Source organism: Mobula hypostoma, chromosome X1 (assembly GCF_963921235.1).
Source record: "Mobula hypostoma chromosome X1, sMobHyp1.1, whole genome shotgun sequence".
Classification (NCBI taxonomy): Eukaryota; Metazoa; Chordata; class Chondrichthyes; order Myliobatiformes; family Myliobatidae; genus Mobula; species Mobula hypostoma.
This window is the reverse complement of record NC_086128.1, coordinates 44,655,316-44,799,494: the sequence shown is the minus strand read 5'-3', so window position 1 is coordinate 44,799,494 and position 144,179 is coordinate 44,655,316. Positions and strand designations below refer to the sequence as shown.

At 39.7% G+C, this 144,179-nt stretch overlaps 2 protein-coding genes and 1 long non-coding RNA gene across 4 annotated transcripts; 1 reads left to right on the top strand and 2 right to left on the bottom strand.

Annotated features, from left to right (window-relative positions):
- Positions 1-27,340: 27,340 nt before the first annotated feature.
- LOC134340269 (uncharacterized) lies at positions 27,341-86,769 on the bottom strand. The gene is made up of 6 exons (XR_010016499.1): positions 86,636-86,769; positions 84,939-85,031; positions 65,890-66,200; positions 55,867-55,947; positions 28,092-28,181; positions 27,341-27,929 (listed from the first exon to the last, which is right to left on the bottom strand). It is a non-coding gene; the product is annotated as an uncharacterized LOC134340269 (long non-coding RNA).
- On the top strand, positions 76,726-84,152 carry LOC134340646 (homeobox protein DLX-6-like). Of its 2 annotated transcripts, XM_063038097.1 has the most exons (3): positions 76,726-77,244; positions 78,090-78,283; positions 81,927-84,152. In XM_063038097.1, exons 1-3 carry the CDS (start codon positions 76,944-76,946, stop codon positions 82,176-82,178), a joined length of 747 nt encoding a protein of 248 aa, XP_062894167.1. In that variant the 5' UTR covers positions 76,726-76,943; the 3' UTR covers positions 82,179-84,152. The 2 variants fall into 2 exon arrangements, with proteins under 2 accessions (XP_062894167.1, XP_062894168.1); XM_063038098.1 differs by lacking the exon at positions 78,090-78,283 and having other exon boundaries at positions 81,927-82,135.
- Positions 86,770-91,493: 4,724 nt separating the features above from the next.
- On the bottom strand, positions 91,494-96,007 carry dlx3b (distal-less homeobox 3b). Its single transcript, XM_063036958.1, has 3 exons — positions 95,557-96,007; positions 93,844-94,034; positions 91,494-92,621 (listed from the first exon to the last, which is right to left on the bottom strand). The coding sequence occupies exons 1-3, from the start codon at positions 95,888-95,890 to the stop codon at positions 92,316-92,318; spliced, it is 831 nt and encodes a 276-aa protein (XP_062893028.1). The 5' UTR covers positions 95,891-96,007; the 3' UTR covers positions 91,494-92,315.
- Positions 96,008-144,179: the final 48,172 nt, after the last annotated feature.

Here is a 144,179-nt window from a genome sequence, read left to right as displayed (position 1 = left end):
CATTCAATAATGGCATGCCCTTTCTCTGGGTCCATGGTTATGCTTTGTGGTGAAAAGGCATAATCCAGGAAGGAAATGACTGTGGTGTGGGGCTGGCATTTTTCCAACTTGCAGTACAGGTGGTTTTAGAGGAGGCGCTGAAGGACTGATTGGATGTGACAAATATGGTCTTGGAGGTCTTGGATGTCTTCAAAGTAGACAAACACATACCTTTGTTGCATGTCTCTGAGGATCTCATTGATGAAGGCTTAGAAAATGGCTAGATTGTTGGAAAGTCCGAAAGGTATCACTCGCCTGTAACCTCAATTGTATCACTGTGGTATCACTGAGTATTCGTAGTGACAAGTGGGTGTTATGAATGTCGTCTTCCATTCGTCCCCATGGCGGTTGCAGATCAATTTGTACACACTCCCTAGCTTCAGTTTGGTGAAGATCTGGGCCCTACAGTGTGGTTTAAATGCACTATCCATCAAGGGGAGATGGTAACGGTTCTTGATGTTGATTTTGTTGAGTCCATGACAGTCAATGCAGAGATGAAGACCCATATTTCTTCTTGACACAGAAGAATTCTGCACCAGCTGAGTACTAGGATGGTCAAATGAAGCCATGCTGTAGTGCTTCAGCGATGTAGACCTTCATGGCTCGGGTCTCAGGAGGGGAAAGGGAGAACAGATAACTTCAGAGAGGGTGGTGCCCGGGAGGCGGTTAATCGTGCAGTAGTGTGGTCTGTGAGGTGGCAAAGTGCTGGGTTCCTTTATACTGAAGGCGATGGCTAAGTTGTGGTATTCCTTTGGGAGTTTGTGAGATTGAGGGCTTCCTCCGTCTTCATGGATTTACAGGATGAAGTCAATTGAGGTTACAGGCGAGTGGTCCAGCAAGTGAGCCCCCAATTCAACAGTGAACTGGATGATCAGTTAAAATGAGGGTCGTGAGTGGAGAGCCAGGGGTAACCCAAGATGAGAGGAGCTTTGGGTGAGTCAGTCTGTAGGGATTGGATAGACTCACGGTGCTCTCCCATGCTCATGTGCCAGGCCATGTGCCGACACTGATCAACCAAGACCCCAAGGGACATCCATCAATGGCCGTGAAACAGAAGGGGTAAGATATAGACTCGGTAGGGAGTCCAAGCTGCACACACAGTCTGATCCAGAAAGTTGCTTGTTGCACCAGAATCCACCAGAGCCTCCTGTGTGCATAGAGTCATCGGAGTGCGGGGGAGAACAGAGAGAGTGAGTCAGGCTATGATACTGGAACAAGGGGCCAGGTGGGGCGTACCAGATAGAAGGCCCCTCATCTCTAACTGGCAGTGCTGTTTCCCGGTTGCAATGGGCATTTGATGTGTGGGTGATTGGTGGCTCCGCAGTAAGTGCACAAGTTGTTTCTCCACCAATGCTCATGCTCCTGGGGAGGCTAAGAGAGTTCTTCCTAAATGCATAGGTTCTGAAAATGTAGATGATGTGGCTCCTGCAGCCTGAAATGGTTCTGGGAATGATTTGGAGGGTCATTCCATTAAACATTTGTCAATTCAGAGGGCTAGAGTGATGAGGTGTTTCAGGACAGTGGACATCTCCTGGGTAGGCATCACCTGGGCAGGCAGCTCATCTTTCAAGCACTCTGAGAGGCCGTTATGGTAGTGGGCCAGCAGCTCTTCTGCACTCCAGCTGCTCTCCACCACGCGGGTTCTGAATTGCACAGTGTAATCCAGCACAGAGCACGAGCACTACTACAGGCAAAGTATCCAATCCACTGCCTCCCTTCCACTTCCCGGATGGTACAGGTGGCTCCTGTTAGCTGGGTGGAGACTGGGAGGTGCCTGTCAATGCAGGCCTGGTGGTTAGTATGGTTGAAAGGTATTGAGGAGTATCTTATCTTTGATCAATGAAGTCAATGAAATTGAGTATGTTGAGGTGTTGAGCTGTACACAAACTTACATTCACTGTTGGCAACACAAGATAGATTTCTGCGCCTGTTGCGTGCAAGTACTTATTCATGAAAGAATTACTGGTATTTCAAGCAATGGTTTGGTTAATGATAATGTGGAAATTCAACAAACTATAAATTGCTGCTACTAACATACATTAAAAGTAATGTTTTGCAATATATTAGCTACCATTGTGAAAAATATATAGTACATGCAAGAAATATTTAATGCAATATTTCCATGTGTTCTTTACTTTGCACCTTTTCTCCCTGCTAAGTTATAAGGCACTGTAAAGCGAAGAGCTGCTTCCAAACTTATGTAACTCAATTTAATGCTCACAGCATTTACAAAGCATTTGGACAAGCACTAAAGGCAAACTCATAGAAGGCTGGAGACCAAATGCAGATGAAAGGGACTGGAATGGATAACTATTATGGGGCAGAGTTAGAGTAGCTGTTAGCGCAATCATTTTACAGGACCAGTGATCACCAGTCAGGATTTGTTTCCTGCCACTGTCTGTAAGGAGTTTGCACATTCTCCCCAAACCTGTATGAGCATCCTCTGAGTTCTCTGGTTTCCACTCACGTTCCAAAGACATATGAGTTAAGGTTCATAAGTTGTGGACGTGCTGTGTTTGTGCTGGAAGCATGGCGACATTTGTGGGGCTGCGCCTAGCACAATAATCATTGATTTGATTTGACGCAGATGATGCATTTCACTGTATGCTTCAAAGTGCGTGTGACAAATAAAGCTAATTTTGACAAAAGTCACCATGGACATGGTGGGCCATAACCTTGTTTCTGCGCTGTAAAGCTCTATGTGTCTAAATTGATATGTGTGAAGATGTGTAATTGAATTCGAGAGAGAGAGAGTGCATGCGTGTGTGTGTGTGTGTGTGTGTGTGTGTTCGCGTGAGCATCTGAGAATATTTTTTTCTTTGCCTCCTCTTTTTCACTCTTGAGAAAGCTTTTTATTTCTGGTCACTATTTCCTGGGCGGGACAGAGTGGGTGAGATTTCCATGCAACAAGTGCAAACATGTCCATATTTAAAGACCAAACTGAGGAAAGAATGAAACTTGGCAAAATGCCCTGCTTATGATGTTGCTGCTAAGTAAATAGACTTCAGGAACAAAGATGGTTCCCAAGTTTCAAGATTTTAAAAGAGCCAGTTGATAATCTGGTTGTCTGATGCATTTTTAAAAATTTAAATCATAGTTATTTTCTTCATGGTGTGTTAACTGTTAGCTGAGCCCAAGTAGTAGCCTCTCACCTCTGAGTCAGACATTATGGATTCCAAGCCAGTCCAGGGCTAATCTCAGTTGACACTTTAATGAGGAACTGAGTGAGTGTTGTTTTGTCAGATGTTCCTCTTTTAGATGTGCTGTTTAACTAAGGTCCTGCTTACCTGTTTCAATTTGACCTTAAAGATTCAATCATGGGAAAGAGTTGCTCTGGAAACATGATAAGCATTTCTGCCTCAATGAGCATCAGAAAGAAGAGATTAACTGGCAGCAGAGTTGTTTAGCAGGTAGTACTGATGCTTTACAGCTCCAATGACCTACGCTTAATCCTAACATCTGGTACTGCCTGTGTGGAGTTTGTGTGTTCCTCCTGTGGCCGCATGAGTTTCCCTTGTGAGCCCATGCCTCTTCCCAAAGGAAGACTAACTGGTTACCTTAAATTGCTCCTATTAAGTGTGAAGTGGGAGAATCAAGCAGAGATTGATGAATAAATTATCAGACAATAGATGGAGGAATGGGACTGATGTGATTCTCTGAGGCCAAGCGTTGGCTGAAAGGCCTCCCTATCTGCCATAAGTGACTGTAAATATTTAAAAAGTGAATTTATTTATGAGATTTTCACCTTTGTGCAAAGTACCAGCAAAGCACCCACTGCATTTTAATGCAGCTTGTTGAATGCAATTTTCTTGATACATGGTAATGTGCCGAATAAGGGCAGCTTTATTGAAATCCCATATTTGGTCCCATTGTTGCTGATGCTACTGTTTTCAATGTGATTCATTAGAAATTGTTGAAATTTGGTGATACTTCGGACTGCATTCTGTACATAAATAGTAAGCTTATAGCAGGAAGATCAGTTGTAACATGTACTGACTTGATTTTTAGTGGATAACATTCCAAGTGACATTAATTGCTCCCATTTTTAAACTCTGGAACAAGTTGCTTACCCTGTTGGCAATTCACACGATTCGTGGATTTTCACTCCGAGTGCAGACTTGTTTTGATGATGTCACCTGCTAGCTTTTAGCTCCCACTGTTATGAGGGGATGAAACAGGATTCACTCGACTTTAAAGATGAGACAAAGAGGTTGCAGTCCTTTGATGTTCAGAGCAGCTCCAGACATGGGCAGACAACCTTCTGCTTTGAGTGCTTTAAAAGTTCTGAGACTAACAGGTACAGTAGCACTTCAGCAGTATATAACTAAATTTGATGAGACTAAATAACACCTTCCAGATATTCAAGCTCAAAGTTAACTCTTTCGATGTTAAAACCTCTGTCCTAAGCATGTTTATTACAGACTAAGGGGTGGAAATTCATCTTGGACAGTATCACAAAATTAGCATTATCATATCAGCTACCTCCCTGATGTTTAGATCTATTGGAGTTAGTAAAACCAAACACAGGGAGAGAACAATAGCGAGTGACAGATACAGTACTACGTTTTGCATTTGTATGAATGTACAGGTATTTGACATCTTTTCCAGACATTGGAGTTGAACTGGCAGTGTTTATGGACAACAGTGCAACTATTAAATTGCAATAGAAAAAAGTGCATTTTTATTGGACTGAATGAGCCATATGTAGAGTAAGTGCATTATGTTTGGAATAGTTTTTTAGCATGCATTAACTTATACTAGGGTAAGATTCTGTGTCTCGTACATATGCGTGGATAACTTCAATCACCGCAAACCTGAACTGATTCTACAGCCTACAGACTCACTTTCAAGGACTCTTCACAACACATGTTCTCAGTATTTGTAGTTTTTTTTTCTTTTGCACCTTGGTTGTTTGTCAATCTTTGAATGATTATGCATAGTTTCTCATACATTCTAATGTATATATTTCCTGTAAACACTTGCAAGAAAATGATAGCATATATATACAGTACGTTGATAATAAATTTACTTTGAACTTTGAATATTAGCTTAGAAAAGGTCCACTAAATGTAATAGATAGCACAGCCAAGCCCAAACTGCCTTTCCCCTTTGTTAATTAAGCAGGAATATCTGCCTGGTATTGAGAAGTAGAACAAGAATGAGTTGCATTGAAGTAGCTCATCTTATGACATCAGATTCCAACAAAGCTTCACAACTATTTCAATACTTTAGAAGTGCATTTGTTGTAAGATGAGATTTGCAGTGACTGATTTGCAAATAGCTGCATCCTATTCATGGTAAAAGAATGCTGACTAATTTCTGACCGTCTCGTTATATGTAAGACGTTTAAACAGATCTCTTGTACAAGAAGATGGACTTTTGACCTCACAATGCTCCTCATCATGGCCTTGCACCTTTTTGACTACCTGCACTGCACTTTCTCTGCAATTGGAATACAATATTCTGCATTCTGTTACTGCTTTTCCCCTGTACTACCTCAATGTACTGATGTGATGTATGGATGGCATGCAAGACAAAGTTTATCACTGCACCTTAGTTCAGAATAACAAACTAAGTACTAACTATCAATTAGTTACCTGTCCCTACACTTCTCTTCGAGCTCTGGAACACAATGGTCAATTATATCATTCTCACCATCACCTTGGACTAGATAAATTTCCACCAAATTAAAGCCCTATGTTGTATTTAAATTCAGACCAAATTATACAGACAGAACAATAAGTAGTTATAACCCAAATTCACATTAAAAGCTGCTTTTTTCAGAATACACTCAATTAAAGATTGAATTTACCATTAGATTATTAAAATTAAATGTAAACATCTTCTGTATATATGTACAAACACATATAGAGACCGCATTGAAGGGTTCAAGTATCTCAAGACTGACAGGCGCCTTACAACTAATCTGATAATCTATCATCAAATCAAGTTTTTCAAGATCCATCGTTGTGCTATATTAGATATGAAATGCACATTACAGTAGCAAAAACAAGAGAGCAGTTCCTGTGGACTGGCAATTGATATATAGGAAGAACCCTCAGAGCTTCTGGTCCACTTACATTACTTGAACAATTGATACCTGATTCCTCCACACAATGAAAGTGTGAAAACTGCTTCAATGATCACACGCGCCTTCGTGTGACATGCAGATGCATCTGTTGTCCAGCACTTCCCTGGGGACCGAGGGAAGTCTGTACAAAAGTTTCCATTGCTGAAACAATTTTACCAACCAGCATGGATGTGTAAAAGAGACCCTGGCTTCTCAGTGGGAATAGTGAAAAGCAAAATCAAAGAGCTATTGAATGAACTGGTCACCTGTCCAGTTTTAACATGACTTTATTTCCTTAAAATAGGTGACCTGCCAGCATAGGTTTGTTTTATGCATCTTGCCAGATAAATTTGGGAGCACAGATATTTCCGCTGGGTTCTGAATGGACTGTAACTGCCGCAAGAAAAATGCATTTGATTTTGAGGGCAAAGCAGAGAAGGGCTGCTTGCAGTTGTGGGGAGATATTGGAATACAGAACAAAATCCAGTGCAACCCAGATTCCAGAGATGGTGGCAAATTCTCAGAAAGACATTGAGAGTTACCTTTCACCTGCAGACACCTATCACAAGAAAACAAATAGTAAAACCATGCAGGATTTGATCTTATCCATCTCCTTCATATTCGACAGGATGGAAGATCAAATTGATGGGAAATTCAGGAGATCCAGTGATGACTGGAGCCTACTCTCACCAGATTGATAAAAGGATCACAGTCCAATTATGCATCAGAAATAGAAAAGACTGAAACTTACATAATAGAAAAACCTCTGCACACAGTATGACAAACAGTGTGTCAACACATTCAAAAACCTTTAAAACCACCATGCTATCTCAAACATTTACATATGATGGTGTTGCTATAGAGGCAGGTGGTCTTGCAATGGTTACATGACATGAATTTTGATTTTGGTGTTTGCGAAGCAGTTACTGATTATGGGATGGAAAGACTAGGGAAGATTTGGGGCTTTAAACTTGATTAAGCTAAGATATCCCAACTGATTATTAGCGAAGGAGTTCTGATTTTAGGACAACTTCAAACCCCTACTATTTCTTCACTATTGACATTTCTGCCCTCTCCCTTGCTTTAATCAATGACTCTTCCAGTGGTAGATTTATGTGTTTCCACTATTTCAGGACAAAGATACTGTACATAGTTTAATACAAACCACTTCTGTATCAGCCACACTCTTTTTCTAGTCTCCTTGGAGGAACCGCTCATCTTGCCCAGGTATTTGATTCTTTATCAAGGATGCGAAAGGTCTGCCCAATGAGGGCTACTGTCAAACCATGCAATATGTGTGCAGTTCTCCTAAGCACTAAGCATTTTCATCTCTAGGCTGCCGGCCTTTTAACAAGCAGTTCAATAAGTAAATAAGTCGAATTTAGAAATGCTCTCCTAACTACAACTAAACACAAGGAAATGAATGAAACTGCTACTGTGTACATACTTCATTGTTCTTGCTAAATATTAGCTCAAAAGCTAGTTATTGTATTTAGTCCCTCTATTATGTGTCAGTATCAGAGCTGATTTATAAATGCTTTTCAAAGGAGCTTGCCCTGAAGCCTTTGGATTAGTAGGTTTAATTTTCAAGTGAAATGTTGATTGATCTGTTGGAAAATGTTTCACTTGTCTGTCTTGATCCTACTGTTTTAAAACCATGTGCATACACCTATAACTGCCAACAGATAATTACTGACATCCTCCTTGATATTGCACTTACCTTAATCTGACACCAAAAATAAAGTTAATGTACAAACAGGAATTTGCACATATACTGTATAATATTAAACAGATAAACACCAGTGGGTAAACTTCAGAGACTGTCGTGTATGCAGTTCTCTTGCACATGTACACTCCAATTCTATCCATGATGAAATACACAGATCCAAAACAATCTTTGTAATCAAAATGGTGAAATGGATTATGCTACTGAAACCAGAGATCAGTGACTGAAGCAAAGGGCAATATGTTTTGAGCAACACACACAAAATGCTGGTGGAACGCAGCAGGCCAGGCAGCATCCATAGGAAGAAGCACAGTTGACGTTTCAGGCCGAGACCCTTCGTCAGGACTAACTGAAAGAAGAGATAGTAAGAGATTTGAAAGTGGGAGGGGGAGGAGGAGATCCGAAATGATAGGAGAAGACAGGAGGGGGAGGGATAGAGCCAAGAGCTGGAAAGTTGATTGGCAAAAGGGATACAAGGATGGAGAAGGGAGAGGATCATGGGACGGGAGGCCTAGGGAGAAAGAAAGGGGGAGGGGAGCACCAGAGGTAGATGGAGAACAGGCTAGGAGTAATTGTAAGAGGGACAGAGAGAGAAAAAAAGAGAGAAAAAATAGGAAAAAATAAAAAATAATAAATAAATGAACAAACAAACAAATAAATAAATAAGAGATGGGGTGGGAACGGGAGGAGGGGCATTAATTGGAATGGGACGTGGAATTAAAATGTGTGGCCACTGGGAGATCCTGCTTTCTCTGGCGGACAGAGCGTAGGTGTTCAGCGAAACGGTCTCCCAGTCTGCGTCGGGTCTCACCAATATATAGAAGGCCACATTGGGAGCACCGGACACAGTATATCACACCAGCCGACTCACAGGTGAAGTGTCACCTCACCTGGAAGGACTGTCTGGGGCCCTGAATGGTGGTGAGGGAGAAAGTGTAAGGGCAGGTGTAACACTTGTTCCGCTTACAAGGATAAGTGCTGAGAGGGAGATCAGTGGGAAGGGATGGGGGGGGACGAATGGACAAGGGATTCGCATAGAGAGTGATCCCTGCAGAAAGCAGAGCAGGGGAGAGGGAAAGATGTGTTTAGTTGTGGGATCCCGTTGGAGGTGGCGGAAGTTACAGAGAATTATATGTTGGACTCAGAGGTTGGTGGGGTGGTAGGCGAGGACAAGGGGAACCCTATCCCTCGTGGGGTGGCGGAAGGATGGGGTGACAGCAGATGTGCGTGAAATGGGAGAGATGCGTTTGGGAGCAGAGTTGATGGTGGAGGAAGGGAAGCCCCTTTCTTTAAAAAAGAAGACACCTCCTTCATCCTGGAATGAAAGGCCTCATCCTGAGAGTAGATGCGGTGAAGATGGAGGAATTGCGAGAAGGGGATGGCATTTTTGCAAGAGACAGGGTGGGAAGAGGAATAGTCTAGTTAGCTGTGAGAGTCCGTAGGCTTATAGTAGATATCAGTAGATAACCTGTCTCCAGAGATAGAGACAGAAAGTTCAAGAAAGGGGAGGGAGGTGTCAGAAATGGACCAGGTAAACTTGAGGGTAAACTTCAGTGACAACTCTATTACAGCCAGGTATCCTTCCTTGGTTGACCCAGACCTGCTACTACAGCCATGTATATTTCCTTGGAATGTGGACTGTCAACTTACTCCAGTTGGTTTCAGGATTCATTTTTGAGCCTCTCAATTTGGACCTTCTGAGTGCTCCCGGTGCAGCCTTCTATATATTGGTGAGACCTAATGCAGACTGGGAGACCGTTTCGCTGAACACCTACGCTCTGTCCGCCAGAGAAAGCAGGATCTCCCAGTGGCCACACATTTTAATTCCACGTCCCATTCCCATTCTGATATGTCTATCCATGGCCTCCTCTACTGTAAAGATGAAGCCACACTCAGGTTGGAGGAACAACACCTTGTATTCTATCTGGGTAGCCTCTAACCTGATGGCATGAACAGTGGTTTCTCTAACTTCCATTAATGCCCCTCCTCCCCTTCTTACCCCATCCCTAATTGATTGTTTGTTTGTTTATTTATTTATTTATTTATTCTCTCTCTTTCTCTCTTACAATTACACTTCACCTGTGAGTCGACTGGGGTGATATACTGCGTCCGGTGCTCCCGATGTGGCCTTCTATACATTGGCGAGACCCGACGCAGACTGGGAGACCGCTTTGCTGAACACCTACGCTCTGTCCGCCAGAGAAAGCAGGATCTCCCAGTGGCCACACATTTTAATCCCACATCCCATTCCCATTCTTACATGTCTATCCACGGCCTCCTCTACTGTAAAGATGAAGCCACACTCAGGTTGGAGGAACAACACCTTATATTCTGTCTGGGTAGCCTCCAACCTGATGGCATGAACATTGACTTCTCTAACTTCCGCTAATGCCCCACCTCCCCCTTGTACCCCATCCGTTATTTATTTATTTGTTTGTTTGTTTGTTTGTTTATTTATTATTTTTTATTTTTTCCTTTTTTCTCTCTCTCTCTGTCCCTCTCACAATTACTCCTTGACTGCTCTTCATCTTCCTCTGGCGCGCCCCTTCCCCTTTCTTTCTCCCTAGGCCACCTGTCCCATGACCCTCTCCCTTCTCCAGCCTTGTATCCCTTTTGCCAATCAATTTTCCCGCTCTCAGCTACATCCCTCCCCCTCCTGTCTTCTCCTATCATTTCGGATCTCCCCCTCTCCCTCCCCCTTTCAAATCTCTTACTATCTCTTCTTTCAGTTAGTCCTGACGAAGGGTCTCAGCCTGAAACGTCGACTGTGCTTCTTCCAATGGATGCTGCCTGGCCTGCTGTGTTCCACCAGCGTTTTGTGTGTGTTGCTTGAATTTCCAGCATCTGAAGATTTCCTCGTGTTTGCAGCAATATGTTTTGCACTGCTCATGATAACCCTTGTTTGATTTGGGATCTTGCAAAGGCTGACTTGTGAGATTTGCTTAAGATTTTGATGGATGGACTCAGGAAGAAGAAAGCACACTATGACCACTTCTTGCAGCTCTAATTTCCTTCTGCTGCTGGAAGAGAAACACAGTATGAGGCAACAGCAAAGATTATGATTATGTGCAACAGTGTTCGATAGAGGTTAGACATATTGCTTCACTCCTTTTCCAACTTGAGATCAAAGGGGAGAAAGGCACTAAAGCTACAAGCATGGCAATTGATTCTCAACCTGCAATTTTAAACCACTCATTAAAGAAAGATCCATCACAATGATTTCTCCAACGTTACTGTGTCATGCACAGGTATCACTGTAAGGTGAGATTGGCCTATCAACTATCTTTTTACCAGAACTATTGTGACTTGTTCAAGAAGAACAGAAGACTTTGAAGATTAGTACAGGCTAGGAATCAAATATGCAGTTTTCTAAGCAGGATCCTTGCCTGCCAAAAAAATCCATTTAAGATTATCAAAGTCCACTAATACTTGGAAATAAGGTGAAATAGTTTCAACAAGTTTCAGTTGGAATTTTCGTAAAGATATTATGATCTTTCAAAGCTAAATTAATTTTATTCTGTATGGCATGCAGAACTATTTAATTCTTACTGCAGAACTCGTATTAACGAAATTATAAACATATTTTGCAAATCAGATAAACAAGTCTGAAAGAAACTTTAATTTTACGACTCTGTCTCCAACTTAATCCCAATATTTTAAAAAAGGTATTTAAAGCGAATCTGTCCTTTTCTTTTTACTTTCCATGTGGCCATTGGGATTCAATATTTTTCTTTAATATTGTTTGATCAAGCACTGCAGTTGCTTAGAGATGCTCTTATATTTAGTGATACTTACTGGCTTGTACTTGTCATTTTTCAAAATACCAGCAATATTTCGAGGTACATGTGACAAATAAAGATAATCTTTAATCATCTTGCAATCAATGAAATCTCAGAATTCTTCATCATTATCCCTTTTGAAGCAAACTACTTACAGTCAAGTTACTAATTTAGTGTGGCTAAAAGAACCCGAATCTATATCAATGCTGGTATAAACATACTTGGGGAATTATAATTATGATTTTAAAAAATTAAGAGAAAAAAATAGAGTGAATTAAATTAAATCATTTTTAAAATATGACCAAATATAGTTTGTTGTGGGAAGTTTTTTTATAATTTCTGGAAGGTAACAATATTAACTAACAAGAAAAATAAATAAAACTCTCTGTAACTGAGTTTGTAGTTTTACTATTGTATGCATTACAGTATTATGTTACATATTGAACTTCTCGTTATACTGGGTATCAAATGTCTTCCAGGGAACTGATTGACTTCCTATCAGGAAAATGTCCCAATTATTGCTTGGATATATCTGCAGAATGAAGTTGGTACAAAATGGAGTCAGTGATCAGAATGAAAGTCAGGAGAGAAATGTGATAATGCTAACTAAAACTTATTACATTCAGAAATAAATCGGTCATTGTCAGGAATAGATAAGGCTTTTAACTGGGGCAATAAAAGTGCCTGGAAAATCTAGTGCATCCAAAAGCACCATACAGAATCAAGCAACACACATCAAAGTTGCTGGTGAACGCAGCAGGCCAGGCAGCATCTCTAGGAAGAGGTACAGTTGACGTTTCGGGCCGAGACCCTTCGTCAGGACTAACTGGAAACAAGGACTGTTGCCAGAAGACAGGTAGTTGTCAGGGAGCAAAGACAGAAGAGAGAAAGTTGATGGCATATGTCAAAGGCTGGGCCTTGGGGTTTGATAGGCAAGCAAGTGGCTTCAGCATGGAGTTCTGTAAGATGGATCAGGGCCAGGATGTGAGAAGAAGGTTGGCAGGAAAGATTGTATTAGCAATAGGGTCTGCAAATGAGATTAAAGAAGGGATAAATGGTGCCTCCATTGTGATACTGATCCTCAGATGGTCAGACTAAGAGTTAGGGACGTGAAACTCAGAGGAGAAGACAGGAGTTCAGGAGTAAGACTGTGTTGGAGGAAGGAACTGGCACATGGATCTCTGAGGTGTGGGTTGCAAGTTTTAAGATAGGAATTAAGATTGGAGTATTAGGGCCTGTGCATTGGGAGTCAGGAGCAAAATTAGGATAGATAAAGGCCTGGCTCTCTGGGGTTCAGGAGCACTATTAAGGATGGGACTGAACAACTTGGGTCACAATTCAGCAACTAGGCATGAGGTCCTCAATAGTCTTCAACAATGGAATTTCCTGGGACTGCTTGATCTAATTTCCCTTGCAATGCTCCATTGGCAAGGCTGATTTAAAACTGCAAAAAAGTGTGAGTCATGCCCAGAAATGCCTAATCAAATTTCTAGTGTGACACTAAAAAAACATAGAAAATGTTATTGTGTTTCTCTCTCTCAGGAAAAAAAAACAATAATATTGTGGAAAAATAATCAATGTTGTAAAGAACGTTGTACAATCACATTTCAATCTGTTTAATATGGGCTTCTGTATATAGATTTGAGAAGCTGGAGAATTAAGCAAGAATTGGACGTACCTAGGTGTAAATATTTTAGTGTTTTAATGGGGGGTAGCAATAACACTGTGTGAAGAACATGATGCCAAAATCCTGAACTTTGCCAATAATTATCATTATCATTCATCATAATTTGATGTTCAGACTCAGTGGGCTGAATGGCCTAACTATGTCTTATGGTCTTATAGTGTGTTTGGAGCTGAGAAATACAGTATGTGACATTCATTTTTGATGCTGAAGTCATGTCTAAGTACCAGTTTTAGTTTTCTGTGCTTTATCCTTTGTTTTGTTCTAGTTCATTTAATCAAGGTACAAGGGTTAGAAATTCAATATCAAGTCTATGTAGAGACAAACCTCTGGAAAATGGAGAAGTTCAGATTTGACAGAAAGGAAGATGGAGATTACGCTAGTTACAACTGTGTGGCTATGCCATTCTGGCAGATGAAAAAATATTATTTTTAGGCTCAATTTTCTCTAGAATCAGTGGAGGTTAGATTTTACACAGCTAGTTCAGATACAGCACCTAATTTTCCCCGGAGAAGCTGATCGAAGATGAATGGACAGCGGTTCTGCAGACAGAGGTTCATCATGTTGACATCTCAAATGGCTAATACCATTGTTTCAGAAGAATGTGCTGCAAAACTACAAGCACAATGGGATAAGATCATATAAGTTCAAAAAGTGTTACTATAAATATATGGACTCTAACCTATTCAAGGGATTCTGAGATGCTGGAAATCTGCAGCAACACGCACAAAATACTGGAGAACTCAGCCAGCCAGGCAGCATTTATGGAAAGAAATAAACATTTGATGTTTTGGAACAAAACCCTTCATCAATTTTGCCAGATATTGGCTAAACTTACAGTAGTTTAATCTCATTCATTTATATCAAATTCTTGTAACACCTCAAATGTAAGGTTAAAGTTAGCAAAGATAATATTGACTCACCACAATATAGCTGAACTGGTATCCTAAACTTTTACTCATTTCATAAATTAATTCATTTATTTATAAGCTAGGTGTTTAGGTTTAAATGCTATTAACCATGATTCTTAGGAGAGTGCTGTTGGTTAATGACTTTGATGTCTCACTTCTCAGACAACAGGCAAAAATGCTGTTAATTCATTTACATTTAACTTCAAATCATAAATTGAATGGCAAATCTCAAATAGCATCTTGAAAAGTTATCAAGGATTTTCCCAATGCGGATCATAAAATATTCTCATTAGAGTTCTTACAATTAACAGCAATGGCTCTTTTTCAGCATGAAGATTATAAATTCCTTACTATTGTTACCTCACGCACCCAACTGCGCCAGCCTCTGAGGTTTAGACACTATGACTCTCCAAAATATGGATAGCTGGCGTAGCTCCTTCAAAATTCAGACCTGCCCTGCTAATTGTTTTGGCGCCAGGATTTTAATATTTAAAGAGCACCTGAACTGAGGTTCAGTGCTCAGTGGACAGCACGATTTTGGATTCTCATCTAGCATCTAGGTTGGAACCCTGCTCTCATTTCAGTCTGCACCATGTCTCAGTTCTAGTCCCAGATATTACAGCACTTGCGTCCTAACCATCCTCGCCTAGATGTCTCATCACTGTACGACTGAACTTAACATGGACCCAATAGTGTATCAGAGCCTCTTGCTAGAAGATTACTAGACAGAGCCTAGAAATACACGACCTCCTGGTCACCATGCCCCAGCTATCACTAGGAGGAGGCCAGAGTCACTCAGGTGAGTCTGTCTGTCACTCTGCAGAGTCAGTCCATCTTCCGACCCTGGAGAGATTCGGCAGTGACCCGGATTCTTGCTGCAACTTCCTCACTCAATGTTCATTGGTGTTTGAACTCCAGCCATCCTGGTTCCCTACGAAGTGTGGAAAGGTGGCATTCATGATCTCTCTCCGGACGGGGAGAGCCCTGGCCTGGGCTACCGTGTATTGGGGGTGGAGGTGAGAGATTTGCTTGGATTCGGAGGAATTCATGGATGCCATGAGGAGGGTGTTCCACCATCCCACTGGAACAAACTGAGCCTCTGCCCATCTGATGAACGTATGTCAGGGTGGTCAGTTAGCAGCCGACTACTCTTTTGAGTTTTGGACTTTAGTCGAGGAGAGCGGCTGGAAAGGGGAGGCCTTGTCCGCTCTGTACCACCACGGATTATGAGGTAAACTAAAGAATGCCCTTGCCTCGGGAGAGCCTGTAGGAAACTTAGAGGCTCTGATTGACCAATTAATCTGCCTCAATAATCGCCTGGCGGAGCGAGAGTGGGACTTCCGCAAGAGGTAGTAGAGAGCTAACCCGAGCCCGGCCACAACACATCGCAATTCCACTTCCCGACCTCAGATAATGACCAGACTGTCTCCCGTCGAGCCCATGCAAATCAGCGGCACAAGATTCTCCATCGATGAGAGGTCCCAGCGTCAGAGTCGAGGTTACTGTTATTACTGCAGAGTAACAGGTCACCTGCAGGTCGAATATCCGAAGCTGCAGCTGTCACTGCTATGACCATCCAGTGACAGGAAGACTGTGATGGTAGCAGTCGCTGCTCCCATCCCTACTGATTCTGGTGTCACGCTGAGGGTGGAGATCTCCTGGGGTAAGAACCAATGAGAGGTGAGTGCCTTTGTGGACTCTAGGGCAGCTGGTAATTTCCTGGACTTGGGGACTATCAGTCAGCTCAACGTACTGTACCTCTGCAGGAGTCGAGCCAGCCCTTGACTACAACAGTCCTGGACGGTTGTCCTCTTGGTTCCGGGCAGAGGACATTAGATTCTATATCATTGAGTCTCCTCTAGTACCCTGATCCTCGAGCACCCTTGGCTGTCCCAGCATAAACCTTCTGGGAACTGAAAGGTAAGGAGGATCATGGTCCAGTCATTGCAAGAAAGTATGTTTTTGGTTTGGTGTTCCAAACTCCAGACTCTCCCAAGACAAGCGGCCGATGAGAAGACAAACTTATGTTCAGGGTAACCTGGAGCCTGCAGGAGACCCAGTCCTGCCTCCAAGAGCAGACAAGCCTGCTCCAGCCAACAGGACCATATGAGTCCTGACCCATGTCTAGTCAGAGGTACACTGGGACTAGAAAGAGAGGGTCTCTAGTTCAGGAGCAAGCCAAGGAGTTGCCCAAGCAGTCTGAAGCTCTAGCAGCCAAGGATAAGGGAACCAGTCACCAGGCCCTGTCTAAGGATGAGACTCCTAAATGTAAACCCTTGGAGCTAGTCCCAGGAGCAGAAGGACCATTTATAGCATCTCGATGCTGCTACCTGAGGATACACATGAGGATTTGGACTCTGATTTGGTCTCTGTTTCAACTAAAAACTCTAGTGAAACTATGGAAGAGACTCTGAGCTTTGTCAATAACCCCCACTACCTAAAGAGCCTTAGGAGTCATCTTCGGACGGAGTTTCGGGGGTAGTTGCAAACCCAAACTAGTTGAAATCTCTTCTGTCTACAAGGATTTGGAAGAGGTCTTCAGCAAGGGAAAGGCCTCGACTCTTCCACCTCACCGACACTACGAGCGTGCGATATGTCTACTTCCGGGTACTTGTCCTCCACGGGGTAAACTATATGCCCTCGGGCCCAGAGAGAAGCGCTATGTATTGTATGTAAAGCAGGCTCTTGCCATGGGATCATTCGGCGCAACAATTTACCAGCTGGTGCAGGCTTCTTCATTGTACAGAAACAGGATGGATTGATTAACAATGCGGCCATGCGTTGATTATAGAGAGCTGAATCGCATAATGGCCAAGAATCATTACTCTCTTCCACTCATGAACACTGTCTTCAAGATTCTCCAAGGAACAAGTGTATTCTCAAAGCTGGGCTTGCAGAGTACAATTTGGTTCACATAAAGGAGGGTGATGAGTGGAAGATGGCATTCAACACACCAACATGGTCATTCCTTTCAGCATTGTGACCATGCCAGCAGTTTTCCAGGACATTATAAACAATGTGTTCTGGGATGCTCTCTATAAGTACACCTTCATCTACTTGGATAACATCCTAATTTTCTCAAAGTCTATGGAGGAACATGTCTGAGATATCCTAAAGAGGCTTCTTAATCATGGACTTTACGTCAAGTTGGAGAAATCCGAAATTCACGTAAGCACAATTTCTTTTTTGAACTTCATCATTTCTCATGACAATCTCAAGATGGACCGAGTAAGACACGGGCAAACAGAGCTGGACCACAACCATCCAGTGTCAAACAAGTCCAATGATTCTTGGGATTTTCCAACTTTTACAGAAAGTTCATCAGGAACTTCAGCCTAGTGGTGGTTCTGTTGACGGCACCAAGAGATCCACGGGCCCTTTTGTCTGGACTATTGAAGCAGTGGCTGCTTTTGCAGAACTCAAACAGCAGTTCACAGCAGCTCTCAACTTGGTTTCACCTAACCCAGACAGTTGAATACCAGGTGAACGCATAGTCTTTGGAGTACTGCAAGTCTACGTCTTTACCGTTGCTTTTGCTGCATGCTTGAGTGCTCGGTGGCGGGTGCCGATGCTTTTTTTTGCTGGTAGGGGGAGGCAAATCGTTGCTTGCTGCCACTTACGCGCGGGAGGGAGGGGATCTGGGGGGGCTTTGGGGTTTTAACATTTAACTGTCATTCATCCTTTGGGGTACTCCTCTGTTTTCATGGATGTTTGCAAAGAAAAAGAATTTCAGGATGTATATTGTATACATTTCTCTGACATTAAATGTACCTTTGAAACCTTCAACATGGAGGTGGTTGCCTCAGACATCAGAGCTGGTGCAGTGTTGTCTCAATGGATACCTTCGGATGATAAACTGCACCCGTGTGCATTCTTCTCCAGGTGGCTATCCCCAGCAGAGGTGAACTATGACATCATAAATAGAGAGCTGCTTATGGTCAAGTTGGCTTTAGCGGAATGGCATCACTGGCTTGAGGGGGTCAAGAACCCTTTTATTGTATGGACAGACCACTAGAATCTGGTTTATAATCGAGAGGCCAAAAGACTGAATTCCATATTGGCCAGGTGTTCTCTTTTCTTTAACCGCTTCAATTTCATCCTGACCTATTGACTGGGGTCAAAGAATCAGAAACCTGATGCCTTGTCTCATCAGTTCGATGAACCTGAAAGAGAAGAGCAGCCAACCATCATTGTGCCCCAGGTTAAGGTAATAGCGCCAATTCATTGGGGAATCGATGCACTTATTTGCGAAGCCCAAACGCAAGGGAAGATACACAAGAATGGTCATCCGGGTCATCTGTTCATCCCAAGTTCCATTAGGTCTCAGATAATTCAATGGGGCTTCTCCGTGGATTGTCACCTTGTCGTGGTGGAGAAGCTTGTGTGGTCCTGTGATCCCGAGAGCAATGTCGTCTGGAGCTATGCTCCTGGTAGGGTCAGCCATGGTGGTAAGGTCGAGGGTGAGGTCCCTGACAAAGAACAATCCAACCAAGACCTCAACGGTGGAACAGGCGGACAAAGTTACTTTGAACTCAACGGCTGTGAAGGCGGATGAAGGCTGCAACAAATCCATCAGCTCCAATCATCATGGTTTCCATGCCATTAAAATCAGTTGGTTGATTTGTGAAGTTTTGTGTGCTTCTTGGAGTGCAACATCAAGTACACGTTAAATAAATACACGCACAGGCGTCTTCACTCTGTGGGCCACTTCTTCAGAATGAAGACCATCATCCTCGACCTCGAGGGATAGCCACAATGACGACTTCTTTTCTTTTCAAATCTTTTTATTGTATATACATAGGAAAAATAACATGAGTACATCGAAGTAACAACACTTACAATGCCTCAAAAAAAATCCATCATCTTAAAGATTGAAAACAAAATTTTGTGATAACAAAAAAAACCTACTAAGCAGGAAAGTGAGAAAAAAAAAAGAGAACCCATTAGGTGTACAACCCTGGAGCCATGCGTCATACAAAAAGCTTCGAAAAATAAACATCAAACCGCCAGCAAGAAAAGAAAATATACTAAAAGAATTTACAATTAGATCGGGGAAAAATGATATCAATTAACTCAAATGATAATAATGAGAAAATGAGCCGCACCTTTTCTCAAAATCAAATAAAGGTTCAAAGGTTCGACTTCTAATTTTCTCCAAACTAAGACATAGCATCACTTGATAGAACCATTGTGACAAAGTGGGAGCTGATGTATCCTTCCACTTCAACAAAATGGCCCTCCTAGCTATCAATGTAACAAATGCAATAACATGTTGGTCAGACACAGAAATGCCATGAATATTTTGAGGAACTATTCCAAAAAGCACAGTTAATTTATAAGGTTCAATGACGACTTCAATGGGGACACGCATCAAGAATGTCAGCTCACCCAGGGTTTGCCAGGACCCTCAAATTCGTCAAGAGAAGATGCTGGTGGCTTGGAATGGTGGGAGATGTCTGACAATACGTGCAGGCATGCAAGGTATTCCTGGAGCAAGAAGCCCTGCACCCAACCTCAAGGGCTCCATCACCCTCAACCTGAACCAGACAGACCATGGACACACATCTCCATGGAGTTTGTCACGGGTCTTCCTCCTTCTCAGTGAGCACTGTTATCATGGTAATAGTAGATTGTTTTTCAAAGGCCTGCAAATTCATTGCCTTAAACAAGTTACCATCTGCGGCGGAGATAGCCAAAATTGTTCTGCCCCAGGTTTTCAGGATCCACAGATTTCCAGTGCACATTGTGTTGGATTGCAGTCCTCAATTCATGCCATGTTTTTGAAAGGCATTCTGTACGCTGACTGGAGCAACAGTGAGCCTTTCCTCTGGGTTTCACTCTCAGTCCGATGGCCAGACTGAGTGGGTGAACCAGGATATGGAACAAACACTAAGAAGCCTGCCCTCAGAAAACCCAGATGCATGGAGTGACCATTTGATGTTCAATAGGTTTAAGTAGGTGTCAATAGGTACATTTAATGTCAGAGAAATGTAAATAATATATATCCTGAAATTCCTTTTCTTCACAAACAACCATGAAAACAGAGAAGTCCCCCAAAGAATGAATGACAGTTAAACGTTACAACCCCAAAGCTCCCTCCCACATGCACAAGCAGCAACAAGGCAATGACTCCCCCCACCAGCAAAAAAAAGCATCAGCACCCCCCCCCCCACCGAGCACTCAAGCATGAGTGTGCAATAAATGTGGGCAGAAATCACCCATAACACTTGACAGGATGTCCCTGTTCAAATGCACATTTGGGTAATCGCTACCACTCTTCCCTGAGCAGGGACTAGCCTGGCAGCCAGGGCAACAGATCCGGCTGTCTACTCAGGATTTGCCTCACCAGGTGGAGTCTAGGAAGTTGCCACCCAAAGTTAATTGGACCCTTCAAGGATATCAAAAAAGTAAACCCGGAGGCTTACAACTTGCAGCTCCCTGAGACCCTCAAGTTTCTTCCCACCTTCCACATTTCCAAATTAAAACCTGTAAACACCAATCCTTTCGCCCCAGCACCATCTGTTCTGCCGCCACCCAGGTTTCTCTTCACCATGAAAAGAATTCTGGATTCACGAGCTGTTCAGGAGTTTGGCAGTTCCTCGTGGACTGGGAAGGATTCAGACCCAAGGAACGGTGCTGGGTTCCCTGAAAGGGACATCCTGAATCTTGCCCTCATCATGACCACCATCATCGTCTCTCCGAGCAGCCAGGGCCATCAGGAATCATCCATAGGGGAGGGGGTCCTGTTACCACACTCACTCGACTGTGCCAACCTGCAGGGTTTAGACATTCTCCGGAATATGGATAGCTGGCACGGTTTCTTTAAAGATTCAGGCCCACCCCACTGATTGGCAGCCATGTTTTTGTGCCAGGATTTTAATATTTAAAGAATACCTGAATTGAGGTTCAGTGCTCAATCGTCAGCTCCACTTGGATTCTTGTCTAGTGTCTAGTTTCGAACTCTGTTCTCTCTTCAGTCTTGTATTGTGTCTCGATTCTGATCTTGGATACTCCAGCACTTGGGTCCTAACCACCCTTGCCTAGATTTCTAGTCACAACAAATTAATCACTGAATATCTTGCAACTCCCTCTGCATATCTGGTTATTTGGATGCGAAATGAAGCTATCTTAGTTGCAACGTTCTACACAGTTAATAATCAATCCATATTGTTTAAGCATAACAGAAGGAAAAATGTTTGCATCAATTACCTCCGCAAATGTCTTCAAATACACACATCTTTCTCATATGGCAAATTGTGGTTGTTAGGATTCTTCAGGACCCAAGCTATTTACAGTCTGTATCAACAATTTTGCCTAGGGGACCAGATCTCATATTTCCAAATGTATTAATGCTAAAATATGGTTTTGAGTAGGGGTGGGGGAAGATGTACAGAGGCTTCAAGGGAATACCAACAAGCTCAGTAAATGCACAAGAAAATACAAGATTCAAACTGATGTAGAAAATTGTGGCTACCCGATTTAGTACGCAATACGGTAAAGCAAAGTATTTTTAAATGGTGAATGAAAAGGTAACATTTGTGTTCAAAGGGATGTAGTTGTTCTGATACACAAGTCACTGAAAGCCAACGTGTAAGAGCAGCAACTACAAAAGGATTTGAACTGTCTTGTGGCTGTTTATAGGTCTTTATGGCTCACACGCAGTTCTCCTTCCTTTCGTAATACATCTCCGGTCAAAATGAAGAAAAATTGTTCTTTACAGTTTTCTCCCAGATTTAGCCTTCAACTACTGAAGGTAAGCCTGGGATTGTGCATGGGAACCGTCCTTATTCTCTGCAAGTAGACATCCTAATATCATTCATTTGGAAAAGTAACATTGCCTGGAATTTCAATCTCAGGAGCATTAAACGTGGAGGTCCAAACTCAGAATTTAACTGATAGAGGACCCTAATGGCAATTCATACATAGACAATTAATACATTGTATTCTCTACTGTGCTGAGGTTGAATAATTTTCTTGATTTGTATATCGCAGATCACATCACATGCAAGAAAGTCATGAATAGGTTTAGTTAAGGAGAATATCAAAGATGGTCAAAGCTTACTGCTGTGATTACAAACACAATAAATCAGCAAATAGCCAAAATTAGACCTGAAATTACAAATATCTATTAAATGAAGTGACATTTTGCAAGGGGCAATTTCTAAGATATAGCAAGATTGCAAATCTTAAATATATTATGAATGGATGGCCAGTGGCTACATTCAAGTAAATTTGCAATCTTCTTTGGTCACTATTCAGACATACAAAACAAGGACTTATTCTCTAGTTAGTTGTGACACAGTAAAGTATAACTTGTATTATAAATATATATGATTTTCCAGTGTTTGTATATATCATTAAATGTCAAGCTGAGTTGTATCATCACACTCAAGGTCGCTGGTTTTGAAAAATAATGCATTATAGAAATATACTGAATATAATTGGAATGCCTGTATTAATATGCCAAGGCTTCCTTAATGGGAACTACACAACAGGAACCCAAACAAACAAGTAAAAGTGAGCCGTTTACCACTCACCATCCTGGCTTGGAAATACATCACCGTTCCTTCGTTGTTGCTAGTTTAAAATCATGGAATTCCCTCCCTAACAGCACTATGGGTGTACCTACACCTCAGGGACTGCAGCAGTTCAGGAAGGCAGCTCATCACCATCTTCTCAAGGGCAACCAGGGATGGGCAATAAATGCTGGCTTAATTGGCAATGTCCACATCCCATAAATGAATAACAATTTTAAAACATCTTGAGATGACTCAAAGTACATGAGGGTGAATGAAATATTTTGAAGTTACTGTAGTAATCTATGGAACATATTACTTAGAGTATGGATTGCTGAAGTTAGTTTCATTTTCACACTGTATTAACAATTACAGTAAGTATTGAGTGAAATGATTTATGAACTACGAAACTCCTTACTTTTCCTTCTCACTTAAAATCTACAAGCTTTTAACTCTAAATCTTGGTTTTTATTTACCCTCTAATTCTATATTTAAATAAGCTTTAAACTTCTTAGGCTCCCCTATGACTTCACACTAAATTAAGTACAGTAGATTTCTGTTTCAACAAAGAAAATTAATATATTTTCTTTATATCTTACAACATAGGTAGCTTAACCTTTTATGCAATGGAAGAAGAATTAAGTGCTTATTTTTTAAATACTTGTGAAGTTATATCTTGCACTCCCACATTTGTTGATTCTGTCCCATAAGATGCACAAATACTGAAGAAGGGTCTCGGCCCAAAATGGTGACTGTTTATTCATTTCCATAGATGCTGCCTGACCTGCTGAGTTCCTCCAGCATTTTGTGCGTGGATTTCCAGTATCTGTAGAATTTCTTCTGTTTATGACATGCACAGGTATTTGTTTCTTTATAATATGCAAATATTGTAATATTCAATTTACTATCTCACATAATTGCTTCTATCCTTTTTTTGCTTTAACAAACATGAAGAATCAATTAGAAAAAAAGAAAAATGTTTGGATTCACTGCTTTCCTTTGATAGTATAATTGGTTTAGCAAATCTGCTTTTTAATGTTGATTTTGCATTTTCTAATCTTTTAGTTTTTTGCCAGAATATGGATAGGTAGATATTTGAAGTAGAGAATAAATATGGCTTCCACTGAGCAAATAGTAATTTGAATGAAACAATGAGATGGCCAATGTGTTGTTCTTTAATAATAAAATTACAGAAGGTGAAATGAGGGGTCAGGTTTCATTCCATTATATGGGCTATTCACAGATAAATCCCATCTCATGCTGACTAGCTAAGATAGAACTAAAATTGAATGAACAAAGCAACCACATTAACTTAAAGATAGAAAATACTGGAAATACTTAGCAGGTCAGACAGTACCCATGAAGAGAGAACCAGTAATGTTATGGCAAGTCACTTCAGGCTGATTTCTAAGGGAATGTCCTGTACTTGAAGCATTAATGCCATTTCACTTTCATTTGATACTACCTTACCTGTTGAGTATTTCCAGAAATGATTTTAATTCCAGATTTCCAGTTTCTGCACTATTTTGCCTTCAGCCATATCAATTTACCAGCATGATCAGTTTTCAATTAAAACAGTTGGGAAACTAAAGATTAAGTAAGGCAATGACTGGAGATGTTTCATCTTAACACTGAAACTCAGATGTGTTCACAATTCTAACCATATCAAGAACATCCTAGAGCTGTATGCATACATACAATTATCTATATGTGTGTGTGAGTTAATATGTAAATGTACAGGTATGTATACATGCTGGCCAATGGTGTGGTGGCATCTGCACTGGACTTCGAGGCAGATGGACCTGAGTTCAAATCTAGCCAGATCTCAAGCTAGGCAACAACAGTAACTGCGCAGAAGAAAGGCCTGGCAATCTACTTCCACTGGACAACTACACTATTTTTAGGGTCACCATGAGTCGATGATGACTCGACGGCACTTAGCAATATGTGTACATTCAAGTGAAAATACTGCATGCTGTATGTGTGTTTGTTGCATGAATGTGAGTATATTTATATGTGATTGTTTAGGTGTGTGTCCACATTTGTTTATGTATGTTTATGCATAAATGTATACCCAAATGTATGAGTGCTAGTTACTTAATTCCAGCATAACTTGCAGATTCCTTTTTCAAAAGTAGGACAAAGATCCTCTATCTCTAATTCAATGAAATATCACACATCTTTATTTTCATTGTCTTGGTAAGTGAACATTTACACTGAAACCAAAAGCTTTAGAAAAACATAAATATGTTCTCAATGCCAAGTACATGTAAAGGAAGGGAATTATCTTGCCAAACTGCATGAACCACAAGTATTAATCTAAGTCAAAGCTGTGCAGTATTCTTTCGGATGACATTTAATATAAAATGGATGGAAGCATGGAATAACTAATGTTGTCACAGGAGCCAAAATGGCTTGCCAGAAAAAACATTACACCTTCCTCTATAGTATTTACATGCTGTGTCTAGCAACCAAGAAACAAGGAATGTGTTATGTAGCTTCTGTAATTTTATCTGCAGGCAAGTGAAAGCTGACAGGCTGTGGGTTTTTTTGAAATGTATTGATCTATACATCAAGAAAGCTCAAGGCTACTGGGGCACCATTGAAAAGGAATAGAAACAATCAGCAGTGCACTGCTATTACAGTGCATTTATTATGCTGATTTATGATTGCTCTTCATGAAGAGATACAAATATGAATTGATGAAAATGTACCTTGTATATTTTCAACTCTCTATATATATCATGCTTTATGCAGAAAAATATTGTTACATTTCCTCCTGCAAATATCAGTAGATTCCATTCACTTTTGACAATGTAAAGAATTTATGAGACAAAATTTTGCATGGTATTCAAAATCTATGTGAGGGAAGAAGCATTAGATGGACTTTGATTAGAAGCAACAAAAATATCAGAAATACTGCAGCAAGTCTTCTTTTCTTACAAACTATATTCATCTATTGTAACTGGAGAATTCCTTTGGAAGTAGCTTCATTTTTGTTTAAAGTCCTGTAGACTACCTTGTAATGTACAGGTTCGCATGTATACATTAACCATTTACTCTGAAAAGATGCCAACAGATCTGCTACATGTTTGTCACGTCTGATTTAGAGAGCCCCAAGATTCAACCTCTTAGTGTGGACTTGGAGTCATGTGTGCATCTGGCAGGATATATCATTTTACTGAAGCATGTGAGTGAATCATTACAGCACATTCCAGGTCACCTTTCTCCAGTGTCACTCCACAAATTTTTTGATCATATTCTATGGTTGGATGTGAACACGCAGTCACCAGATTGTATTTTGCACTGCATATCTCCTGCCTGGACGTTCCCAACTTTCCAATCCAATACCATTTCAGAATCAGAATCAGGTTTATTATCACCGGCATGTGACGTGAAATTTGTTAACTTAGCAGCAGCAGTTCAATGCAATACGTAATCTAGCAGAGAGAAAAAAATTATAATAAATAAAATAAAACATAATAATAATAAATCAGCAAGTAAGTCAATTAGGTATATTGACTAGATTTTTAAAAAACGTGCGAAAACAGGAATGCTGTATATTAAAAATAAGTGAGGCAGTGTCCAAAGCTTCAATGTCCATTTAGGAATCAGATGGCAGAGGGGAAGAAGCTGTTCCTGAATCACTGAGTGTGTGCCTTCAGGCTTCTGTATCTCCTACCTGATGGTACCAGTGAGAAAAGGGCATGTCCTGGATGCTGGGGGTTCCTTAATAATGAACGCTGCCTTTCTGAGACACCGCTCCGTAAAGGTATCCTGGGTTCTTTGTAGGCTAGTGCCCAAGATGGAGCTGACTAGATTTACAACCCTCTGCAGCTTCTTTTGGTCCTGTGCAGCAGCTTCCCCCCCAACCCCCCACTCTCCCCCATACCAGACAGTGATGCAGCCTGTCAGAGTGTTCCCCAACTATAGAGGCTTTTGAGTATTTGTTGACATGCCAATTGTCTTATTCAAATAGAGTGCCCAGTGTGCCAGTGCTCTTTTTCAGCTCTTTACATTAAAAATTCTTCATACATAGTTCTGGCTGTTGATACACATTTGACTTGATTATGGGAGACCTCAGACAACCTGTATTAATTCAGCCATTAGCAGATAGTAATCATTGTTTGATTTTTTAAATGTACTATGTATAGTCCTAGAAAAAATAGGGAATTGCCTTGAGTTTATATTTTTAATTCAAAGCTCATATCACCTACTTCAAGACCACAGTGTTTACTCTGCTGCAGACCTGAGCCAAGCAGTTTTAATTTGCAGTTTTAAAGTGCAGTTACAGATAATCAGCAGAGCTTTATTTGGAGTAATATTATTACATTGGCATCTCTTTTGCCTGTTTGAGGCATCCACTCAAAAAATGAGTCTGATTGGGAATCACTCCAGAATCCCCATTTGCACAATTCCAAATTCACTCCAGAGCCGAAACAATTACAGGAACAGTCTGTTTTTCTCTGAGGCAGAGCCTGTAGACTCCAGTAGCATTTACTCCGGTCTGGATTTACTCTGGAGTTACAAAGCCCCATTGTGAGTTTGGATGTTTGTAGAATGTTGATAAAATTAGAAGCACATGCATGTTGAAACTTTAAAAAGTTTATTCGATGGATTGAATTAAAATTACAGTTCTTGGTTCCCGCAAAGCAATATAATTGTGATTTTTAAATACAGCCTATCTAACAATGTGCAATGTTTGTGGTTTCAAACATATCTGTGGGATCATTTTATGTTCAATCTACCAAACTAAGTGTGGTTACAGTCAGGAAATCAGAATTAACATCCCATGCAGTCTGAATAGGCACATTCTTCACTCTACATTGCATGCATAAAATACAATAAGATTTCTTTAAACTGTAGTCTTATGTTTGCTTCAGTGCACTTTTTGAATTATGAAGGAGAGTTTAATTGGCTCCACTTCAAATTTATGCACTTCAGTATATATTGACGCGAATAATCCTCACTTAAATTTGTAAGTTGAGGAATTGTATGTTTGGATGGAGACCATTATTGATCCATCAGCAACTTCCCATTTCTGTTTAACCACCAGGTAATAGCCTCTTGAACAAGCATGGGTATCTCAGGTGACGATGTTGCCTTGGGCAATTAGAAAACTTTTGGGTCCAAGTATCCACAAGGATATTCACCACAGAGTGTAGCATTAAATGTTCCTCTGAAAAAAATCCCAATCATTTTTCCTTTAAAATGAAAAGAAAAAGCAGATTTTATCTTAATTTTGAAAAAAAAACTTGATATTTTAAAATTTGAAGACTTAAAAATAATATTGATTTTAAACTCAGTATATTCATTTTCAAGTCCAGTGTGTATCAAATGAAGAGAGACAAGATGACATAAATTACCTTGAGGTGTTATATCTGAGTTTTCATTTCCTCTTTTATTTATCTGCATCAGTTTGTTCCATGAATACCTTGTATGGTAGTGATACTATACTGTTAATAAAATTCAGACAAAAATAAAATCAAAATTTGTCCATGCTAATTATTGGTTAGACATTTTAAAGGAACAATTATAAAATTACTAAATATAAGGCATTAATCAAAGACCATCAAAAGAATATCCTTTATTTTCATGGAACTACTGCGCTGTCTCAACTTATTATGTTAACAAGTCACTCCGTACACTCAACTGGAGATTCTGTAAGGAACTATAAAACTAATTTAAGGAAATCGAAGGTGATCTCATTTTGCCTACTTCATGGCATAATCTTTTCAGAATATAATGAAAGAGGTGGTAAAATAAACCACCGTATCTGTAAATTAATCCCTCTCACTTCCAGTCAGTTTTATTTAACATTTTGTATAGCAGCGTAAGTACAATCACCCTTGCATTAAAAAAAAATTGATTGCTTGGACAGAAACCAAGGATAACAATCAGAGGTGATTTCAAAAAAAAGTTTTGCAAAAATAAAAAGTCCCACTTGTTCTTTGGATGGGGCAGGAGGAGAGTGGTACTGAATGACTGAATGGGAGGAAACTTGATCTGGTTTAGGCAGCACAAAGAGAAAGGGTGACACATGAGAGCTGTTGAAATGTAGAAGATATGCATGCTGCTTATGTTGTTATACTATATGTATTAAAGCCTACTACACTTCAGAATTACAGACTATATAAGGTTAATCACACAAACCATTTTCTCAAACCATTTGTGTCACTGGAATAAAATATTAAATATGTCCTTTTTGTCAAGCATTAATCCTCATGGTCTTTTCTTCCCCACGTCCTATTAACAGCCTACTGTTCTCATAAAGCATGAACATTCTTTCAGCTTCTCTGCACTTTTTGGAAAATAGCATTTGTTTAACAGGCCAAAACTCTGTTTTCCACCCCAGTAGCAGTGTCCTACCCTTGCTTAGTGTCTCTACATCGTGGTATTGGGAGGTCAGACAGTCACCTCACCTGGGATCAGAGAAAGCCTCTGTCCTATAATGCTACAAAGCAGAATGTTGTCACCTCAGCCCACAATGCCACAGCACCGTCTATAACAATCCATCAATCCATCTTTAAGGAAAATCTTGCTGTCAGTTCAATCAACTATCTTTCCATTATAATTTCTGATTGAGCTTCATTAAGTAAATCTGCGGGCATCGAAGTTATTACTTGAGTATAAAAATCTGGGATGAAGTAATCAGATTTTTATTATTAGCAATTGCACTGCCCTTGCAGGATTATTAGTGAAATGGCAATGGAAACACCTTGTGAAGACTCCTCCTGTATTAACACTCAGGATGCATGTATCGCTCATTTGCTCTTAAAGTATGTTAACAAAATTAAATTTTCTTTATTTATTGGATGTGATTATTGCCAGTAAGGCTAACATTTAATGGCCATTGTTCATTACATAGTGTCAAAAATCTTACAACACAGAAACAAGCCCTCCAGTCTATTATGTCTATGCGGACCGTCAAGTCTTGATTCATGCCATTAAGAAGGAGCCACCTTCTTGAACTGCTGCAGCTGATCTGATAAAGTTACTTACAAAGTCCTATTTGATACAGTGTTCCATGATTTAGACCCAATAATGATTAAAGAACAATAAAATATTTACAATTTGAGGGTACTATTTGAATTGGTGCCTACCTCCAGATGGTGGTGCGCCCTACAGCTGATACCTCTGGTCATTCAGGTAATAGAAATCACAAGTTTGGGATGTGTTGTTTGAAAAAGTATTTAAGGCCTTCAAAGTACTCCATTCATTTTCTAAGTGTATGTGATTCCTTCAAAGCGTTTATACCTTCCCATGGTGCAGATTGTGTTTAATCTAGTTTATAACCTAAAGTATGCCATTCACACTCAATGGATATGTATTGTATTAACCTTTTTTAATAGTTATTCCAATGATGCTTCTAATTCAAAGGTATAAATCAAAGGTATAAATGTGCAATAACAAAGTAAAAGAAAGTGGTCTTTATTTCCCTTTACTATGTTTTTTCTATTTGTATTTTAACAGTTCTATTGCTCTTGACTCTTCTAATTAAATATAATGCTTTTATATTATCTCATTGTATTTAGCAAGAGCATAAGCGATATCCTAATGAGTCTGGATATTTTGTTTTATTATCGGATAAATCATTTTGGCCAGAAAGAGAAATGAATAAATTAACTGATTTAAAGGAATATGCCAGAGGCTAATTCTTGTCAGTCTTTAGAACTGAATTAAATAAAACTCACTCAACAAGAAGTTGATTAGAAGAAAATATGATAAATGATTAAAGTTTATTGAAGAGCTTACAGAATGAGAATCATGTTTACTATCGCTGTCTTATATGACATAAAATAAATTGCTTTGTAGCAGCAGTACAGTGCAAGGGTGTAACATTCTGATAAATTACAAAATAAATAACTAATATAAGAAAGAAACAATGGGGTAGTTTTCATGGGATCATGAACCATTCACAAATCTGATGACAAAGAGAAAAAAGCATTGTCTCAAATAATAAAAAAGAATTAGAACTTTTCCACATATAAAAATGTCATTGTGCAAAGTTAAAGTTTCAAAATATATTCCTGTTAAAATACAATTTATTTGTTAATTTGTTATTGATGTTAATAAAAGCATAAATAGTAGCTCAAATCGAGAATATCAGAATGTCTTTGCTATCCCATTGAAGAGCAATGGCAAAAATGAATTGTCAATCAGACTAAGTGCGTTAGCAAAAGTGTAATTATAACAGGAGACAAACAATAGAAAATGTCAGTAGAAAATTAGCCAATAATTTCAAATATCTAACTTCCATCATCTTAGTTATTCTATTTGCTTGTATAAAAGTGGATAAATATAGATGACTAGGAATAAATTGAAAAGGCAGGATAAAGTCCGATGTGACGAAAAATGTCAATAAACAATAAACATATAGGGACAATTAAAATGCATGCATTGAGTTTAAATGTTCTAATGTTACACACCTTAAAGATATATTTATATCTAAATTATTTCAATAAACAGGGCCGTGTTGTGAATTAAGAATAGTGCTCTTACCTAACACAGTGTAAAAGGTCTATCTTTATCCTGGTATTATTTGTAGATGCCATCAAAACGTTGTTGGGGGCTCTATTTTTAATTTTTTTATACAGTATATAGTACATGAGGTGGATACAACAAGGATGCTTTCCATTGCTAGCACTAGGGTCCCCATTCTCAGAATAAGGAGGAGTCTTTTTAGGACCAAAATGAAGGGAAGATTTACCATACAAGAGGTGGTGGAGCACAGGCGTGTGTCTCGTTGTTGGGGGCAGCACAGTAGCGTAGCAATTAGCATAACACTATTACAGTGCCAGCGAGCCAGGTTTAATTCCTGCCGCTGTTTGTAAGGAGTTTGTACATTCTTCCGGTAAATGTGGGGGTTTCCTCTAGGTGCTCTGGTTTCCTCCCACATTCCAAAGACATATGGGTTAGTAGGTTAAATGGCTGCATGTGTGTGATTGGGTGGCATAGATTTGTTGGGCCAGAAGGGCCTGTTACTGTGCTGTATCTCTAAGTAAAAGAAGTAATTGGAATAATTCAAAATGGAGATCAATAGACTTCTGGATATTCAGGGAGTTGATAGACATGGAAATAATACAAAGATCATGGATCAGCTAAGGTCTGATGAATAGTAGAGCAGTCATGAATCACTCAATAACATTGCCCTACTCCTTATTTCTTTTGTTCTTATGCTTTAATATTGGCTGAATAATGGCTCAATCAGTATCCCTGGAACTAAGAAAAAAAGACAATTATTGATCCCCAGAAGGTTTCTGAAACTTTGGTAATCAGCACACAAAAGCTTATGCAAATTCTCATTGAACTGCTTTGACTAGTACTGATATTTTAAGGTCACCAGGTGACCCAGAAATGTTGGCAGCCTTTTGTTGGTGAAACCACTTTGGCTGACACAACTCCGACATATATTTTCAAATGCTGGGTAAAGAAAGTACATTGATACGGATTGGGAAACCGGAAGTATTAAGTCAGCTTCCAACTATTAAACAACTGGATTGGAAACAAATGTCAATATCCTAGAAAAAAAACAGATTGAATTGTAGAAATTTATGGAGCAGCAGGAGATATTTCAGCCCATTGTGACCATACCAGCCAAGGTCATTACTCCCAGATCCCAGAATTTGGTCTACAGTATTATAAGAAATAAGGTGTTTATTTTTTTTTTACTGAGGCTTTCGGCCACCACACATTAAGACAGTGGGTGAAAAATTTGTCCTCAACTCCCCACAAGTTCTTATACACTTTTACTTAATTCTATTTGTCCTCATTATTAGTCATCACGTCCAATGGGAAATTTGGCCCTTCCTGTTCACCATACTCAGATTGTTCAGAACTTTTTTTTTGTTTTTCATTCCTTCCCAAAACTTTCCTTACTACAAAGAAGACAGTCCACCTCTTCAGTCTCTCTACAAAACAATGACTCAAAGAAAAAGAAGTTTGAAGATGAGCTTTATTTGTCACATGTACATCAAAACATGTCATTTGCGTCAAATCAAATCAACTCTCCAGAACTGGCAGCAGCACCGTCTTAATTTCCTGGGAGTCGTTCCTGATGCTGCCACATTCTTCAGGTGATATGGCGAACAAAAATGTCAGGTACAGCAGATGTTGCCTGCAAGTACCTTACATGGCTCTAGCATAATTATCCTGCCCTTATGTCGGATGTCTATACCAATAGAGACCAAATTCTACCCACTCTTGGTTTTACGTCGCCAGTTTCTGATCCTTTCTTTCCATTTCTGGATTTACTTGCCTTCACCTTCAGAGCCAGTTTAGCAACCAATGTCCAGTATAAGCCCACAGGCTCTCAAAGCTGCCTCAAAAATCTTTCCTCTAACCGTATGTTCTGCAATGACTCTGTTCCGTTCTATCTCTTTGTTGCATCTACTCTGGCACCTGGATTTTCTGTAGGTGCCTCTGTATATCTTCCTTGGTCCTTAGCTGTGACTTCCCCTCCACCATTGCTAGCAGAGTCCTTTGTAGCATTTCATCTATTTCCTGCACTGGAGAGTCCGGGATCTGGGGACGATTTCTCCAAGGTATTTTACGCTACTGATGACTGCAAGTTCAGTTGTATTTTTTTTAGGATTTTTGTAATACTGAACCATTATTATTTGTCACAATGAACTCTTTTGCTTTATTTTATTATGTGTATTAATCAACAACCACATGTACTGTACCTAGATTTGTGAGTTCCCGTTTTCTTTCATTTGGAACATTTTTTGTCTGAAGTTTCATTGTTACCATTTGACTGTCTCCCTTTACTCTTAAATTAATTTACTTGTAACCAAATATTTGTAGTACTTTTGTAGGAAAACTTAATCTCAGACTGGCAAAAATCGACATTACCCCGAATTTTTCCCCGCTACTTAAGCGACAGTTTTCTACTGTTGCCAAATATTGTCACTGCAATTTGATGCTATTTGAACCTTTATCAGTAATTTCTTTTGAAGTATGCTGCCGCTGTTAAAAATAAACACAAGAAGGTACCTAACACTGTATTTGTGAGTGTGATCCTTGGGAGATTTATTTTGTGGGATTTGCAAACTTAACCAAAAGTTAGAGTGTTCTTTGCTCCTGATAAAACAGAATTCACTGTATTTTACATACAAATCTCCGATGGCTTATGTTACTCTTTTCATTTCTGGCTTGAATCATTTTCATTAATATATTTCACATTTGAAATCTGCTGCCTTGTTTAAATTACATATTGTGGTGATACCTAAATATATAGTTGCTTTAACAAACTTGGCATGTTATTGCAACAACATGCATGAGTTCTTTTAAATATTTTCAGTATGCTGCAAATGGCCTGTTTTAAAAGCCATTGCTACGACAGTTTGTCTTATAAAAATATAAACTCTCCTCTACAAAAATGGCTGTTGAATGGTGAAAGATATTGCAAAATAATTCACAGGATTTGTGAAGAAAAATGCAAGGCAGCCAAAAAATCAGAATCTCATACAGCAAAAGAGCTTAGCAAGTCATTCTGAGAGATTATGTTGTGATAAATGCATGAAATATTTAGAAATTATAAAATAATAAAATTTGGTATAGAGAGGTACTTCATGGTTGACCTGAATTTTGTAAGCTGAAGGAGCTGTTTCTGTCCATACTACTCTTTGACTTTGCAACTAACATGTGGAATAGATTAATTGTCCGTTGAAGATTATATGTAAGGTACCCTATGTAAACCCATATTTACTCTCCAGAGGGAAAGAACTTTGAAAATATTCTGATCACCAAAGATAATTAAGGAATCAAAAAAAAATTAAACTTTTTTTGTTCTTTTGTCCAAGTTATTTTTTATGAACACTCTAGCAAAAGAAGTACTGTGTTCAATAATCAATGGATAAACAGACTTGCAATAAACTAAATTACTGTCACTATGTCATAGTTTAATTTTCAGAGTAACACTGATTGTTCCCAAATTTGGATGTGGAGCATTAAGAAGATACCGAGGGACTTGCTTGTAATGATAAGTAAATAAATATTGAAATGTATATGATAAAAAATAGCAGATGATGGAAATCTGAAGTAAAACATCAAGTGGGGGAAATACTCAGCAGATCAAACAGCATTCTATGGAGAGAGAAGCAAAAGGTAGCATCTCAGATCAATGACCTTTTAATGGTTCCAATAAAGGAGGTTATTTAACCCAAAGTGTTAACACTTTATCTCTTTCCAAAGTACACTGTTTGACCTACCGAGTATTTCCAGTACTTTCTGTTATTATTAAAATGTATGCTTTCTGGAGCATTCATAAATAGTCCATTTATAGTTTGCAAACTGAAATTAGGGTGATTTTTTTTCCATAACTCACTTGCGTTTGAAAAGTTGATGACTTTGCCAGACCTTGTCATTCATTGTAAGTGGTTAAATATATTGAACTTTCTGACTTTATGATTTTTTAAACTGATTTATTAAGTAGAGGGAAACATTTACAATCATTTTTACAAACTGGGAATTGATTTGATAATTCATTAATGTCATGTATTTCATAACATGTAAACAATTTCTTCTGCTTCTCCATCATAAAATACTCTGCACTTTTAGTTGAAGTTGCAGAAGCCACTGGGGTCTCCTTTCCTCTAGTATAACTTTACCATAGACTGAACAAGAACTAGAAGAAACATCCTCAACAAGCAAGCAAACACAAGAGACTACAGATGTTGGAATCTGGAATAAAAAATAACTCAGACATTAAGTTGACTGCCTATTTCCCTCCACAGATGCTGCCTGACCCATTGATTTCCTCCAGCAGTCAGTTTTTCTTGTGAGTTCAACTGCAAATTATAGCTCTTAAATACATTCCTCTATGTTCTACCAGTTGTTGACCTATAAATATTCCAAGCATGTTTATACTGTAATTTAAGATCACAGGAGATCTACAAGACATTTGACAAGAGAATTTCACTTCCACTTCACCACCCTGATCTTTATTGGTACTCTCTACCAAGTCAGTAGCATTGCAAGAAAAACAGAACATAAAAATTCTAATCACAAGCAAAAGAAAATCTGCAGATGCTGGAAATCCAAGCAACACACACCAATTGCTGGAGGAACTCAGCAGGTCAGGCTGCATCTATGGAAAAGAGTACAGTTGACAATTCGGGCTGAGACCCTTCATCAGGACTGGAGAAAAATAGATGAGGAGTCAGAGTTAGAAGGTCAGGGGAGGGGAGGAAGAAACACAAGGTGATAGGTGAAACTGAGAGGTGTGAAGTAAAGAGCTGGGAAGTTGATTGGTGAAGGAGATACAGGGCTGGAGAAGGGGGAGTCTGATAGGAGAGAACAGAAGGCCATGGAAGAAAGGAAAGGGGGGAGGAGCACCAGAAGGAGCTGATGGGCAGGTAAGGATGTGAGGGAAATGGGAATGCGGAATGGTGAAGTCGGGGGGGGGGGGGGCATTACCAGAAGTTCAAGAAATCAATGTTCATGCCATCAGGTTGGAGACTACCTGGATGGAATATAAGGTGTTGCTCCTCCAACCTGAGTGTGGCCTCATTGCGAAAGTAAAGGAGACCATGAACTGAGATGTCGGAACAGGAATGGGAAGTGGGAAGTGAAATTAACATGGGTGGCCACTGGGAGATCTCACTTGTTCTGGTGGACGGAGCATAGGTGCTCAGAGGAGCGGTTTCCCAATCTACATTGGATCTCACCAATATACAGGAGGCCATACTGGGAACACCAGATACAGTAGATGACCCCAGCAGACTCACAGATGAAGTGTTGCCTCACCTGAAAGGACTGTCTAGGACCCTGAATGTTAGTGAGGGAGGAGGTGTAGGGGCAGGTGTAGCACTTGTTCCGCTTGCAAGGATAAATGCCAGGTGGGAGATCAGTGGGGAGGGACAAATGGACAAGAGAGTCATGTAGGAAGTGATCCCCACAGAAAGCAGAAAGTGGGGGGTGGAGGGAAAGATTTGGTAGGATCCCATTGGAGATGGCGATGGCAGAAGTTAAGGAAAATTACGTGCTGGTGTGATAGTAGATGAGGACAAGAGGAGCCCTATCCCTGGTAGGGTGGAGGGAGGGTGGGGAAAAGTCTAATATCTTTATTACTGTACCCTAGTGGGCAGAATTTTCTCTGTTAACCTTGCCTGAAAAAGGGACAACATTGAGTTACAGAGAATTTCTGTGAAGCCCCATTCTCAGTCCTCTTCCCTGTTCTCTCAGGTTCATAATTTAATGATGAAACATCTGATATCGGCTAAGATTTGTCCAAAGTGATGATGGAAGTGGAGGTGCATGCATCAACTAAAGAGAAGAGACCCAACAGTGACCTCCTCATTCCTGTTTCTCTCCAGATTTCTCCCTGAGTCTTAATCCCAGCTGAATTTTTTATTGGAAAGGTCGTTGCATCTTTCAAGATCCTGTGCTCTTTTTGTTATCTTCTGCAAACCTGCAAGGTCCCAGAAGACATTGCAAGCTGGAGTCCTGTCAGAAGCTTGCCATAAATAGAAACTGGGCCATAAATGGAAGGATAAGTCCAGTAAGCCCAGGATTTAATTTAAAGCATGGATTTCCACTCACAAGTTCAGAGCTGTATGTGCAAGTATATTGGTCAAATTGTTAGCACGTGAATTTCAGTTAATAATGGTGTCACAACCTGTTTACACTTCTGTTGGTATGTTAGCTGATGATAGATTAAATTATTAAAATACAACTGTGCCAATGTTGTATCTCTGTGAAAGAGAAACTGGCATGATTTCAGTCACATCACTCAGAAGTGACCCGAATTCACTTCATGGCACATGCGCTCCATATGGCAAACATCAGAAACTAATCACAATGATAAATGCATTATGTCATCCACTTCAATTATCAAAAATTTTTGAAAAAGGCAAATGCTAAAGATAGACTTTTGGCCCAACAACATCTGTAATGACTTTTAACATTTTTAGTGTAAAATATTAGCTCTGTCCTCAAGTACTATAGTACAGTGGTCAGATATTACATGCCCCAGGCAGAATACGTACTGACACCTTGGCTGTATCCATCTGTGTACCAGGAGAGTTTGCTCATGTTATTAATCAATGTAACTCACAGTTGTTAAATCAGTCTGCTGAAAGGAAATGATACATTATCTCCCTCTATCTCCCACGTATTCTTATCACTATCCATGAAGGCATTCAAATAGAGGTATTTTTATGAATGGATAGTCATTGGTAAAAAACAATTATGTTACTATTTTTTTCAATGGGGCCAGAATATCTACTGTGATGTAACAGTGAAATTTTTCTGACAATCCAAAGCAATTTAGCAGTTATGAATGGGATCCAAAATCAAGGATCCCAGCAAGCTCCTGGCATTAACTCCAAAGAGAGTCCAGGAGAGGAACACAGCTGGAAGTTTGCTGACAGAGTTTGGCCAGTGAATTAGGAACTTCAGCAATTATGTGTGGATCTTGAACTGAATCCATTTACATGAACATAATGGGAGGCTGGGTATTAACAACACCCTTTACTCAATAGCTCAGTAGAAGAACTAACTCATGTCAGTTCCAACCAGATAACTGTTAAACCTTAATGTAATAATATTTGGAGCAATAAGCAACACTCTACCTTTGTGATTAGATCTCAAATCCAAACTCAGAGAGCATATTCTAATCCATAAAGAATCCCATTAGAACATAGATCAGTACAGTGCAGGCACCAACCTTTTGGCCTACAATGTCTTTGCCAAACACAATGCCAAACTAAATCTCTTCTGTGTGCACATGATCCATATTCCTCTACTCCCTACGTATTTGTAAATCTATTTAAAAGCCCCTTGAATGCCACATACCTGCTTGAACCAGTATCCCTGGCAGTGCACACCATACATTTATTCTCCTCTGTAAAAACAATGCCCCACATCTTCCTTACATTTCCCCCAACTAACAGGATTTACTTGCCACTCATTTCCAACTCATCACCTGCAACCTTGAATCCCCAGATTCCAGTGCCCGAATGTTGTGAAGGATTCCCAACCAAATGCGGCAACTTCCTGTCCCAGGTGTCTTGCACTTCAAGCTGCAGCCAGCTCTGTATCTCTCGAGCCATCATCTCTGATGCTTTTGTCATCTCTCTCTTGACTGGACAAGCTCTGACCTGGGCAGCCGCTAACCGGAACAATAAAACCACCATCTGCAATAAATATGATAAATTCACCGCTGAGATGCACCAGGTTTACGACCATGCAGCAAGACATAAGCAGGCAGTGGATGGGTTCTTCACCTGTGTCAGGGCTCACACTCGCTGCTGACACATATGAGGTGCTGGCTTGAATATATATGCCATTCAGGTACTTTTACAGCTAACTTATAATGAACTGTGTAAACAAACAAAGATCGCTTAATCAAACAATATAGTTACAATATTGCTCAAATATGGCTGAAATATAAAATACACTACAAACTTTCCCCAACGCTTGTTCCAGCACCATAACCTGACTCACTGTCTCTATTCTCCTCCACACCCTGACGGCTCTGCACACACAGGAGGCTCTGGTAGAGTCCAGCACAGCAGGCAACTTTCTGGACCAGATTCCGTGTGTGCAGCTTGGACTCTGTCAAGCCTACCTCTCATCCCATCTTCATCACGGCCATTGATAGATGTATCTTGAGATCTTCGATCAAGGCCTGTGCACATGAACATTGGAGAGTTCATTTAATTCCTCTTTATCGATTCACCAAGCACCCCTCTCATCTTGGTTTAACCCTGGCTCTCCACTCATGGCTCTCACTTTGCCTGGTCATCCGGTTCACTACTGAGTTGGGGAACTACCTGCCAGACCACCTGCCTGGAACCTCAGTTGACTTTACCGCATAAATCCATGGAGATGGAGGAAACCCTGCACCTCACCAAATTCCCATCAGAGTACCACAAATTAACCATCGCCTTCGGTAAAAGGAAGCTAGCACCCTGCCACCTCACAGACCACACAACTGAGTGATCGGCCTGCTCCTCAGCATTGCCATTCTCCAAGGTGTTCTATTCTCCATCTCTCCTCTTGGCACCAAAGCCATGAATGACTACGTCAACGAAGCACTACAGCACGGCTTCATTTGACCACCCCAGTCTCCAGCTGGTGATTCTTCTTTGTCAAACAGAAAGATGGGGGTCTCCATCCCTGCATCGACCACCATGGACTCAACAAAATCACCATTAAGCATAGCTATCCTCTCCCTTTGATGGATAGCATATTCGAAACACACCACGGAGCCCAGATCTTCACCAAACTGGATCAACAGAGCACATACAACCTGACCTGCATCTGCCAGGGGATGAGAGGAAGATGGTGTTTGTAACACCCAATGGCCTCCACAAATACTCTGTCATGCCTTTCAGAATTTCCAACAGTCCAGCCATTTTCCAAGCCTTCATTCATGAGATCCTATGAGAAATGCGGTATGTGTTTGAGGTATGAGACCAGAGGTATGTGTTCATCTACCTCGATGAAATTCTCATCTTCTCCAAGGACCCCAGAATCATCTCTGTCACATCTGATCGGTCTTTCAGTGTCTCCTCTAAAACCAACTGTACTGAAAGTTAAGGAAATGACATTTCCACACCCCACTCATTTTAGTTCTTTCACCCCAAGGCATAACCATGGACCCAGAGAAAGTGTGCGGTGTCATTGAATGGCCTTGACTGTGCTCCCTCAAACAGCTATGGTGCTTCCTCTATAAGTCAGTTAATAACAGGACCCTTCACGTACAGAGTGATCTTGGGGTCCAACAACTCTTATAACTTATTCTCTCTAACTCAATAACATCTTGTTAAACCTCTTCTGTAGCCTTTCCAAAGTTTTCAAATCCTCTCTGTAATGGGGTGACCAAAATTGCACACAATACTCCCAAGTGTGGCCTAATCCATGTTTTATATAGTTGCAACACAACTTCCTTACTTTTCCTACATTCATTGCCCTGACCAATGAAGGCGAATACGCCATTTGCATTCTTTACCACCCTATCTACTTTTGTGGACATTTTGAGCGAGCAATGGAATTGAACCCCAAGAGCTCTCAGAACATTAACGATGTTAAGGGTCCTGCCATTAAATGTATCCTTTCCCCTTACACTTGACCTTCCAATGTGACTGACTGTCAAAGTGATTCCCTCAAACTCAGGCCTTTTCTATGCCTATGTCTGAAACTGATCTACATTCTGCTGTATCCTTTGACAATCCTCTTCAGTATTCACAACTCTGTTAATCTTTGTGTCGTCTGCAAATTTACCAATCCACCTTTTAAATCTACTGTACATTTTCATCTAGTCACTTCTGTATATTATAAAGAACCAAGGACCCAGCACTGATCCTTAAGGAGCACCACTGGTCATAGACCTTCAGATAGAATAACACCCTTACATCACTTCTCTCTGTAGCATTACTGCTTCCACCACATTGGCACACAATTACTACATAGGCATTGACATATATTGTGTGACAACAAGTCTTGTGGTATTGGTTTATTATTGTCACGTGTACCAAGATACAGTGGGAAGCTTGTATTCTGCTCATACAGATCAAACTATTACACAGTGCATTGAGCAAGAACAAGTTAAAGCAATAATAATACAGAATAAAGTGTACAGAAAAGGTGCAGTGCAAGTAAATAATAAAGTGCAAGATCAAAAAGAATTAGATTGTGAGGTCAAGAGTCAATCTTATCCTACAAAGATCCATTGAAGGGTCTAGTAACAGTGGGATAGAAGCTGTCCTTGGGCCTGGTGATATGTGCTTTCAAGCTTTTTTATCTTCTGCCTGATGAGAAAAGGAATACAGAGAATATCCAGAGTGGGTTGAGTCTTTGATTACACTGGCTGCTTTACTGAGCCAGAAAGAAATACAGACAGAGTCCGTAGAATGCTCATATAGTTGGAAATTCAAAATCTTGCTGCAAGTCAATATATTTGGTTATTTCTGAATCTCCAAAATCTTTTCTTGTTAGAGCAAAATACTTAAAATACCCAACTGTGCTACAGCAATACTTTCACCAGCAAAGAACAAAATGCTGAATGAGCTCAATGGGTCAGGAGGCAGAGGGATAGTCAACATTTCCGTTCAAAACTGAGCATCAAGAATAATTTATGGTCAATGTGGACGGAGGACCAAATGGCCTGTTTCTGTGCAGTATAGCTCTATAACTCTGACTCTCAGAGACAGAATTAAGAAAAAATAGATTTGATGCAACCTCTCAGGATCCTTTTATTGCTCAGCTCTCCAGTTGTCTTACTCACTCCACCAATCCCAAGCAGACTTCAGTCGCTACCTTAGACTTCCGTGCCTGCAAGACTCCTACTGCACAATAGGCTCTAATGTTTCCAAGTTGCATGATTCCAAATTAATTTCAATCCTCAAATTTACATTCCCACTTTGTACCAATCTTTAGATTCAAGTCAACATGACCTTGGCAGGATTGACTCCACCATAGTTCAAGTCTGGCAGGGCACCTGACTAGAAGGAAACTTTCAAGCCAGCATCTGTCTGGAGGAAATGCTAGCTTGAAAGCATCCAAATGCTGGCTTTCATACCTGGCAGATGGCCAGGCTGTCAATTTGGAAACTGAATTTCAAAATATTAATATGATGTCCTGTCACTAAATGGAACAGAACCACCAATTCATTGAAATTTCTGAATTTCTCTACAACCATCACAGTCCTTATGCTTCCTTCCGGCTTCCACATAACTAATATGGAGCTGTTTTCAAGGTTGGTGCTCCCCATGACTTTCAGACCTTACAATATTCATTGAATTCCCTTCCACCCTAAAAGAAGTACGTTTCTCACTCTCCTGACTTAGAATATTCCACAGAACCTAATCAGTGACACAAACTATATGCAGATTTGTTTTCTCTCCGTCAATGGTTAAGCATATAGATTCTGGAGCTGAATGAACATTGTTGTAGTTACATTCCAATTCTCTTCTCCATTGCTTCAACACATTCTTCCACACGGTATGCTCCAAGCAAGTCAGCCACACTCTTTCAAGACCCTCTTGGTTTACACAAAAGAGTTAATTGTCAAGAATCAGAATGAGAATCAGAATCACTTTATTGCCAGTATGGATTGTTGTTTGGTGCCAAGCATAAAACACAGGACAATCCCAAAATAGACAACATAATAGCAAACCAACAATTTACAACAGATAGTGCAAACAGCCATGAGCAATCAACAATTAGCAGAATGGTCAATAATAAACTTAAATAAATGTGAACATATCAATAGACTCAATAATTATCAACAGAACAAGGAGAGTAGGAAAGACCATTTAACAGATGTTGTACAGGGACAGTTAGGGTATTACACCTGAGTGAATTTTGTTGAGAAACTGGATAGCTACAGGAAAATGCAAACACGAGGAAATCTGCAGATGCTGGAATTTCAAGCAACACATAAAAGTTGCTGGTGAACGCAGCAGGCTAGGCAGTATTTATAGGAAGAGGTACAGTCGATGTTTTGTCAGGACTAACTGAAAGAAGAGTTAGTAAGAGATTTGAAAGTGGGAGAGGGAGGGGGAGAGGGAGATCCAAAATGATAGGAGAAGACAGGAGGGGGAGGGATGGAGCCAAGAGCTGGACAATTGATTGGCAAAAGGGATACGAGAGGATCATGGGACAGGAGGCCCAGGGAGAAAGAAAAGGGGGAGGGGGGAAAACCCAAAGGATGGGCAAGGAGTATAGTGATAGGGACAGAGGGAGAAAAAGGAGAGAGAAATATATATATATAAATAAATAAGCAGATAAACAAACAAATAAATAAATAAGGGATGGGGTACGAAGGGGAGGAGGGGCATTAACGGAAGTTTGAAAAGTCAGTGTTCATGCCATCAGGTTGGAGGCTACCCAGACAGAATATAAGGCGTTGCTCCTCCAACCTGAGTGTGGCTTCATCTTGACAGCAGAGGAGGCCCTGGATAGACATAGCAGAATGGGAATGGGATGCGGAATTAAAATGTGTGGCCACTAGGAGATCCTGCTTTCTGTGGCGGACAGAGCGTAGGTGTTCAGCGAAACGATCTCCCAGTCTGCGTCAGGTCTCGCCAATATATAGAAGGCCACATGGGAGCACCGGACGCAGTATATCACCCCAGCCGGCTCACAGGTGAAGTGTCGCCTCACCTGGAAGGACTGTCTGGGGCCCTGAATGGTCGCGTAGGGAGCAATCTCTGCGGAAAGCTGAGAGAGGTGGGGAGGGAAAGATGTGCTTAGTGGTGGGATCCCATTGGAGGTGGCGGAAGTTACGGAGAATTATTTGCCTCCAACTTTCACCCTGCCCTCAAGTTTACCTGGTCCATTTCCAACACCTCCCTCCCCTTTCTGGATCTTTCTTTCTCTATCTCTGGAGACAGTTTATCTACTGATGTCTACTATAAGCCTACGGACTCTCACAGCTACCCAGACTATTCCTTTTCTCACCCTGTCTCTTGCAAAAATGCCACCCGCTTCTCGCAATTCCTCTGTCTCCGCCGTATCTGCTCTCAGGATGAGGCTTTTCATTCCAGGACGAAGGAGATGTCCTCCTTTTTTAAAGAAAGAGGCTTCCTTTCCTCCACCATCAACTCTGCTCTCAAACGCATCTCTCCCATTTCACGCCTATCTGCTCTCACCCCATCCTCCTGCCACCCCACAAGGAATAAGGTTCCCCTTGTCCTCACCTACCACCCCACCAGCCTTCGGGTCCAACATATAATTCTCCATAACTTTCGCCACCTCCAACGGGATCCCACCACTAAGCATATCTTTCCCTCCCCACCTCTCTCAGCTTTCCGCAGAGATCGCTCCCTACGCGACTCCCTTGTCCATTCGTTCCCCCTCCCCACCGATCTCCCTCCCGGCACTTATCCTTGTAAGCGGAACAAGTGCTACACATGCCCTTACACTTCCTCCCTCCCCACCATTCAGGGCCCCTGACAGTCCTTCCAGGTGAGGCATCACTTCACCTGTGAGTCGGCTGGGGTGATATACTGAGTCCAGTGCTCCCGATGTGGCCTTTTATATATTGGTGAGACCCGACGCAGACTGGGAGACTGTTTCGTTGAACACCTACGCTCTGTCCGCCAGAGAAAGCAGGATCTCCCAGTGGCCACACATTTTAATTCCACGTCCCATTCCCATTCTGATATGTCTATGCATGGCCTCCTCTACTGTAAAGATGAAGCCACACTCAGGTTGGAGGAACAACACCTTATATTCCGTCTGGGTAGCCTCCAATCTGACGGCATGAACATTGACTTCTCTGACTTCCGTTAATGCCCCACCTCCCCTTCGCACCCCATCTGTTATTTGTTTATCTATTCATTTATTTATTATTATTTTTTTCTCTCTCTCCTTTTTCTCCCTCTGTCCCCCTCACTATACCTCTTGCCCATCCTCTGGGTCCCCCCACCTTGTCTTTCTCCCTGGGCCTCCTGTCCCATGATCCTCTCATATCCCCTTTGCCAATCACCTGTCCAGCTCTTGACTCCATCCCTCCCCCTCCTGTCTTCTCCTGTCATTTCAGATCTCCCCCCCCCCCACTTTCAAATCTCTTACTATCTAATCTAATTTAATCTAATCTAATCTCTTCTTTCAGTTAGTCCTGTCGACTGTACCTCTTCCTATAGATGCTGCCTGGCCTGCTGCATTCACCAGCAATTTTTTTGTGTGTAGCTAGAGGAAAGAAGCTTCGGAGATGACGTAATGTCTCCCTGATGGCAATTTGGTGAATAGATAATTGTTAAGGTGGGTGGAGTCAGCAGTGATGTTCTTACAGACAAGAATGATCATTGTAAATTGTCAGTCTTTGACCAGTGGATAAGAGATGAACATTAACATAAAGAAATGCTTTCCTCTCTTTTACTTGAAGATCTCATTGTCCATTGGAAATGTTGATCTAATTTGGGGGTGTTTTGACATATTGTGCAAAACACAACCATAAAGCATATCATCTCCAGAAAGTTGCAGACAATGGAAACTTCAATGGTTACACCTGGGTGTCCCACAGATGGTATCAGCAATAAGAAACTTATGAATTATATTCACAGACCTTCTATTGCTTTTACCTACAGACTGTTAAAGATTTTTTTCAATATGGAGTTAATGGTCAAATATTTTTGTTTTCAATTATTTAGTGTTGAAAATTTTGGATGGTGAGTCTGCCCACAAAAGTGATGGATGAGCACAATATATTTCTGGTATGACTCTGAGTCGAGTGAAGTAAAAAGAGATAGCGAGAGAAAACAGAAAGAGAAAAACAGAAGGTTACAAAAAGCAAAAGCAAAAGAGGGAAATAAAGATTTATGTTACACTTATGTCATCCTTTTCACAATCCCAGGACTTTCCAAAAGGTTTCACATCTAATTAAGTACTTTTAAAGTAGATGAATATTGGTTTGCACAGTCCCATGTGATCACTAATCATTCTGTCACAACCTTTAAAAATACTGATTGACAAGCCTTTTGTTAATTGTTCTCAGGATGCTGGTGATAGAGACTGGTCCATTATTAATTCTCTTGTGTAGATGAAAATGTATTTTCTTTATTTTACAACTGAGTGGGTTGTTAGGCTACAATTCATGAATTTCGGTCTAAACTCTTCCAAGAAATATTTTCTTGATACATTCCGCTTTTCCTAATTTTTGAGTATCATTTTGGTCTTCTGGTTCAAACCATGGTCACTTTTGCGGATTGCACTAAAATACTTTTTTCCTTTTCTTGAAGCAACAGACAAAATCTTCTGATGAAAATGGATGATTGGGGGAATAGGTAATGTTGTTCTGGTGTTTAAGAAAGGCTCTAAGATTAAGCCAGGAATTACTTGGCAGGTGAGCCTTATATCAGTGGTGATAAGTTATTGGAAGGTATTCTAAGGGACTGGACATATAAGTATTTGGATATACGAGGAATGATTAAAGATAGTCAACATTGCTCGGTGTGTGGTAGGTCATGTCTAATCAATCTTATAGAGTTTTTCGAAGAAGTTACCAGGAAAGTTGATGGAGGCAAGGCAGTGGATGTTGTCTACATGGTCTTTAGCAAGGCATTTGACAAAGTCCCACATAAGAGGTTGGTCAAGAAGGTTCAGTCACTTGGCATTCAAAATAAGGTAGCAAATTGGATTGGACACTGGCTTTCTGGGAGAAGCCAGAGAGTGATAGTAGATGGTTGCCTCTCTGACTGGAGGCCTGTGATGAGTCAAGTGCTGCAGGGATCAGTGCTTGGTCCATTGTTGATTGTCAGCTCTATCGACCATCTGGAATATAATGTGGCAAACTGGATCAGCAAATTTGTGGATGACACCAAGATAGGGAGTGTAGTGGACAGTGAGGAAAATTATCAAAGCTTGCAGCAGGATCTGGACCATCTAGAAAAGTAGACTGAAAAATGACAGATGGAACTTAATGCAGACAAGTGTTATGTGTTGTTCTGTGGGAGGACAAACTAAGGTAAGACTTGCAGAGTGAGTGATAGGACACTGAGTGTGGTAGAACAGAAGGATCTAGAATAATTCCTTGAAAGTGGCGTCACAGGTAGATAGGGTCATAAAGAAAGCGTTTGGCACATTGGACTTCATAAATTGAAGTATTGAGTACCGGGGTTGGGATGTTATGTCGAAATTGTATGTGACATTGTTGATGCCTAATTTAGCCTATATGTGCAGTTTTGGTCACCTACCGACAGGAAAGATGTCATTAAGATTGAAAGAGTGCACAGAAAATTTACAAGGATGTTGCCAAGACGTGAGGACCTGAGTTGTAGGGAAAGATTGAATAGGTTAGAACTTCATTCCCTAGAGCGTAGGAGAATGAGGGCAGATTTGATGGAAGTATACAATATTGAGGGGTATAGATAGGGTAAATGCGAGCAGGCTTTTTCCACTGAGGTTGGTGAGACTAAACTAGAGGTCATGGGTTACGGGTGAAAGGTGAAATGTTTAAGGGGAACATAAGGAGGAACTTCTTCACTCAGAGTGCAGTGAGAGTGTGGAATGTGGGTTCATTTACAACATTTAAAAGAAATCTGGAGAGGTACATGGATGGAAAAGGTATGGAGGGTTATGGTCCAGGAGCAGGTCAATGGGACTATTAGATTAATCGTGTAGCATTCACTAGATGGGTTGAAGGGTCTGTTTCTGTGCTGTAGTGTTCTATGACTGTATGACTCTATAAAAAATTATCACTGTATCTTTCATGCAAAGCAGCCACTTGCTCCACATTTAGTAAAAGCTCCATTTAGTCTTAATTGTTTTTTTCCCCAATTTTAATAATTTCTGACCATTCAACTAGAGTACAATCATTGCCATTCAAGCAAGTGTTATCAATATCAAAAAGATTTTATTTTGGCTAACTGTTTCATAGAAAACAGAAAATGGAAGGGTTAGACCTGAACCCAAAGGTGGGAAAGTTTAATAGAGCTGTTAGGGAGGGTTTAAACTAATTTGGCAGGGAGATGGGAACCGGAATGATAGAGCAGAGGAAGGGGAAAACAGAAATAAATCTAAGATAGTGAGCAGTAAAGATGTCAGGAAAGACAGGCAGGTGATGGGGCAAATTTGTAGCCATTGGGATGAGTTGCAGTGCAATAAAGTTGTAGTGAAATCAAAGCAAAAAGTACCAAATACTGGTCTTAAGGTGTTATACTTAAATGCACGCAGCATAAGGAATAAGGTGGATGATCTTGTCATACAGTTACAGATTGGCAGGTATGATATTGTGGCCATCACTGAGACGTGGCTAAAGGATGCATGTCTCTGGGAGCTGAACGTCCAAGGATACACAATGTATCGGAAGGATAGGAAGGTAGGCAGAGGGGGTGTCGTGACATCAAATCATTAGAAAGAGGTGACATAGGATTGGAAGGTACAGAATCTTTATGGGTTGAGCTAAGAAATCGCAGGGCATGGCAGTTATATACAGGCCTCCAAACAGCTGCAGTGATGTGGACTACAAATTACAACAGGAAATAGAAAAGGCTTGTCAGAAGGGCAGTGTTATGATAATTGTGGGGGATTTTAACATGCGAGTGGATTGGGAAAATCAGGTCAGCACTGGATCTCAAGAGAGAGAATTTGTAGAATGTCTGCGAGATGGCTTTTTAGAACAGCTTGTTGTTGAGCCCACTAGGGGATCAGCTGTACTGGATTGGGTATTGTGTAATGAACTGGAGGTGATTAGAGAGATTGAGGTGAAGGAACCCTTAGGAGGCAGTGATCATAATGATTGAGTTCACTGTGAAATTTGAAAAAGAGAAGCCAAAATCCGATGTGTTGGTATTTCAGTGGAGTAAGGGAAATTATAGTGGCATGAGAGAGGAACTGGCCAAAGTTGACTGGAAAGGGATACTGGCGGGAAAGACGGCAGAGCAACAGTGGCTGGAGTTTATGCGAGAAGTGAGGAAGGTGCAAGACAGGTGTATTCCAAAAAAGAAGAAATTTTCAAATGGAAAAAAGATGCAACTGTGGCTGACAAGAGAAGTCAAAGCCAAAGTTAAAGCAAAGGAGAGGGCATACAAGGAAGCAAAAATTAGTGGGAAGACAGAAGATTGGGAAGTTTTTAAAAGCTTACAAAAGGAAACTAAGAAGGTCATTAAGAGAGAAAAGATTAACTATGAAAGGAAGCTAGCAGATAACATCAAAGAGGATACTAAAAGCTTTTTCAAGTATATAAAGAGTAAAAGACAGGTGAGAGTAGATATAGGACCAATAGAAAATGATGCTGGAGAAATTGTAATGGGAGATAAGGAGATGGTGGAGAAACTGAACGAGTATTTTGCATCAGTCTTCACTGAGGAAGACATCAGTAGTATACCGGACACTCAAGGGTGGCAGGGAAGAGAAGTGTGCGCAGTCACAATTACGATAGAAAAAGTACTCAGGAAGCTGAATAGGCTAAAGGTAGATAAATCTCCCGGACCAGATAGAATGCACTCTCATGTTCTGAAGGATGTAGCTGTGGAGATTGCTGAGGCATTAACAATGATCTTTCAAAAGTCGATAGATTCTGGCATGGTTCTGGAGGACTGGAAGATTGCAAATATCACTCCGCTATTTAAGAAGGGGGCAAGGAAGCAAAAAGGAAATTATAGACCTGTTAGCTTGACATCCATGGTTGGGAAGTTGTTGGAGTCGATTGTCAAGGATGAGGTTACGGAGTACCTGGAGGCATATGACAAGATAGGCAGAACTCAGCATGGTTTCCTTAAAGGAAAATCCTGCCTGACAAACCTATTACAACTTTTTGAGGAAATTACAAGTAGGCTAGACAGGGGAGATGCAGTGGATGTTGTATGTTTGGATTTTAGTCATAGTCATAGTCATACTTTATTGATTCAGGAGGCCTTTGACAAGGTGCCACACATGAGGCTGCTTAACAAGATAAGAGCCCATGGAATTACGGGAAAGTTACATACGTGGACAGAGTGTTGGCTGATTGGCAGGAAACAGAGAGTGGGAATAAAGGGATTCTGTTCTGGTTGTCTGCTGGTTACCAGTGGTGTTCCACAGGTGTCTGTGTTGGGGCCGCTTCTTTTTATGTTGTACATCAACGATTTTGATTATGGAATAGATGGCTTTGTGGCTAAGTTTTCTGATGATACAAAGATAGGTGGAGGGGCCAGTAGTGCTGAGGAAACAGAGACTGCAGAGAGACTTGGATAGATTGGAAGAATGGACAAAGAAGTGGCAAATGAAATACAATGTTGGAAAGTGTATGGTTATGCACTTTGGCAGAAGAAATAAATGGACAGACTATTATTTAAATGGGGAGAGAATTCAAAGTTCTGAGATGCAACGGGACTTGGGAGTCTTCGTGCAGGATACCCTTAAGGTTAACCTCCAGGTTGAGTCGGTGGTGAAGAAAGCGAATGCAATGTTGGCATTCATTTCGAGAGGAATAGGGTATAGGAGCAGGGATGTGATGTTGAGGCTCTATAAGGCGCTTGGAGTATTGTGGGCAGTTTTGGGCTCCTTATTTAAGAAAGGATGTGCTGACGTTGGGGAGGGTACAGAGAATGTTCACCAGAATGATTCCAGGAATGAGAGGGTTAACATATGAGGAACGTTTGTCCGCTCTTGGACTGTATTCCTTGGAGTTTAGAAGAATGAGGGGGCACCTCATAGAAACATTATGAATGTTGAAAGGCATGGACAGAGTGGATGTGGCAAAGTTGTTTCACATGATGGGGAATCTAGTACGAGAGGGCATGACTTCAGGATTGAAGGGAGCCCATTCAGAACAGAGATGCGAAGAAATTTTTTTAGCCAGAGGGTGGTGAATCTATGGAATTTGTTGCCACGGGCGGCAGTGTGGGCCAAGTCATTGGGTGTATTTAAGGCAGAGATTGATAGGTATCTGAGTAACCAGGGCATCAGAGGTTATGGTGAGAAGGCAGGGGAGTGGGACTAAATGGGAGAATGGATCAGCTCATGATAAAATGGCGGAGCAGACTCAATGGGCCGAATGGCCGACTTCTGCTCCTTTGTTTTATGGTCTTAAAATAAACACAATCTATGAGCCCTATTCTCCATGATACGTACTTTAGATATTTAAAGTATGTATCACAAAGCCCACTCCGGCATTATAGTGTAAATTTAGCACATGTAAATTAAATGATTTAGCACTGCCAATTAAACAACGCAGGGAGGAATTTTTCAAATGAACATCTGTGTAGAGCTATTGTGGGCTTTAAATGTCATATATATCATCAAGAAAGTAATCTCCACCCAGAAGGGGTAGAATTTGGTTTTGGAACATTTTCACGTGCATATCCAATGGTGTCCAGACAATGAGCCAGTTCCCAAATTGGAACAAATGATACTAAGCCAATATTTCAGAGTTAGCTGTAATATACTATTTGGTAGGATTTTTCTTAATATTGTGTTTCACTGATTTAGTTGGTTTTGGGCCAAATAGTGCTTTGATTTAAACCTCATGAATAATAAACATAATGGTCATGGACATCTGAATATATTATTACATAGAGAAGAAATTCTAATGTAACAGTATGTCTTAAACTCACTTGACTGTAAAACTCTCACTAAGTGAATATCTGATATGTGAATTTTCCATTGACTGAAAATCAATCTAGTTTTAATCTTCTCCTAATTGCTACTGTTAACTGAATGTGGGTAATTCGTGCACAGAACCCGCATTGGTTGGAAATGTAATAGAACTAGATGCATCATGTTGCAAATTGTAATGTGTGTATATTTAATATCTTATCATTAAAATTATATCTTAGGCCAAAATAAGACAAGTATTCTGCTGGCAACCAGTTGGATGTATTTTTTCTCTCTGCTTGAATAGTTACATATGTTCGTTGAGGCAAGGCTCACGTGAGACAATGTACGTTAATATCAGAATTAAACTGGTTTCTAATAACTGCATTCTGGAAGTAATTTATGGTGTCTTTGCTTTTGAATGTGTTTCTGGAGTTACAACTGCGAGCTTCACATAGAAACAAGACTAAACTGATTTATATATTTGCTTAGCACTTTTGGTTCTGCAGGAAAGAGAATTAACCATTGACTTAGAGCCTTCATAGAATATCCAGATAACAATATAATATTTGCTTCTAAAAGTAATTGTGCATCTTTACCTCTGATCTATTTCATCTAATTTCCATGCAACGATGTCTAGAAATTCATCAAGCACTAAATTGCTACTGCAACAGTGATAGACTGGAAATAGGCATTTACTATGAATTGAATGTCCAAAGAAAATCAGCATGCTAGACCATTCTGGCAGCAGCCTTAATCTTAATGCACCTGCTTAAAAACTTTACTGAAACTAACTTCTCAAGATAGCTTGGAGCACCTTGGAAATCAAACCTCCATTCAGCCCAAAATGTCTTTTTTTATATATTGTTTTTTATATATTGTTCATGAGATGGGGATGTTAAAGGCAAGAGTGGCGTTTTTATATCTCATGTTCAACTCTATGGACAGCCAGGTAGTGTGAAGTCATGCATGGGTTAAATTGGATAAGGATGTCATACAGGTTTTTCACAACAATCCAGTAATTCCAGTTTTATTTAATAAATTGAAATATTAGATGGTAATATTCAGGAGTTATCGTAAATTTCAAAGTCCAAATTCAAAGTAAATTTATTTTCAAAGTAAATATATGTGACCATATATGACCCTGAGATTCATTTTCTTATGGGTATTCACAGTAAATACAAAGAAACATAATCAAATCAATGAAAAGCTACACACAAATAAACAATAAATGTGCAAAAGACAACAAATAGAAAAATATAATAATAATAAATAAGTAACAAATAATATTAAGAACAAATTGTAGAATCCTTGCAAGTGTGTCTATAGTGCATGAATCAGTTCAGTGTTGGGGTAAGTGAACTTACCCATTCTGGTTCAGTAGTGTATAACTTCAAACAAATTGATATGGACAGGAGATTGACTGGCCAGTGGAGAACAGTGATCAGACATAAGTAGTTCCTTTTTCTGGTGGGAAAGATGTAAAGAGTGGTGTGCTGTAAGGATTGGTGCTGAGGCCTCAGTGTTTTAAAACTCAGATTAGTGATTTGAATGAAGATATAGAAGGTATAGCTGATGGCAGCAAGGTAGGTAGGACAGTTCATTATGCTATGGACATAAGAAGTCTTCAAAGGACTACAAATGAGTTAAGTGAGTGGATGATGATTTGGAGAATAGAGTATAATGTAGAAAAATGTGAAAATTACTATTTTGAAAGGAAAAGTAAAAGGGAACCTTGTCAGCTAAATGGTGGGAAATTATAGAGCTCTGAGGTGTGGAGGGATGTGTTGTCCTGGTGTGGAGGGATGTGTTGTCCTGGTGTGTGATTCGCAGGCTAGTCTGAAGGTAGAGAGTTGGGATAACTTGGTGTTTTTATTGCTGCAAACAGTGATGAGTGGGGTGCCTTAGGGGTCGGTGCTAGGCGTGCAACTGTTCACAATATAATTTAATGATTTGGAGAAGGGGACTCACTATAGCTTATCTAGCTTTGCTTATGGCACTAAATAGAGTAGTAAAGCAAACTGTGCAGAGGATGTGGAGAGTCTGCAGAGAGATATCGAAAATATAAATATATATAAGTGGGCAAAAGTCTGGCAGATGGAAAACAATGTTGGTAAATGTGAGATAGTCCTCCTTAGAAAGAAAAACAAAAAATCAGATTATTATTGAAATGGTGAAATATTCAGCAGAGGAACTTGGGATTGCTTCTGCATTAATCACAAAAGGTTAGTTTGCAGATGCAACAGGTTATCAAGAAGGCAAATGGAATGTCGGTCTTCAACACTAGAGAGATTGAATAGAAGAGCAGGAAGGTTATGCTACAACTGTACAGGGTATTGGTGGGGCCACACCTAGAGTATTGTGTGTAGTTCTGGTCTACTTATTTGAGAAAAGATGTACTGTCTTTGGAGGCAGTGCAGAGGAGGTTAACCAGGATGATTCTGGATATGAGGGTGCTAAACTATGAGGAGAGATTGTCACCAGGGCCTATACTCACTGCAATTCAGAAGAATGAGAGGGGATCTGAAAGAAGCATAAGATAATTAAAAGAATAGATAGAGACAGGAAAGCAGTTTCCACTGGTAGATGAGAGTAGAATTAGAAGACCTAGCTTCAAGATGCAGGGAAGTCAATTTAGGTTAAAGATGAGGAGGAACTGTTATTCCCAGAGAGTAGTGAATCTGTGAAATTCTCTGCCCAGGGACCATTAGAGGCTACCTCATTAAGTATATTTAAGACTCAGTTGGATAGATTTTTGTATAGTTGGGGAATTAAGGGTTATGGGGTAAAGGCAGGTTGGTGGAGCTGAGTTCATGACCTTATTCAATGATCTTATTCGATGGCAGAGCCAGCTCAATGGCCCGGGTGGGCTACTCCTGCCTCAAATTATTATGTTCTTACATACAGCAAGCCATTAGAAAATATAATAGAATATTATAATTTAATGTCAGGTTTATTGAATAAGTAAGCAGAAAGGTTATTCTTCAGTTAGTTGGAATATTGATGAAATCACTGCATCTAATGGATTGTATACAGTACTGGTTTCCTACACTAAAACCTGGAATGAATGAGTTGTCTTTTGGGGAAGAAGTGGCAGACTAAAATCATATTCACTGGAGTTTCTAAGTGTGAGAGAGGACTTGTTGAAACATATCAGCTCCTGAGTGGTCTTGACGGAATGGATGTGGAGGGTTTCCCAATGGAGAAGCTGGAATGAGAAAATCATTGTTTACCGATGAGACAGCTTGTGAACTCTGTCCCTTAAAGTATGAAGAAAGTAGAATGTGAATATTATTGAATAGATAATAGATGAGAAAAGTTACATTGGGTAGATGGAAATTAGGAATCAAGCTGCAGCTGCAAGCTTTTCAGGCTTGGAGGATAAAATGACTTGCTTCTGCTTCTAATCTTTATACCCTTGTACGCTTCTGTCTTTATTCCTGCAACCTGCACAATGAGATTCAAACCTGAGCCTCTGAATCAAGAGTCCTGGCTTTGGATCCAATTCAAGTGATTTAACTGTTGTACTACAATAACAACTTTAAAGATCTGTTCGGCCAGAACCAAAGTCCAGATGAAAGGTCTCAAATCAAAATGTCAGCTATCCATTTCCCTCCACAGATGCCACCTGGTCCATTGAGTTCCTCTAGCAGCTTGTTTTTTTCTTGCTCCAAATCAAAGTTTCATAAGTATACCAAATGATACCAGAAGTGTGAAGAAATATTTCTCTCAATGAACCCACATTAAAAGAATGTCATCAATGCTGCAAAGTCATTGCTCCATCTAGTGAATTTATTACCCAACTTATCTACAGATATTCACCAACCCAGTCCCCACCCAGTTACTAAACTTTAGAAATACGTTTTTTACTCAGATGAGATTTGTTATTCTTCTTCCCATGGTCCAATCTTCAACTCATACTTGACCAGGTTGTCTGTTGTATGGATTTTTGTAAAAACTATATATAAGCTCATTTATATTAATAGTAATAATGGTAAAATATTTTAGTTGTATTTGTTACATGATGGAGCAAAAATATAATGTTCGTTGAAAACAAAGTTTAAACTTAATTTTTTCTGAGATTTTGGAAGATGTCACACTCTGTGAATCCTTCATTTAGGAAAATAATCAAGTCATCCATTATTTCAGCTCGGAAACTTTCAACATAGTTACCTCAAAACTCCGGGAATTGCCTCCTCAGATCTTTTACCTTTCATGTGCCAACTTCAAGAGGATGAAGGTTCTTCATAATTTCTGGAGATTAGAAATAGATAAAGGTTCCAGCTAAAACTGAACTCAGAATCATCACAGAGTTAGCAAGGTGCTCGGTGCAGTTTGGCATGGTGTCAATTTCCTGATGACTTTTCTCCACTATCTCCTATCATCCTTCAAGATTAATTTAGGTATTGCACCTTTTGAAAACAATTGGAATAAAATATTTTTGGAATGGATCTTCTTACAATTTGATTTCAAGTAGTTTCTTTCTCAGCCATCCCAGAACCAGCATCACTATCAGGCATTTGCCACACTAAAGCTAACTTAAATCTTTCTCATCCCAAAATTTAGTACAATGCAATGCAGAAAACCCCCTTACCTTGTTCTCACTCAAAAAGCCGAGCCCCAGTTTAAAACAACTACTAAAGGTTGAGCCATGGCAATTGCCCATTGCTTTCATAATCAGAATCAGGGTTATTATCACCACTTACAGTGTAGGTCATGAAATTTGCTGTTTTGCGTCACTATTTGAGAAGGTTCAACACAGAGGAAGTCTCATTTCCAGTTGCACTCTGAATAACAGCCTTATTATTATTTTTTAATTATGTTTACCCTTTAAAGATACAGCACAGTAACAGGCTCTTCTGGCCCAACAACTCCACACCTCCCAATCACACCCATGTGACCAATTAATCGACTAACCCACATGTCTTTTGAACTGCGGCACCTGGAGGAAACCTATGCGATCACAGGTAGGACGTATAAATGGTGGGTATCTGACACAACACGGCTACTTTTCCCCTGTTGCTTGCTTCAATCCTAACAAAAGAAAAATATAGATGTATTGTATCTGATGCTGATTTCCAGAACTAGAAACAAGACAAAAACCATTCCAGTGCTCCGTGGCTTTTTTGAGAGAGAGACAGACTTCTCAGAGCCACATATATGAAACAATCTTTATTTTAATTATACATTAGGGTCTTTTAAGAGACTCCTGGACAGGGTACATGGAGCTCAGAAAAATAGAGGGCTATAGGTAACCCTAGGTAATTTCTAAGGTAAGGACATATTCAGCACAGCTTTGTGGGCCGAAGAGCCGGTATTGTGCTGTAGGTTTTCTATGGTTTTATATTTCTATTAATAACCAGACAACTAATCTTGAATTAAAGCAGAATCAATTCATCAAAACCTGCTTCAATTGCCAAGACAGTGAAGTAAGCAGAGTTAGCGGAACTGGAAAGTTTGCAGCTGACCTGTAGTTGACAAAAAGCATGAAATTAAAGCATGTAGCCATTTCAAAAGAATACTGTAATCTTGCACAGTTCACAATACTACAACTCAGTTATACGGAAAACCAATTTCCAAGAATTAAATTTACAATGTTATTTGAGATATTAGCCCTTGTTGAACTTAAATTTCATTTTCCGCTTCATCCCCATTAATCTAATCAGTTAGATCAAATATTTTCCTATTTGAACCAATGTTTTCATTTTTGCCATAGTTTTACATATATCTTTAATTTGGTGTGTATTAGTATACCCACTACAAGGATTTAGTAGAACACAGAAAGGTTTCTTGTGTTATTTTACAATAGCCAGTATGATTGCAAATTAATGATTGCCCAGGAAAACATTTGACTTCGAGAGAGTTTAATTCCCTACTTTGCAGTGTTAGATTACATGATTTGTGCCATGATGATCCTCCTGAGGTCAGTGACAGTTTAGAAAGCAACACACATCAAAGTTGCTGGTGAACGCAGCAGGCCAGGCAGCATCTCTAGGAAGAGGTACAGTCGACGTTTCAGGCCGAGACCCTTCACCAGCAACTTTTTAGTGTGTAGCTTGAAATTCCAGCATCTGCAGATTTCCTCGTGTGTGACAGTTTAGAAAGCTCAGTTCCATTCATATCATGTGAACACAGTTCATTAAGTGGGTTGATCTGTTCTGGGAATGCAGACAAAACAGTCCCTTGGCTATATAAAGCAAAACACTCAGAAGACAGCACCACAGAAATGCAGCGAGCAGGTAACTTGTAAGGTCAGTCTGTGTCCATTGATTAAATGTTCAGGTCATTCTTTGGTCTTGTACAGAACTTCCAAGGATGGATGTTTCCTCTTATCTCTATTTCTAATAAATGGTACAGTTTAAAAGAGAAATTAAATTATTTCAGGCAACACACTTTATCAAAGTTGCTGATGAATGCAGCAGGCCAGGCAGCATCTCTAGGAAGAGGTACAGTCAAAGTTTCAGGCCGAGACCCTTTGTCAGGACTAACTGAAGGAAGAGTTAGTAAGAGATTTAAATTATAGTAAATTATTAAATTATTTACATATTTTATAGTAATAATTTACTATATAAATTATTTATATAGTAAATTATTTCTTCCTTCTGAAATTCATTCATCCTTTGCACTCAGTGAATATAAGTGACAAATAAAACACTCTCTGCCATTAATTGAATATATTTTAATCTCCAGTCCTGCTGAAGGGCTTCGGCCCCAAATGTCGACCGTGCTTTTTTCCATAGATGCTGCCTGACCTGCTGAGTTACTCCAGCATTTTGTGTGTGTTGCTCAGATTTCCAGCATCTGCAGATTTTCTCTTACTTGAAACTTCAGTAACATTCTCATTAGAAATATAACTGTGCAAGCACCTACATCCTTTCGATTGAGCTTTTCTTCCTGAATGTCTTGATGATCAAACCGTGCTGATCGAAATGATTTCATGAGTGTGGGGAGAAAAATATTAAAAATCAGATCTAGAGCATTTTGGAGGGAACTTGAAGAAGATCACCTGAAAGCAAAAATTGGCTTATAAATTATGACCCAAACAATTCAAATTATGCTTCACTGGACAAGTGGAAGATGTATTAGTGTACAATGAAGTGAACTTGTACGGTTCATAAAATATTTTCTTGCATATTTTTGTTTCATTTATATTGAATGGCTGTTGTCTCAGCCATCTTAAATGATATTGTTGGATCAAAATTAGGAGTTGATCTATAAGCCTAGAAGATCATAAGACATAGGAGCAGAATTAGGGCATTCAGCCCATTGAGTCTTCTTCACCATCCGATCATGGTCGACATATTTTCCCTCTCAACCTTATTCTCCTGCCTCCTCCCCATAACCTTTGACACCATTACTGATTGCTAACCTATCAACCTTCGGTTTAGATATGTCCAATGACTTGGCCTCCAAAGCCGTCTGTCAAAATGAATTCCATAGATTCACCACCCTCTAACTAAAGAAATCCCTTCTCATCACTGTTCTAAAGGGGCACCCTTCTATTCTGAGGCTGTGGCCTCTGGTCCTAGACTCTCCGACTATTGGATATATCCTCTCTACATCCACTCTATCTACTGTAGATCTTTCAATTTCTTTCAATATCGAGCTCTGTCCATTTTCAACATCCAGTGAATTCCTCAAATGGGATCATTATGTAGTTGTTATCCTAACATAGAACATAGAACATAGAATAGTACAGCACAGTACAGGCCCTTCAGCCCACAATGTTGTGCCGACCCTCAAACCCTGTCTCTCATATAAGCCCCCACTTTAGATTCCTCCATATACCTGTCTAGTAGTCTCTTAAACTTCACTAGTGTATCTGCCTCCACCACTGACTCAGGCAGTGCATTCCACGCACCAACCACTCCCTGAGTGAAAAACCTTCCTCTAATATCCCCCTTGAACTTCCCACCCCTTACCTTAAAGCCATGTCCTCTTGTATTCAGCAGTGGTGCCCTGGGAAAGAGCTGCCGGCTATCCACTCTATCTATTCCTCTTATTATCTTGTACACCTCTATCATGTCTCCTCTCATCCTCCTTCTCTCCAAAGAGTAAAGCCCTAGCTCCCTTAATCTCTGATCATAATGCATACTTTCTAAACCAGGCAGCATCCTGGTAAATCTCCTCTGTACCCTTTCCAATGCTTCCACATCCTTCCTATAGTGAGGTGACCAGAAATGGACACAGTACTCCAAGTGTGGCCTAACCAGAGTTTTATAGAGCTGCATCATTACATCGCGACTCTTAAACTCTATCCCTCGACTTATGAAAGCTAACACCCCATAAGCTTTCTTAACTACCCTATCCACCTGTGAGGCAACTTTCAGGGATCTGTGGATATGTACCCCGAAATCCCTCTGTTCCTCCACACTACCAAGTATCCTGCCATTTACTTTGTACTGTGCCTTGGAATTTGTCCTTCCAAAGTGTACCACCTCACACTTCTCCGGGTTGAACTCCATCTGCCACTTCTCAGCCCACTTCTGCATCCTATCAATGTCTCTCTGTAATCTTTGACAATCCTCTACACTATCTACAACACCACCAACCTTTGTGTCGTCTGCAAACTTGCCAACCCACCCTTCTGCCCCCACATCCAGGTCGTTAATAAAAATCATGAAAAGTAGAGGTCCCAGAACCGATCCTTGTGGGACACCACTAGTTACAATGCTCCAATCTGAATGTACTCCCTCCACCACCACCCTCTGCCTTCTGCAGGCAAGCCAATTCTGAATCCACCTGGCCAAACTTCCCTGGATCCCATGCCTTCTAACTTTCTGAATAAGCCTACCGTGTGGAACCTTGTCAAATGCCTTACTAAAATCCATATAGATCACATCCACTGCACTACCCTCATCTATATGCCTGGTCACCTCCTCAAAGAACTCTATCAGGCTTGTTAGACACAATCTGCCCTTCACAAAGCCATGCTGACTGTCCCTGATCAGACCATGATTCTCTAAATGTCTATATATCCTATCTCTAAGAATCTTTTCCAACAGCTTTCCCACCACAGACGTAAGGCTCACTGGTCTATAATTACCCGGACTATCCCTACTACCTTTTTTGAACAAGGGAACAACATTCACCTCCCTCCAATCCTCCGGTACCATTCCCGCGGACAACGAGGATATAAAGATCCTAGCCAGAGGCTCAGCAATCTCTTCTCTTGCCTCGTGGAGCAGCCTGGGGAATATTCCGTCAGGCCCCGGGGACTTATCTGTCCTAATGTATTTTAACAACTCCGACACCTCCTCTCCCTTAATATCAACATGCTCCAGAATATCAACCTCTCTCATATTGTCCTCACCATCATCAAGTTCCCTCTCATTGGTGAATACCGAAGAGAAGTATCTATTGAGGACCTCGCTCACTTCCACAGCCTCCAGGCACATCTTCCCACCTTTATCTCTAATCGGTCCTACCTTCACTCCTGTCATCCTTTTTCTCTTCACATAATTGAAGAATGCCTTGGGGTTTTCCTTTACCCTACTCGCCAAGGCCTTCTCATGTCCCCTTCTTGCTCTTCTCAGCCCCTTCTTAAGCTCCTTTCTTGCTTCCCTATATTCCTCAATAGACCCATCTGATCCTTGCTTCCTAAACCTCGTGTATGCTGCCTTCTTCCACCTGACTAGATTTTCCACCTCACTTGTCACCCATGGTTCCTTCACCCTACCATTCTTTATCTTCCTCACCGGGACAAATTTATCCCTAACATCCTGCAAGAGATCTCTAAACATTGACCACATGTCCATAGTACATTTCCCTGCAAAAACATCATCCCAATTCACACCTGCAAGTTCGAGCCTTATAGCCTCATAATTTGCCTTTCCCCAATTAAAACATGCAAAACAGAAACAAAGAACAGAAAGGACCTCAACAGGAAATGGTTCCTCAACCATAAATACAAGAGATTTTGTAGATGCTGGAAACCTAGAGCAAAACACATAAAATGCTGGAGGAAATCAAAGGATCAGGCAGCACCTATGGAAATGAATAAACAGTAGATGTTTCGGGCTGAGACCCTTCATCAGGATCAGAAAGGAAAAGGGAAGAAGCCAAAATAAGTAGGTGGGTGGAGGGGAAGTAGTACAAGCTGGAAGATGATAGATAAAACCAGGTTGATGGGAAGGTGGGATGAAGTAAGAAGCCGGGAGGAGATAGGGGAGGAAGGAAAAGGCTGGAGAAGACAGAATCTGATAGGAGAGTGGACCATGGATGAAAGGGAAGGAGGAGGGGCACCAGGTCAAGGTAACAGGCAAGTGTGGAGAAGAGAAGGGATAAGAGGAGGGCTAGAGTGGGGAATTGAAGAGGGAAGGGGAACAACAAAAAATTACTGGGAGAAATTGATGTTCATGCCATCAGGTTGCCATCAAACAGAACATGAAGTGTTGCTCCTCCAAACTGAGAGTGGCCTCATTGTGGCAATAGAGGAGGCTATGGATTGACATGTCGGAATGGGAATAGGGATTGGAATTAAAATGATTAGCTACTTATTTTTTCTGGATGAAGTGAAAGTGCTCAACAAAGCAGACCCCCAGTCTATGTTGGGTCTCACCAATGTAGAGGAAGCCAGATTGGGATCACCAAATACAGTACACAACCCCAACAGGTTCACAGGTGAAGTGTTGCCTCATCTGGAAGGACTGTTTGTGGCCCTGAATGGAGGTGAGGGAGGATGTGAATGGGCAAGTGTAGCACTTCTTCTGCTTGGAGGGATAAATGCCAGGAGGGAGATTAGTGGGGAGAGATGAATGGACAAGGGAATCATGGAATGCGCAATCTCTGCAGAAAGCAGAGAGCTGGGGGGGGGCGGTGGGAGTTAAAGTTGTGTTTCGTGGTAGGATCCTGTTGAAAGTGTTAGAAGTTTCAGAGAATGATGTGTTCGATGTGGAGGTTCATGGGGTGATAGGTGAGGATAAGAGGAACTCTATCCCTGTTAAGGCAGCGGGAAGGGTGAGGATGGGTGTGCAAGGAATGAAGAAGATGTGGGTGGGGGCAGCATCAATAGTGGAGGATGGAAACCCCCATGAAAAGGTGAGAAGAGGTATAGTCCAGATAACCATGCGAATCAGTAGGTTTATAAAAGATATCGGTAGACAGTTTATCTCCAGAGATGGAGACAGAGAGATCGAGAAAGGGAGAGAGATGTCAGAAATGGACCAGGTGAATTTAAAGCCAGGTGGAAGATGGAGTCAAAGATGATGAAATTGACAAACTCAGCATAGGTGCGAGAAGCAGAATCAATGAAATCATCAAAGTAGTGCAGAAAGAGTTGGGGAGCATTACTAGAGCAGGCTTGGACCATGGACTGTTCCACGTAGCTAATGAAAAGGCAGACATAGCTGGGGCTCACGCAGGTGCCTATGGCTACACTTTGATCTTGGAGAAAGTGAGAGGAGCCAAAAGAGAAATTGCTGAGTGTGAGGGCCAGTTCTACAGACAGAGGAGGGCAAGTGGTCAGGTCTGTTGTCAAGAGAGAAACGGAGAGCTTTAAGGCTTTCTTGATGGGGGATAGAAATGTATAGGGACCGGACATTCATGCTGAAAATGAGGCAATCAGGGCCAGGGAATTGAAAATTATTGAGGAGATAGAGGGTATGAGGAGTGTTGCAGATGTAGGTGGGAAGGGACTGAACCAAGGGGGATATAATGGAATTGAGGTATTCAGACACAAGTTCAGTGAGGCAGGAGCAGGCAGAATGGGCCTACTCAGACAGTCAGGTTTGTGAATCCTGGGTAGGAGGTAAAAATAAGCAGTGAGGGGTAAGGAAACTGTGAGGATGGTGGCAGAGGATGGGGGATCTCCAGAGTTGATGAGGTTGGTGATGGTGTCAGAGACAATGTCCTGAGATCCTGAATGGGTTCCTTTTTTAAGAGGAAAGTGAGAGGAAGTGTCTGAGAATTGCCACCTGGTCTCAGCTAGGTAGAAGTCAGTCTACTAAAGTACAACAGCATCCCCTTTGTCTGCGAGTTTGACTGTGAGATTGGGATTGGTGTGGAGAGAGAGGAAGGAAGTGTTTTCAGAGGGGATAAAGTTCGAGGAGGAGAGACGGTTGATGTCCTATCGACAGTTAGAGATGAAAGGATCCAGAGCAGACAAAAAACTAGTGTGGACTTTCCAAGAAGAGAAGGAGGTCTGGAGATGGGAGAAAGGGTTATTGATGCATGGTGGAAAATCCTTGTCAAAGAAGTGGATTCAGAGAAGGTGGCAACAGAAAAACAGCTCAGCGTCATGGCAGGCATGGAAGTCACTGAGGCTCAGGAGAAGGGGGACAAAGGTAAGGCCCTTGCTGAGGACAGAACATTCTGGCTCAGAAAGGAGATGGTTGGAGGGAATGGTGAAGACAGCAGGGATTAGATTTGGGATTGGGGGAAGAGGGGGTAGTATCAGAGGAGAAGGGATGGTAGGATGGAAGGAATATGGAGGCTCCCAGGACCCAATACATGACAGGGGAGACTGGGAGACCTGGGGTTGGGGAGTAGAGGTGAAGGAAGGGGAGGACAGATGCCCAATGGCAGTGAGAAATGTCTCCGCCTGGAGGTGGAAGCAGGCAGAATCAGGGCTGGAGCTGGAGTTGGAGGCCATGTAATTCGCGGTCTGAAGGCATCCAGGGTCATTGGAAGCAGAGTGGGCAATGGTGAGATCTGCAGTCTGCAGCTGTCCAGGGTCAATGGAACCATTTGGAACCATAAAAAACAATTGTAAGAGATATATTTGCTCTCTATACCACTGGCCATTATTAGAATCTACATTTTTCAGAAGTCTGTTAATATTAATGCCCATTTGTCTTTATATTCATTCTTAACTTAAAATTCCAAGGTCTGTTTCCTGATCAAAAACAGATCGTATAATTTTTCATTCATATGATATCGGCTCAGTTGTATAAGATGAGCAAACATATTACACCATAAATGGGAGAGATTCCTTTGCATGAGCATTAAATTACTTAAATTATTGAAATTCTATCTAAAGATTATCAATCACAATTGAGATCATAAGGAATCTATCAATATTGCTTTATTCATGGCCTACACCCCTTTTGCCAGATCCTCAACTCAGATTAAAAACCATGTTTAATCAATGCATCTCTTTTGCTGAACTCTGCCATGGACAGTCCCAAGCCTGGCTGCATAAGGAGGAGAGTTGGGCATGAGGGTAACAACCCCATCCCATAAAAAACCAGAGCTACAAGAATGACAACAGAAGGTCCAAAGACCTCATATCTCAGAGAGGAAGGATCTTTGCCTCGAAGACACCTGAGGACAACTTGAGAGGTTGGCCTAGGACAGAGGACTTTGGAAAGCTGTTGTCAGTGGCCCATGCCTCAGTAGGGATGGTGGACTTAAGTATGTAAGGAAGTATCTCTGTTGCTGGCATCATTTGAGTTCAAATTCCCTGCCACCAAACCTATTTTAAAAAAACTCTGACCTAAGATATTTTACTTCTCAATTCTTTTTGAAATGATATGCTTAATGGTGGAGAAATCAACTGTGGAAAAGACTATGGAATGACATTCATGTAGCATATCCGATGAAGTACTGATGAGGACATTCAATGAACTCCTGATTGTTTGAAATCCAGTTTGACATTGCACTGGATAACTCCAGCTCATGTATTGTGTCTGAATTCAAAATAAATATATTATCAAAGTACAAATATGTCACCATATACAACCATGAGATTTATTTTCTTGCAGGCATTCACAGTAGACCTCCAAGAGGACAACAACCTTATTGTGGTTTGGAGGCTTGAGTGCCTCAGTGATCCAGAGAGCTATGTTGGCTGGAGTCAGTGCCTTATGCTTTGGCTCTTGATAGGGCCACCCATGCCAAATAGGTCAAAGCATATCAGCCAGGCTTAGATCCACCAGACCTCCAGGTTCAGGCATTCAGCTCAAGGCTAGCAACCTTGACAGGTCAAACAAAATTGTTACAGAAACAACAATGTCAAATCCTTCTACATCTGTCTGCAATGGCCAAGGACAGATGGAGATGGAGGACCTTTGTTGCTTCTCTAAATTCCAGCAGGCACAATAGGCAGTAAGTATTCACAGTAGAACAAGTAAGTAAATAATACTGACGAGTCCTTGAAAGTGAAGTCCATAGATTATGGAATCTGTTCAGACTTGGGTTGAGTGAAGTTATCTGCGCTGGTTCAGGAGGCAGATGGTTAAAGAGTAATAACTGTACCTGATCCTGGTGGTATGCAATGTAAAGCTCCTGGTCCTCCTTCCTGATGGCAGCAGCAAGAAGAGAGCATGGCCTGGATGGTGGAGGTCCCTGATGATGGATGCTGCATTCTTGTGGCAGCGCTCTTGGTAGTTGTGTTGAATGGTGGTAGTGAGGGCTGTGTCTGTGATAAACTAGGCTATGTCCACCAGTTTTTGTAGATTTTTTCCATTCGTGGGCATTGACGTTTCCATACTAGGCCATGGTGCAACCAATCGGGATTGATCCCAGTTCAGTGGTTTCAAATTATTACATTTCCGTCAGAACATAACCTGACAGAAAAAAAATTGCACAAATATAACTATATAACAAGAGTCTAAATGTCATTGACTCAACTGATGATACCACTTTTTTTATTTTCATTCATAACATCTTTTTATAAATAAAGACTAGTATGAATTCAAATATGCATCAACTTATGCTGCCTATTTTCCTAGTAATTAAATGCAAATTCCACAATAGGTTTGTAATTATGTCATTGTCAATACAAATATGATCACAAAGCCACTTGAAGCAAAAAGGGACACAATTCTACACAAAATCCCTTACAAATTGTCAAATATTTTAGCAGAATAATGAAATTTTCTTAAGTGACCTTTAGGCTAGTCTGAGGGATTTGAATGATGAAGTTCTTAAGTTTCAGATTTCTGCTTTTGTCATCTGATTGCTAAGTCGCTTTTCTCTCTTGTAACACAATATATATGTCATTCTCCATGTAGCAAATTATGTATTATCTCAGTAATATTATGTACATTTTTGTCCAATTATTACAATCCCATCTGACTGGGAACCCCTATAAATTGGTTTAAATACAATTTAAAATGTATCCATTTCTATAAGAATACTGAATCAATTTTAAATGTGCATGCATTTAACGAACAATAATTTTCAATAATATCATTACTGTTTATACTCTTGGATCTGAGCTATGTATGCTGCTAATTGTGTTCAACATAGAAAAAGGAACGTAAGTGAACTTCTAACAGTATTTGATCATTTATCAATCATATGCAAGGTATCGTTAAATCTTCTGTGTGAACATCTTCTTGGAAACTCTTTCATTATAAAAATTAATTATGGAAATCGTTAAATGGAACCATTATCTCCAAAAACTGCTTACACTGATATGAGAAGAATGCATTTCTAGATTCAAATAATAACTGTGTTTAGTTTAGTTAACATTTAGTAATTAAAATGTATTATATCGAACAGCTCAGAATCAAGACTAAAGTGTGTTTTTAGCTCATAGGCAAAGTTAGTTGTAAATGTTTGTCTGAGAGAGAGGGTGGGGGTGGGGGAGAGAGAAGGTAATGGGGAAGAGTGGGTGATGGGGAGAGAGAGGGTGAGGGGAGAGAGAGGGTGAGGGAGGAAGAGAGAGGGTGATGGGGAGAGACAGAGGGTGATGGGGAGAGAGAGAGGGTGAGGGAAGAGAGAGGGTGGTGCGGAGAGAGGGTGAGAGGAGAGGGAGAGTGATGGGGAAGAGCGAGGGTGATGGGAGAAAGAGAGGGTGATGGGGAGAGAGAGGGTGATGGGGAGAGAGAGGGTGATGGGGAGAGAGGATGGGGAGAGAGGATGGGGAGAGAGAGGAAGAAGAGGAAGAGAGGTCTGTTGTTTATCAGCACATTCGAATTAAATGATTATCCAGAAAGGCAAGATAACTCATTAATTTCTACTCAAAGTTGAAATAAGCCAAATTAATGGCATAGTGAATGATGGGTTAGTCAGCAAACCAATATCGAGAATTTACTCGAGAGGAATTGTTTGTTTTGCTTCTCAATGTACTCTTCATTGTTGTGATCTTGAAACATTTGTTCTTTACTATTTCTTTCTAAAACTGCCTGCAATGTCATCAAAAAATTACCATTGATTGTCACCTTCTAATTAGCCCATTTCTATTTGCAGTATATTGAATAGTTTGTGAATTGTAGAAGTCCACGTAATTCCAAGGCGAAATAGGATCGTTCAATATCCAAAACTAAATGTGCAAATTAAAGTGCAAATCCCAGTTGCTATTTTTTGTTGACTGCTGACTCCAGATCGGTACTTTAAAATAGTGGTTAAAATAGAACAGAGAATTGATGTGCGGGAGACCGGCAGTGTTGAAAAACAAGGCGGCCACAAACAGGAATGCTGAGCAGGTGGACTAAAATCACAAGGAAATTATCTGCATGGTGAAAAGCAAAGGTTGACTGTTTACATATATTATTTTCAGAAACATTACATTAAAATAGACCGACATGCCAGTGACAATTAATAGAGGTCCAAACGTTATAATACACAAATCAGAACGCCTGCGGTGCAGTTTTGCTCATCAATCTTCCCACATTTCACACAGTAAATTTTAGTTTCGTGCGAATTTGGCTTGATTCTTTGTAGAAGGAAGCTTCAATAACCCCCCTCCTCTACGTCATATATGGAGTGAAAAAAATCATTTAATCTAGACGAGAATCTAGCATCCAGATTCCACCCCCACCCCCATCCCCGAATTGATGTATAATTTGCCTTTCCTGTATTCAGAGTTGGGCGGCAGTACAAAAAATTGAAAGGATCACTTATTTTGATCCTTAATTGCGTTTTTGGCTCTCGTCGCTTTTTCTTCTATATAGTGCTTTATATATTGATCAAAGCTTTATTTCCCCCTGGATGTTTCTATCCATATGGCGTCTAATATGTTTAGTTTTGCCTGTTTTTGAAGAGACGTTTTGATGTTCCTATTTGCAATTTTTGTGTTAACCCCTCTCCTGGGAAGAGAAAAAAAATCCAGTTTGAAGAACAATTGCATTTAGTACTTCAATTAAGGAAAACAAATCTTCAGCGAAACAAAACTAGATGTCGACTTTACAAAGTGAATATTCAACGAGTCAACAAACCCAAGCACTATTGAAGTAAATTTTCCTAATATTTAGCGTAATTTAATCCGTTTTAAAATCTTTATTTGGACTGACCTTAAAATAACAGTAAAATGAACTTCACCTGAAAGCGAATATCAAAAGAAAGTACTTTGGACACAACTTTCTCTATAAAAAAAACTTCATTCCAAAATCATGTTCCACTCATAACGACTGAAGACTGCGAAAGAGGAATGTGTTCAATAACGGCGCGTTCGATTAGCAATGAACTGATTTGCCCCTTTCGGCGTATACTTCCTGTAAGTCATCAGAAACACAGTTGCCTGAACTATTTTTAACAGGTTGCACTCAGGATAAAAACATTCGTGAAGGAAATTGCGTGAAAAGCCTTGTAAAGTTGTAGGTAACCTCCAATGGTAGTCATGATAAATTATTTTGTAGGCTGGGAGACTAAGGTGCATTGGGAACAGAAACAATTGTGTTTCTTAAGGTTTTCCCCGTTATTTCGACCGAATCGCTCTGCTTCTGTCATTCGTCTTGGCAACAGCCAAGGCAGCAGAGCAATTTCGCCCCATCAGAAGATAGATGGCGGGAACAAAGTGCTTCTAAAATGACGGACGCACGGACCCGAGACCGCAGGATTAGTACCCTTCTAGTTGTCACTCTCCACAAATGCTTTCCAAAACCTGCAAGATTAAGCACATCCAGTGGTTATGTGATAGTTGGCCACTATCCAGTACCACAAATGTAATAGAAACAACACTAGACTTTCCAAACCTAAAAGCAAAAAAAAATGTTTTTATTTGCAAATAGCTCCAGTACGCGCGCATTTAGAAGAGGACGTTTGTGTCGTATTTGGATTCTTTTGCACGAATTCAAACTCAGTTTTGATTATATGTTTGCTTATGGGCTGTTATTTGTAAACTACAGATCAAAAGTGCTGATTAGGACGTGAACAATACATTAATGTTAATAATACGTTAAGGTTAACAAACCCATTGTGAACACTCCATTATTTGAAGTAGAAAATTAAACATTAAATAATAATATGATCTGCTAAGCTTGTGGTCTTTGGTTTACGGCTCGTGTTTGGTGTTATTAAAAATACAAATTAAGATTTTAAAATTCGATGTGTCACAGCAGCACGGTGCAATATGGTAAACAGTTTATCTGCTGTTTGAGTTTTCCTGAATATAGGTATCGTGTGGTGGTACAGCGAAACTCTAGCTGTAGACTTTGAACAGGTATTTCTGAACGAGTTACGAACCAATGCAACACCAAAGCTACCTTACACGATGGGGACCGATGATGGCATTGAATATAAAGAGCCTTTCAAATGTCTTAATCGCTGCGAAACACAGCTGCACTTTGCTTATTGCTGATAAATAGTTCAAGCCAATCAGGTCACGATTATAGTCATTTCTATGCCATCAGAAAATGATAATTAGTGCTGAGTAACACTGGCGAAATCTGAAGTATCGGAGCCATAGCATTATTAGCGAATAACGTGAGTGTCTACCCATCCTCCCCCACCCGCTTAAAAAACCTACAATACAATATTTATTTAAGAAGGGTTATACTAGGTGATATTCTACCCTGCATTCCAAAAACCATTATTAAAAATTCAGTGCCCAAAAAAAAACGACACCAGTAGAAGGTTGACAATAATTGGCCCGTTTAACATTTATGAGAACTATTTTTTTTCTCATTTACTTAATGAGTCGAAAAAATACATTCAATTTATTAAATTCTGATTTCAATTTTCAGCTATGTTGAGGGAATTTCCACAATGTTTCCAATCGCAGATTTTTACTGACGTAGAACTGCTACTTCTCTCGCTCCGTTCCAATGGTTCACAGTGTAGTGCGTGCATTTCACATAAAATTATCTTGATATCATTGTGTATTCATTGAAGAACAGGACCACCGGACCTTTTAAAATAGTTGTTATTTCATCATATTTGTTAATGCAAAGGGCATGTGTTTGGAAAGCAGCAGCAACCAAAGAATAATTCCGGTTTACACTTAACAGGTTAAATCTGCCTTAAAATGCAGCATATTAATAAACTTTTATCAATGCACGAAACACGTTAGATTATCTGATGCGAATGGCAATGTAGCTTGCAGTATGAGTAACAGAAGTTTAAACGAATATTTATTTGAGTAAAATTCCTTTTTACAGAAAATTATATAAACAGCATCAAAGTTAAGGAAATTGACATGATGATTCACCGGGAATGTGCGCATTTATCTAAGTGACGGACACGAAAAATCAGTGCGCTTTGGTTACTTAGTTTAGAGTTCAATGCAATCCGCCAGGTTAACCCAGTAAATAGAATAAGCCAAAGAAGGAAGAACGGCTCATAGTTAGAACAAGTCGCTGCTTTGTATTTCATCGTGTCATCACAGTTAAACTCCGTAATTTTCCTTAAGCCAAGGTTATCCACTTTAACTTGACTCCGGCAATATAAACCATATTTATCTTGATTAAAGAGCAGTATCTGGTTTTGTGAATTAAGGGAACCTCTCTACCTAATCAAATAGTCTAGTTCCTCTAGTCTAGTGGATCTAAATAGGGCATTTATTATTTATTCCTATCTTACACCATGGTAGTTGGTCTTGTTTTTAAAACGTATTAATTCGTTTCTAAACCGTGCAGTGGGGGTTTTCAGACGCCTGGATGTCTGCTCTGACGTTCCCGTGTCTAGTTATTAGAGCTCCTCTCCTTCTATTACTCCACACTGAAGCCTCAGCCTCCAATGCATTGCTTCAGGGCTCGCCTTTGTTCTTCCTATATCCATAATTATAGCTTTTAAAAGAGGGTACCTTTCCTTTTCTCGGTTCTTCTCCGTGTTATGACAACCACTTTGAATTGTCACCAAATGATTTACGTCCTGCACTGCACGATTTACTAATCCAGGTTGTTAAATGGATGTTTTGTGAATCTAGGAAAGTCTTTAAAAAATCATAAAAATAACTCAAGAAAAATATGATGCTTTAAATTCCAGTAATGAACCAATTCCGCCTTACTTTGCTTTATGACTTCAGTGTGGACTTGCTAAATTTGAATACCTACACTAATGTTTGGTGGGAGGGGAAGAATATTGAAGCGAAATTCTGGTATATCTATGCACATCTTACATTTTAATGAAGTTATTCTAAGTTGTTACTGAATATGATTGAATGTTCCTGCGGATCATAACTTAAAGATGAGTTAAAATTAAATTGGTGCGTCTTGAAAACTTGGTAAAAAAACTAATCTGCATGGAGTAACAATTAAAATTTCACTCTAAAAACACTGAGTTTAATATTAAACTGAAAAAGTGAATTTGGTGAGCGACTGTCCATAATGCATTTAAATACATCACCAAGTGAGGACATGCAAATAACTTGCGATTAACATCGCTTATATTCATGCGAACGGATTTATAAGGACTGTTTAAAACAAATTCATTAATTAAAAAAAAACTTTTTAGGTTTGTTTGGCGCATAAGATTTTTCATGAAGAATATCTGAACCTTTCTTGCCTATCACTGTTTTATGGGTTCATTTATCTTATCGACCACGCCCTCTCACCTCCAACTTTATAGAACATAGAACATAGAACAGTACAGCACAGTACAGGCCCTTCGGCCCACAATGTTGTGCCGACCCTCAAACCCTGCCTCCCATATAAGCCCCCACCTTAAATTCCTCCATATACCTGTCTAGTAGTCTCTTAAACTTCACTAGTGTATCTGCCTCCACCACTTATCTTCCAATCGATTCACAAACTCTTTTTTTATCGCCTCATTCTTAACAAAATAATTCACCTTATTTTTTGGATCTTACAAATTGTTCGTCGTCAATTGATTTCTATACTTCTTCTGTAGGTTGTACGCTATTTTACCAAAAAGTGCATGTTCACATGCTGATTGTAAAATTGAACATGTATCAATAATTTCGGATTATTCAATTACTGTCAAGAAAACGTTCGCTAAAAAAATGATATTTTACCCCTAAATCTCTGAAGCTGAGACGAAGTAGAATGATGTAGCCGAAGAGCTGTCATTTCTAAATAGTTGAAAATTGAGGCATATTGCTACATCAATATGGAGTTTGCAAAATTGTATTCTTAATGTGTTAAATATTTTGAATCAATATAACCCTTAGTTCTCAATTATACAGTTATACAATATTTTAAGTAAACACTTATGGAAAGTGTTTAATTTTCGTATTTATCGCTTCGTTTAGGGTGTTGGACTCTACCAAATTTAGCGTATAAAGCGTCAATACTTTGTTGGCTGATTTAATCCATTTATCTCAATGCAAAGAACATGATAACTGTTCTGCCCGAATAGTCACTTAAAGTTTATTCAACAAGAGGAAGTGTTCAGTTTGGAGTAAGGTTCTAAAGAATGAAATTTAAGTCATTTGCGACGCAGTGGGATTGCCCATGGAGGTGATTTGCAATCCAAGTAGTTCAACTTAGTTTGTAAAAGATTTCTGGCCAAAAATGGAAAATAAATTAAGAGTTTGAATCAAACTTTACCAATGTTAAATGTTTATCCGGAATTCCAATACCTGCAGATTCACCAAACTTTCAGGCCTTAACTTTCACAACCTTCGGGTGATTTGTTTACAGCGGTGATAGCAGCGGTTATTGGTTAGAGTGACATTGTTCTGCATCGCATACCACAAACAACATCAGGACACAAGGGGAGATACAGACATTGCGATCGATATCAATTCACGATACAAGACTCAGTGGATAGTTACTAAAGATGAAAAACAAGCAGCGGCACCCAGTACAAAGCGAAATATATGGATGAGAGACGGATATGAACAGGGTGGATATCACATTTCCACATGCCACGCATTATGTGAATATAGCTTACGAACTTTGGGGGAAATTGGAGACATTTGTGTGTGTTTACTCAGATTAGAGGAGCATTATTAACATTACACAGGAGATAACAACTTTATTTACAGATGATATTTAGTTTAATGTTTCTAAACGACGAAAATCTCAAACAGCTCCGTCCACTGTACACCAACATTAAAAATATGCATCCCTAGTTTAAATATCTGTAAACACAGACTAAATGCACACACCATCAGAGATGAATGCAGAATGAAGCATGGGGTAGTAATATCTGCAAAGTGCTTGTTAACATTTAACCTAGATTCGTGCAAAACCTTTGCAAAAACTATTAAAAAGGTGACACGTGGCTTATATAACATAGTAAGGATCCAAAGAGAGTGTTTTTTTTATTCTGAGCAAGCGGGACAAGGTTTAAGTGCAAAACAGAGGATGGTCAACAGAATACACTTATGTAAACAGGAAGCTGGCGTCGCTTCTGAATATACATTAATTGCTATATTTTGGTTAGCACACCGCATCAATACAAAAATCCTGAATTTTATCTTGCTTATTCTGTTTTTAACGCTACTTTTTATGTTAATAATCATTTGCTTTGATTTAAGCGTGCACTCCCAGTCATTAGGCTTTAGATGTGAGATGAGCAACATTTCAGATTTCAATTCGCTTCGAGCTGAGCGCTTTATATTTTGGATAAAAATTGTAAGGAAACAAAATAGCAAAAATTATCCTCAATGTTCGTAAACTAGCTGCACCTGTTGTATAATTAACTATTTAATAGCTCACTCCTATCTTATCTGGATGAAACCCCTTTCTTTTCCCGGGCTTTGAATGGCCGTCAGTTGCATTTGGAAGGCTGCAAATCATCTTCCCAGTAGGGGAAAACAAACGTACGAAACGGAACGAGCTCCTCACAAAGACTGGGTTATTCATACTGCTCAGCTCAGGAATAATTACGGACCGCTGGAAGGCAAAAATTGTTAAATACTGACTACATCCCGCAGCGTTCTTTTATTTTACAAACCAATTTGAAAACAGCGTTGAAAATCTCGACAAAGTTGAGATATATGAGAACAGGAGTAAAAAAATAAGTGGCTTCGGTTTGCACGTTAAAACTCGAGCTTGTTCACCTGTCCTTGCTGGGCATGCGCTCGTTCCGCATTTAATGCATTTTGAGATTCCAGAAAATATCTGCCAATGTTAATCAAAAGAAGGCTGTGTTTGTGTTACATTCTAAATAGCTTGAATCTACGTATGAGATGAACAAAACACAGGGCAATAGAAAGCAAAATGAAAAAGAGAGGTTGGCTGCAAGCCTTTTTAATCACCTTTCGGCTGTTTTATTCTACCCCAAGCAAGGAAAATAGGAATTCAATATTCTGCTCGGCAATGCTAGCTTTCACAGGCGGCAAGTTATAAAGAGTAGACCCTGAATCTGCGTCAGGCTGCAACTTGATTTAGCATTATGTAATTCTTTTTTCAGAACTTGAGTATCACTCGATGCCTCGGTGTGTTCAGACTGGCAATTTAAGCAATGTTTTTTTTTAAAAAAGTGAAAAATAAATGCAATTGCCGCCTTTTTGTATTGTTTATGAATGGTAAAGATCGTTCGAGCATTTTATATTATAACTGTCAAGAGAAAGGATCGGATCGGATTTCTTTCTCGCGTGTTCCACTCCAAGGTTAATATGCAGAGCAAAACAAAGAAAATCTCAGGCTCTCCACATGTTTCCCAACACCTTTGAACCCCCTATTTAGGTGTACGGAGGCTAGGTAGCTCCTTCATTCATTCCTAGCCGTCATCCACTGCTGTCACAACCATACCCTATCCATCATCTCTCACTGACGCGTGTATATAAAATAAAATGTATTTTATGTTTTCAAACAACACATTGACATTTCGTTCATCCTTTGTGCAAATATCATTTTCATTTGTGTACAATCCCCGCCCCCGTCACCTTGGCAATATTATCAGCCAGTTATAATCAGATTGAACATTTTTTGTTCAGTAGCCTTTCTTCTTAATACATACACAAACATTCAGTAACTTAATGACACGCCCAACGCGGTATGAAAATACAGAGAAAAACGCAGAAATTAGTAAATGACGCTGACTTTAACAATTCCTGGAAATGATCCATTCAATACTCAGCTAACGGTCAGTAAAATGATCAATGCAGGCATTTTCCCTAATGTGACAAATACCTGATGCACCGAGCCACACCAAACTCGAAAGATAGCAGTGACAGCGCCAGACAACTCGCCGTTTGTGACAGGACTAAAGACGTTTATAGTTGAAGTGGGTATCACATGAGAATGTCATTTAAATCGCCGCATTGATTAGCAGATAGCGGAAGAGACCAGGTATAATTAAGGGATAAAGTAGAAGGTAAATGTCCCGAATCACACTTTAAAAATACGAAGGTTTTTTTTGCGCCTGTTAGTTTTTTTTATATAAATTGCATGGAATCCACACCTGGTTTAAACAATATAGTGAGACAGATACAACTCTAGCTGAACGATATATAATTTAAAGCGTCTTTTTCTAAATATTGCCTTAAATAACGCATGCAGTACATTCCACCATAAACAGTGCTGAGTGAACTTTTGTTCCCCGAGTGTTGTAGATCGAGTCAGGATGGCATTTTAAGCACACGAGGGTTCCTTAAAGCGGCCACTCAGTATTCCTCCCGAATACGTATTTTAATCATTTATGATCCGTTTCTTTTTTTCAGGGGGGGGGAGGACGTTAATTTGCGGTTGCAAAGCTGCGTTCGGATGATTGCTACATTTCTTATATTCACTTAATATTTGTTTACCGGCTTTTCGGGGCAAGCCATCGTTGTACGCATAAAACAGTTTCATAGCATGTTAGAACGTGTTTATGAAATTGTCTGCTGATTATTTCGGATGGGTTGTTCGCTGATGGAAATGTAGCTTTCATTAACTGATTCTAATTAAAGTTAATTAGGATCGCCGCCGGGCTAGTGATGTAATACGCCCTTTGTCCAATCACAAGACAGGAGACAGCCAATTGGATACGTTTGCATATCAGATCCATATGCATGAAGCAGCCATGCAAATCCAGAAGTTTTCCTGAATTTCACGGGGAATTCTCTCAACTTAACCCTCTTTTTTTCACGCAGCGTACAAGTGGGGAAATCACCTCTACTTGGAAAATTGAGGAGAAGACGTTTGGATTTGGTTGGCGATCAGCCTCTGTGTCAGTTTCATGTTGCGCGTCAATTCCATGTCAATTTCCTGCAGGCTGGTAATTCCTAGTCAGTCCTGTGCACTTCCTCGTTAATGATGACTATGACCGCGATGGCTGACGGTCTGTTAGCACCAGACTCATCCAAGTCGGCCTTTCTGGAGTTTGGACATCCAGCTCAGCAGTCATCCCCTGGCATGTCCCATGGACACTATCCAGTGCACGGCTTGCACTCGAGCGGACATTCTCAGCACGATGGTTCTTACTCAGGCGCCTCTTCGTATGGCAGATCGCTGGGTTACCCGTACCCAAGTCCAGTTAGCAATCATGCAGCTAATCCGTACATGCCATACCAGAACAGCAGCACTTTGGGTCACACCAGGTTAGAAGACACAGGTAAGACCCGTTCAGACGCCGGTTCCCCTTGTAGCATACATCGGATTATACCGTGCTTCCATTGCTATTCTATTATTGAGTCAGCCCACTTTTCAGAATCGCGATGCCGGATTTTGAGAGGCCTCTATGATGACATTATTTGTATATTCATTAAAAAAGGCTTTAATTGCGTTCTTTAAATAGACACGCGCAATTAAGCAAATTTAATGCTGAGAGAAAAAAAAATCAGCAGTTTGTTCGTTCACAGTTCTGTCTCCTGCCAAAGGTCTCAGCAATTGACTGACGCTACGGCGAAATAGTCTATTGTTTGGCGAGAGGTCCACTTTTGTTGGGGAAAATTGGTAAATTAAATTCTGACCGATTGCGGTGAATTGCTGCAATGCTCTCGAGCAAAATGTTACTGGCGTGAAGAATCTTGAAATTTGACCCTTTTGTGCATATTTCTGAAGTAAACCATATCGGAGTACAGTCATACAATCGAGCTCCTGCAGCGCGTCCTGTGTTTTGCTCTCTTTTTGCACTACTTAATTTAATTATATATGTTTCTTATTGTAATCTATATTTTTTTATTATGTATTGCAATGCACTGCTGCCGCAAAACAACAAATTTCACGACATATGCCAGTGATATTAAACCTGATTCTGATCCTGTTCTGATCTAACAGAGTTAAGCGTATTTTTCTCCCTATAATAATCCGCATTGCTGCGCTAGCTTTTGTATTCGGGGAATCACCATTTCAAGGTAGTCTGATTCAACCTGTTGGGACAGGGGAAGTAAAAGAGAGGTGGTCGTGATTCAAAGATGTAATGTACCTAAGGTTCAGTGTTTCCAATTTCCCTCCAAGAACACGAGAAGTCGACTGTAATCGAAAATGGAGAAATCCGATTGAACGGGAAAGGGAAAAAGATCCGAAAACCGAGGACGATTTATTCGAGCTTACAACTGCAGGCTCTGAATCATCGCTTCCAGCAGACGCAGTATTTGGCATTGCCAGAGAGAGCAGAATTGGCAGCCTCTCTGGGACTCACCCAGACACAGGTAGGGTGCCGGCCAGAACAAATTCACCCCTCTTGAAAGTATGAGGGTCCTCTTAAAGAAAATGCAATCTCTTTGTTCTTGTAGGAAAGCGCACACGCACACGCGCGCTTGAAAACGTATTCAGATTTACCTAGGTTAGTTTTTATTCTTAAACTTCAACACCTTGGTGCAGTTGAATTTGGCACTTTAGTTTAAAAAAAATGCATTGAATTTGCATAACTATTAACAATGACTTCGAATTTACAGCAATAGGCGTGGGACCCTTGGTATTCGTGTGTGATCTCAATTTAAAGCCGAAATTTTACACTCAACTGGAATGCAAACTGAATTTTCAATCTCGGTGTGTCTTTTAAAAGTGGAAGTTGAATGTGGTTATACCAAAGCAACCTACCACTGCCCAATAAAATGGCAGAGCCAATTATAGTATATTTATTGTGACGCTACTTTCTTCAGTTTCTTTATCTTTTTATTTGATCTGTCACTATTAATCAGTTAAAGTACAGAAAGTAAAGGGCCAGATAGATCGGTTACTTTTTCTCATAAGTTAACTGTTTAAAACACGAGTAGAGAGTGCAGTCATGGTGCACGAAACACGACGACGAGAATATAACAATACCTTTTCATTTCCCAAGTAGGGGCATATTAGCTTGGCATTTTCTTTCAGTATCCGCATTTTTAATTGCTACATATAATAAATTAAAAGTGGTGGCTAGTAATAAATAATAGACTCGCAAATCCAGTGGATTCCGATTAATTGGGGCATATTGGGGCCAGTACATTTGGCTCAATTAAGCGGCTGCCCCAATTAGCCGAAATGTCATGGAAATAGTAAAAAGGTATTAAAAAGACAAACTGAGTAACATATTATGTATTTAAATGAAATAAAGAACAAATTAAAATACTATCTACTACTACTGCAGTATTAGAAAACTGTGCTAGTTCCTAATACTTATCGACCGAGGAATTCGTGCGTGTCGCGTTCTTTTGACTGTACATGAACAAAATCAGCACAAATACCTAGTGCAGATAATGGACTGCCTTCATACAATGCTTTCAACGATTACATCCTCTAAATCTTCATTTTCATTGTAACATTCAAGATGATTGTTAATATCTTCAAATTCTTCGTAGTTTAACTTGTTAAAGTAGTGAAATAGTTTCATTTTCACTCCCGACCGTTTCTGGCATCTTCAAGCCTGAATGCTTGAAACTGCAGTGAGCAAAACAGTTCTGAGTTGTCTTACTGCTTATTTCTCGCCAACTATCAGTGACAAAATTCGCTGCTTTTTGAACAGAAACACGCAACTGACGCTATTTTAAAAACTGTTCGCTCAAAGCACGGTGTTGCCTCACAGCCACGCAAGCGCACGCGACTGACGCTAGTAAGAAACTGTTCGGCAACAGTCTCTTGCCCCAATTAAGCGGCATAGAGCCCCAAATAAATGAAGGAAATCCCGGCTATTTTCTTAAGTTTTTGTTCTTTAAGTTTTCCGAAATAAGCGGCTGTCCCGCTTAATCGATGGCCCAATAAACCGGAATCTAGTGTATTTCAAAACTGGCAGTGCAGTGCATGAAGGAAATGCGCGTGAAGGTCACAGGTAGTCGGAGCACACGGAAGAAAACATTTTTCGTCGTCGCATGGTAAGCCAATTCATTATCGTCATGCACGTTATACGTACCGCAAGCTCTCAATTATGTTAATCAAGTAACAAATATTTTGGGCAAATCTCCAAGATTTTATGCATTTATCAATTTTCATGTTACTGAATTGTTCTAAGGTCGTATAAAGTACTTGGGTATTCTTAGAAAATTGTAGGTATAACTTGCTGCACTCTCAGGCAGCGCGATCTTCTTCGTTTCTACCTTCTACTTTTTCGGGCATTCCACGTGTTTTCAATTGATAAGGATTCACTAAAATTCGCGCATTAAAATTAAGTTGATCACACAAGGATTTCAAGTTCCCGTGAATGTTAATAATCATCCTGAATACATGCTACTCAAAAAAAGATCCCGGGGTTCTGTTTCTAAAAATGGGAATCTCTACGAAGAAAGTTCGAAATTCTTAAAAGTCCGATTTCAAAACATAATTTAATATATACGTTTAAAATTAATCGCAATGCAATGCCATAACACTTTGTTTAATTAAAATGTGCATATTAACCCCAATTAAAGTGACCATAGAATTAAATAAATAAGGACACGTTTGTCCGAAATACTGTAATTTCGGAGTCTTCAAATCGTCTACAGAAAACTTTATTGGAAACAATAGTTAAGATGTACAAATGCTAATAAACGGCATTATAATCTTTCAAATCTCAGTAACTGTTGGAGCTTTAACTGATTATGCTGAAATATATTGCGGATGTTGTGTGGCCATATGCACAATGAGATTGACACTGGGTGCAAACCACAAGTATTTACTACTTAGCCATCAAGAAATGTTGAAGTTGATTAGCATGCTTAAAATATATAACACACGTTATGCAAATATACTTAAAATACAAATTAGTGATGCATTTCAAAAACTAAACTGCTTTGCAAGTTCATGCCTGATCTTCCAGGGGACAAATAAGCTATTTGCCTGTTCTTACAGGGGACAAATAAGCTATTTACCACCATTGCCCTTTAACACAGAGCAAAGATAATCTAAAATGGCATTGCTGGTATATACTGATTAAAATTCTGATAATTAAATAAGTGAAGCACTTAACTGACTTTTTAAAAAATCACTCTGGGAGGTGAGGGTTCTGGAGTAAATAGCACAATCATTAACCTTGAATTTCAATCTAAAACATAGGAGGTGAGTTTAAATATGCCTCAAAATAAAATTGAGGAAGTCTTCATTACAAAAGAGAAAGGGAAATTTTCACTTTTGATTGCACAATATGTCTAGTTACTATGTTCCCCCTTGTATCATATGTCTCTTTGGTTAAAAAGACAACTAATTTCATACTAAACCTTATTGATTTGGAGCCCAAATTGTCCTATAAAAATTGTAACTTCTATACCAAATAGAACTTATATGAAACTATATATTTGTGTCTTAAAACAAAACTATAGTTTGATTAAGATCACTAAGTCTGCAGGCTATAGTGAAAGTTTTCTTTGCTTCTACTAATGAGTGTATGTTAATTTGTATCAAACTCCTCATTGTTTTCCCATGGAATCAGCTTGTCATGCAGACTGGAGAATCTGGACCCAAATTAAAGCTATCATTGTTGTGTGTTCTTTCCTTGTATATGTCCATATCAAAATTTAAGTTTTTAATTCCTTTACACACTGTTTCATTTTCCTCATGAAAGTTCAAAATGTGATTGCTGTAATTATTTACTGATGGGCTACTTTATAGATCAGTCTGAATTTTCAAGCATCAGTGGTTTGACAAGACTATTGGAAAATAATTAAAATTTGTATTAAAACCCTCTTCTAGATTGGGCTTCCATATACATTAAATGTGGATGTCTTTATAACAAATACATTAACATATTGGGGTGGTTTTAATTAGATCATTTATGAATTTAGAATCATGAATAATCCCTTAAAAAGTTCATTCTCTATACAATTTTGGATTATGTGGGCTGAATTTCAGCTTGAATTTAATGAGTGAAGTAAATATAATGCCTGTGTTCCTATTTTATTTTAGGTGAAAATCTGGTTTCAGAACAAGCGCTCCAAGTACAAGAAACTGATGAAACATGGCTCCAGTGTGCAAGAAGGTGACCATCTGCCCACCTCTGCTGCTTTGTCTCCATGTTCACCTAATATCCCACCAGTCTGGGACGTTGCCATGGCAAACAAGGGTGCCACTATGCCTCCAAACAGCTACATTAACAGTTTTGGGTCATGGTACCCACCAGCCCACCAGGACACCATGCCAAGACCCCAGATGATGTGACTGACCAGGAGTACAATATATCCCGCAGACTTTCTATCAATTAGACTAAAAAGGTTACATGATTTGTGGTAGTTACGTACCAGAAAGAATGACTGATTTTTAGATAGCAATGGCTATATGCTTTCAGTCATACCTAAACAGGTTTGTTGTAGAAATGCAATGGGTATATAGAGTCAAACTTCTCTAATGAGTGCAATGCAGTCTTTGTATAATGTCTGATACTCTATTGGAGAAGTTTGAATAATCTATAATCTACATTGAGAATTGCAAAAAAAAACAATGAACTGATTTTATAGCTCTTCTATTAATCTCGATTTTAATGTTGTTTAAAAACACACATCTTCAAGATGCAGATCCTTCTTAGTTGGATAAAATGCAAAGGCTGCATTTCAAATTGTTCACAGACAGGGCCCACTCTCTGTTTAAGATAAAGACCATATCAACTTTGTTTTATTTAATTATCATAACGTTTGAAGTATTATGGTTTTCTAGACAATATTTAGTTGAAATGTATCACACTAGAATTTTCAGGGGTTCTTTGAATATAATAAATATGAAAAAGTGAATATGATAAATTTAAACACAAACAGTTGTCAAGATGTATATAGTTAAAAATAATTGGAAATACTAGATTCTGGGAAAATAGCTTTAAGAGAGACCAAAGTTTGGGGCTTTGATCCTTGATTTAAAATTCTGGGGATAAAATATTAACTGTGTTTACAGATGCTAATGGAAATATAGAAAATTTCCAATGTTTTCAACATTAAAATAATTGTCGGCACTTTCATATCTATCCTATTAGATAGAAGAAAGCTTAGTCTCATCCAACAGCTCAACCAACACAAGAAATTTGCAACCATTACTTCCCATAGTTCCATCCATTATAATCCATGTTTGATCTTAAATCATTGAAATCAAGACTGGGGTGTTTAAAATAACTAAAGACTAGTGTCTTTGAGTCAAATTAATCTAATTATTGCAAAGAAGTTCTGCCCACCTGACCACCAGTCCTGTTCCTCTCGCACCCCCCCCACCACCCCATGCCCTCATGATAAACTATATAATTAATAACGAAATGTGATGTGTTATAGGCGATGAAACAACTGGACGTGACTCTCATTTGAAATACAGCCTATGTATCGAAATAAAAGGGATATGTTTAGCTCATCCAAGCAATAAGGAGGCAAAAGATGTCTTGGAGAACAAAACGGTAGAACACAGTATGTGTGTGTATATATTAAAATAATTGTAAATAGTGCATATGTATTATGTCATTATTCTAAGTAAATCAGTGATACGCATTCAAAGCATCCTATATACACCCGATTCGGATAAACATGGCTACTCGATTTAATAGTATGTTTCTCAGGATAATAGAAACCGGAGCGTGTTCGCATTATTTTGAAAAAAGCAATGCCGACTTACTGTGGACTTAACTGTAATTATGTGTAAAGGAAAAGCAAGATGATTGCATGTAATTGATCAAACTATTTCATTCAGTCTACATCCCTACACCATTTCTTACTTACGTTTCCTCGAGGTCAAACATAGACGTGAAGCTTACTAGATTTTTAAAATTATATAAAATGTCTGCGGTCACGTTAAAAAGTGGAGGAAAGGTGATTTTATTTTTGCATGACTACATATTAATTTGCCGAGAAGAATTGGTGCATTTCTGGAAATGTTGTAATTTGTCTTTCTGATTAAAAAGGCATTGGACTTTTAAAATGCAGCTATCGTTTGGATTATGGTAACCGAGGGCCCACGCGCCTTTGCCCTGGCGTTACACTGATGTTGCGGGAACATTAGTTCACTTAGATCAAGTGTAGGATGGCGAATTTGTCTTGATTGTTGCATCTCTATTTTTTGATGAAACAAAAGATGACGACATTACTTGAAGCTGATGCGGCTTACTAAATAAAAATCCAAAGAAACGTTTTCTTTCGCGGCGTGTGTGAGATAGGGATGGGCGCTGGGGAAAGCTTAACATGTACGATTTCTATTCAAGAATTATCGTTAAAGTAACGCATGCCATCTTAAGACCCTAAAATGTAATTGAGAAAAAAAATGGAAGTTAGTACTTGTCACACGTAGAATTACTGCAGGTAATAACCTGTCTTTCCAATGTTCAATGCGTGTCGTCTGTTAAAACTTCCGGCTGATGTGCTTTACCCTACCCACTGTGGCCAATCGATTTTGTCACCGGCGAACAGTATCACAGCATAAAGACCCAAAGAGTATACTTGATTCAATTTCTTATTGATATTTCTCTATGCTTTTCAGTCCAAGTTCAATATTTCCCTGTTGATATCTAAATCGCAAGTTATTTTGTCCAGCATTCCGTGTGAATTTTGATGTTTGAAGGTCCGTGTTAATGAGTGTACTCTTTGTCTATACAAACTATTCAAAAATGGGAAATAGCAGATTTGATAACTACCCCCACCTTCACATACCACTAAACATATGCCATCATTTTTAAGAGTTTCTTTACTGAATATTAATGAATACAAAGAATCTGCCGCAGTAAGCTTATAGTTAGCCAAGTAAACATAAATCCGCCATGCCAAAAGTGATTGATTAAGTAGTAATATATACTGATTGTGATTCGGAACTAACAGCCTTTAAGCCTTTAGGCACGGAAGAATATGGTCGACTTTTTTTTAGAAAAAACCTGAAAGCGAATAAATCTATATTCCTTGTTCAAAGGTCTGACAGATACACCTGTGTCGAACATTCCCAATTAAGAAACGTGTTACTTACCACGTGTCTCTGATCTCTACTTGTCATGCCTCGCAAACTACAACACGTATTGAAATCCTCGGTTAGCTCTCCCAATTTTTTGTCAAAGTCAGTCTACAAGACAAGATAGTGGTATTTACAGATTTTAATGCATAAAAGCTCCCATGTCAAGCCTCCCCCCGTAACATCTGCACTGGAAACCGTGTGCAAAGCCCACTTCTCTGCTATTTTAAGATTTTTTTATGCTTGTGTGAAAGGGGCTGTAATTAGAGCAATTTTGACTGTAGCTCCCTGAATAAAGCGCTTTCCATCAAGATAATTACCAGCAATTTTCGGTCGCCTAAATGCACTGCTTAATATGTAACAATTCCGAGTGGAAAAAAAACGCGAAATCAGGCAGATGCTCCGGCTGCAGTTTTGTTGCACAGATTTGAGTTGTTATTACCTAAATTACTTGCAGGTGTATATTGTAATCAACAAAATACTGATAAAAGGGAAAGAAACATGCTTTGGATCGATATAGAAAGCAAACCAAGAAATCTGCATTACAAAAGGTATTTATGCTGCGGCAGTAACATTTTATATGTATTACTAAACGGAATATACATTTGTCTGTTTCCTGGTAATAGGCAGCTACTGTACCCACGGACACGCCAGTGTCGAGGAAACGGCTGAATGCTGCACATAAATGTTAACTCCTCACATTCCATAACTTTTTGAGGAAAAATACAAGACGCCTCTTCTTTAGCCCTACGCCTCAACCCTTCCCCATTTCCTTCTCACCCTCTCATCACAAAGGAAAAATAGATCTGAAATGATTGTTGATAGAAAGCAAGCGGTGATCCCAAGAGAAAATCATTACTTAACCATCCCTGTCTAGTTTCGAACAAGTTTTATTTTAAAGCTAGATCTCTTTACGCCAATGTATTTAAAATACCACCCGAAATACCCTCTGTTAGACACATCTGATCTCAAAATACTTTGTCCTTAAAAGTTCCCCTCTTAAACGTTAGCATATTTTCAAATGACCTGCCTATTGAGTTCAGTTCAGTCTCTGCCTCTACAGCATTGGGCCTGTAAGTAATTTTCATGCACTTGAATAATCAGCAAATAATATATCAACAAATGTGTCTGATAAGAGGGGACGAGTAATGCTTATGTACGTCGGGTACACCTTTAGTGGTATTTGGGGAACAGAAGACACCGGCAAATCATAACTGGTTTTAGACTTTAAAAACATGCATTGACTGATGTAAGCAAGGTAGCTTTTTAGCTCATCGCCCACCCCCACCCCTTCACCACCACCACCAACATTGACCCCAGCGGACTACAGATATGAGATTTGAACAATTAGTCGGTACTCCTGTCCGTAGATTTCAGAAAACTATCTTATGCGCGCCCTAACGGATCAACCATCGGTGCAGAAAAATTGTGGAATTAACGAAGATCACACGTCGAATCAGGTTGCCAAACGTTAAGAATGCCTTCGAGGCAAAAAAAAAACATACCACATACTACCACAGGGGTGAGCAGAACACACATTTTACTCACAAACCAAAACTTAACATGTTGATTTGCAATACTGCTGGACATCCCCGCTTCTCTCCCTCTCATTAACCAATGCACTGAATACATAGGATAATTATATCTCTTAACTCTAGCCGAGAAAGTATCAGTTTCAGAGCATACGAGAAGGATAAGCGAAGGGTTTGGCTTACCTGCTATGGTTGGTATTTACACGGAAATTATTTTGAAGCCTGGGCAGAATGACAATTTAGCAGCCCCCCCCCCCCACCCATTGAAATACATTCAGTAAAAGTGTGGGGAATGGAGCTAACAACAGCGGTGCAGCTAGCTCTGGTTAAAGCTCCAAGTGTGAATTAATTCTGCTATCAGCGTCCTCTTTATATTCTCAGCTCAATTAGCCTTTATTACTGGCCATGTTTACTCATCGAGAGATGGGATAAAATGTGTTGAATAGAGAAATTGCTCATCTTTGCAAATTATAGGTAATTTTAAAGCTTGAGATTATAATAATAGCAGTCCAATCTGGACAGCCTACGTATAGTCTTCCAAACAGCATAATTACTGGAAAGGTTTAGGAACTCCAGAGAACTGAATTCATTATTTACTCTTCTCTTTGACGAACTTGGGGCTGTTTGATGAATACAAATCGCACTGATATAATTACAGTTCGGATTATTTTATTATGATTATGAGCCTCTGGGACACATTCTCCAGTAAATCTCGGAAAGGATGCCTCATGTCCAGATCGAGCAGTCGAGATCAATTGTGTTTTATTTCCGCGTTTATTATTCTGTATAGACGGTGAGAGGTTGGGAAAGTGGCCCTTTAAAGGTGAGGTGAGGGAACTTGCCTTAGACATACTTGAAATACTTTCCATTGTGATCGTTAAAAACTGTTTGTAAAATCAGCTTGGGCTTCTAAAATGAAAATGAAATTCTGCTGTTCGCTTTGATGTCTAACGGTCAGGGTCTTTAAACATTGTAAATAAAATTATAATCCGCATCCCCGGGTTTCGGGAATGGTTTCGGTTTGAATCAAGCGACAGTAATCTTACAATCGTCGGTTTCATCGACTAAGAATTGCTGGAAGAGCATTCGTTTCAATCCTGCATGGGCTGTAGCGGGCTGCTTTGCTCAATTCCGTGCCATAGTGTAGAAGATGGTGCACGTTTTGTTTTCTTTAAGACACGATACCGAAGGATGGGAAGATCTATCCTTGTTTAATGGATATAGTTGAATGCAACACGTCTATCAGTCTGCAATGAATTACACTTCAGAGATTGTGTTGAGGATAATTCCAACATTGTAAATGGCATGTCATGATTTCAGCGCTGTGATATGCCATGTATTTCGTGTTTATCATATACACCGAAATTCGATACACTGGTCGTTCCATTTCAGATCCCGTGGTACGAACGTTCATTTTATGTATATTATACGCAGCACCTGAAGACATAAAAGCTCATGAACAATGAAATTGGAGCTTTAACCAATTTCTAATTAACCCCTACCTCACCACCAACTAACCCCCACCCCCTACCATCACCTTCACCTCTCGCACTTCGCCACCTCCCCCTACCCCGCACAACCCTTTCACTTTCTTGCTCTTAATGGGTGGGCTGTTTTAAAAACATGGTTTTAACATAAGTCTTAACGAGCTGTTCTTTGTATTGCGAAGAGTATTCAGTTAAAAAAAACAGCATTATCTCTGCCATCTTAAAAGATTGCAGTCCACTGCTCCCTCTACCTGCGTTACGTAATATATTCGAGCATTCAGAAAGCTGGCCTCGATGTTTAAAAAAATATTTTGTGCTCATCGCTATTGGTTCCAACGATTAAACACCGTGTATAATTATGTTAAACTTCAACGCACTATCAAGTACTGTATATTTACATACCCGTCAGGGTGTATAATTGGGTCCAGTGTATTTTTAATATATTCTAAAGTCAACGTATCTTTTAACTGCTCGTAATTCTGGACTCGGTATTGTTCATTCCTTACAAATCCTTTCAATTGAAAACTAGAAAGTAAAAGTGTACAAAAAGTAAACAATTTCACCGGGAAATACCTGATAAGAGCACGCAGCTTGTGATAATTAGTTCACCTGTACCGATAAAATAAGATGAGATTTAAATACAGAAATGTAACCCCTTCATTGTACTTCAAAAATTTAGGTGCGAATTTTGTTGCCAAGTCTGGTAAACTGGCAAACATAGTAATAGCGGCAACAACGGCTGTTTTCGAGATATTGAACTGAATTAATAAAACAAGAGCATTATCGTGATTTGGTAGATATATACACCTGCTCAGTGTCACCGCTTTTCTTAAAACGTAACTCATACAGTCGCCTGTAAGTGAGAAAGAATGCCAAGCTCTGCGCATTTTAGCCGCTATACCGGTCTTTTAGATTAATTTTAGGCTATGTACTTTTTGGAGGAAGCACAGGGGTTTGTAATCAGAGGCTTCTGATTCCTTTGTTCTGCTGATTTCTCACAACAAAAAGCTCAGAAATTATTTACACTTTCACGTTCTCCTTTCGTGAAAATATGTCTCGCGGTCCGATTGTTGGAAGGCTATTGTACGACTATTGCCGCGGCAACGATAATGTATCTGACTCAAAATTGAACATTTGCTAACATTGCAATCTTCCGAAGATAACACTTCTATTCATGGTTAAAACAAGTTAAATAACTGTATTACCAACCAGCCACAATGCATCATTCACCTGTTTACCACATCCAATCCGCCATACATAGAACTGAGTACATCCATGCATGTTAGTAAAAGTCGTCCATTAGATATTGATAGAATACGGTTGTAACAATATAGTCATTTATTATAACCATTCCGACACATGCAGTCTATATCAAGCGGAACGTTAATGGGAACGTTATTTGTAAATCAGCCATCATTAAGTCTACAGTGTAGTTGCTTCGATAGTGGAACAACATAATAGCGTGTAATGTTAATAAAACATCATGTCTGCATGCTTAATCATGATGGCGGATAAATGATAAGTGGGTTTTAACTGTCCCTTCTAAATTTATATTTAAAAGTTTCTTTGCACCCGCAAGTCTTGCTTGTTAACTGGCAATATAATTTATTATTTAGACGTATATATTCGGGAGCTCTTCACGCCAAATGGTTTTTATACAGGTGTCACGATCCATGTAACTAAAACTACTCATTGAGGTGCACATATAGTTTAAATTATACTTTTGATACTAATTGGAATCATTGGACTTATTAAAATATCATTACAAGAAGCTGACCGCATTCTCGCTTTGTATATCTGGGAGGCATCCCGCAGAGCACCGCAATTCGAAAAGTTCTTGGCCTCTCGTTCTTTGTGGGCTTTAGTATGGTTCCGTTCTCATGATTCAAAACTGCAGCGACTCCTTTGCTATAGATATATAAATTCCTTTCAACTGCATGGAAGAGATTGCCGTTAGAATTCCATTGTATCATTTTAATTAACACTTATAGTATTTTATAATGTAGCGTGCCTATTAGTCAGACTTATTTTTCTGCTAGCACCACGATGTACACGAGTAGAGAAACAAAACTGACTCACAAGCGTCCCTGTTAGGTAAAAAGTGAGGATTTATACTGCAATATGTTGGTAGGACGCCGCGCTCGTATGCGTACTCAAAATCTGAGGAAGGAAGCGTCACCATGCAACTATATGCAGAGATGTGCAAACCAGTACAAATATATACTGTATCCAGAAAGCTTGTAAAATGGACCACCCGCGGATTTGTTTATACACAGATGAGAGGGTGTAAATACAACGGTGAAAGCTTGCGCAGGGCGTTTCTTTACGTTTTAATATATGTAATGTTTGTTAATTACAGCGGTTACATTCATTGTTCTGGTTATGAATTATGTTTCCGTATATTTTTATGTGAGCCTGAACAATGAAGTATCACAATTAAGCCGAAGTGTAATTACTGTTGAATCGATTCTGAATTAATTATTTGAATCTCTACACTTAAATTATTACCTGAGGAAAATGAAAATGGTTGAAATGGATTTCTATCCTAAACATTCGCCTGGTGCATTAGATGTAACAGGGCAGGGGCGGGAGAGCTCAACAAATTTTGTCATTTGGATCAAGTTACAATCTATTCCTCTGCACTCTTGTCCCGCCACCACTCCAGCCCACTTCTGTCAAGCGATGTACAGGTCCCCTGCCTTGTAAATGTGAATCGGGATGATATTTGGAGACTGAGTTCGGGAAAAATGGGGTTAAATCCGGCAGCTCCTGTTGCAGTCAGCCTGGCAATTGCAGCAGCTTTGATGCACTTGCTGGTATGTGAGTTCTAGCACGATATTAACCCCAGGCGATGAAGCAGTTTTTTTCTGGCAGTCGTGCCTAATAAAATCCTGCTCCACACAACTCAGTGTCTCCAGAATGTCTGCCTCGCTGTCGCCTACAGAGCTTTTGCACGCAGCCCTCAAACCAAACTGCCTTTATTAGCAGGAGATGTGTGTACTTTTAACTATTTACTATCCATCTGCTGCCGTTTTGCGGAACTCCGATAGTTTTCATTTAGTTATAAGTCTTTGTTATATTTTCGGCACTCGCTGTTTTAACTACGTATGATCAAGGAAATGGTCCAGAATTTAAATTAGTGAATCATTCTTTACTTTTTTAAAATAGTTAGATTGCCTCAAGTGGTCAGTGCAATGCAGGTGTAACTTTGGGTCACCATACCCTTTAAATGGTACATTTACTCTAACTGGATAGAGATAAACATCTCCAAAAATGGCACTTCGAATAAAATCTAATTAGTGTTAAAGTATTAATATTCAATTATTTATGGTGACTTTTAAGACTTAATGAGGTGGTAATGTAAGTATTCAAATTCAAGTCAGTTTAAGTTTTGCTAAATGTTTTGCCAATCATTTTGTGGCCTTATTACTTCATTTTCCAAAATAAGGCAAGTAAACAGGTTATGGAATGATGAGTTTTATTATCATTATTCTCAAGGATATCATCAACCAAACATTTAAAAGATTTTATTACAAAACAGATCATAAGTTACAGCAGAAGTTATTGTCCATTGAGTGTCCTTTACAAGCCAAATTATTACAATGAAATGTTGATCTCTTTGAGGAATTCCTCCCAGTGTCACACATGTTCTTGAAAAGTACCCGCAAGGTTGTTTATTATTATTCTACAATTAATGTGTAAAATTTTATGAGCATTTTTAGAAAAAAAGATAATCTCAGACAGAATATCATAAATACAGTTCCTGTTATTTGTCAGAAAAATTGTGCTCCATCATATCGTCTATTGCAAATTGAGTTTCTATTTTACAGCAAGTTCCTTTTTTTAATTATACTGCATTGGGCATGATTCAATGGATACATTATATCTGCTACATCAAAGAAACTGGTCACTAATCTAATAATATACAGGCAGTAATAATTTAACCACTCCAATAAACCAAAAAATTAAATAACATAATTAAACATAGGCTAAGAATGCAGAATATTGTTTGTACTGAAATTGAGAAAATTATCAGTTCTTTGTACAGTGACAATCTGACAACTGACAAGAGTTACAAAATGCTCAGCTTTTTCTTCCTGATATACAGTTGTTATTATTTACGGTTTATGTGTATTACTACATGTACACAAGGAAGGGAGTGTGGGACTCTTGTAGTTACTTGGTTGTTCTGATGACTAATTCATTTCTACCCTGGTTCTTCATGAACTGTGGGTGTTGAATTTTATTTATTCATTCTCTCAGGAGGTTTCTCCCCTGCCCATATTAAACTTCACTAGAAACATGTAAGCTCTGATGTTGTTTTCCAAAACAGCAATAGACAAGAAGTTCAAAGTTTTGAAGTAAAAATTAAAGTTTTAATAGACTGCTCCAGTACTCTGAGCTGGGGGCTGGTGCAGTGAATTTGTTGCTGATAAGTGAGAGCCTGAGGGGTGTGTTGGGTACCAGTGATTGAAGTCTTCCAGGTAGTTCTGAGAAGAATTATGTGGGGTCTGATGCTGGAGGGGATTCCTAGTCGAACTGTGGCTCTCCCAAATAGCTGGAGAAGGAGGTGAATTGCATGCCATTGAGTCACTATTATTGGGACTGTGCTCCATTGTGAGTTCCCCATTTTTATATAACTTCTTAAATTTGGATCTTCTGTTCTGAAACCAGATTTTCACCTAGACAGAAAAGAATGAAATGAAGTAATTAGAATCGGTGAGAAATATATTGTTATAAAGTACTGAGAACATGAAAGTTAAAATGCAACTATCCAGCAGGAGCTGCTGCCATTATAAATTCATTGCTTAGAATTATATAGATACACCAATTATTATAGAAACTATTTTATCATAGTTCATTTATAGGGAAAACTAATTTCATTCTGTTGGTTAGTCTCTAGTACAGTACTTTCTATTTAACAGATGTAAACTTGTAAAGTACTAAAATAATATTCATCTGAGTTGTTTTACACTTTATGGATGCTCTTTAAGTAATCAGTGGCAACCTATCTTAAAACAACAAAGAAAAATCCTGCTGATACCTGAGAAATATTTTGGATTGAAATATTTTGTGCCAATCATATCTGCAATTTCTAATGTTCCTCAACAGAGAAGACTGTTTATTAATCTCTGAGTTGCAACTTCTCTGCCAAACAGGCCATGGGCAATGGTGGATTTTAACAACAAAGTTAGCATTGAAGGATATATTTCTCCAAATAGTTGAGCTTAATGTTAACAGTTTCTTATTTCTATCTAGCCACTTGCAAAGATAATATAACCCCATGTTCAGATGGAGGAATAGACATTACACTGAGCTTGATATATTCATAGACCTTTACATATATACACATAAACCCAATGGGTGTAAATATTTGCTGAATCCTACTTGATCATTAATGGAGCAATATGAATACCCACTAATCTCTTTATTCCCAGATCATTAATTTGCCCCATGCTCTATGTTGCAGCTTGTCACTATCCCAATTGGTGCATGTTTGGTAAAGTTGTAAAGTTCAATAATAAAGGGATTATCAGTACAACAAAAAGGGCATAGTGACAAGGAGTGAAATATCTAAGGAAAATAATTTTTATTTAACCTACAAAGCGAATTTACGAGAAAGAAACAGTGGGAAAATGTAAATAATGCGGCTTTGGGAGAGTGTGTGGAATGTTCTAAAAATATGTTCAGAGAAGGACATTTAAGGCATTTAAAAGAAGCCATTATCTCGGCTGGTGAACAGGGTTAGAAAAGAAAGCCACGGCCTTTCCGACAACAAAACAGGTGTAGAGCCTAAATATACACTGATACTAACTTCATCTTCTCAGGGCAAGCCTTAGCCCGGGGGTACAGGGTGAAATGCAGAAACAGTGGGCGCAGCAATACCGTAAGATTAGAGTGTACCTGTGTTTGCGTAAGTCCTAGAGAAGCTGCAAGCTCCGCTCTTTCAGGTAAAGCCAGATACTGCGCCTTTTGGAAACGCTTCTGCAAGGCCGCCAGCTGGAAGCTAGAGTAGATTGTTCGAGGTTTACGGATCTTTTTGGGTTTCCCGTTCACAATTCTCACTTCGGGATCCGGTTCTTCTTTCACTGAAACTTAAGCACAAAACAAACTTAAATAAAGATTCTCTGAATGGCCGAGTATCGCAACCCTGCAGCCGACAAATAATTTCCCCCGAACCAAGGGATTTTAATTCACGGTGTAAATGCAAAAAAAATCTCCACAGAATACAGAGTTAAAATTAGATGGCAGATTCCTTTAGGGCACAAGGATATCACGCTGATTAATGACATGGAAGAAACATACTGTCTCAGAACTCCTGGCCTTTTTCATACGACTACTAAGGTCAATGTTTATTTTTATTGAACAAATTACAGAAAGAGGGAGGGAACTGGTAATTATTATCATTTGTAATTATCATTGCAAGGTACAAGAGATTTGTTGTCTAATTTGAATAGTACAATCACTTTTCAGGTTTCCTGTTGCATTCATACCTATATAATGTTTATTTAATCATGACTTTATATGCTTACTCAAATAGTGTGCCCATGGGGTATTAGGTAAGGTATCCTGACAGAGTGAAAATGCACAGTGCTACAGCGAAATCACTAACCCAACGACAGAGATCACTTGGACTCGTGAGGCCATTTTGTGGTTCTCATCTGCAGTTTTCCTCTTTAGAACACTAAAGGGAGTTCATAATAGCTAATGTAAAATGCGTGTTTACTGTATCGAGGCCGGCCATTCTGACTTGCTCCTGTCCATTTAACCAGAGGGAGTACTTTCAAACCAGGAGCTGAAATTTGGTTATGCTCCTAAACCAATATCCGATATATTTCCCAACCTCGCCACACTGGTTGGGTTCAAATATATCCATAAATAAAAAAATGAGGTCGCCCCACCTAAAAATGCAAAACGAAAACAATCTCTGCGGAATAACTATTTTAAACAGCGTGTTATGCAACTTATAGCAGACAAGCTGATAATCACCTCTGAACTTTTCCTATAGTTTCTGATTGATGCAAAACCCAAGTTTTCAAAAATACTCTCCCAGCTAAATATATAGCGCGATTTTCACACTTGCGCCTGTGATTCTAGTTTCAATGTAAGCATCGAACACGTAGTTTTCCTGCCCCATGTGATATTCTCGTCAACATGCATAATATTTCTTATTCACACTATCAAATCCGTTGGTTAACGACATGGTATTCTGTACCCGAGAACGTTCTCGTTACTTCTGTCATGTGAAAAACTACAGTGAGATTCCTCTACAAAGTATTGTACATCCCGCTGCGTAGCACTCGGTAGGCATGGGCTTTTGTGCATTTAACAGCGCCAGGCTATCGAATGCTTCACCTCTGGAGACTGTACTATTATGCTGTGTATGTTCAACCGATTAGCCACTCTGCAGTGCTTCGGCTGGTTTGGGTCATTGTAGATATATTAGTTAACAACTCAATAATGGGGTTATCGGAGTGATCGGACGTTTACCATCCAGCAGTCATTCTCCATTACTCTGGTGGAGAATGCATTCGTTTGGAAATAGTATTCTGTTTGACTTTCTTCCAAAAGTGTTTCTAGGTTCAGACACCGATTGGGAATTTCACGAACCCTTACCTCTCTCGGCCGCTGATACTTGATGATCCCTGTGGAAATGGCCATACTGACGGTACGAGTTATTGAAAGTATAGTCGGGCTTCTCTGAATAGGAGCCAGGCCCTGGAAGATTGTTCAGATTAAACTGATGGTACGGATAATGGTTCACTGGTTGCGAATAGGCTGAAGTTGAATAATAGTCCTGCGGCGGATGACAGGACTGTGGGTTATAGTAACCAACATCCGTCGCCGTAGACTCTGGAAGAGTTGGAGAATCTTTCGCGGGATGACATCCCATCGAACCCTGAATGTCCGTAAGAAGGCCGGGCAACTTTTTCTCATAGGTCCCACTCATTCTTCCAAAAAAAACAACTCAAAAAAGACGATTTAATCTTTAAAATGCAAGGCTCAAACTATGCACACATCACCCTGCTCGGTATAGATGAGATCCTTATAGCAATTGCAACTCAAAGCAAACTGATGTAACCCAACGAGCCCAGCGTGGTTAAACCCCTAATTATAAGGAACAGAAGGGTGGATACAGGAAGCCTATTGGTTGCAGAGATGTCGCCGGCAGAACCAGCCCAAGTTTTTCAGACTTCCCACGCTCATGTTTTGGAGCCAAGTCTATTATCACTCTTCCTCAACTATTAAAAGTGTCTGCCTGTTGGTAGATGCTCCCCCCAAACATGCATTTTCAGAATTTAAACTGAATTTAGAACAAGTTCCGGCGCGCTTCTTTTTAATCCCTCAGGCCGGCAACTCACTTCATCTCTTAAAAAGTGGAAGTTAACCCTTTTTTAGCGCGCGCATATAGGAAGATTGCGAAGGAAAAAGATAAGAGATCCTTTGAAGTATCTGTACTTAACACTTAGAATTCACGGAAGCATCGTAATATTTACAGTGGTTGAATTCAAACTTGACGTTGCATTCCGGGTCTAATAGTTGAGAGAGCGTTAGAGCTGAGAGCTGTTTTAAAACTAATAAATTCTGTTCTCTACTGTTAAATATTATTTTATTTAGAATACGGTTTAAAAAGGGTATACTATATATATATGTGTATATATATATATATATATATACACACACATATACACACACATATATATGTATATGTTTGTATATGTATGTGTCTATGTGTTAAGTGTGTGTGTATTTAATCTGTAGTCAATGATCACTCACATTTTACACACACACACACTTACTCTGTTTCATGCAAGATTACAAATCCACAAAATCGCAAAAAAAAAACTAAAAATTCACCTCCAGCAATCCAACAGACTGTTTTGGTTGCTGGGAGTTAGGTGTGGTCTAACCTGTGCAGCAAGTTTCCCATGGTTTCAGACGCCTCACACACACAGAAAAACAATGCTGTCTCCACCTTTTGCGAAACACCTTTCCACCGCGCGCCCAGAAGAAGCTGGAAACCAGAGATGCCGTGTGTGAGTCACGGCAGCCGCCGCCAAAGGTGTTCTCCACAGTTACCCCCGCAGAGTTACACCAGCTAGAAGCGCCGAGTTACTGTTGCCTCGCTGTCTGGATGACGAATTGTTTACCTGACATACTCAGAAAAAAAAAGAATACAGGCCGTGGACAAAATTAATCCAGCTGTTTAGAAAGCTGCTTTATTTCAAGAGTGTTGAGAAAACTTCGTTTTGATGCCAGAAGATGATTGTTTAAAAACTGAAAACTTTAATTAATTCCAAGTAAACCCTTTTGAAAACATTTCTCTGGTGAATTAAGATTCAATTCCAAGTTTTAAATTGTGTGTTCACGTGAACCAAGGCTCCACAAATCACAATACATTAGCTAATCCCGGAATATTTTACACAAAATTTAACGATAAACTTGACATTAATTTAGCTCAGTAATGGACAATTCCACCCGAAAAAGTTTATGATGTCTTCAACCAACGCAGGTCTTTTACGTTTCACACCGTTCCATGCCGTTGGTGGGCAAACAAAAATTACGGGCAAAACTCGCGTCAGCATCTCTTAGGTGCTTTCTCTTTTCAAGTTGTCTGCTGCCTGCTCCAAGGATATTCTTTAATAATTGCGCTAGAGAAAGGCACAACTTTGACTTTATACGGTATCCTTTACCACCATGGGACGCTGCGAAGTACTTCACAGCTAATGCAGCAGTCTTTGAACTGTGAATGGAAAATACAACAGCCAATTTGCACACAGTTAGCTCCTGCAAATGGCAATGTGATAACACGAACTGCATAATTAAAATATAATAGCAGTTATTAAAGGTTAAGTTAATTTATCTATAAATAATAGATGACATACTCGGGCAAATTTCCAAACCTTCTCATAAATAATACTCGCTGGATTCCCGAAAGGGCAGATGTGACTTCCACTTAAACACCTTGAAATTCATCCTCGGTTATAATGTTGAACATGTTATATATTGGAGGCCGTATGTTCAAATCAGGCAGCAATAAGTAGAACAACAATCGCTAAAATACAGGACATTGAATGCCGCCGGGGGACGATGAATTTGTAGGTCATATTTCATCCTGAACATTACAGCACCTGTCTAGATTTTTTCTGGTCCAACAGTTGGAGTGGCTTTTGGACTCCGTTCTCCTGGCGCAGGCAATTAATACAAGGCGAACGAAACTGATTTGGATTTGGCTATGTGTGGTGGGAACGTAGTAGGATACTATTAGTATACTTGTGATAGAAGCCACAATAACAAATTTGGCTAAGGTTGTTCCAGGACACTACATTGTTTTCATGCTTATTGTTGAAACTAATGGAAAATGAGCAGGGACCAAATTGAATTCTCAAATGTTCGACCCTAATTTACACTTAAGCTGTACATGTGAGAAAAGGCCTTACACATAGATAATATTACAAGTTAAAATCCCTTTAACCAAACTATTGAATTAGACACAAGACATTTTTAACCGATCTTGCTGGCCAAAAGGAAATTATTCAATGTACAATGGTGCCACCTAGTGTTTCTTCAATGTAGAATTGTCAAGTCCAACCATACTTAGGAATAGAGGTGGAGTTTGCAATTCTTGGCCAGTTCTACATAGAACAGTACAGAACAGGAACAATTACTTTGGCCTATGATGCCAAACTAAACTAATCCCTTCTGCTTGCATATGATCCAAATTCCTCCACTTCCTACATATTTATCTGCCAATCTTAAAGCCTCTTGAATGGCAGAATCTATCAGCTTCCACTACCACTCCTGGATGTGTGTCCCAGACACCTACCACTTTCAGTAAAAAAAAACACCCTTCTCATCCTCTTTATACTTCTCGTGTTAAAGCTGTGTTTTCCTGTATTCCACACTTCTATCCTAGATGAGAGATTCTGGTTGTCTACTCCATCTATCCCTCTCACAATTTTATAAACCTGTCAGATCTCTCCTCTGCCTGATTGACCTCAAGGAAAACCATCCAAGTTTGATTTAGCTGTTGACGTTAACTTTTCTTCTTCCATGGATACTGCTTGTATTTTAGTGTTTTAGCACTTGTTTTTATTTCAGTTTTCTTGAATCTGCCATCTTTTTAAACTTTTTATTTGTGACTAATCTTTCTAAAGAGAAATTCAATTTTAAGTAACCTTGCCAACAGTATTTTAGTATTAGCCAGCAGTGATAATGCAAACACGATCTAAAATATATAAAAGTTACTTGATCAATATTCAAATAGACCTATTATAATATAATTTATGACTTGCTTAAAATGGAAATCTTAAAATAATTGCACAATTTTTATCATGTGGTGTTCAGTTTGATACAGTGGAAGGCACACTCCACCAATCAGTTACAAAGGGACCTGTTGTGTAACTGCTTAAAGACACTGTCAGAGCAAGGAAAAGTTGTATGCTGAACAGCAAATTCATCCTAATATGAGTGTGTTGTACATATTGAACATGTCACATCCATGTGTCTGTTATGCATTTTGCTTTAGTCATGGTGGTGTGTGGCAATATACACGCTGGGTTTGAGAAGTGAGGTATGTGTAAGAAGGATACTCCCTTTAAGGAACATTATTAATCATACCAGAAAGTCATGGATCATTGTTTTGAAGGTGCTTACACATTTTGTATGAGTTAACAAATGTCCTGATATAGTCAATAAATATTCACAAACAATGGTTTTCTATTTTCCTTACTTTATTTCAATTTTGGAGAAAAGAGTTAATTACTTTTTTTTTACAGTGACCTCTTCACTGCTTTCAATACAAATAAACATACAGCTGTCTTCTTCCCCCTTCCTTCCCTGTCCTGATGAAGGATCTTGGCCCAAAATGTTAACTGTTTTTTCTTCTCTATAGATGCTGCCTGACCTGCTGACCTTCTCTATGTTTTGTGTGTGTTGGCCTGGATTTCCAGCATCTGCAGAATCTCTTGTGTTAAACATGCAGCTATGGATTCAAAAACAAAATACTATTTTCTAATACAGGGAGAATGAAAAAGAAGAAAATAAACAAATGGCCCAAAATTTATTCAGAGCTATTCATTGCTGTATGCCCGCCTGCTAATCCTGCAGTTACCTTGTGTGGTACTTTGACAGTAAGTTAAGCAGCACAGGGGCTTGCTCATTGGCAATTCCACAGAAATACTTTGACAGCAAGTTAAGCCTCATTTCCGGGCTCAACCAACTGTCAAATGGCTTAAAAGTTTGTGAGTTTCTGCAGAGTTTTGCATTTGTAGAATTGTTGCTCTTTTTGCAGCAAATTTGGACCAGAACTATCATTTCATTCTCCATTGATACTTGCCAACTGGTTGAATTATTTTGGCATTTTCTGTTTTTACTTCAGTTATTAGCTTTGGCAGTCAGAGTTAACTCACTTCACTGAATGAGTACAACATTGTGGCTGTTGAAATAATGGACAGAAAATGCTGAGAATGTGTAATTGAAATGTCAGCACCGGAAGAAATATAAAGTTCCAGGCACTGTTGTCAGCATCGTCAATGTTTGCTGAATAATTCAGCTACTGACTGGCATGCAGAATATTTCTCAACTTTTCTTTAATGGTACTCCAGACTCCTGAAATTCAAGTTTCCTGTTGCTATGGTGAAATTGTTCTCTTTTAATGCAGTGGGAACATTGTAAGTAATAGACCATTTACATTAAGTACCTCAAGCTGTTTTTCAGCAGTTTCAATCCTAAACTTGCACACAGAGAGCTGTGTGATTTTGGGTACAAAGTTACAGAAGGCATTTAGCGAGAAGTGTAAAACCTTCTCCAAGACAAAGTGCTGCACTGACTAAAAATTGCTTTGCTACAATAGATTTATAGATCCCAAAGGAAATTACAGTGTCACAGTAGCATTACAAGTCCGCAGATATACAAATATACATATATGAGAAGTAAGAAAGAATAAAAAATAAGTTACCTCAAACAGTCTAACAGGAAGAGGCTTTTCACTTCCCTGGCTATAGGTTGACTCATTATAGAGCTTAATGGCTGAGGGTAGCAATGGCCTCATATAGTGTTCTTTGGAGCAACACGGTTGTTTTAGTATATGACTGAAAGTGCTCATCTGTTCAGCCAAGGTAGCATGCAGATAGGGAGAAACATTGTCCAGAATTGGCAGGACTTTCCACTGGGTCCTTTGTTCCACTATAGCCTCCAGTGTGTCCAGTTTGACTCCTATAACAGAGCCAGTCTTTCTAATCAGTTTACTGAGCCTGTTGGCATCACCCGTATTGATACCATTGCCCCAGCACACCGCCACATAGAATATTGTACTGGTGGCAACAGAGTGGTAGAACATGTGAAGGAGAGACCTGCATGCTCCAGAGGAGCTCAGTATCCTCAGGAAGTAAAGGTAATTCTGGCCCTTCTTATACATCGCCTCTGTGTTGGTGCTCCACTCAAGTCAGTCATCCAGGTGCACCCCCAGGTCCTCACCATGTTTGACAATATAATTAAAGTCAGGAACAAAGCAAGTGCAAAAGCTTAATCTTAATGTTGGATCCTATCAGAGAACTAACTCCCCTGATAAGATTGAATTTTTAAATGGCGCGTCCAAAACATATGAATAAGTGAAGCTTCTCCATTGTTACACCTATCACAGTAGGGAGATATATCCCTATAAAAATGAGATAATTTATCCTTGGTCATATAAGCCCTATGAACCACTTTAAATTGTAGGAGGGAATGACGAGCACATAGCGATGAAGTATTAACCAATTTAAAAATCTCATTTCAAGTTTCTTCAGAAATTGAGGTCTGTAAATCCTGTTCCCAAAGATTTTTAATCTTGTCTAAAAAATCATTTGTCATTCCCAACAACATATCATAAGTATTGGATATTGAACCATTATAGAATAGTTTCATATTAAGAATTTCATCTAATATGTTCTTATCAGGTCTATTTGGAAATGTATATTAGGAGATGTATCATATGTTTTGGACGTGCCCAAGTCTTGGAAAATATTGGAAGGAAGTATTCCAAACTTTTTCTGTACTCTTTAAAGTAAATTTTAAGCCTAATCCTTTGACTGCCCTATTTGGTATTGTTGGAAGGAAAGATATCATTTTGAAGACATCTGATCTGCACATTCTGGCTTTTATCTCTCTTATGGCTAGGAGGGCACTTTTGTTTAAATGGAAGGATGCTGTTCTGCCTAATCATGCTCAGTGGTTACGGGATGCTATGGCATGCCTAAATTTAGAAAAGATTTGTTGTTCAATTTCTGAATCTAACCAAGATTTTCAAAATTTGTGGGGGCTGTTTTTAAATTATTTTCATAATCTTTGACTTCTTGTTAAAGTACAGAAGTTGGTTAATAGTATATTTTATTATCTGATAAGTTTCTTTTTTTTTCCCAAATAGCTTCGACTTTGATAGTGGTGTAGATCTTTTTTCTTAATAAAATTGTTTATATTCTAATATACGAATTAATCTAATTGATATGAATATAGAATAAGGAGTTTGTTAATGTGATTCAATATACTGTATCTGGTATTATTATATTTTGTCTTTTGTTTTATAATATGTATTCTCTTGAAGTCTGTATTCTTCTATATAGAAATCAATAAAAATATTGAAAAAGAAAGAATTTTAAAATGGAAATCTATTAAATCACTCTGCAGTTCATAAGTTAGAACTTCTTATCTCATGACTAATTATGAGAATAGCTGGAAGATAATGGAACTTGTGTTGAACATGAGTTTACTTTCTTGGTAGCCTGAGATTTATTCAGCTGGGTTTTATTATTTTTTTAAATCTATTACTGTTTCACTTCATTTTAACTTTTATAATGATGCTACATTTTAAAACGAGCAAGTTGCCTGATGAACAAAATTTGACATTTAGTTACAAAATTCCTCATGATTTGCTACTATTTCAGCTCTAAATGATGTTAAAACAGGTTTTGGGAGTTACTTTTGCTGGTCAAATATTTTCTGGTCAACATCAGGGTCAAGAAATTTATGGCTTTGTAGCACTCTTTAAAAAATGAGAACTTTACCTAAGTAGATCCTGTAGTACAAGGCAATACTGCATTGTCAGAGATGCCACTTATTGGATGAGATGACAGTGGGTCTGGCTACTTGTTAAAAGGGGTAAAAGAAGTTTAGCATTGTAACTAGAAGAAGCACAGAACTTGGACTCATTCAATGCTATAAAGAAATAATGTACTTTCTTGACCGGCTACAAAAAAAATTAGTTGTAGGGCTTGCCGACATAGAATAGTACAGCAAGCTTCAAAACAATGTGGATACAAAAAACTGCAGATACTGAAATCTGGAACAGCACTCAAGCTACTGGAGGAGCTCAGCAGGACAGGCAACAGCTATCCAAGGAAATGGGCAGTGAGTTCTCCAGCATTTTGTGCATTGCTCAAAAAAATGTAATTCACTGAAAGTGAAGGACTTTGAGACTTCCTTAGAGTATGATCCATTTACAAAAGTTTTTTTAGACTAATGAAGAACTAGGAAACTGACAAGTTAATGCTCCTTTGGTATCAACTCCAATGAAAATACTGTACATTTATTGCAAAGGGAACAGAAACAATGCTCAATCAATTACCTACTTATTTCATGAAAATCCTGTAAACTTTACTTTGCCATTTTATAGCAATCACAATGGACAGAGTCATGTTCTTTCTGAGTCATGCTCCATCTCATATCAGCAACCTCTTTAATACCCACCATGTGCCATTCCTATAGCAGCACTAACTTTTTGAAGCCCTGAAGGTACAGTCTTTATCACCTACTACATAGACACTAATGAAGTGGATAGACCTCAGCTCCAACACCATACTGCATTGATAGTTTGCTGCTAATGAAGGCCACCACATTTAAAAATATCACATTTAAAACAGTTCAAAAGGTTTAAGTAAGTAAATCAAAAACTGTAAAGAATAAAAGATGTATAAAATTATGCTTTTAGTCAACATACATTGAAATTATAGAAATTTATTAAAATATGTAATTAAAGTAAAAAAAAGGAACCATTTACCTCCACTTCCCTTTTCAATGAAGGTCGTTGATCTCATTCAAATCAATGGGCTATGCTTTCATGGATGGTGTGGAACTAAAAGATTAGAACCATTAACATTGGATTTCCGGCTTGCTTCTGACTTCTGCCTCATCAAGTGTAAATGCAGGTGTCAGAAATGGATTCCCTTTATTACTGGCAACAAGCAAGTAATACAATACAATCCAATGTATTAACCAACATCTATCTGGATGTATAAAGGAAGTGAATTAAGACCCCGTCAGTGGTCATCTCCTATAATTCTTTGACCCAAATAATAACCAATACTAATATGCTATGTGAGATTATTTCTACATAGGCTGATTTTTCCCATTTTTCACAGTTCTGAAATGAATAGATTATATTCTATCTTTGGGTTATTTTGAAATTTACATTAGAATGGAATACTTCCTATCAGTGGTTTTATAAACCATCAGCTTTGAGTACAAGACATTCCTTTTGAAAGATCATCATTCAAGGTAACATAATAAAAGAAGGAATTTCACCCAGTTTGTTCCACATATTTCAAAATGTGAACTGATTTCACAGAAAAAAAACTGCTTTAAGTTAGTTATAAAACCATAAGACCATAAGACATTGTAGCAGAATTAGACCATTCAGCACATTGAATCTGTTCCGCCATTCAATCATGGCTGATATTTTTCCCTCTCAACTGCATTCCCCTGCCTCCTCCCAATTACTTTTCAACCCCTGAGTAGTCAAGAATCTATCAACCTTTGCTTTAAATATACCCAATGACTTGGCCTCTACAGCTGTCTGTTCACTAAATTCCACAGATTTACCACCATCAGTAAAGGGATGTCCTTCTATTCTGAGGCTGTACACTTTAGTCCTAGACTTTCCTACTATTGCACACATCCTGTCCAAATTCACTGTTTTTTGGCCTTTCAATATTCTCCTGATTTGTCTGTCTTTGTTGAACCTGTGAACACTGAGGTGTTGTGCAAGATAGCAGATGACTGCAAGACATTCTGTCAACAGCAGAAATCTCATGAATTTGGTAGGATTTGTAACCTTCATTACCACAGTGTTGTGAGCTCAGCAAGTATATTCACTGGGAAATATCCTGTTGTCCATTCCGTGGCAACCTGAATATGAATAAGATCAAAATAAGTCAGCAAATTTCACGCCATATGCTAATGATATTAAATCTGATTCGCCTTCTGATGCAGGCAGACTTTGATGTCCACTTTGCCACTTTGTGCTGTTGGCATTGTTTGTTTGAAGCTTGACAGTTGCAGAAAGTTGGGAAACATTTTGATTCCTGCTACTAGTTGAGCCCCTACAGGAGGCAGAAGGATTGGTGATCCTGTGAAACTTATCACAATTATTTGAGAGACAGAAGCATCCCATTGCTCTTGGCCCTATCCGAAAGAAAACTAAAATTTCCAGTCTGTTTTCCTGGGCCTCACAATGACTGGAGCTAAATACCAGGAATACATTTTGCCTGCTTGTACCTGACAATTGCAGTCAGAGCTTTGCAACTGCTGCAGACACCTGGTTTGCACATTTGTGCAGCTACCACCAACACCCCCCCCCCTCACTGTTTCAGATGGGCTTGCTTTTCAACCACTTACAGATCCAGCTGAAAATTGTACTAGGCAGACCTTGGGTTTTAATAGAGTGGCTAAGGTGTTTCCGGTCCCTCTAGTTGCTATTGCGAACTGCCCATTTATCAGGCGAGAAATGTACAGCTGGCAATTGAAAATCACCTCTGAAATCCCCAGCAGTTGCAAATGTGCATCTTAACCATATGGAAAATTAAATTGCTAGTCATGGTCGACACTTATTTAAAGTGATACTGATCCTAGAAGTGTAAACTTCAAACTCCCTCTCATAGTGACAAATATTTTGTCAGGGTCAGATGAGCCCCTTCAGATCTTAGCCAGATGAAGCCCATATTGAAAGAATCAACTTGTCAGTCCCTGGGAATGTATAAAAAATAAAGCATGGCTGTCTATGTTTTGAGTCTTTTAGACAGGGTTACAGCAGGTTAGCAGCATTCTTCAAGGCATATGTCTCTCCCTGCTTTGTCTGTAACAAAGTCTACAGTCTGTCTGATTGGGATGTTTCAAAACCTTATTTTCCAATTTGATTTATGCCAGCAGTTTTCTGCCAGGAAAATGCAACCAGTGTATAAAAGCAAGTGCGTACAAGTCAAATTAGTCTTCGCCTGTGAGTGGAAAATATATTGCTAAGTTTTACAGAAGGGGTATTTTTCTCATAATTAATGCATTCCCATTATCGTACGAATAAAACAAATAGGAGCAGAAGTAGGATCTTAGCTAACACTCCTTTTAATACAATTACTGATGATCTGATCTTTGGTCCCAATTCCACTTCCTTGTTGATCCTCATATTCTAGGTTCCCATTGTATTCTCTCCACTTCTTTCAGAATAGGATATTGACTCCCTGCCCACAATATTCATGGATAAACAACTCTGAAGATTAACAGTTACCTAAAAAAAGAAACTTCTCATCATAGCCTTAGGTGTCAAGCCCATTATCCCAAGACTGTGGCCCTAGTTCTATATCCCCACCAGAGAAAACATCCACACATCAACTGCTCCATCGAATCCCCTCAGAATCAATGTGATCACCTTCCCTTCGTCAAAACTTCAGAGGAATTTCAAGGTGGTCAAGGTACAGCAATGTATGTATATTTCATTTTAAAACCAGCATGCAGCACTCCATCATGGCTGCCTTAGAGTGTGAACCTTGGTCGTGCATTGGTCTTACAGAGGAGATGAGTCTTTATCCTGACTTAGTTGTGGGAGGACCAAACAGATAAAGCATGTATACAGAAAAGGGAAAAGGAATGTACGTTTGTAGAGCTTGTAATCTTATACTGTAATGCAGTATATTTCCACTGAGAAGAACTATAACTATTCTTTTTTGAGAAATATGGGAAGATAGTCCTAATAACCCAGAAATAAATTGCTATCTGAACTGGCATCACATAAGGAGACCGAAGAATACTCCTTGCTGCAGATGGCGTTTCAAATGTGGCCTTTTATGTTGTTGCAGTGGATTGCAAGGATTTTTTGTCACGGAGTATATCTTGTAATTTTTCTTTACTCATAGAAACCGTAGAAAAAACTACAGCACAGAAACAGGCCTTTTGGCCCTTCTTGGCTGTGCCGAACCATTTTCTGCCTAGTCCCACTGACCTGCACACGGACCATATCCCTGCATACACCTCCCACCCATGTATCTGTCCAATTTATTCTTAAATGTTAAAAAAGAACCCGCATTTACCACCTTGTCTGGCAGCTCATTCCACACTCCCACCACTCTCTGTGTGAAGAAGCCCCCGCTAATGTTCCCTTTAAACTTTTCCCCCCTCACCCTTAACCCATGTCCTCTGGTTTTTTTCTCCCCTTGCCTCAGTGGAAAAAGCCTGCTTGCGTTCACTCTATCTATACCCATCATAATTTTATATACCTCTATCAAATCTCCCCTCATTCTTCTACACTCCAGGGAATAAAGTCCTAACCTATTCAACCTTTCTCTGTAACTCAGTTTCTCAAGTCCCGGCAACATCCTCGTAAACCTTCTCTGCACTCTTTCAACCTTATTAATATCCTTCCTGTAATTTGGTGACCAAAACTGAACACAATACTGCAGATTTGGCCTCACCAATGCCTTATACAACCTCATCATAACATTCCAACTCTTATACTCAATACTTTGATTAATAAAGGCCAATGTACCAAAAGCTCTCTTTACGACCCTATCTACCTGTGACGACACTTTTAGGGAATTTTGTATCTGTATTCCCAGATCCCTCTGTTCCACTGCACTCCTCAGTGCCTTACCATTAACCCTGTATGTTCTACATTGGTTTGTCCTTCCAACATGCAATACCTCACACTTGTCTGTATTAAACTCCATCTGCCATTTTTCAGCCCATTTTACCAGCTGGTCCAAATCCCTCTGCAAGCTTTGAAAATCTTCCTCACTGTCCACTACACCTCCAATCTTTGTATCATCAGCAAATTTGCTGATCCAATTTACCATATTATCATTCAGATCATTGATATAGATGACAAATAACAATGGACCCAGCACTGATCCCTGTGGCACACCGCTAGTCACAGGCCTCCACTCGGAGAAGCAATTCTCTACTTCCGCTCTCTGGCTTCTTCCATTGAGCTAATGTCTAATCCAATTTACCACCTCTCCATGTATACCTAGCGACTGAATTTTCCTAACTAACCTCCCATGCAGGACCTTGTCAAAGGCCTTACTGAAGTCCATGTAGACAACATCCACTGCCTTCCCTTCATCCACTTTCCCGGTAACCTCCTCGAAAAACTCCAATAGATTGGTCAAACATGACCTGCCACGCACAAAGCCATGCTGACTGTCCTTAATAAGCCCCTGTCTATCCAAATGTTTGTAGATTCTGTCTCTTAGTACTCCCTCCAATAACTTACCCACTACCGATGTCAAACGTGCCGGCCTATAATTTCCCAGATTACTTTTCGATCCTTTTTTAAACAACGGAACAACATGAGCCATTCTCCAACCCTCCAGCACCTCACCCGTAGGCACCAACATTTTAAATATATCTGCCAGGGCCCCTGCAATTTTAACACCAGTCTCCTTCAAGGTCCGAGGGGATATCCTGTCAGGTCCTGGAGATTTATCCACTTTAATTTGCCTCAAGACAGCAAGGACCTCCTCCTTTTCAATCTGTACAGTTTCTATGATCTCACTGCTTGTTTCCCTTAATTCCATAGACTTCATGCCAGTTTCCTTAGTAAATACAGACGCAAAAAAAACATTTAAGATCTCCCTCATTTCTTTTGGTTCCGCACATAGCCGACCACTCTGATCTTCAAGAGGACCAATTTTATCCCTTACAATCCTTTTACTCTTAATATACCTGTAAAAGCTCTTTGGATTATCCTTCACTTTGACTGCCAAGGTAATCTCATGTCTTCTTTCAGCACTCCTGATTTCCTTCTTAAGTATTTTCTTGCACTTTTTATACTCCTCAAGCACCGGATTTACTCCCTGTTTCCTATACATGTCATACAACTCTCTCTTCTTCTTTATCAGAGTTGCAATATCGCTTGAGAACCAAGGTCGACCCAGCATTTTTTTTAACAAAAACTTAGCAACTCACCTTTTTTTAAGGCTTTTAATTTATTCCATGAACCTTTCAAATGCAATATGGCAGGTCAGAAGAACACCAAAGTCTTACTTTCCTGGAATCTGGAAAGTAATGTCAATAATGGAAGCACCAATCTGTGGTTTTACTCAAATTCTCTCATCTTCAGGAAATATTCAATTTGAAAGTTGAGAGTACATGCATCGTAAGAATAATTTTAGCAGTGAATTCTTATACAACTGTCTTTGTTAAATACTTTGAATGCATTTGACAGAATGCTAAAGGAAACATATTAAAACATCATAAATTAAAGCAGGAGTAAACTATATGGCTTTTTGAGTCTGTTCCACCCTCCAAAAAGTTCATGGTGGATCTTCATGCACTCTCTTTGCTTATCTCAATGTTCTTCAGTGTTATGATGGATATTCACTGTGAAGGGCCAAGGGAGCTTTTTGCCAAGCTCAGCTTTCTAACATAGCAGCTGATTCTTCCAGGGGTCAAAGACTTGTTTTTGAGTTAGGTAAACGCACAACCAATATTCTTTGCTCAGCTTCTTGTCATAAACAGGAACCAGTCTTCAGCTCTTAATTTAAATTGCAAGCAATGATCAGTCTGATGTTAAAAAGATGGGTTTTCAAACAAACAGCACTGTCTATGGAGCACAGGCTACTGGCCCACAGCACGGGACTGGCTGCTCAATAACTGCAGTGTAATCAATGAGGTTATGTTAACTGGGCTTGCATCAAACTAGATAACTAAGTTATTTCCTTCAACAAAGCTTATAGACCAGACTGAAAATGTCACTTAGCAGATCAAATAGCTGATCTATTAACAGTTGGGAGATTTATGTGCTCAGAGAGTCAGCCCTCACAGCATTAATTTTGGGTGTCTGGGACCTCTATCTCCAGATACATTTAAACCATATACAGTATATAAATTTCCCAGCAAAGGTATCTGGAAAAAAAACACACATGTGAAGTCACTAAATAGTAAAAAAAAACAGTATAAATGTAAGAGAGCAGTCAAGCAGTCAGACTTGTTAGGAATGGTCAAGGAACAATAAGAGAAATGTCAGAAAAACTGGGTGACTAGAATACAGTCCTCTGACTTTTATTTCTGCAACAGACGACTCATTCACCTGCAACTCATTGATATGTCTTCTTTGCTAAGAGAAAATTGGAACTTGCTGAGTCTTGAAAATCCTCTGTATTTTAGAAATTGTTCATAATTTAGCAATCTTTTATAAAATGGAAATCCTCTGTGACTTGTAACTGTGTTTTAAGAATTTTATCTAAATTTAAATGTGTTCACTAAAAAGTAAAAGAACAGTGCTTAAACTACTTTGCTTGTGGTATCTCCTCCTTGGTAGGGAGAGGTCCCACTGCTCAAATACTGAGTATTAGCAGCTAAACCTACCATAGAGGATAAACAGGGGAGAAAAATTATCTCACTTTGTCTACATCTTAAAACATTCCCTAGTTCCAAAGGAACATTAGCTTTTTTAATTTTGTTGTCCAGGTACTACCTGACCTGCTGATTAATCCTGTATTTATTTAATTCTGTGCATTTAAATCTGCAGTGTTACTAGAGGGTGATATTTGTTAAATTTAAACATATGCATTGCTTCATTGCTTATTTTGTTAAATGAATTTATTACAAAATGAAAATATTTACAGAGCTGAGGATCAGTTCCAGCCAAAGATCAGCTTCCTTTCCTTTTGCATTTTGGCCTTCTATGTATTTTCAGTATTTTACTATGGATATTTTATATCGAAACACAGGCAAAATGAAATGTGAAATGATAGCAATTTAACGTGGAATTTCTGGCATTTCACCTTGCAAGTACCAGCAAGTTTCAGATTTCTGTACTTGAGTGCACAGAAGTGGAAGTCCTACATATCCTGACACCTAAGTGCATAACCTCACATTTTCCTACATTATACCACATCTGTCAACTTCTTGCCCATTCAGTTCACTAACCAATATCCTTTTGCAAACTCTTTGTTTGCATTTATTAACTTGCAAACCCACTTACGTTTGTATCATTTGGCAGTTCGTCTACAGTACGCTCAGTCCCTTCATCCAAATATTTAATGTAAATAATATATTAGTGAGGCTTCATCACTAATTCCCATGGCATCCCACTACGGATAATTCACTCTTCCCCTATCCATGCCAATATATTAATCCAATACTCACGAACATTAATATCTCACCTTATCAAATTTGTTTTAGAAATCTAAATACAGTAATCCAATGAATCTCCTTTACCCATCCTATTAGTTACACCTTCAAAGAATTTTAACAGATTTGTCAAATGTGATTTTCCTTTCATAAAATCATTGTCTTACAATTTTCAAAACACCCTGCTTTTACCTTCTTACTAATAGATTCTAGCATTTTCCCAAGGACTGTTGTTCGGCTATCTAGCCTTTATTTTCCAGGTTTCTGTCTCCTCTATTTCTTGAATAGTAGAGGTATTTTTGAAGTTTTCCAATCCAATGAAATCTCGTCAGCATCCAACACCTCTATAGCTATTTTCTATAAGTCAAAGTCAATGTTGAGTTTATTGTCATTAGTTCAAGTACATGTACATACAAGCACAATGAAATGCTTGCAGCAGCGTGACAGGCAAATAGCATCATTTAATCAGCATTCACAAGAAAACCATGAATTAAACATAAATTATACACAATTTCTACAAGAAAGTACACAATTTGAACAAAAAAAGTCAATTTTATTGCAAAGCGATCAAGGTGGTCATAGGGTTGCTAAATTGTAGTGGTTAGGGTTTTGCCACTTGGTTCAAGAACAAGTGATTGAAGCTGTCCTTGAACCTGGTGAATTGGGACCTCAGGCTTCTGTGCCTCATGCCTGATGGTAGCTGCAAGAAGATGGTAGGGATCTTTGATGATGGATGTTATTTCCTGGGGCAGTTCCTTTTGTATGTACTACTGAAGGTGTGGAGCGATATGCCCATAATGTATTGGGCTGAGTCCACTACTTTCCTACACATTCAAATTGTTGCACAGTCCCTAGAATGTAAGCAATTAGGTCTAAGGTACTTTTCAATTATTCTGAATACTAAAAATACTTGAAAAGATCCATAGTGCTTTGACTTCTTTAAATGCTATGCCAGCTATTGATGATTTTCCTTTCTGGGGCTCTTTTGGAGTCACGTCTGGCAAATTGGAGTTAGTTTTATGGGTGAAGTAGCCATTGGGAAGTCTGCTAAAGTTAAGTATGGATGTAATAAGCATGCATGGCAGAGTGCTGCAGGAAATACTGAGCATTCAAACTTCATAGAAACATAGAAAACCTACAGCACAACACAGGCCCACAAAGCTGTGCCGAACATGTCCTTACCTTAGAAATTACCTAGGGTTACCCATAGCCCTCTATTTTTCTAAGCTCCATGTACCTCTCCAGGAGTCTCTTAAAACACCCTATCATATCCGCCTCCACCACCGTCACCAGCAGCCTATTCCACGCACTCACCACTCTCTGCGTAATAAACCTACCCCTGACTTCTCCTCTGTACCTACTTCCAAGCACCTTAAAACTGTGCCCTCTTGCCTCAATGCCTCTCACCATCTTACATACCTCTGTCAGGTCACCTCTCATCCTCCGTCGCTCCAAGGAAAAAGGACGAGTTCACTCAACCTGTTCTCATAAGGCATGCTCCCCAATCCAGGCAACATCCTTGTAAATCTCCTCTGCACCCTTTCTATGGTTTCCACATCCTTCCTATAGTGAGGCGACCAGATCTGAGCACAGTTCTCCAAGTGGGGTCTGACCAGGGTCCTGTATAGCTGCAACATTACCTCTCAGCTCCTAAACTCAATCCCATGATTGATGAAGGCCAATGCACTGTATGCTTTCTTAACCACAGAGTCAACCTGTGTAGCAGCTTTGAGTGTCCTATGGACTCGGGCCCCAAGATCCCTCGGATCCTCCACACTGCCAAGAGTCTTACCATTAATACTATATTTTGCCATCATATTTGACCGACCAAAATGAACCACTTCACACTTATCTGGGCTAACGCCATCTGCCACTTTTCAGCCCAGTTTTGCATCCTATCAATGTCCCGCTGTAACTTCTGGTAGCCCTCCACACTATCCACAACACCTCCAACCTTTGTGTCATCAGCAAATTTACTAACCCATCCCTCCATTTCCTCATCCGGGTCATTTATAAAAGTCACGCAGAGAAGGGGTCCCAGAACAGATCCCTGAGGCACACCACTGGTCACTGACCTCCATGCAGAATATGAACCGTTTACAACCACTCTTTGCCTTCTGTGGGCAAGCCAGTTCTGGATCCATAAAGCAATGAACCCTTAGATCCCATGCCTCCTTACTTTCTCAATAAGCCTTGCATGGGGTACCTTGTCAAATGCCTTGCTGAAATCCATATACATTACATCTACTGCTCTACCTTCATCAATGTGTTTAGTCACATCCTCAAGAAATTCAATCAGGCTCATAAGGCATGACCTGCCTTTGACAAAGCCATGCTGACTATTGCCAATCACATTATGCCTCTCCAAATGTTCATAAATCCTGCCTCTCAGAATCTTCTCCATCACTTTACCAACCACTGAAGTAAGACTCACTGGTCTATAATTTCCTTGGCTATCTCTACTCCCTCTCTTGAATAATGGAACAACATCCACAACCCTCCAATCCTCTGGAACCTCTGCTTTCCCCATTGATGATGCAAAGATCATCGCCAGAGGCTCAGCAATCTCCTCCCTCGCCTCCTAGAGTAGCCTGGGGTACATCTCGTCTGGTCCCAGTGACTTATCCAACTTGATGCTTTCTGAAAGCTCCAGCACATCCTTTTTATTAATATCTACATGCTCAAGTTTTTCAATTCACTGTAAGCCATCCCTACAATCGCTAAGATCCTTTTCTGTAGTGAATACTGAAGCAAAGTACCTCTGCTATCTCCTCTGGTTCCATACACACTTTTCCACTATCACACTTGATTGGTCCTATTCTCTCACATCTTATCCTCTTGCTCTTCATATACTTGTAGGACGCCTTGGGGTTTTCCTTAATCCTGTCTGCCAAGGTCTTCTCATGGTGCCTTCTGGCTCTCCTAAATTCATTCTTCAGCCCCTTCCTGCCAGCCTTATAATCTTCTAGAACTCTATCATTACCTAGTTTTTTGATCCTTGCATAAGCTCTTCTTTTCTTCTTGACTAGATTTACAGCAGCCTTTGTACATCACGGTTCCTGTACCCTACCATCCTTTCCCTGTCTCATTGGAACGTACCTGTGCAGAACTCCACACAAGTATCCCCGATCATTTGCCACATTTCTTCCGTACATTTCCCCGAGAACATCTGTTCCCAATTTACGCTTCCAAGTTCCTGCCTAATAGTCTCATATTTCCCCTTACTCCAATTAAATGCTTTCCAAACTTGTCTATTCCTATCCCTCTCCAATGCTATGGTAAAGGAGATAGAATTGTGATCACTATCTCCAAAATGCACTCCCACTGAGAGATCTGACACCTGACCAGGTTCATTTCCCAATACCAGATCAAGTACAGCCTCTCCTGAGCACACCTAACAAACTCCACCCCATCTAAACCCCTCACTCTAGGGACATGCCAATCCATATTTGGGAAATTAAAATCTCCCACCACGATAACCCTGTTATTACTACACCTTTCCAGAATCTGTCTCCCTATCTGCTCCTTGATGTCCCTGTTACTATTGGTTGATCTATAAAAAACACCCAGTGGAGTTATTGACCCCTCCCTGTTCCTAACTTCCACCCACAGAGACTCCGTAGACAACCCCTCCATGACTTCCTCCTTTTCTGCAGCCATGACACATCTCAAACCATCAGTCTGAGTGCGTCCCTTCTCTATCACCTGACTATCCTCCCTCTCGCACTGTCTCCAAGCTTTCTCTATTTGTGAGCCAACTGCCTCTTCCTCCATCTCTTCAGTTCGGTTCCTACCCCCCAGCAATTCTAGTTTAAACTCTCCCCAATAGCCTTAGCAAACCTCCCTGCCAGGATATTGATCCCTCTGGGATTCAAGTGCAACATGTCCTTTTTGTACAGGTCACAACTGCCCCAAAAGAGGTCTCAATGATCCAGAAATCTGAATCCATGCCCCCTGCTCCAATCCCTCAGCAACGCATTTATCTTCCATCTCTCTCTATTCCTGTACTCACTGCCACGTGGCGCAGGCAGTAACCCCAAGATTACCACCTTTGTGGTCCTGCTTCTCAACTTCCTTCCTAACTCCCTGTAGTCTGTTTTCAGGACCTCCTCCCTTTTCCTACCTATGTCATTGGTATCAATATGTACCATGACCTCTGGTTGATCCCCTTCCCACTTCAGGATATCGTGGATGTGATCAGAAACATCCCAGACTCTGGCACCTGGGAGGCAAACTACCATCTGTGCTTCTTTCCTGTGTCCACAGACTCGCCTGTCTGACTCCCTAACTGCAGAGTCCCCTACCACTGTTTCCATCCTCTTCCTTTCCCTACCCTTCTGAGCCACAGGGCCAGACTCTGTGCCAGAGGTGCGGCCACTGTTGTTTCCCCCAGGTAGGCCGTCCCCCAACAGTACTCAAAATGGTGTACTTATTGTTAAGGGGGACAGCCACAGGGATACTCTCTAGCATCTGACTCCTGCCCTTCCCTCTCCTGACTGTTACCAACCTACCTGTCTCCCGAGGCCCCGGAGTGACTACCTGCCTATAGCGCCTCTCTATCACCTCCTCACTTTCCCTAACCAGACGAAGGTCATCGAGCTGCATCTCCAGTTCCCTAACGCAGTCCCTATGGAGCTGCAGCTCGACGCATCTGGCGCAGATGTGGCCGTCCGGGAGGCTGGGAGTATCCCAAACTTCCCACATCTGACACCGAGCACAGAACACCAGCCTCACAGACATACTTCCTGTCTGTATTCTACACAGTTAACCTATCTGGCCTCGACCCGTTATCATCGAAGCCCCGTTGAGCCAAAGCCTTCCTACCCTGTCTCCCTCTACTTCGTCGCCCGCTCTATAAAGCTGTCTCCTTTTGAACTCTTCTCACTGGCTGACGCCACACGCTTGCGCAGTCATGCCCCAATCAAACTGCTGAAGAAATAACCGTCTCCCTTTAAACTCTTCGCTGTTCTAACTGGCTATGTCCACATGCTTCATTTGTATGATTTCTCCACATTTTAACATATCATATTAATCAAATTCAGTCTTAGTAGCAATTGCTTCCTCTGGCTTTGGCTTTCGTCAGGTGCTGTTCAATGGGAGATCACTACCAACCAAATGCAGTCATTGATTTGGTTGAACCAGAATCATGTTAAAGAATTCTTAAATACTGGAAACAAAGAAACTCACAATTCTTGTGAACTTTGTAAATGTTTCAAAATAAAAATTGGAATATTCACATATGATAAAATTGAATTTAGGCTTTAGTGACTATATGTTTTAATAGAAAGGGTATATATTTTGAAATTTCTGTGTGAGGGAATAATACTTTCAAAAGTTTTACTATTTAGGGCTATTTTATCTGGTACTGTCTGGATTGTCAGTATACTGTCATTTCGCCTGTGTTACAAGGGGGTGCTGGGAGTGGACCCAATTGCAAGACAGAGACACTGCAGTTCTAGGAGCAGAACTAGGTTTGGCAAGAAAGTAAGGGGAGTCAGGAAGAAACGACGCTGGACATCGACACAGGCCCTGGATGAGACTAGGACTCAGGGCCTGGGCTAGAAAACCGGGACCCGAACGTGGAACGAGGAACAAGAAGCCTGGACTAGGGACTCGGAACTCCAGAACCAAAGCCTGGACAAGGATCCGGAACCTGGGTCTTGACTCGGAACTGGAACCCGAGTCTAGGCTAGGACTCGGGACTAGGATCTTGGTAAGGACAGGACATGGCTACAGGACAGGACGTGGAACTCCTGCACAGGACAAGGCACATGGACAGAACGAGAACACAAAGCCATGGCTTGGACAGGACAAGGTTCTTGGATGTCGCTTGGACAGGACTAGGGAACTCCAGCGCCGGGCTGGGCGAGGAATCTCCAGGGCCGGGGCGTAGCTCTTGAACTAGATTTGGCTCGGCTCTTGTCTTGGTTAGGCTCTTGGGTACAGAGCTAGGAACCCTCCTTGGAGCGCAGGGCCGGGATCCTTCCTAGGACGCAGGGCCAGGATGCTTTCTAGGACATAGGGCTGGGATGACTGCCGGGGATACTTGCCGAGGGAACTGCCGAGGTAAACTGCCGAGGGACTCCTGGACTGGACGAGAACACGAAGCCTTGACTTGGACAGGACTGGAACATGACACCTGGAACTTGGAACATAGAAACACAGGAACACAGAACACAGAACACTGAGCCGGGACCCCTCCTTGGGAACAGGACATAGGGCCAGGGCTTTACAAAGAGTCAGGACCCCTCCTTGGGAAGCACAGAACACAGACACTAAACACGGGAACACAAAGAGACAGTTCCAAACTCAACAATAGGCTGTCCCTTATCTTGACACAGCAAGGCCCCAGTCTTGCTCCAGCAGTTGAACTTGATGGCGTTACAGGCGAGGTTGCAGGCGATGCTTCAGGCAAAGGTTGCAAGCAAAGGCTTCAGAAGGAAGGGAAGGAGAAGGGAACAGTCCAGCAAAGGAAGCTAACCCTAGAAGCCAGCCCTAAATCCGAATCAGGTGCCTCAATTGAGGCACCCCAACAGAACAAGGGAAAACCAGAAAACCTGGAATAAGGGCCTATGGACCAGACAGTGAACTGGAATGCAGACTTCATGGACTGGACCATGAGAGTCTGATTGGTATAACTGTATTTCAGAATGAAAAAAAAACTAAGCTTTTATTAACTTCTATGTGTCACTCTTACTGATAGTATTTATGGTCCCTTGTTATATCTATCCTTGGTTCTTCAGCTTATAGTTACGTCCTGATTTATAAACCATATTGTTACCTGAATTACAGAGGGAAATGAACAGCCAATGTTTCCGGCTGAGACCCTTCATCAGGACTTGGTTTATTTCCCTCTGCCTGACTTGAGTTCCTTCGGCATTTTGTGTGTGTTGTTCAAGATTTAGAAACATAGAAACATAGAAACATAGAAAATAGGTGCAGGAGTAGGCCATTCGGCCCTTCGAGCCTGCACCGCCATTTATTATGATCATGGCTGATCATCCAACTCAGAACCCAGCCTTCCCTCCATACCCCCTGACCCCTGTAGCCACAAGGGCCATATCTAACTTCCTTTTAAACATAGCTAATGAACTGGCCTCAACAGTTTGCTGTGGCAGAGAATTCCACAGATTCACCACTCTCTGTGTGAAGAAGTTTTTCCTAACCTCGGTCCTAAAAGGCTTCCCCTCTATCCTCAAACTGTGACCCCTCGTTCTAGACCTCCCCAACATCGGGAACAATCTTCCTGCATCTAGCCTGTCCAATCCCTTTAGGATCTTATACGTTTCAATCAGATCCCCCCTCAATCTTCTAAATTCCAACGAGTACAAGCCCAGTTCATCCAGTCTTTCTTCATATGAAAGACCTGCCATCCCAGGAATCAATCTGGTGAACCTTCTTTGTACTCCCTCTATGGCAAAGATGTCTTTCCTCAGATTAGGGGACCAAAACTGCACACAATACTCCAGGTGTGGTCTCACCAAGGCCTTGTACAACTGCAGTAGTACCTCCCTGCTCCTGTACTCGAATCCTCTCGCTATAAATGCCAGCATACCGTTCGCCTTTTTCACCGCCTGCTGTACCTGCATGCCCACTTTCAATGACTGGTGTATAATGACACCCAGGTCTCGTTGCACCTCCCCTTTTCCTAATCGGCCACCATTCAGATAATAATCTGTTTTCCTATTTTTGCCACCAAAGTGGATAACTTCACATTTATCCACATTAAATTGCATCTGCCATGAGTTTGCCCACTCACCCAACCTATCCAAGTCACCCTGCATCCTCTTAGCATCCTCCTCACTGCTAACACTGCCACCCAGCTTCGTGTCATCCGCAAACTTGGAGATGCTGCATTTAATTCCCTCATCCAAGTCATTAATATATATTGTAAACAACTGGGGTCCCAGCACTGAGCCTTGCGGTACCCCACTAGTCACCGCCTGCCATTCTGAAAAGGTCCCGTTTATTCCCACTCTTTGCTTCCTGTCTGCTAACCAATTCTCCACCCACACCAATACCTTACCCCCAATACCGTGTGCTTTAAGTTTGCACACTAATCTCCTATGTGGGACCTTGTCAAAAGCCTTTTGAAAATCCAAATATACCACATCCACTGGTTCTCCCCTATCCACTCTACTAGTTACATCCTCAAAAAATTCTATGAGATTCGTCAGACATGATTTTCCTTTCACAAATCCATGCTGACTTTGTCCGATCATTTCACCGCTTTCCAAATGTGCTGTTATCACATCCTTGATAACTGACTCCAGCAGTTTCCCCACCACCGACGTTAGGCTAACCGGCCTATAATTCCCCGGTTTCTCTCTCCCTCCTTTTTTAAAAAGTGGGGTTACATTAGCCACCCTCCAATCCTCAGGAACTAGTCCAGAATCTAACGAGTTTTGAAAAATTATCACTAATGCATCCACTATTTCTTGGGCCACTTCCTTAAGCACTCTGGGATGCAGACCATCTGGCCCTGGGGATTTATCTGCCTTCAATCCCTTCAATTTACCTAACACCACTTCCCTACTAACATGTATTTCGCTCAGTTCCTCCATCTCACTGGACCCTCTGTCCCTTACTATTTCTGGAAGATTATTTATGTCCTCCTTAGTGAAGACAGAACCAAAGTAATTATTCAATTGGTCTGCCATGTCCTTGCTCCCCATAATCAATTCACCTGTTTCTGTTTGCAGGGGACCTACATTTGTCTTTATCAGTCTTTTCCTTTTTACATATCTATAAAAGCTTTTACAGTCCGTTTTTATGTTCTCTGCCAGTTTTCTCTCATAATCTTTTTTCCCCTTCCTAATTAAGCCCTTTGTCCTCCTCTGCTGAACTCTGAATTTCTCCCAGTCCTCAGGTGAGCCACTTTCTCTGGCTAATTTGTATGCTACTTCTTTGGAATTGATACTATCCCTAATTTCTCTTGTCAGCCACGGGTGCACTACCTTCCTTGATTTATTCTTTTGCCAAACTGGGATGAACAATTGTTGTAGTTCATCCATGCAACCTTTAAATGCCTGCCATTGCATATCCACCGTCAATCCTTGAAGTGTCATTTGCCAGTCTATCTTAGCTAATTCATGTCTCATACCTTCAAAGTTACCCCTCTTTAAGTTCAGAACCTCTCGCTTCCAGCATCTCTCGCTGCAGAATCTTCTGTGCCTTTGGGTTACTTGAATTAATGCAGCTTTTGACATTATAAAACTTACCCATTGCAAAGATTGTACATAGAAGATGTTCATCTTAAAATTAGCATTGTGTGCCTTCCTAATGCATATAAAGAGTGAGAATTTCAGTTATGATGTTCACGAACAGTCTTGTCAGCTTTCCTTTCAGAGGGCCCCAATGAAGCACATACTGTTTGTTTCAGCTGGTTTCCTATTAACCTGTTGCTGGTTCTCATTGTTCTCAACGTGTAGCCTAACAGGTACAAGTTTTGCATTTACCTCCGAAAGGGAAACACTGCAATATAAGAAACCCTCTTCTAGGTTCAGAGAAGTGTTGGCTACTGAAGAAATGGATGCAGCAACGACGGTGGGCAGAGAGATGAGGCTGCTTGGGAGAGGGTGACTTAGAGAGTTTTAAGGACTCATAAGCAACAATGTACACATGAAGCAAGTTCTTTGTGCAAGGAGGCTACAGAAACACTCCAGGCTACATTAGTGCAAAACACTAAATATAGTTGCCAGGGAGATTTCTGCAAGGACAAGTGTGATATGTCTGAATGTCTGCACCTTGAGAAAGCCTTAAATGGAAGCAGATGTGCATGCCACTTTGACTGCTCCTGTGAGCTGAAGGAAGGTTGAGTATATAGTATGGAATTTTAGTGATCTTCCTTCTGCAGCTGTAAGCAGTAAACAAATGTGGCAGAGATCAGGGACAGTGGCCTATAATGACTGTGTGGCTGGAATTCCAAGAGTGAATGGAGTGCTGGACTCAAGGTTGCAGAACTTCAGAAGTTTGAGTGACGTCAAAGAACACAGTCATTTAAAGAGTGGGTTTAGGAGAAACATGGTTAGCAAATCTAATTGTTATAACTGATTTTAGTTCGGACCTGTGAAGTTCAAAATCTTACTGCAGTCAAATTTTGTGCTTTGCATATTGTTGACTCCCTATTTAGGGCAATTTTACATCAGGAGAGAATGTACTTGTAAGAACATAAACAAGCAGGAGTCATATTCTCCAATGGACACCAAGAAACCCACCAATGTACACAAAATTAGTTTTTACAATGTCTCAATGACTTCCTGTCATTTTCTCCTTTAATATCTCACGGACATAAGCTAAACATTCTCCTTGCATTTTGGAAGTTCCTGGATCCAGCTAAATTCCTGTCTCTGCTTTTCCATTACATTCTGTTATGCTCTACTTCCATAGATCTAAAAGGCAGTGGAAAGCATGGAACACTAGCTAATGGGCCAAAAAGAATAATTTAGGTTGAAGTGGAGAGCCATTGTGAGAGCACATTTTTGGAGTGAGACAGAGTTTAGAGTATGGTAGTGAGGCTTTGGTTCAAGAAGCTTCAGCAAAGAGAGGCAGAGATAAGGTGAATTTTCTGTCAAGTTTCTCTTTCTCTCTTTTTTAGTGCCTAGCTAGAGTAGTGAGAATAGATCCCAGATCTGTGGTGTGCTTCTCTTGCAAGATGTGGGAGATCTGGGAGACCTGCAGTCCCTATGGTTGCTCCATCTGTATGAAGGCATCCAGCTGTAGTTCTCTACAAACCATGTTAGGGAACTGGAATTGGAGCTGGATGATCTATAGCTCATTCAGAGGAAAGTGGAGGTGATAGGTAAGAGCTACAGGGGGTAGACACAACCAAGTGTGTGATAGGCAGGATACCAGTAGTGTTCAATGTGATGACTGAGAGAAGTGTAAGATCCATATATCTGATACTTTCAAGCCTTCTGTTCACTTGTCAGAAAATCTGCCTTTTCAGAAAGTGACTTGGATTTAATGTCATAGTGGTGACAGAAAAAATATTGAATGAATATTGAAGGAAGGAAGGAATCAACACAATGCTGATGATACCACCGTTGTTGGCAGAATCTCAGCTAGGGTGTACAGGAGCAAGTTATACCAGCTAGTTGAGTGGTGTCGCAGCAACAACCTTGCACTCAATGTCAGTAAGATGAAAGAGCTGATTGTGGATTTCAGGAAGAGGAGGACAAGGGAACATGAACCAATCCTCATAGAGGGATCAGAAGTGGAGAGAATCAGCAATTTCATGCTCCTGGGTGTCAAGATCTCTGAGGGTCTAACCTGCACGCAACATATTCATGCAGCTATTAAAAAGGCAAGACAGTGGCTGTATTTATTTTGTAGTTTGAGGAGATTTGGTTTGTCAACTAAAACCACTCGAAACTTCTACAATGGAGAGCATTCTGACTGGCTGCATCATCGTCTGGTATGGGTGGGGGGGGGTGAGGAAGCTACTGCACAGGATCGAAGTAAGTTGCAGAAAGTTGTACAATTAGTCAGCTCCATCATGGGTACAAACCTCTGCACATCTTCAAGACATCTTCAAGGAGCTGTGCTTCAAGAAGGCAGCGTCCATCATTAAGGACCTCCAGCACCCAGGGCAAGCCCATTTCTCACTGTTACCATCGGGTAGGAGGTACAGAAGCCTGAAGGCACACACTCAGTGATTCAGGAACAGCTTCAATAAAAATATTAAACTGAAGTAAAATAATATCAAAATCAACCCCTTCCTCATTTTCCAGGTTGGGAATCCCCATTGAAAGGCACTCCAGCCTTACACTAGCATTCTATGGCAGTATCTGTAACTCACTAGATCCTATGTTTCAGTTAGTCTGGTCAAGTCCAGAATCTACCTGCATGGTGATTACTGAATAGATAGTCCCCTTCATGACCATTAGCCACATCCAGCATCCTGTGGCTTGACATGGGGATGTAATGTTTTAGTACACTATGCTAAAGTAATTATAAAAGGGAATCAAAAAACAGAAAATGCTGGAAATCAGGAATAAAAACAGAAATGCTAGGAAACTCTCAGAAGGTCAAACAACTGGCTGTTCAGGTTTCAGGCCAAAGACCCTTCACCAAAACTGAGAACAGAGAAATAAGCAAGTTACTTTTAAGCTGAAGAGAAGATGAGATGTAGGGAAATGAATAGAACAAAAGGAACTTCTGTGAGAAGGTGAAGACGAAGTTGGCCAGGTTGCATAATCATAATTAGTGGTGGGTTAGCAACTGATTAATTCTGGCAGTTAGAGTGTAAAATGCTGTGACTGCAGTGTTGTGAGACAACCCCAGCAAGATCAGGCAGAGAGACATAAACTGAGCTAATGTCACAGATGGATGGCTGGCATAAATTGCCATTTTTGACGCAGTTGGAGAAAATGAGATTCCCAAAACTGTAGAATTTAATACTAGGTCCAGAGGGCTGCAACATTCCCAGGCAGAGGATGGGGTGCCCTTCCTCAGTCTCACATTTGGACTCCTTGTACAGGAAGACACAGAGTGGAAGTGAGATGGAGAATTAAAATGCATGCAACAGGAAGCTCATGGTTGCTTCCTGCAGACTGAATGCAAGAACTCCAGCAGAACAGTCACCCCATCTGCATTTGGTTTCTCTAGTGCAGAGTCAGCGTAATACAGCACATGGAAACAGCCCCTTCAGCCAAACTCATCTAGTCCCATAGTGATTTCCAAGCTAGTCCCATATGACTTGTTCAGGCCACATCCATTTAAACACTACCCGCTGCCTCCCTCCCCATCCACATGCTTATCCAAATGTCTTTCAGATGCTATTATTGTTCTTGTCTTAATCACTTTCTCTGGCAGTTCATTCCATATAGGTACACCACCCTTTGCATGAAGTAGTTAGCAGTCAGGTTTTCTTTTACATCCTTTACCTCTCACTTTAAACTCAAGACCCTTAGTTTTTAGTTCCTCTTCCCTGGGGGAAAAAAGACTGTGTGCATTCATCCTATCTATACCCCTCAAGATTTTATACACCTCTACAAGGTTACCTCTCAGTCTCCTACATCAGCGGTCCCCAACCACCTGGCCGTGGACCGGTACCGGGCTGCAAATCATGTGCTACCGGGCCGTGAGGAAACGATATGAGTCAGCTGCACCTTTCCTCATTCCCTGTCACACACTGTTGAACTTGAACATAGGGTTGCCAACTGTCCTGTATATTGGGTTAAATTGGTTTGTCCCATACGGGACCGCCCTTGTCCCGTATTTCCCCCGCTAAGGTAGAGCGTTCCCATGAAACCTTTCATGCCGAAATGGCGTAAAGCGAAGAAGGAATTACCATTAATTTTTATGGGAAAAAATTTTGAGCGTTCCCAGACCCAAAAAATAACCTACCAAATCATACCAAATAACACGTAAAACCTAAAATAACTCTAACATATAATAAAAGCAGGAATGATATGATAAATACACAGCCTATATAAAGTAGAAATAATGTATTACAGTGTAGGCGGGAAGATTAAGCCAAAACTGATATGTGGAAAAAAAATTGGCACGTACGCGCACGTCACGCATGCGCACACAGATGCCCGTGCAAGGCTTCATGGTCATGGTAGTCTTTCTCGGGGTAAACACAAGTGTCCCGTCAACAGACACAAAAAATGCTGGTGAACGCAGCAGGCCAGGCAGCATCTATAGGAAGAGGTACAGTCGATGTTTCAGGCCGGGTCCCTTCGTCAGGATTTGACTGCTATTCTTGTCCCTTATTTGGGAGTGAGAAAGTTGGCAACCCTAACTGTAAAAGACACGTTGAGGTGAGTTTAACCCTACTTGAACAGCCCCCCCCCCCCCCCCGGGTCGGTCGGTCCACAAGAATATTGTCAATATTAAACCGGTCCGTGGTGCAAAAAAGATTGGGGACCCCCATCCTACATTCAAAAAAAATAAACTCCTAGCCTGACCAACATTTCGTAATAATTCAGGCCCTTGAATTCTGGCAGCATCCTTATATTTCTCTGAAATCATTCCAGTTTAATGATGTATTTCTTACATTCTGGGCAAAATGGTACACAATACTCCAAACACAGTTTTACTAACAACTTGTACAACTACAACATAATGTCCCAACACCTATAGTCAATGTCCTGACCAATGAGGTCCAGCTTGCCAAATGCCCTTATCATCACCCTGTCCACCTATGATGTCGTTTTCAGTGAAATATGCACTGTCAGCACTTTTTTTCTCTTTCCCAGTTCCAACAAAGCATCTTTGATCTGAAACATTCACTTTTTCAACAGGTACGGAGAGTTCAATGAATGGGATCAAAAGAGAGATTCTGTGAGCTCCTTCATGGACACAGCCCTCCCCACTGTTGAGGATATCTTCACGAGGTGGTTTCTCAAGAAGGCAGCATACTTCATTAAGGACCCTAACCACCTAGGACATGCCATCTTCTTGTAACTATCATTGGGGGAGGGGGAGCGCAGAGTTGTAGGAGCCAGAAGATCCACACTTAATGTTCGAGGAATGCTTTCTACTCTTCCATCATCAACTTTCTAAACAAACCATGAACTTGCCAACCCTACCTCATTATTCCTCTTTTGTACTATTTATATTTTTTGTACCTTACAGTAATTTTTATGTCTTGCACTGCATGCCTGAAAACAACACACATCATGACATAAACCTGATTCTACTTCTGATTCATACCTTTAGCATGCAGTATGGGGTTGGGGTAATATCATTGGAATAAATTGTAAGCAATTCAAGGAACACATGCCAGGAGGGGAAGACAGAAGGAACTCATAGGAGAGGAATGTAGTAGCAATAGCGGTTAGCATGGATTTGGTGGTGCTTGGGGAATAGTGAAAGAGTGCTATTGTAAATGGGAGGTGTGTCCATATGAACTGAAGAGACTGCAGGTATGGGAAGATGGGAGCAATGTGAGGCTAAAGATCCTTGGACCAGAAAGGATTTTTGATTAATAAACAATTCAATTAAGTGTTAATTAATGAGTATTATACTAAGCAATTTAATGAAGATGATCAACGCAGATTCAGAAAGTATCTTGCATTTTTGCACAAGGAGTAAGTAAGTAAAAACTTTTTGCTATAATCTTCGATAATTTTGCTTTAGCCCAGAATATAAACTATTCTCACACATGGAATAAAATACATTTCCAGACTGTTTCTGTCCTTATGAAAGAGAAGTTTTACTTCAGTAGGCTAATTGAGATCACTGGCTTAAAAATAACTTGATCATGGAGAGCATGTACACTGCTACACAATGGAGATAGTGATGCTGTCACGACTATACTGGGTACTGTTGGTTCCAGTGGAAGGTATGGTGTCTTCCAGCAGCAGGTAAGAGTCACATCTACACTCTTCCTGCTAACACCTTGTTGTTCACCACAGGATGCGCATGCTACAGCTTCAGCCTAATGCAATGGTGACCACAGTGAATATTGAGACTGAAGGACTTCAGGCTCTTTCCTTGCATTGGCTGGTCTCATTTAGAGATATATACAGTGGCATGCAAACGTTTGGACACCCCTGGTCAAAATTTCTGTTACTGTGAATAGCTAAGCGAGTAAAAGATGAACTGATTTCCAAAAGGCATAAAGTTAAAGATGACACATTTCTTTAATATTTTAAGCAAGAAAACTTTTTTATTTCCATCTTTTGCAGTTTCAAAATAACAGAAAAGGAAAAGGGCCTGAAGCAAAAGTTTGGGCACCCTGCATGGCAGTACTTAGTAACACCCCCCTTGGCAAGTATCACAGCTTGTAAACGCTTTTTGTAGCCAGCTAAGAGTCTTTCAATTCTTGTTTGGGGGATTTTTGCCCATTCTTCCTTGCAAAAGTCTTCTAGTTCTGTGAGATTCTTGGGCCATCTTGCATGCACTGCTCTTCTGAGGTCTATCCACAGATTCTCGATGATGTGAGGACCATAGCAAAAGCTTCAGCTTGCACCTCTTGAGGTAGTCCATTGTGGATTTTGAGGTGTGTTTAGGTTCATTATCCTGTTCTAGAAGCCATCCTTTTTTCATCTTCGGCTTTTTTTTAAAGACAGTTTGCTTCCAGAATTTGCTGGTATTTAATTGAAATCATTCTTCCCTCTACCAATGAAATGTTCCCCGTGCCACTGGCTGCAACACAAGCCCAAAGCATGATCGATCCACCCCCGTGCTTAACAGTTGGAGAGGTGTTCTTTTCATGAAATTCTGCACCCTTTGTTCTCCAACATACCTTTGCTCATTGTGGCCAAAAAGTTCTATTCAAAAGGTTCAAAGGAACATCTAAACAAGCCTGATGCATTTTGGAAACAAATCCTGTGGACTGATGAAGTTAAAATAGAACCTGTATTGCAGCCAGTGGCACGGGGAACATTTACTGGTAGAGGGAAGAATGAATTCAATTAAATACCAGCAAATTCCGGGAGCAAACATTACACCATCTGTAAAAAAGCCGAAGATGAAAAGAGGATGGCTTCTACAACAGGATAACGATCCTAAACACACCTCAAAATCCACAATGGACTACCTCAAGAGGTGCAAGCTGAAGGCTTTGCCATGGCTCTCACAGTCCCCTGACCTAAACATCATCAAGAACCTGTGGATAGACCTCAAAAGAGCAGTGCATGCAAGACGGCCCACGAATCTCACGGAACTAGAAGCCTTTTGCAAGGAAAAATGGGCGAAAATCCCCCAAACAAGGATTGAAGGACGCTTAGCTTGGAACATTTAATCACCTTATGATACAAGATTCGAATTGGACTAGATTTCAGCCTTCGGATCAAGTTGAGGCAATCAATATTTCTTGACATGAATAAAAAGTCATGTACTCTTGAAGGAGGAGAAGATGGCGGCGCAACGCAGCGTGCAGCGGCCACTCCGGTGAATGATATCTGTTATCTGTCAAGTGGAGTGCCGTGCACAATCCTGATTTGATGGAGACAGACGTGAGAGCACGGAGGAACATCCGGAGAAACTTCTGAAATGCCTTCTTTGCTGCCGCTGCTACTGTGTGGTCCAGAATCTCTGGAGGGGAAGGCCCGGAGTCCTCAGCTTTGCTTGTTGCTCAGCGGCCAGGGCCGGGTCGAAGCGCTCGGCAGAGGATGGTGCTCAGGAGGCTGTATCGGAGGGGTTGGTCGGAGGCTCGAAGTTTTCAGACAGACTCAGAGTCGGTTGTGGTCGGGTGCTTCCAATGCATCAGCAGTTGTCAGCGCCTGGAGATTTATGGCAGGGAGAGTTTCTCCCTTTTGCCGCCTGTTATCGGGACTATCGGGAGTCGATCAGAACTTTGAGACTTTTTTTTACCGTGCCCATGGTCTGCTCTTTATCAAATTATGGTATTGCTTTGCACTGCTGTAACTATATGTTATAATTATGTGGTCTTGTCAGTGTTAGTCTTTGGTTTGTCCTGTTTTTTTTTGTGATATCACTCTGGAGGAACATTGTATCATTTCTTAATACATGCATTTCTAAATGACAATAAACGAGGACTGAGTGTCCTCATTATCTAATCTAATCTAAAAAATACAAGAATTTACTTTTGTTTTCTTTCTCCTCTTCTGCTATTTCAAAATTCATTTGAATCCCTCTGGTTATATTTTCTCCTGACTTAACTGTACCTTCTCTCAGCCAGCACCACCATCACTTGTATCATTTCATTTCTCCTGATCAGCAAAGTTCTTCTTTCTAGTTATTTCTGTCCCTCTCCGCTTTTCCTACAGTTTAAAACCTGCTTCATTTCTAACTGTTCCCAGACCTGACAACCTGAAGCATTAACTCTCCAGATGCTGCCTTACCTGCTGAATTTTTCCAGCAGTTTCTATTTATATTTCAGATTTCAATCATCTGTAGTACTTTGTTTATGGATTTGCTCAATGTATTTGGTTTATTTTGCACATTTTGGGAAGTCTTCAGTTGTTGAACTCATGTGGATCCTCCCTATGATTTAGAACTGATCACTTTCTTGTCCTTCTTTAGTGTTGCAACTTTACCTCATTTATCTTTATGATTAGTATTCTCTTAATAAATCTCTAAAAACTGAATTTGAAAAACTGTCAGATTTTCTGCCTATGCTGTATGTGGCATTTAGAGTTTTAATTGTTTATCTCTCTTTAACAAAAAATTATATCTATTAACTTCCCACTTTTTTAGTCTCCAATCTCTAATCTCATCAGTTGAAGAGAAGAAATTTTAAATAGGTTGAGAAATGAAATGGCCCACATAAACTGGAATTAAATGGATAGACTAAGCTAATTTTACAATGGGAAAACACATAAATTTAGAAAAAGAGTAGAAGATGATTTAGACAATTTGGCCCCTTGCACCTGCACAGGCATTTAAAAAGACACACATTGCTTAATTCTTTTCTTATCTGCAGCCTAGAAATTTGGCACAGCATTTATGTGAACAACGTGATAGATTTTTGATTGGAAAACTGATAGCTGCAATTAATTTTATGTTTACTCAGTTGATAATGAAGTCAGATATATTGCTTCTCCATCTTCTATGGATGTACAGTACATGTCCTCCCCAGTTATGAACTCCCAACTTAAGTACATCTGTACGAGCACTTCGGAAATTGGCACAAGATTTGCCAGGTGCTCTGGGGCTGCAGCATTTTCTGCTACCTGGGAACTCAGTTGTGACTTGAAAACTATCCAGGTTATGAACAGTTCACCGGAATGGAGCCCTTCTGTAACTTGGAGAGGACCTGCAATATGCTGATACTCAGAAGTACCTGGATCCAACGTTGTGTAATACATATTTGGATACCTACTAAAACTCTATTTCCACTAGGATTTACATGAACTTAAATTACTCAGTTCCCTATTTAACAAGGATACAGTATATGTGTGTTGAATTTACTCATGCCTCTGCTTACACACAGGATATGCCTGAATTGAATTTGTGCACCTTGCTGTTTGAGTGACTGTAAATGGATTTGCTCTTTATTTCTTCTTAATGAGTAAGATATATTTAGATATATTTGTTTTAACTGTAGACTGAATCATTTTATCTCAGTGCATAAAGTGATGTTAGAAATTTCCCTTGAAACCATAAAGCTTTATTTGGTTGTATATCATAATCTTTGCTAATATCTGAATGTGTGGCATCCATTCACATAATCTTCACATTGACTACTGGATGTACATAACAGTGACCACTCCTGCAATAAATAAGAGGTGCAGTTTGGTGATATTTTAAGGGGGCGAGGGCAGATACTAGTCCACTGAGCAAGTTTTTAAAATCCCCACAAGATTTTCACCTCAAACTTGTCCACAATCAATTATGACCTTGATCCTCTTCCAGGAAGTAATCCCTGATGCCCTAACATGACCCTCAACATTTCTTAATAATATAAAAACAGAAGCAGTTTTAGACCATACAGCTAGTCAATAGACCAGTATGTGCAGTAACCAGCCCTTCCACCCACTTTTATTTGTCCACAACCAACATTTAAGTGTTCCCTTGGAGTGCTTCACAGGAATGCTTGTCACTGCTTTAAGCTACAGCAAGTGTGATCACTGCACTTGGGTCAGCAGTGACCAACTCAAAGTGACATGGAGCGAATTTGAAATAAGTATTAACAATGACTGGATTTAAGCTTATTGAAATAAGAGCAAACCTATGAGCAGTCCTATAAATAGGGAAGTGAGCAAAGCCAACTCAGTCTCTTCCCTGTGTACCTAAAGACTTGATTAAAATCACGTTCTTGTGTAAATAGAGAGCTGACAATTGTCAATGTGAGCACATCTCTGTGAAAATGTTTTATATTTGGAATTTCTTTTTCTGAAATCTCAAAATCTGACATGCATGTATAGGTATTTTAAACATTTGTAGAAGCATAAATAGCAGACAAGGTCAATACTTTTAATTGGCTAATCTAGTGACTTAATGAGACTTTGATGAACAGCAATGTGTGCTTACATTTGAAGAGATATAGCATAGCATGTTTTGGCATGAGCTGAGAACAACTGATGCAGGGTGCCTAATGAATGAGGACAAACAGCTCCATAGCAAAGAAAGCCCAGCAGCGTCTCTACTTTCTGCAAAGGCTGAGAAAAGTCCGTCTTCCTCCCCCCCATCCTCACCACATTCTACAGAGGTTGTACTGAGAGCATCCTGAGCAGCTGCATCACTGCCTGGTTCAGAAATTGCACCATCTCGGATCACAAGACCCTGCAGCGGATAGTGAGATCAGCTGAGAAGATTATCGGGGCCTCTCTTCCCACCATTACAGACATTTACACAACACGCTGCATCCGTAAAGCAAACAGCATTATGAAGGACCCCACACACCCCTCATACAAACTCTTCTCCCTCCTGCCATCTGGCAAAAGGTACTGAAGTATTCAGGCTCTCATGACCAGACTATGTAACAGTCTCTTCCCCCAAGCCTTCACACTCCTAACTACCCAGAGCCTGGACTGACCTACTGCCCTCTATTGTGCCTATTGTCTTGTTTATTATTTATTGTAATGCCTGCACTGTTTTGTACACTTTATGCAGTCCTGGGTAGGTCTGTAGTCTAGTGTAGTTTTTGTGTTGTTTTATGTAGTTCAGTGTAGTTTTTGTGTTGTTTCATGTAGCACCATGGTCCTGAAAAACTTTGTCTCGTTTTTACTGTGTGTTGTACCAGCAGTTATGGTCAAAATGACAATAAAAAGTGACTTGACTTGACTTGACTTGACTTGGGATGCCAGGATGAAAATTTGATTTACCAGATATGATGGAGGTTGACCCAGTTTAGCATCAGTTATTTTAAGGGAATAAGTTGGGTTATAAAGTTATAGTACAACACAGAACCAGGCCCTTCAGCTCAGTGCATCTATGTCAACCATCATGCCTACGTAACTTGTCCATGTAACCTGACATGAAGTGACTGTGTCATTGAAAACTTCAACACTAGGTATTGGCTAAAGGAGGACTTTGGCTGGTGGGGGTGGGGGGGTGGGTGGGAAGGAAGGGAAGGAAGGGTGGTAATTCTGCTCTGATGGTGCTGTGTTTGCTGTCTGCGAAGTTCTGAACTCAAACAAAGAGCTTAAGCCTTATCCAGTATAGAAAGCTTTGGGTACTCTCACTAAAGGGAGGTTACACTGTAGCCACCTACTCATCAAAGGCTAGTTCATTTCCCTGTTTATCTTCCACAGAGATTTTAGCTGCCAATGCCCACTATTTGAGCAGTGGGTCCCCCCCCCCACCAAGGAGGAGATACTTCAACGAACAGTTAAAAACACAGTTCATTTATTTTTAGTGATACATGTTTAAATCCAGACATAATTATTAAAACACATTTAAAACAAACAGAGGATTTCCATCATGTCAAAAATTTCCAAATTACAAAACAATTTCCAAAACACAAAGGATTTTCAAAGACAGGAACAATTCCTATAAGCTAAAAATACATACCAATGAGAAATCAAAGGCAGAGGAATGTGTTCTAGTTACAGCACCTTCCTGTCAATTTTCTTGCTGTTCCTTGATCATTCCGAACAAGCCTGACTGCTCCCGAACATTTATACTATTATTTTGCCACTTGGTGACTTCACACGTGTGATTTTTTTTTCAGATACCTTTTCACAAAGATGGTCTAAAAGCTTCTGGGAACACAGGTCCCAAGCACCCAAAATGAATGCTATGAATGCTGACTCTCTGAGTACACAAATATTCCAAATATTGTTAGATCAATCTGGTCTGCAAACTTTGTTGAACTAAATAAATTAGCCAGTGTTGTTTGGTTTGATACAGGCCAATTAACATAACCCCATTGTCTTACATTGCAGCCCTTGAGCAATCAGCCTCATGCTGTGGGCTAGCAGTCATGAGGAGAGGTGTCTAAGGCTCCAGGAGAGCAGAAAACCTGATTTGAATAATAGGCCTGGCAGACTCTGATGCTGTGTGATTTTGTTCAGATCAAATATCCCTTGGGCTTAGCTGACTTGAAAAGAAATCCTCCTTATGAGTGACCCCTTTTTCTGAAAAATGGTCCCCTAGTTCTGGATTCCTCATGGGGTTAGCATCCTGTTTAGAACCACATATGTTGTAATATCATCCATTTCACTCATTCACATTGACTGACAACCCAGCTTGTCCATCCCTTCTGCCTCCACCCAAGTACATGCACTTTCCACCTGCAGTGTGAGAAAGCCCTCTCAAAAAGTTGCTTGACCCATTGGGCACAAAGTTTTAATACACTTTTACCAGCTTTGACACATTTTCCAAGTTTTTTAAAGGTGTGATTACCTCTACAAAAACAGGATGTTTACACCTTTTCACAACATCATAAATGAACATTTGCATTAAATTAACCTTTAAGTGTTGAAAAGTAACTGATTGCCTACGTTTAAGCTGATTCACAGGTGTTTGTTTCTGACCAGGGTTGCTGGAATATTTTCATTATTAAGGACTGACTTCAGAGCTGAACTTTTTTTTTTACTGTGTTTCTAGCTACAAAATTAACAAAGCTCAGAATCAATAGAGGCTCCTACAACCTGCTCACCTGTTCAGAGCTCTGGCATTGGAATGAAATTAAATGTACGCAGGGAAAGGTCAAAACTATACTTAAACGCTCCAATGCCAGAAATGCCTTAAAGCTCATCCATCATCTTTCTATGGTTGCTTGAACAAAAAAATCCCTTTGAACATTGTAATTTCTTTTGCAGAAATTAAGTGCAATTCTTAAGAAGGCTGAATATGTTGAACAGATTGTCTGTTCGATCAGCTGGTGGCCTGCTGCCAAAGTAATTGAGCCTCCCGCAGGGAAATCTTCTAAGCACCCACTAACACTTCTTAGTAAATTTCAATAGTATTCCAATTTTGCCTTATCCTCTAGCTGGCAATGCAAGCCAATGCTAAGAATCCATTATGTATGAAAATGTAAGACTGATGTAACTTAAACGGATAAAGGACTTTATTCTTTTCTGCGACTTCACTGGAGCATTAAACACCTCCTCTGCATAACAAATCTAATTATTTAGTTTAATACTGAAATAGGAAATATTTCCCAGATATATCATTATTCTGAACAAGAAGTACAGAGAGGCATTTGGGGAGTAGCATCAGGCACACTTAAAAATCTGATGACACATAGCCAAGCTACAATACAGGACTAAGGGTTAGCAATTGCACTAACCGCTACTCTACTATGCCGGCCTTCATGTTACCAGTTAATGTTTCTAAGTAACGCATACTTCCAACAAAACTCTAACCACATGTTCTGTATTGTCAACATCCTCGGGATCACCATTGACTGGAAGCTCATCTGGATCAGCGACATAAATCATGTGGCTATGAGAACAAGCCACCCGTCCAAGGACTCTGTCAATGCCTCTGGCTGCCTCAGTAAAACAGCCAGCATAATCAAAGACCCCACCCATTTGGATATTCTCTCTTGTCCTCTCTACCACTGGGCAGAGGATACAAAAGCCAGCAAGCATGTACCACCAGGCTAAAGGTTATCTTCTATCCCACTGTTATCAGACTCTTGAATAGACCTCTTGTACGATAAGGTGGATGCTTGGCCTCACAATCTAACTCGTTATGATCATGTACTTTATTGTTTACCTGCACTGCACTTTCTTGGTAGCTGTCACACTTTGTTCTGTATTTTTACTGTTTTACCTTTTTCTAGCTCAGTGCACCGGGTAATAATTTGATTTGTACAAACAGTGTGCAAGACAAGTTTTTCACTATTTCTTAGTACAAAAACAAAGCAACACCATTACAATACCAACCTGAAGGATTGGGATGCCACTTACAACCCTATACATTCATTCCTTGTACATGTTAGCAGTATGTTCGATATATAAAATGCACTGCAGTTACTTCTATAGGCTACTCAGATGACACCACATAAATGTATGATTGCTACCACCAAGAAATACAATGGATTAATCAGAACACCATTGCCTCCAGTTTACCCCGGCAAGTTCCATACCATTCTGACTTGGAAATGTATCACTGGATCCTCCAAGAATACTGTGGGAGTGGGAATACCTTCATCCAAAGGAATGCTATCAAGAAGATAGCTCATTATCACCTTTCCAAGGACAAGTAGGTATGGACAAATCATGAAAAAAAATACTGTATTCTTAATGGTATATTGAAGCATGATAATTTTCATAATTAAACTTCAATGAAGTAAGTTGCTATGAGAGCAAAGATAGGCAGATTTTCTTTCTTATTGATTAAAGGTATTTTCACTTCCTATTTCTGTCGAAACATCTCTTTTGAAGTGGAAAATCAATGTTTTATTTTCATCTATTTACTGCACTGATTATATGACAAATTCAATGTAATTTTTTATTTGATAATCCACATATTTTTCTTCAGTGCACAATTTAATAGTGGATCAGGTTTGCAAACCATTTGGCTTGTTAATCACTGGAATGAACTCTGCTGCAAGGCTTCCAACTCATAAAATATCTTTATGTAATTTGAAAGTTCTAAAATGTTAACCTTGAACGTACCCACGAGCAGAAAATTGTTGCCAGGTTGGATTGATAACTGACGTTTAAAATCTTTTGCTTACTTTGAATGTTTACAAGACATCACTAGTGAACGGGCAGCTTTTGACATTAATCAGGAGCAAAGTCTAGGACTTTAAAGTTTAAAGATGAACTTTATTTGACACCTGTACAGTGCATCGAAAAATACACTGAAATGCATCGTTTGTGTCAAATCAAATCAGCATGAATTTTGTTGATCAGCCACAAATGTCGCCATGCTTTGGGCACCAACATAACATGCACACAATTAACCCTAATCATACATCTCTTGAAATGTGGGAAGAAACAAAAATGCTCAGAGAAGTCGGATGTGGTTACAGAGAAAACTCCTTACATACTGCCTGAACTGCTGAGTGTTTCCAGTGCTTTCTGTTTTTATTTCTAAATCAATACTCAGTTGAATTCAATGGAGAATTGATACCTGCCACTTAGAAGAGAAAGCAAAAGTTAATTTACAGTACTTCTGCTTATTTTGTTTTAGTTGAATGTTTTAGTTAACTGTATCTGCATGTGGGTATTTAATATTACCTTAAATTTCTATTTTTGAAAGTAATTTATAATTTTATTAAGTTATTGATATCAATTTTAAATGTTTTTAAATATATTAAAATTCATTTAGACATTTTACAGGTAGCAGCTTTGTTGGTGAACAAAGTTTTGGGATTGGGAGCTCTTCAAGAGGGCACACCATGCCCTTAACAACACACCGCAGAGTCCCAAACCTTTGTATCTGGTTTAGATGATGGCACGGTAACCGCAGTAAGATCTGACATCAGTAAGCTCTCAGTCAATGTGTTTCAATGGGAGATCTGTTGAGAAAGGTTTGATGCTTGATACATCAACCGATTTATGCTCTCTTGACAGTACTCTGACCTACAGAATGTTATCCGCATTTTCAGTGTTTGCTTTACGAAGACCAAAGAACTTGATAGTTGTTTCGCACATCGGGATGTGAGTCGACTGTCAATTTCTTTTACTTGAAGTGGGTTATTAGGTTTGATCTCACTATTTATGTCAAGAACACAAGGGGAGCTGCCACTTCACCACTCTGTTTCAATCTAAAACATCTGTATGAGTAGCAATGGTTTGCACACTGTTCTATCAATACAGCTTTCTTCCAGAGAATGTCATCCTTTGGAATCTCTTTGAAGGCAGAAATCCAGTTAAGTGTAACATGCTAAATCTCAAATGACATGGCTAGAATTATCAACAACCATCACAAAGGAGGTTTTCAACCTATCCATGTAACTGAGATTGCTCTACAGCTGCAGAAATCAGCCCCTTTTCAACACCGTGAACTCTATTGTAAAAATTACCATGTGTTTTGTTTTGATCCAGTTGCTACTACCACAGAATTCCAAGTGCAACATAATACAAATGTTCAATTTGTATTTCACTAGACTTCCCAATATAAAGTTACACGAAACTTCCGGTTTTTAGTTTTTATATGCCCTTTCTCCATAAAAAGACAAGATAAATGCTTAAATGCCTAAAATCAACAACAAACTCCTGTCATTGCTTCAACAGGACTCCACTGCTACCAGAAAAAAATGAGTACAGCATGTGGTTATACCAGGTCAAGATATTCCTTTAAATCTGGTTGGGTTTTAGGCAAGCTTTTGAATACTGCTGAGTGCAATACATATTAACTATAACATATATGGTACAAGTTCTCAATGCTAGATTGTTAGGAATCTTAACTGTGTTGATCCTAAAAAGGCATAATTATTTCAAATTGAGCTACAATCATGATAAATTTCATGCATTTTTTTTCTGAGACCACCTTGACTTCTCTTTCAAGTGCTTTCTGAGACTCTCTGGTTTCTAACTTACACATTTCTAACAAAATGATGCATACTTTGACACACCCAGGATCTGCTCGTACAAAACAGAGCAACTTCAGTGGTGAAATGTAGTCAGTATGAAGTCTGCACTAATGGAAGTACAGTGCAAGGAAATAGCTACCTGGCTGCAAATCCAGGGTATGTACACCACCAAAAGTGTCCGATGCTTAAGACAAAATTAACCACAGTGATATTAGAATTAGTTGCAAGAAAGAAAGAGAGAGGTGGTGGGAGTGACTTAAGGTGAAAGTTCCAAACTTTAAAACCTTGTCAGCTAACCTAAAACTGCTAGTTTTGGAGTGACAGAAAGGGGAGGGGGCCGAGGTTGGAGGTGCGTCAAATGATTGACATTTGCATTGAGTCCTTTAATCAAACTCACAGCTGGATTGCAGAATGTGCACTTCTAAATAAAATGCAGCCTTATGCTTGTAGTTCAAAATAAGTAGCACATTTGACCATTCTGTCTTTTGAGTCACTTACCTCATCTTAATTGTTCTTTTGTCTACACGTCCGTTGATTTAATCTCACTTTTATATAACTTCAGTAAACAGAACTATATTCTTCTGCACCACTTAGACCAGAATTGAATTCCTTCAGCAACTGCTACCATTGTTAGACATTTCTTAAGTCATTAAGTTGTTTATTCCTTCATAAAGTATACATGATTTTTGAATGTTCTGTTGCATTTTCATTTGTACAAGTCAAATAACTGGGACACAATACGAATGTGTACATGAATTTTCAGGTCATGAATTGCGCATTCCTTGTTGTGTTATGTTGAGCTCAGCTTGATCTACTTCCAGGAAGTAGGGGTGTTGCTCACTTCCCTGTTGTCTCTCTGCTTGGCAGCTTGGAGATGATTGCCTTTAACAGCAGTGCCAAGTGTAATTTGCATGGTCCAATTAAGTGATGAAATCTTTTGAAATCTCGTGAAACTGTGACTATCTGCTTGAGGCTGCCAAACTAATGAACTGTTTCCAAACAAGGAATTGTTTGAAATAAAATATTTCTATTAAAATCCTTTGGTGTATTTTGGAAACAGCACTAAGGAAGTTTTAGTTTTCCTATTTTGGAGCAAGTCTATATGCTTTTACAATGACCTCATTTCCTCCTCACTCTCTCATCCAAGTTTTTATAGTCAGCAAGTTTGGAAATATTACATTGTCCTGTTAATATAATTTATAAATATTGAGACCAAATATAGATTGCTGTAACATGCTGCTACCGTGACTTACAAGTGGTCTGATCATTCCCATCCTTCTTACTACTTGTTAGCCAATCCTCATTCCACACAAGCTCAAATTCATGGGCCCTATATCGCTAGGAACTGTACAGATGTTACAACTTACAACATATAATTATCACCTCTGGAGTAGAAAATAAAGAGCAAAACTATGTTTTAGTCCCTTGGATGTGCAATAGGTGCTGTGCAAGCTTTGGCTCCTCATTACAGTTCAAAGTATTAGACCGGCTATGTAATTTTTGGAAAATCTTTTATCAGGGCTCAAGTGAGATTTAAATGTTTCATTTCTCTCCTGCACCACTTGAACAGAACTGAACATCTTCAAACACTACTGTTTGATATTTCTGTGTCCATAAGTTCTCCAATCTTACACATATTTTAAAGAATAATTCATTTAGATTTACATAAGTACAGGTCAAAAAATCTGGGACACCATATGAACATTCCTTGTTGTGTTATGTTGAGCTCAGCATGACCTACTGTACTTCAAATGTATGTTGAGACAATCTCAGTTTAGGGACATAATATAATTTGTTCAAAGCCCTTTCTGATTGTTTTTTTTTCTGCAATTCTGTGGAATAAGTAATCTGGTGATTTACCAACTTTTTAAATGTGCAACTGTTAGAAACTTTGAGCTACATGTAATCAAATTTTGGCAAAAAGATTTTTTTCCCCAAACACTTGGTGGGAATAAAGGAACTTTGTGATTACCACAATTATTCACCACTTTCTGCCAAAACACCCACATTAGAATATGCATACTAATATGTTTGCAAGTGTAACTGAATTAAATGAGCATATTTTTGGAGGTTTACTGAGTGTATAGATGAACAAAAGGACTGAAATCCCTCTATAAAATTACAAATTCATGATAATGCACGTTTGTTCTGATCTTTTGATATCACCATTTGCATATATAATAAAAAGGGCTTGGACTTGAAATGTTGATTCTGTTTTCATTAACACTGGGCGGCCTACTAAGTATTTTCTATTTTACTTGAAATTTCCAGTATTTATAATATTCAAAATTTTGATTTTTAGTACCACCTTGTATGAATCGGTTGCTAAATTTTGCGAAATAATTACCTTGCACTCTTCTTTGGAATGTTTGTTTGAATGTCACTGCCATAGTAAATCATTTTTCATGATTTTTCTCTCACTTCAATCTTTGGAAATATAATTCCAGTGGATTGCCTGATTCTGTTTGTTTACATAAGTTCAGGGACAATATTATAGATCTGTGCTGAATCACATCACTGCCTCACTTGGTTACAAAAATGAACATAGCAAACTTTAAAGAAGTATAGACAATCTAATTCCATCTGGTGGGTCATAAGACTGACATCTGAAATCTAATGTATGGCCAAATTTGTATTCAATTAATAACTGGCTCTTAATTAGTCTTCTGCTCAGTAATGAAACAATTCCTTGGTGCTATGTTAGAGAGTCACCTTAAATAAAACATTTTTGTTCATGAATCCATAGACTATTGATTTAGAAGCTTTAATCCATGTCTGAATGTTTCAGCGTATCTGGCATCCCTTGTTGTGAATGCACGTATCTGTGATCTTGCACACCCATCTGGAAATTGTTCAGGTGTGATCTCCCTGTGATAGAGTTGTTACAGTTGGGCTTCATACAAAAGTATACTGGACAGCAGCAGAAATTTCACCCTTTTAGAGGAGAGGTGAAATGAAGAAATGTATCACAGACAAGGATTTTTATTGGAGAATTATCTAGCCTCATTTCACATAGCTTTTCACTCAAATGATTCAAAGATCGTTTGCTGCAACTAACAGGAAACTGCAAAGAGAATAAGGGTCAATAAATTGATACAATTTATCATTTTATTTCAGCCAGAATCAACTAAAATTATTAACAAAACACCAAACCTGGTTAGAGATGGTTCATTTTAACCCTGCAATATCATTTACTTTTTTTACTTGAAGGAATTTAAATCCATTATAATAGCTTACATTATCTATCATTATGCACACATTATGGGGATTTATGTCTCATGCTACTTAGACAGCAACAGAGGAAGCAATTTACGTTTAATGTTAAATAGAACTAAGTAATAATGGTACAAAACCATGTTTGGGGATTAAGGTCAAGTTGCTATATATTCTGGTAATTGTTACATGGTTTAAAAAAAGGTGCATTCCCCAAATTTTATCTTTTTAAAGAAAATATCCCTAGGGTAGAACATGCAATAATGACCTGTGCTGCCATTCTGGTTTACACAGTAGGATTTATCTGATTAATATACATCCATAAAGTTAAAATTACATACATGTAATATGCAAATTTTTTTATCGTAGAAAAATGAGAAAGTATTTGTAGATTACATGGCTGAGGGCATTTCTTGCACATCTAGGAGCTGGATTTGAATCCAGCATAAAAGGGAATAATTGCTTTCCTGTGCCTTTTTAAAAGGTTAGACTTCACCTATGCTCAAAGAACCCCAATTGAATTGTAAAAGACTAAAGTGAAGGAAAGCACATAATTGTTCTCTGGCATGTATTGATTTGAATTCCTACGAGGATGAAAGATACTGGATGTTTAAGAATCTTAAGTTTACCAGGAAACTTATACTTATGTTCCCTTTATTCTATCTAATTGTCTTCTAAATGTAATCAAAGTCAGACTGGAGTTAATTGTCACGTGTACGTACAATATACCCCAACAGGTTTTGAAAGGCTAATGTAGAAGCAAAATTACCACAGTGCTGGAAATCTGAAATAAAAACAGAAATTGAGGAAAATACTTCGCTCAATCTCAATAGTTTTTATTCTATTGGGGAGGATGTAAGGTTCACAATATTGCATATACCTTATTAGCTAATAGGTCGAATTGAGTGCGAATCAGACCAGCAGCTCAGACTCAAAGAACATGCTTCATGCCTGCTTACAGTCACCTGGCCAGATGCAGAGGTTGAATGAGCTGCCCCACTGCATGAAAGAGGCATCTAGAGATGTGTAATGAGGTCTCTGCAGCACTTAGATATCAGGAGGCAGTGGTAGGGGAGAAGCTACCAGTCAAAACTATCAGGGTCTTGTTATGGGTTTTCTGATTTCTCTAACCTCCAGGGGTGTTTCAAGAGCTGATAATAATCAAAACATAAAAAGAAATAAATAATTAAACATTAAAACATGCCAAGATAATTAGAAAATAAAAAAGACAAAAAATAAACAACATACCCTTTTGCTGTCTACTTACACTCAATTCCAAACTGGGAATTACAATTCAAATGAATAGTGTCTCTGCTCTACACCAGGAGTTGAGCAGCATTTTACAGGGATTCAGTTAAGATACTATTTTGGGTAACAATGCAACAGTTGCCTGATGTATATTCAAGAATCTGCAATAAGATTATGTGGGGCAGGCTGGAGGTCTTTGTGGACAAAAAAAAAACCTTACTATCAAGGAAGAGCTGAAACACGAAAAGTTTTCTTTCAGTGGGTTTACGGCTGGATGATTGTAAATGCTTGTTGTGTTAGCTAATATTAGTAACATACAAGGAAATATTCCCATCTGCCCCAGCAAGTCTTTAATGCCTGAGATCTGGTATCTCTACTTCTCAACAATGTAACCACACAAAATGTAGAGAAAACCTTCTTTCCTCAACCACTAATTTCCTACGATACCAACAGTCAATCTTATTCTGATCAGTGTTACAATTTTGGCCAGGTTTATGTTTTGTCCAAGTCTGAACACTTCCTTTTTGGTTGCCTTTTCTTTTGCTGTATAGATAAAGGACTTTCATTCAGTTGATATTTTGCAAGTTCAAGTGCAGAGGAGAACTTGAATGCTCTCAGTCACCAACAATTAAAATGTTGACACTGAGGACCGTTGAAAAGCTTGTGTTAAAAATCAGTCTGCCATGACCATGAGTTCTTTTGAAAAGAATAGTTGAAAATTTCATTTCTTTATGACATCTAATGATTTTGGACCTTCAGTCCAAAGTGACGATTACTTAAAGAATGAGTACAACATGTCCCAATACATGAAATTTCATTTAGTTTCAAGAATAGCTGTTTTTTTTTTATAATTTCTCTGCCAATAATGACCTGAAGCAATACTTCTACTTGAGTGAGCACATTAATATTTTCATTCATATGCAGATATTGCACATTAACAGTGCATACAAGTGCTAACCAAGCTTAAATGCTTTTAAGCTTGGTTACATTTTCTTAGTTAAAAATGGTGCTAAATATAACATGAGCAAATACTGTAGCAATTGTGCAAGGGTAGCCTCAGATAAAATCAACAGAATAACTATTCATCTGTGTTCTCAATAAGAGTCCACTAGGAAAATGCTACCATGATTCCAATGCATGCCCCACATAATGCCTAAGAACATTGCTCTGGTTTCCTCTCACATTCTAAACATACGGGGTTAGTAGCTTAATTGGTCACTTGAATGAAATCGGGTGGCACGAGCTTGATGGGACAGAAGGATCTGTTACCGTGCAACATCTCTTAATAAAGATCCAAAAAAAAAACATTAATCTTCAGCTCAAGATCTTTACTCACTTCTGCCTTCCTCCACAACAAGCTCTCTATGTGCTGCATATTTTCTTCATCATTATGCCCAATTAAACTGCACTCAGGATTATTTGTTAAGACTAATTCCCAGTTCATTCCTTAGGCACAGTACAGCCCTATATCAATACTTGCCTCTCCACTTCACATAAGATGCAATCCCCTGGGTTAGTCAACTACATGCTACAGGCAAAGCAGTCATATGTTAAATCTCTACTTGCCTATGAAGCTTACAATGCAATTTTGTTTTGTGCCAGAAGTATTAAAAGAACATAAATAATAATTCTGAAGATGAGGTGCTCTGAATGCTAATGAAACCTAAAGGAAAATTATTGGGACTTGATAATGGCCTGGACAATGCAGAACAAAAGAAAAAAAATGAAAGTAGAACACAGTTAAAGTAGACAATAAGTTTTAGATGTAAGGTAGTTGAATACTTGACTCTGTTAACTGTTCTGAAGTCATTACCTTTGAATTAGTTGTAATTCTTCCATAATTATGAAATGAAATGATTTCAAATAAGATTGGATTGTTGTAGCATGTTCACTCACAATGACTATTCATTCTTGATAAGGCAAACATTTTCAAAAAATACCTGTTTCTTTATGTGGCTTTGTAAAAAAAAGCAAAGCAATAGACTAAGCAAAAAGGAGGAAACTGTTTATACCCATAGCATTCAACTTAACACTTGCATCATAGAAGAAGGAATAGAACATTTGGAATTTAAGGTGCATTTTCTTCTTGACCTTAGATTCT

What these genes read in the sequence shown, in the direction of transcription:
- LOC134340646 (XM_063038097.1), top strand. Translation starts at nt 76,944, where the DNA reads ATGATGACTATGACCGCGATGGCTGACGGTCTGTTAGCACCAGACTCA. An exon ending in CACCAGGTTAGAAGACACAG is followed by an intron (nt 77,245 to 78,089) that starts GTAAGACCCGTT and finishes TTTCCCTCCAAG; the next exon opens with AACACGAGAAGTCGACTGTA. An exon ending in TGGGACTCACCCAGACACAG is followed by an intron (nt 78,284 to 81,926) that starts GTAGGGTGCCGG and finishes ATTTTATTTTAG; the next exon opens with GTGAAAATCTGGTTTCAGAA.
- dlx3b (XM_063036958.1), bottom strand. Translation starts at nt 95,890, where the DNA reads ATGAGTGGGACCTATGAGAAAAAGTTGCCCGGCCTTCTTACGGACATT. An exon ending in AGTATCAGCGGCCGAGAGAG is followed by an intron (nt 94,035 to 95,556) that starts GTAAGGGTTCGT and finishes TTTGTGCTTAAG; the next exon opens with TTTCAGTGAAAGAAGAACCG. An exon ending in TAGGACTTACGCAAACACAG is followed by an intron (nt 92,622 to 93,843) that starts GTACACTCTAAT and finishes TTTTCTGTCTAG; the next exon opens with GTGAAAATCTGGTTTCAGAA.